The 113,040-nt window shown below is 32.4% G+C and overlaps 7 protein-coding genes across 15 annotated transcripts in view; 5 read left to right on the top strand and 2 right to left on the bottom strand.

The window, feature by feature from the left end:
- Positions 1-5,799: 5,799 nt before the first annotated feature.
- On the top strand, positions 5,800-20,348 carry LOC148603328 (uncharacterized). 7 transcript variants are annotated; one of them, XR_015916319.1, is made up of 8 exons: positions 5,800-5,922; positions 11,920-12,029; positions 12,529-12,754; positions 17,308-17,477; positions 18,474-18,566; positions 19,247-19,286; positions 19,620-19,794; positions 20,186-20,348. XR_015916319.1 is itself a non-coding variant. In XM_088551568.1 (8 exons), exons 2-7 carry the CDS (start codon positions 11,975-11,977, stop codon positions 19,763-19,765), a joined length of 600 nt encoding a protein of 199 aa, XP_088407694.1. In that variant the 5' UTR covers positions 5,800-5,922; positions 11,920-11,974; the 3' UTR covers positions 19,766-19,794; positions 20,186-20,348. The 7 variants fall into 7 exon arrangements, 6 of the variants coding, with proteins under 6 accessions (XP_088407694.1, XP_088407692.1, XP_088407695.1 ...); XM_088551568.1 differs by having other exon boundaries at positions 19,750-19,794; XM_088551565.1 differs by lacking the exon at positions 19,620-19,794 and adding an exon at positions 8,410-8,444 and having other exon boundaries at positions 5,834-5,922.
- A 135-nt stretch (positions 20,349-20,483) lies between these two features.
- Positions 20,484-32,065, top strand: LOC148603327 (uncharacterized). Of its 3 annotated transcripts, none has more exons than XM_088551572.1 (6): positions 20,484-26,072; positions 27,780-27,934; positions 28,504-28,830; positions 29,258-29,353; positions 29,972-29,999; positions 31,902-32,065. In XM_088551572.1, exons 2-6 carry the CDS (start codon positions 27,880-27,882, stop codon positions 32,050-32,052), a joined length of 657 nt encoding a protein of 218 aa, XP_088407698.1. In that variant the 5' UTR covers positions 20,484-26,072; positions 27,780-27,879; the 3' UTR covers positions 32,053-32,065. The 3 variants fall into 3 exon arrangements, 2 of the variants coding, with proteins under 2 accessions (XP_088407698.1, XP_088407697.1); XR_015916320.1 differs by having other exon boundaries at positions 20,486-26,072; positions 28,504-28,849; positions 29,259-29,353; positions 29,972-30,869; XM_088551571.1 differs by having other exon boundaries at positions 20,486-26,072; positions 28,504-28,849; positions 29,259-29,353.
- An 11,341-nt stretch (positions 32,066-43,406) lies between these two features.
- LOC148603326 (uncharacterized) lies at positions 43,407-48,567 on the top strand. Its single transcript, XM_088552510.1, has 7 exons — positions 43,407-43,424; positions 43,858-43,954; positions 44,713-44,833; positions 45,568-45,734; positions 46,359-46,454; positions 47,282-47,318; positions 48,221-48,567. Exons 2-7 carry the CDS (start codon positions 43,897-43,899, stop codon positions 48,444-48,446), a joined length of 705 nt encoding a protein of 234 aa, XP_088408636.1. The 5' UTR covers positions 43,407-43,424; positions 43,858-43,896; the 3' UTR covers positions 48,447-48,567.
- Positions 48,568-50,307: 1,740 nt separating this feature from the next.
- LOC148603325 (beta-1,3-galactosyltransferase 1-like) lies at positions 50,308-53,136 on the bottom strand. Its single transcript, XM_088552509.1, has 2 exons — positions 53,019-53,136; positions 50,308-51,558 (listed from the first exon to the last, which is right to left on the bottom strand). Exon 2 carries the CDS (start codon positions 51,549-51,551, stop codon positions 50,412-50,414), a length of 1,140 nt encoding a protein of 379 aa, XP_088408635.1. The 5' UTR covers positions 51,552-51,558; positions 53,019-53,136; the 3' UTR covers positions 50,308-50,411.
- A 2,905-nt stretch (positions 53,137-56,041) lies between these two features.
- Positions 56,042-70,954, top strand: LOC148603324 (3-ketoacyl-CoA thiolase A, peroxisomal-like). Its single transcript, XM_088552382.1, has 12 exons — positions 56,042-56,306; positions 59,776-59,869; positions 61,419-61,473; positions 61,953-62,032; positions 63,394-63,436; positions 63,752-63,853; positions 64,133-64,213; positions 65,816-65,912; positions 67,055-67,145; positions 67,727-67,906; positions 68,470-68,671; positions 70,076-70,954. The coding sequence occupies exons 1-12, from the start codon at positions 56,145-56,147 to the stop codon at positions 70,149-70,151; spliced, it is 1,263 nt and encodes a 420-aa protein (XP_088408508.1). The 5' UTR covers positions 56,042-56,144; the 3' UTR covers positions 70,152-70,954.
- A 2,690-nt stretch (positions 70,955-73,644) lies between these two features.
- LOC148603323 (peroxisomal bifunctional enzyme-like) lies at positions 73,645-92,560 on the top strand. The gene is made up of 17 exons (XM_088551268.1): positions 73,645-73,817; positions 76,880-77,022; positions 77,482-77,620; positions 78,970-79,126; positions 80,384-80,513; positions 81,009-81,058; positions 82,801-82,947; positions 83,355-83,504; positions 84,304-84,447; positions 85,332-85,451; positions 85,764-85,985; positions 87,303-87,405; positions 87,708-87,854; positions 88,257-88,381; positions 90,176-90,273; positions 91,009-91,118; positions 91,784-92,560. The coding sequence occupies exons 1-17, from the start codon at positions 73,747-73,749 to the stop codon at positions 91,882-91,884; spliced, it is 2,157 nt and encodes a 718-aa protein (XP_088407394.1). The 5' UTR covers positions 73,645-73,746; the 3' UTR covers positions 91,885-92,560.
- A 6,213-nt stretch (positions 92,561-98,773) lies between these two features.
- Positions 98,774-113,040, bottom strand: part of LOC148603322 (uncharacterized) — a 16,378-nt gene continuing 2,111 nt past the window's right edge. The window contains exons 2-10 of the mRNA XM_088551267.1: positions 112,800-112,956; positions 111,493-111,707; positions 110,765-110,949; positions 110,129-110,298; positions 106,196-109,284; positions 104,573-104,787; positions 102,184-102,255; positions 101,711-101,762; positions 98,774-100,632 (exon numbers count right to left, since the gene is read on the bottom strand). Coding sequence (XP_088407393.1) covers positions 101,714-101,762; positions 102,184-102,255; positions 104,573-104,787; positions 106,196-109,284; positions 110,129-110,298; positions 110,765-110,949; positions 111,493-111,707; positions 112,800-112,956 — 4,152 coding nt within the window. The 3' untranslated portion in view covers positions 98,774-100,632; positions 101,711-101,713. The remainder of the gene's footprint in view (positions 100,633-101,710; positions 101,763-102,183; positions 102,256-104,572; positions 104,788-106,195; positions 109,285-110,128; positions 110,299-110,764; positions 110,950-111,492; positions 111,708-112,799; positions 112,957-113,040) is intronic.

Genomic DNA, 113,040 nt, shown 5'->3' with positions numbered 1-113,040 from the left:
TGATCGAGGTGATCTATGGCTTAAAAAGACACACCGAACTAACAATATTTTGCCGGTCTTCTTATGTTATATTTTTTCTGTATTCAGATTTGCTTTTTGAAAAAAAATATTAACCTCCCACACAAATCATCTAAATCAGGAACAATTACTCTTGCTACGGTTTTCATGGTGCAGATGGAACGATCTACTACTTCATGATGACGACATTAAAATTTCTGTATGTATATTTGAATATCTTTAATGATCTAGAATTTTAATATCCTCAGATAATTATGCACATTAAGTACGTTACTCTAGTATTTCCAAAACACAAACACCTTGCAGCAAATATTGTAGGGTTTCTTCTTCCAGGAGGAAACAAAATATCGTCACAGCAGTGTTATTTTGTTTTTGATTTGTTTTGAGCCTTTGCATAGAAACATTATTGCTTAACTAATAAGGTTCAATGATAATAAGCATTCTATTTGATTGCACTTGTCAAAAGTGAACCATTACTCGATCAGTTAAATACTTGGTTAAATAAGCATAGATACATGTAATTGTTATGAATTCCACTTCCACACATTCATCGGTGCAGAATTGTTTATAGAAAGAGCTTCTGTAAGTTTTACCAATCCAATTTCTCTTAACCCCAAAAGTTTCTTCTAATAAATAACAGAGTCATTAATTTTCATTCAGTCAATTATTTTCAATCACTTCTTCACACTATGATTTAAACGAAAACAACACTTGTATCATACCTATTTTTTTTTTCATTCTGATTGTTTATTTGTTTATTTTCACTATGTTCTGTAGATAAGAATGGTTACTTTGAAAGTGATGGTTCTAATTATTGGTATCCTTCAGTTATCAACAGAAGTTGTGTTAAAACTATACATATGACACATATCAAGAAAGGTACCTCTCTAGAAAGTTATTCAATAAACTGATATTGATAGAATAGAAACAGTGAATAACTTAAGTATGGTCTCGAGTGTCGAGGAACCACCGAATTTAACAAGTGCAAGGTATTTGTTCCATGCTCAAATTATATCTTCACTTATTCTTTGCACGGGTAATTTATTTCGAATATTCAATTAATTTTCATTTTATCATGGTGTCTTCCACCATTCTATATGTTACCTATCGCTTGAATGCCAACAAAAATATTTCAATAGATGTTTATATTATAACAATAGGTGTTTTTATAACAATTTAAATGTTTTATTATATGTATTTAACTGTTGAGATTAATAAGTGAAGTTGATAAATGGAACATTTTTTTAATATGAAAAACAGCAGATTTTTAAAAATATGTAAGAATAGAATTGAATTGAATTATAAAAAAAATGTAAAAACATAATAAATTTTAACTTTGTTTTTAACATTTATTTTCAGAAATGTATAAATAATATACAAACATTTTAAAGAAATTCAGAAATTTAGCATCGATAAACATTATTTGAAACTCTGAACTTTATATTAATGATTTATTTCATTCTTTATCATTTTAATATTTTAACTAATTGATATGAATATATTTATTCATTATAAAATTGGATAGTTATTTAAACAAATTAACGAGACAGAATTATCATTCATAATTAAGAAAACTTGATAGCTTTAAAGCTTTAAACCTGTTAAGCATGATGATGAGCACAGCTCAAGCTGACACTGCGTGAGCACAGCTCCAAGCAGCATACAATCCAACATTTATAGTGTTTCCTGGCATCACCAAGAAAGGTTGCCTTTTCCACTTCACCAAGTGCATCTGTCGGAAAATTCAGGAAATAAGTCACCTGATAATTAATATGAATATTTAATAAGCATGCACCTTTATTGAGATAAACACTGACACCTCTTCCTTGAACGCCAAGAACATGTTACAGGTAAATTGTCTGTAGGTCAAAGGATGTTGGCATTCGAGGAATAAACCTTTATCATGTAAATTTTATCAATAATGTATTGCTAATTTTAACATGGAATATTCATCCATCCGCAGCTTGATATTCGTGTTGTGAGGTTTCAATAGGATAAATTCCAAGAGTGAAATTATGGAATATACTACATAATACACTGATTCAACTAAGAACAGACTGGAATTATGACCAGGCGAAACTCGGAATTAGCGGCCTTTTTTTATTTTCTTTTTGTGTGTCTTAAAACGATTACATGTTGCTCATATGGATTGCGATGTTTTTGTGTTTTTCTTTGTGTTTGGTACGGTTATGTTTGTATGCACTCTAATGATTTTTCTGCAAAACCATGCAACAACTACATTAATTTGAGACCTTAACCGTAGTTTTCTCTGTGAGTATTTCAAACATACTTTCAGAGGCCTATTTGTATTAGAGACGATGGAATTGAAACTGAACACTTTAATTTTAAAAAATGGATTAAACTAATTGAAGTCGTTAGTTTATTTTTTTTATATCAATAGTTCATAATGCGAAAATGCACTATACCAATAACATATGTGTACTTTGATAAAATAATCGTGTTGTCCATCCCACAAACACCGTGTGATCCGAATATGCGAAGGTGATCTGTAAGATATATGGTCGAATGAACTTTGACATGAGTCAGATGAATAGATAATACGGAACAGACAATAAATTACAACCGATACGCTGTGTCGTACAAGAATATCAGTTGGATTGATTGACATCAAAATGGATAAAACAAAATATATACTCAAAATGTGTTTTAGATGTAAAGTAAATTCCAGTCTCAAGGATTAGTTCCGAAGGACATTTAGGCATTATCTCGTGGTTGGAAGATAAAGGGAAAAATTTCGCACCTCGACCCCCGATTTTTCAAGTGGGGTATCTCTGGTGAATAGTCGATTTGAGTGGTCCAAACGAATGATACGTATGGTCATGTGAAAAATGTATGAAACCCTATCGAATCAATAATTGGAGGTATCCGGCCATATTTCCACACTTCGTAACGTAGCGCGATTTTAATCAGTAGATTTTTGTATCTTTTGACTTTCCTGTTATGTTAGACAATATTATTTGAAAGGGTAATCAAGGGAACCAAGGTTATAGTGGTAATCAAAAGAATGTAATCCAGGGACAAAGACCAGACATACACAACAAAGAACATAAAGTAACTAAAATCATACATACAAAGTAACAAAGGTAAATGAGCAACTCGTACTCCACTAAAAACTGGGAGCATGGACCAGGTGCACCGGTAGGGTAAGCGTCCTCTGCTTTTCTAGAAAAAATGAAGTTATCAACGAGTGTCGAAAACGGTTACACGTTCAGGTATATGCAACAGGCAGCTTATGATTGATAATTAGTTGGGAAATATGTTTTTAACTTTAATCTTTAAACGTTTATATATTTTTAATAAAGTGAAAACTGCAATTGTTCACAATGTACAAATAATCATAAACCAGTTATATAAAAAAGGAAGCTGATTTCATTTCTTTTCGGATATCCCACCTAAAATAGATTCAGTGGAGTATAAAATTTGTTTAGATTTTTAAAGCAAAATGTACAGTGACCGGATATTTTGAAGAATTGGTACGATACATATAACATTTAAGTATTTTTTGAATTCTATGAAATTTATGCCATATAACAATGAACGATGTGGCAATATTGTAGTATCAATATTGCATGGTATAAAGTAGTAATTGATATGTATGGTAAAACATCAGTTACCTGTCACTGAAGTAAAAGATAACATCAGCTAACTACAATCCGAATAAGGTCAACATACTCAATGATAATATTTTTCTAAGCTTAATTTAAACAAAAATGTTTTTTTTATTTCCTTATTTATCTGAACTGTTATATTCTTGTTATCGATACAATACCTATAAATCACTTGGTTGTTGTCACTGCTTATGGACCATATATCAAAAATTCAATAGAACAATTAATGGACAAGTTTTGCGTTTATTCATAATAAAATATGACTGGGACTTACTACCAGAATGGATGAAGGACAAGAATCATTGGGAGCCAGTATTTTTTGTTTCATCTAGTTTTGGTGCAAAGGTGAAATGTATTTATCATCTGATTTCAGTGAGCAATTTCTCCTACATAGCAGACCTATAATAGGTTCTGTTGATTTTATTGTAGATTAAGATATTGAATGCATACATAGATACCACGGTGTACGGTAAATCGTAATGGCGAACTTATAAACAGAATAATGTACTATATACGAAATGTTAAGCTGATTTGAATATTTTGGTAAACATCTCTTGACCTGATCTTGATGACGTATGATATGCAAGAGATTGCAGAGAAAGGTTTGCACTATAGACGTATGTATACACAGGTATCGTTTAATCTATCAGCAGATTTTATTTTTTCTCTGACGATTATCTCAAATGCTTTCCTTCGTAGGTACTATAAATCCCATAAATCCCAAAATGTATTTTGATTTTCTGTTCTTAGAATTTGGAGTTCATTAGCCGTTTTAGCATCGCGGGACGCCATATTTAAAATATTCCCATAAATTATGAAATGGAGGTTACTCCTCATCATGAATGAGTCGTGTATTTTTTTAGGAGGTGTTGTGTCGTACTCTTAGTGGTATCATATGATACCACTAAGAAACGACACAACACCTCCTAAAAAAATAGCATTTTTACTGTTAAATGACAATTTTTGTTACTAAGGGTTTGAAAAAAAAAAGCCGAAAGTTAACAAAGATCTTTGAAGCATAGAGATCGTAGAAGTACACACGATTAATTGGACACCCACAACTACTAGGAGATAAAAGATGACCTAACCGACGATAGAGTAGATCAAATATACTGATGATTGGAGAAATACTGTATATACATGTACATCTCTTTGAAATCCTTCAGGCTGACCAGCTGACTTTTTTCTTGAATAACACCCTGAGAATGTATTGCTATTTGTTATCAAAAGTAATAAAACAACAAAATAAACGATGCAAATATGTCATAACAATTGAAACATGAATTGGACGACACAGCACCAACATAAAAGAAAACTATACCTGCTATTCTCAAGGATTTCACTGTGTTGGCTAGATATCATATCAAAAAACGTCTCTGTGTGTGTTTGCGTGTGAATGATAGCTGTATTGAGTTTCAACAACATCGGCACCAAGTGAATATCCAAACCCGTAGTTACCAAGTGGGGATGATATAAGCTCATGTTTCGGCAAATTTGATCTATTGACCTATTTTTCACTGTATCATTGTGAGATCACCTGAAGTGGGAGTCTGTTTAAATTATAAAGTACTTTTTCATATATCTTTTTATGCAGCTTTGGTTCAAGAATAATATCGTTTTGTTAGTTTCGACGGTGTATTTCGTGTTCCACTCCATCAATACATTAAACGGCTTATTCAAGTTCAAGCAAACAGCTTATCGCAGATTAGAATTTGTGTTCACTTGCACAATTGATTCAGTACTTTGAACGATGAGCATGTATTGATCAGTTGTAATAATAAGCGGTAGGTATTAAAATTTGAATGGCATCAAATGTATATGAATGAATTTAAAAGGTATGACCCCAACCATATCAAAGTTATTGATATCCCAAAATTAATCAAGACTTCATCAAACAATGTCGGAACGACCGCACTATGTAGATTGGAGAGGTGAATGGTGTTTGCATCCGAATCAAAATATCTAAAAATAAGAAAAAAATTTCGGTCCTCGCCTACTTAAATGTTTTAGTTTTGCTTGAATACACCTTCAATGAACAAGTTAAAATATAAATACATTACAACAGAAAAAAAGTTACATCTTTGAAAGTAAATAAGTAATTAGTATGTCCTCTTGAAAACGGCAATACGTCAAACACTTAAGTGCTTCCGATTGCGTTTTTTTATAATTTTCGGTCAACAACAAGTTTCCTTTGCTTGCGTTTTGGTCGTCCTAGATTTTATGATAGGAAAAGTAGAAGCTAGCTTTGAGGAAAAACTTCACACCAAACAGGCATGTAAGATTAATAGATAAATTGAAATATGTAATTTTATACGAGAATAACCATTTATAGTGTTAAAAGATTGACAATTCTGTGTATTTCATTGAAAAAATATGTTTACGTGTGTTGTAAAGGATACGTAGATTACGTTCTTAAATGATAAATAATATGAGTTTACAACCGAGCATTGCGTACTTATATGTTTTTGTTATGTTGTAAAATCATTGAATAAAGGGACGATATCTGAAATTGGCAAGATCAGAGATAGGTATTCAATTAAAAAAAGAGATAACTTTTCAGCGTACCGGATTTAGAGACAGTAACATTTAAAAAAAATCCTTGTTTTTGAATTACATATCTTAATTGTAAGTCAATTCAAATGCTATTTCCTCTTCGAATTCACTTCCCTAGTCCATTTCTGCGGGTCTGTCTGATACCTATTCCGTCTTGACTAACGTTTATCTTCAACATAGAATGGGATGCTTCTCGGTATGATTTGAGCGTTGGGTAGCGAAAAGTTTTGTGTTTTTGATCATTATTCTTTACATATACAATATGTGTTCATTCAAAGACGTCGAAAATCTAAACTATAGTGTCAAAACTGCACCTTGATAAATATTATATTGGAATAATGGTAATTATATTTTCGGTAATACCTCATCGATTAATGCCAAATGTTTCATGAGCTATATATTTACATATATAATATTACGAGTATGAAGTCGAGGGTTCCCGTGCTACATGCAGATTCACACCAGGATAACTATTTTACGTGTTTATAGTAAGGAGATAACAGTATTTTATGGTAACTTTGAATTTTGTAAATCTTCGAAAATAAATTCGTGTAATATCATTTTTCAAGATACTTAGTTTTCAAACTGCATGTGTTTTTTTTCTAAAATGCATATCTCAACAGACATTATCAACTCCCATAAGTCTTAGTGCAATTTTGTTTTTAAATATCTTTTATCATTTATTTTGTACGTTTAATAATATGACAGCTATTTGCATATTCGTGTTAACATATTTCTGGTCAGGCTACATTACGTAGCTAATTCACCTGAAGTAATTTGAATATCTATAAGGGCAATACTAGATTAGAAAGAATAATATCATATTGAAATTCCATTAAGCCTTATAAGAATTTTGTTTATTTTGTTGAGATAAATTTCTGAAAATATTTCCCTTGAGTTCTTATGTACTATATTTAAAATCTTTGAAAAAAACTAGATATTTACGGTTATTAAATAAAAAAAAATGTTACAGAGGAATTAACAATCACCGATGCAAAAATTTTTAATAAGGGTAACAGCAAAAAAAAAAAACGAACACTATTCCCATCCACTATTGGAACAGCTGGTACTGCAACGGTACTTACTTGGTACAGGCATTTCAAACGAAATGGAAGGTAAAATCTAGGTTTTACAGCGCAGCAAACCTCCCTCTTCCATTGCAGTGTATTGATGATTAAAAAAGCAGCATTTGGGTGCTGTAGTGTCATAAGTTGTAAATCAGTTGTTATATTAGCATATCAAAAGAATAATTTACAAAAAAAGGCAATCATTACTCGTAGTTTTAGACGAAACTGAGTATTTTTCAAGCAAGGACTGATGTTTAAAATAAGATTTGGAAAGATACCTTTTAGGCGCATTTCTTCATACCCCGATTCAGTTATACAGTCGGTTATACAGATACTTCACGGAAATTAGAGTAGTTAGTCCTGCTCTAGCGTAACGAATCAATTGTGAAATATAAACTCAATATGCAGAAGAAGATATATTGCTATACAGGTAAGGGAAATGTATAATTTTCAAATTAAAATCGTCTCTTTTATTATAAATCTTAGGGCTGATATGACCACTGTTGTCAAGTTTTAGAAGTAGGTTAAGAAAAGGCAGAACAAATTCATTATGTAGTCTTTTGTAGCTTTAGTAGATAAATTATAGGGAAGAATTTACCCAAAGAAGGGTTGTTATTGAAAATACATCATCACTATATCCGTATTTGCAATTAAAATTATTCTTGATTAATATGAATATAAAAACAAAGCAGTTAGGAAACTAGCACAGTTAGTGCCCTTTGAAATTCCAAATTTTTGCTGAAATATAGTTCCATCAAATGGGACAAATATGTTATCAATTAGGAAATTAAGCATACTGCAAATCTGCTTTTCTGTGTAAAAATATGTGAATTTGTAACATAATTTCTCAAAATTCTTGCGTACAAGTTCTTTTAAATGAAATTTCAATTTATCATGTGAAAACGTTCTGTAAAGAATTTTGTAGGAAGCTCATTTCCGAACAAAATCGGGATTTTAGGTTTTGAAGTTGATCTTTGGGAATTTTTAAGTATTTATGTATAATTAAGACCATTACAAGAATTGGTGGTATCGCAGCTATCATATTGTCCATCCTTTTCTGCTGAAAATATTTTTGTAAGGTGAATCGATATCTCTTTAGTGGAGCAAGTTGAAGATATTGCTATATTCCTTTCTTTGTATAGATTTTTATGAAGTTTGGTAATCCAGTACAAATAAGGTAAGTCCTCACAATTTACTTCGACGTTGAGAGAAGATATGAAGGACTAATGGTTGTTTAAGATTTCATTTGTGTCAAAAGTAGTACATGTGCATATTGCATTGGATGCTACTGTCAATGCATAGTTCCTTAATAAGGTTATTGAGGCAATGGGGTTTACAAACAAATATAATTTTGTTTGAAGCTTTGTCCACAGGGAGGGACAATTACATTTTTTTTTGCATCGAGGAAAAACATTCAAGGACCTCGTGATTGTTGAATACAGACTTGGGTCGTTTATTTACATTTTTCTTCAGATTGTCAATGCAATCACGCATCACCGATCTAATTGTACGTTTCTAATTTGACATTGCCTCGAATTATGGTTCTTGGTCCTTTTCTCCCTGATGATCTTGCATAATCTTCAACAGCATCCATTATGATTTTGAAATAATGTTTCAATTTGCACAGCTGTGGTTCTCTGAATATTGGACCATGAGATACTACTTTATGTAGAAGTTTATTCTCAATGATATTCAAATCAGCAGTGACATCATGACTAGAAAGACAGTCATGAGTCAGAGGGGACTTCAAGTATTCCTCAATGTTTAGCTTCTGCAAGAACATGGTTTAAAACTTCTACTAGTTATTACGTTAGTGTAGCTTTAAGGAACAAAAGGAACATATTGATTTTTGAAGTACTGTAGAATTCTTTCGATGTTTGAAATATTCGAAAAACCTCTTGGACTTCATCACATTCTAACCTAACTCTATTCTATATCTCTCATTTTACTCCATTCCCTTTACCAAATAAAATTGACACTCCCGTTTTTGAACCTACCTCATCATAAAACAGACTTGTAACCATCTTTTTGGATATTGGCTTACATAGGAAGTAAAAGGTCAAGATGAAGAAAAACGATCGTTCTTCCACTAGCCTTTGTCAACAAATGTATAGATTTGGCTAACATCCTCCGTCACAAAAACGCAACCAACAAAATTCTTCCATATTTCAAGGACACATCAGTGCCTATTATTTCATATTCTTACATTTCAATTTTTGCAACAAAAATGTTTATTTATAAAAGGCTATTGCAGAACCTCGAGATTGAGAACTTCAAAGATAAACCACCTAATTGTTCTTGCAAAAACAAAACTCTCCATTCAAATATGGTCCTTTCGGTCACGTCATTACGGATGATTTAAGGATCATCGAAAACGAATCTCTCCGCAAGGTCCTTTCTTAAATTCCCTAGTACCTTGAACCTTGAATACAAAAGACATAAGATAAAACGAAAACAAGAAGACTTTGTATCTCTGACAGAGTGGGGGAAGGTTGTGAGGTCTTTATTTTTTAAACATATGAAAGTGCTTATTAGGTCAATGAGTGTAAAAGTTACATCAGTTTTCAAAGACCCCGATGTCGCTACAACATTGTTAACTAAACATGACAAATATGTTGTCGTAACAGAAGACATAGCTCAAAACAACGTTATTTTGTCTGTTAGTCTGGAAAAGTATTTTTTTCAATATTTATTTTCAGAGGTAGGATATAGAAAAAAATAACTGTGATCAGACCTATACTACCAATTCACTCTCCAAAGAAGAATTAGTGGAAAACCAGGAATCTGTGCTATAAAGGCGATGATTGTGATCTATCGTTGATGTACTGGATTCCTGAACTCCAAGATAATCCATACAAAAACCTGCATTGCTGAATCTGTACCATCAAACCTATTTTAAAACATTTAACACCTATACTCATAACTGTCAAGGGGGTCTCCAGTCATACCACAGCAATTGTTACTCCCATAGTGGTGTTAATTCAATGTGGTTCTGAGCAATTCAAAAGATCTTCTGAAACCTTCAATTCAAGATTATTATCAGAATACAATATTGTTAAAACCTATGATTAATCAACTTTTTATACTTCTATTTCCCATATTCAATTATAGTCTCGACTCAACAATGTGATGTATTTAAGTTTATAACAACACAACTTGTTGGTTACAATGTTTATATAAAACTAAAGTCTAATCAGTACATTTGCAGATTTTAGCAAAACAGACAGGAAAGAATCTAACCCTAACTTAACCCTTAGCATAATTCATTGATAAACAATTGAGACACGATATTGAAACTGCCATTATAATTTGGAAGTGTTAAATGATAAGGATGCTGTGGTTTATAATACGATAACAAACTGGTTAATAATTAATGTTTTCTAAAGTACTTAACAAACAACATTACTCTAAAAAAAAGACGGTTCAACTAGATACTATATATTTTATAAAAATAATGCAATATTATCTTCTAAACATACCGAAAAAGATGTTTTCAAAATGTTCGAATTCTTAAAAGACAAAATATTTGTCCAGTGTGGTGGACGCCATTTTCAACAAACGGTTGACATTCTAATGGGATGAAATTATGCTCCTCTACTAGCTGACCTATTACATTACTTTTATTAGGCTGCCTTTAAAGATGATCTTATGAAAAATAAGGAACATCAATTAGCTAGCTAGATCCTTAATCTAAGTTTCCGCTATACAGAATACGTATTATCGTTCAACAATCCTAGTTTTGGGTCTACGATATTTGGCATCTACCCCAAAGAACTTAAGATAAAGAATACAACAGACACTGTGAAGTCAGCCTGATATCTTGTTTTACACTTAGAAATAAACGGTAAAGAAAAACTATTGACCAAACTATGCGAAATGTGCGCTGACTTTTAATTTCGCATTGTCAACTTTTCTTTTCACATCATAAATTATACGTTATGTTAGAGCTTGCTGTAACTACACACACTTTCTGCATCTTGTAAGATTTACAATTAGGCTTTTAGACCAGGATTATGTGGCTACAAGATCAAAATCATCACTACAAAAGTTTTATAATCGTCATCATGAACTCGTGGATCGTTACAGTGTATCCATCTCCACCATGAAACCTCATATGTTCAACATGTCACAGTTTTCCTTTTTTCTTTCATCTATCCTTGACTTGACTTTTTATGAGCAACTCGGCAGGTGTTTCCAGCAGATGCCACTTATCCTACCGGTACACCTGTCCATGTTCCCAGTTTTTAGTGGAGTCCGCGTTGCTCTTTTACTTTTGTGACTTTGTATGTATCATTTGGGTTATTTTATTTTCTGGTATGGTCCTTGGATTACGTTCTTTTGCTTTCCGCTAGTAACTTGGTACCCTTGATTACCCTTACGCAGGAAATGTGGAATGTATCTTACCCGATTTAAGAGAAACGAGCCATACAACATGTACAGTACGATATTTTTGAAACGATTCTATATACCTAGAAAATATATTTTTTTTGTTCTATATCCTTCAACTTTTTTTAATGACTTTGTGTAACAAACTACTACATTACTTACCAACTCAATTTGATTTCAAATGAAACAAAAATCTCGATGTTTAACTTTATTCCTGCGAATATGTTATTCATGTTGTTGTTTCTTGTTATTTTTTCTAATTTTAGGACTCCTTTTGCAATGGATTTCTGTATTGATCATTTGAATTTTCGATAAACAAAGATGGGATTGTCCGGAAAAGACAGGACTTTTTTAGTCACTATATTACTATCATGTGGTAAAAATATACTTTTGTTCAGGAATATACACATAGTACAAGAACAGTTGTAAGTTAATGAAACTAATGGATATATAGCTGAATAATATATCAACAAAATATAGATTTCATCTATTCGTTAAATGTTGCATTCTTTTTTTATTTAAAAATGGTAGTAGAGTAATATATGAAAATAGGTGATGTTGTATGATTTTTTAGACAGTCATCCACCAAAAACATAGCAACGAACAGTTAAAATTATACAAGTCATCACACGGTCTCCATTGATGGGCAAAGCCTATACCATAAATCATGCCCCCCGCCCATCCCCCCTCCAAAAACAAAATAATTGAAAGTATTAACTATATATTCCTGGCTTGAGACAGGAACATAAAATATTGGACGGGTATAAACCTGTTTGTATGCACTTGAATCCCCGTAACCTAGGACAGATGTCATTTTCCATAAATAAGGAAAGTGTTCACAAATACACGTTCAGCCAGTTGTATACCTTTTTAAGTTTGCATAGAGGCTTCAATTTGTCAACCGGGACCACCAGGAAAAGACGGTCCACCTGGACCAGCCGGACCAATGGGACCAATGGGAGAGGCCGGGGAACCTGGATCACCCGGACCAATTGGACCACAGGGACCAAGTGGACGACCCGGACCACAAGGTACAATAGGAGTTCCAGGAATTCCTGGCCTACAAGGAGCAACAGGATCACCTGGAATAATGGGACCAAGGCGAGTTATTATTTGTTAATGATAAAGGTTTTAGAATTTGCCTTTTCTTTAAAATAACAACACGTAAAAACAGCATTTAAACTTGTCTTTCTAATTTATTCAACGTCTTTCCATGCTTTCAGTTAATATTCCAAACAAAAATGGTATACTTATGCTTGTAGATTTCACAAGAAAGATCGTTACAGAAGGTTAATTTAAAACACTTTGCACATTGAAATATTTTGATATGTAGATAAGAGTAATCAAGGGAACCAAGGTGATAGCGGTAATCAAAAGAATGTAATCCAGGGACAAAGACCAGACATGGAAAACAGACATACACAATAAAGAACATAAAGTAACTAAAAACATACATACAAAGTACCAAAAGTAAATGGGCAACTCGGACGTCACTAAAAACTATGATCATGGACCAGGTGTAGGGGTAGAGTAAGCGTTTCTAGACACACCCGCCGAGTTGCTCATAAAAAGTCAAGTCCGGGGTAGACAAATGAGGAAAGGAAAACTATGACACGTTGAATAAATCAGTTTTCATTGTGCACATGGATACACCATGACGATGCACGAGTTCATGATGACGACCATAAAACTTCTGGTCGTCCATGTGCACAATGAAAACTGATTTATTCAACGTGTCATAGTTTTCCTTTCCTCATTTGTCTACCCTGGACTTGACTTTTTATGAGCAACTCGGCGGGTGTGTCTAGAAACGCTTACTCTTACCCTACACCTGGTCCATGATCATAGTTTTTAGTGAAGTCCGAGTTGCCCATTTACTTTTGGTACTTTGTATGTATGTTTTTAGTTACTTTATGTTCTTTATTGTGTATGTCTGTTTTCCATGTCTGGTCTTTGTCCCTGGATTACATTCTTTTGATTACCGCTATCACCTTGGTTCCCTTGATTACTCTTATCTACATATCAAAATATTTCAATGTGCAAAGTGATGACTTCAATCTTGTAGCAACATAACCCTGCAATAATAAGGTTCGTTGACCATCTAAGCTGGTTTTATACCCCATATATATTCATATATTCACGTAAATGTAAAAAAGATATATTAAATTATTAACCTTTTAGTAACCAAATACGTGTATGATAACAAGAACAGAAATTAAGCGGCAAAAAAATACCGAAGCAACAGCAGTGTGACAATTAAGATACGTCATAAACCGAAAACATGGCCTTGGTGTGAATTAAAATCTGGAAACAAAGATATATATGTACACAATGTAACAGTTATATTACAAAATCAATACTGGGGAAATGGAAAACCCTTAAACAATAGCACTGGCAGTATGCACTCCAACCAAAACACGGGAGTGACATCAGGTTCTCTTAAAGGGTAAGTATGTCCTGCTTAGCAAGTGGCACCCGTCGTAGTGTAAGGGAGTACATTACGATTATAGTCCAGCAACAATAATGCAGCTCCCCGACACGAGTCATAAGGGGATTCAGTCAAAAACAATTCACACTTTGGCTATTTCATTAAACTCAATGCAGTTTCGTAATGTTAATAAGGTAACTAAAACGCAAAAAGAGGAACATTATCCGAAAAAGACACATCAACTTGAATAATAGAAAATTACTACAAAAATTGGGACAATGCCAACTATGTAAACTCAAACGCCGCGATCTGATTTTAAACTTGATATGATAAGGTATGTTTACTTCTACAAAAGGAAATAATACTTGAAGGAAGAAACTCTTGTAGGTCTTTTGAATTCTTGAGACTTTATGCATATTTAATTCACGCCACAATTAGATTAAGCCTTATCATGCATTACATTAACTCTTAAGGCCATATTTTACCGGTGTGAATAAAGAGTTTTGATTTTTTTTTCCGAGCACTTGGCAGAACCAACACGTAAAAACAGCATTTAAACTTGTGTTTGTAAGGACACTTCTGGGGTTTCGATATACAATAAGTAGTTAAGTCATAATACAGCCATAATATCAAAACCTGTAGTATAATTAAAAGACGGCAACACAGACATTTGATTGTCAATTTTGTCCCTTAGTAGAAATTGTTTGTAATTGTTTCATCCAAAAGCTTTCCAGAGACACTCTTTTTGACCAGTAATAACTTTTGTAAAAAAGTAAAAGAGTGTCTTCGAGAAAGAGTTTGGATGAAAAATATTACAAAAAATTGCTCCAGATGGAAATAACGAAAAAAAAAAAAAAAAGATTCATTGATAGGTCCTGGTCTAAAGCTGGCACAGCACTATGATTCACGCCATCAATACAATGTACAGCTATAATTTAATTTGACGTAAGGCTAAATATAGCATTTTAACTTAGTATATGATATATTGCTGAACGGGACAGCTTATATAGGTGTTGCTATGTAGGATAATTTAACAAATTATGTCACAACAATTCAATGTTTTACATACGTCTCGGAAGAGCACGATTCTATTAGCTACACTGCTCCATCGGATCAAATTGATACAAGGATGATAATGAAGGGTCTGAAAAATTCCCAACGACATTAGAACTGTCAAGTTTCCAAAGATAATGTTTGGTTGATACCTCTACAGGACTCGAACTCGTACCGCTGTAACACAAATGGCAACACCGCATGCACAAAGTCCAGCGACCTAGACCACTCGGCAAACTAAGCTATAAAATATAGCTTTCACTGGTCGGGTCCTTCCTTTTCGTAGGATAAATGTAGGGTTGTAACTTAGAACACGACGTATGTACTAACGGGACATCGCAACTGTCTAAAAGAATATATATATAGGCTTCTTCAGGATTCAAAACGCCAGCCTTATATTTGGACAGAATCTTATAGATTGATAGGAGTGGAAATCTTCTTGAATAAACTATACGAAAAAACATCCGGCTGGAGCTTTTATATCGTTATGAACCATATATAGCTCATACAGTATACCAGACCTTGCCAAAGTAACATGAAATCTTTGTACCGGACTTATTTACCATTAGTCTTCCAGCACAGGGTTTTGTTGCTACAATATTGAAGTCATCAGTACAAAAATGTTATGTTCGACATCATTGACTCGTTGAGTATTACAGAGTAATCATCTGCGCCATGGGACCGATTTGTTCTTCATTTTTTAGTTTTCGTATTTCGTCTAATCTGGACATGACATTTTATGAGAAATTTAGTAAGGATTTGTACAAAAAAGCAAATTATGAAGCTTACTGCAAATGCGCAGATGGTTTATGTTCCAAGTTGTAAAGAAAATCAGGATTGCTCGTTTACTTTTGTTCTTTGTGTGTGTGTTTTTGTTGATGATATCATGGATTTTGTTATTGTCAAGGCGTTATCCCTGTATATAACCGTTCGATTTATGGTTCCCTTAAGTGCATGTACCCTAACATATTTGGTTTGCTCCACATTGGAACAGAACAGTAAGTTATATGATCCTCTAGTATACTACCATGACTTTGAATCTCAAGGTTTAGGTCAGATACAAGGGTTAGCAAATTATGAACTTGTTGATCTATTTTGTTTTTTATACAAATTTCTAATATTCTATATAATGATAATAGGGATGCTTGGTGTCGACAGATTATAGGGAAGATAACGATAAGATTTGAACGCTTTCAGATTTTTTTGGTAGTATGATCATTGAGTGATTTGATATAAAGACATAAAAGTCATATTATGCTCGTGGTGTCTAATAAGTCTCCAGCATATGTTTTTCTAATATATTAATCTCACAACTAATACAATTCAACAAGATTGAATAAAACTAAATGTTATCTTGTTTAATAAATGTCGTTTTGACAGATTGTGTTAATCTTGTTTTGGTAAGTTTGTTGAAGCAAAACTACATGAAGTAGATATTTTAAGAAATTAGTGAATCCATACTGACAAGTGCATCTCTCTGTAAAAATCCACCCTGTTTGTTTACGAAATATGTATGAATTTTACACCGTTATAAAAAAAACGGTAATCATTAGGCCGCCGACGATGAACAAACAAACCCAATCCACGAGAAAAAAACATGATTATTTGATTGGAGCTATTTCATTGTCAAATTGTCCGAATTGTCTTTTGGTTGTGCAGAACGTTATTTTCTTTAGATGCCTCAACTAATGTATGGTTCTAAAATAATTAATAAACAAATAAATCTGATCACTTGAGATTAATTTACACCAAGACAAGTGTTTTGCTTTGTTTTTTGTTTTTTAGGTTTGTTTGTTTTTTCTTTTTTTCTTTTTTTTTTTTTTTTGGTACAAATGAGAATAAGATGATAGATATTACAAATAGAAATACTTATCAGAAGTTGTATTTCATTATTCGTATTCTAAGTGTATGTCCTTAGAACACTTGGTACTGTTAATAAAAAAAAAGGATCTCTCGTATCCAATATCAAACAATTCGTCAGTCACTTGAGTACACAAGGAAAGTTTCAAAAACAGATAAATTGTTTTACCAAACTATTGTATCTTTGCCGTCCTTTCAAAATAATCATAACCACTCGTAACAATATATCTATGTGTGTTGTGTTCTGTTTAAAACCTTTTCCAAATAAGCATTTTTTTCCGTAGGTAAACACTCGTGTTATTTATTATTATAGAGGACCAAAGGGAGATAGAGGTGAACCTGGATTAAATGGAGGGGCTCCAGGACCCGTAGGACAAAAAGGAGAAAGGGGTGAACCCGGGCTAGATAGCCGTACTGGACACAGATTAACTGTCAACGCATCTGAACTTATTCCAATCACCGAATTCTTCCAGTCCCCACAAGGTGATATGCAAATTAGTGTTCACCAAGCTAAAGTCATCACATCAAACATTATCTTAGTTCACCTCTTTTTGTTTATGTCTTAACGATACATAAGTCTAACCATGCTCATATGAAGTATAAAATTAAAGAAACATTTCCACTTGAAATGTAAGCAATGACCTTAATTAATATCTTGAAAACATTTTTAGATAAAACAAGTACCTAAGGTTAAATCATTCTTATAATATGACCCACAAAAGTCTGCCAAAATAGACCAATTTGATCATTTCTGTTCTGCTTTAATCAAAGGATATGACAATCAGACTTCATATGTAAATCGGGGTTTTGAGAGTCTTCAGAATGGCTAATTTGCCAAATTGAACTTTTTAAAAGTATTTTTGTTTGTATGCTCGAGATCGAGAAATTAGCGACGTATTAAAACATACCTAAGAACCATAGTTACGGAAGTAAGAAAATTTCAATTTTTAGCTTTGCAAGATTTCCTTATTTGACCTATGGGTTAAGATAGAACCGTAGTAAATGGAAATGGCACAATTAGGTTGAGAGTTACTAGACAATGTGTTTGAGAATTATTTTAAAATAAATATTTTTTTCGAGAATGACCATTAATTGCTCATTTCTTATAGTTTGTTTATATCTAGTGACTGTTTTGAAGTGATCTATCTTTTACACCTAGTAGTGACAAATCACTGCCCAACTTAATATGCCCAAATCAGCTATTCGGTGGAAATCATTTCAAGCATTTAATCGGAAAGCAAACTTGAAGTGAGAAAAATTACCAAATACCAGTTTTTCTTATGCTAAATTTGGAATCTAAGACACCTTTAGGTAAGATATAACAGTTCTATATCTCGGCATAGCCTCGTTAAAGAATGAATAAATTATACCGCGGTTGTCGGAGATTTCTATTTCTTGCAACCAGTACTGGTGTTAAATCGTTAATATGGCATATTATTGTGTAATAAAAGTCACTTTATTTTCTTTCTTTTGTAAAAGGAATAACGTTGATAGCGACAGTTGTGATAATAAGTATCTTACTGATATCCGCCATAGTTGTGATTACAGTACATTTGATCAGCATGAAGAAAGGTAACTCGTTAATTAACACTACCAATAAACAAATGAAACACGTAATTATTAATTAAATAAAATTTTAAATGTTACTCTGATATACAGATAATTAAAATATTGACATCTGCATAGAAAACTTCATTAAGGGCTACCACATGGTTTCTACCAAGAAACTTGAAACACGTTTCTTAGAAACGGTAGTTACTGTTAATTTTGGTTTGTTTGCTGGTTTAGTCCTGATTTGTTTTAGTTTGTTTATATTGACCTTTGTTTCTTTTTCTATTTGTATTGTTTTCTTGGTAAAACGAAAAAAATACAAAAAAAAAAAAAATATCAATGTTGCATTGATTTGTAAATTTATAATATTACGTGAATGGATACGGTGAATATGTCAAAGAAACACCAATCCCGGGATGAAAAATGACATCGCAAGGCCATCCATAGGTCTTCATTGAACGACGAGGAAAACCTCTCACCACAGGCAAGATGCAGCTAAGTATGATCCAAAAACTGCGTTCGGCTGTTATTTGAATGCTCATAAATAATAGTTATTTTAAATAATTTTCCTACAAATTTACTAATCCTGAATCTTAATCTACATTCATTCTTTATAAATCGATTTTTTTTTTCGAGAAGGCATGTTCAGCCGCCGCATTTAAATAAACTAATAATAAAGTGTGTGTTTTATTTTCTTCCAGAATTAAGTGATCTGAAAACTATATCGAGTGCTGAAAACAGGTATATATACAAGTTCATATGTAAAAAGTTAATTTGTCTAAATATCGGCAAAAAAATACCAAATCGTGAACGATAATCGAAATGAGTCAAAAGCAAAGTACATATTGACAAATGATACAGTTCATTTTTTACCTCATGAAAACCCGAAAGTTGAAGGTCAAAATGACATTATTTGGTGGACTCCATGCTTAAGTTTCTTCGATTTTAGTCGGTGGTTATGGCGGATGGGAAGAGAGAATCAAATAAATGAAAAAATATAGGTTAAGATTACGTTTCAGTAAAAATAAATTAACCTTTTCTGATAGTCTTTTTATTTTTTTTACTTATTTAAAGAAGTGAATTTGATGTTTTTAAAAACTTTGGGAAACACGTGGATGTATGTACGTATATCTCCGTTGTTCCACTGGTGCTGTTGACAAGAACCTAACCCGCCTTGGAAAAAATATAATTCCGATTGTTTCAGCCAAATCGAAGAATAGCTTTTCTAAGAGTAATCCAGGGAAACTAGGTAGGAAAGATAAAAGTAAGATAGGAAAGGCATTTTCTTGTTTGCAGCTGTCAGTTGCGTCTGAATTTTGTTAACGTCACATGATATGTGTAAAATATTTCAACCATATGTGGAGAACTGTAATATTTCCGGTATCTGTACAAATTGATCTGACCGGCTAAAACTGAAAAGGATGTTACTAGAGATGCCTTTAATTAAAATTGTAAAGTATGGCAAAGTGCTACATACTAGCGGTCATTTAAAAAGCGAAGGAAAAAGGGGGATGGGGTTGGAATTTTGGAGAAAAAAAATCCCAGTCACTCGTTCCAAGCAGTTAAAAAATTATAATTTAGCTCCTCCCTCATTAGGCTACAAGATATTTGTCTTCTAAATGAAACGATAACAATTTCAGATATCAAGTGCTCGACAGACGAGATAATAATTCCGAAGGATATGTAAGATACAGAGGTCTTGGAAGTACACATGAATACCAGGTCCCACACAACTACGTGGACTTGCAGGATAACTAACCTGACAGTAGTGTTAATCTAGTAAAATAAAACTGTTTATATATATATATATATATATATATATATATATATATATATATATATATATATAGATGAAACAGCAAAGTAAACGATCAAATATGTGAGAAACTACCAACTTATACTGTACATCACACACACACACACACACACACACACACACACACACACACACACACACACACACACACACACACACAACACAAGTCAAGTAAACTTTATTTAAAGTCGAATTATATCAAACAATAAACATAAGCTCTGTAGAGTTTTAAGAGTTAACATAAATAAAACATCCAGACATACACTTAAATCAATATGACAAACAAATTATAAGTAACATGCAAGTAATCAAGCACATAAAAAAGCACAATAATAAAAGCAATGCTGACTAAAATTAAAAGCAGACGTTAATAAGCAGCTAAAAGCATTAAAATTAACATGCCAGCAATATTAAAATAATAAATTGCAAGATTTTAAGGAGATGATGTTACAATTGTGAGTTGGGTAAGCCAAACTATTGGCAAAAGGAACAAGAACATCCCTTCTCCTCCCACTTATTTATCAAACTTTTAAAATGATCAAGGCCCAAGTTCCCTCTTAATTCATTTGAACGTTGGTTCCACAGTTTAGCTGCCCCATAGCTGACAGGGTGCAGGCCATACCTGGTTGTGTTTACACTTATGTTCACCAAGTTTTTATACCTAAACGAGTAAGAGCTTTCTTTAACAGTTATCATATCAAGTAAGTATACAGGAGAAAGTTTGTTTATTATTGTATATACATGTATAGCTAAAAATCTCAATCGTCTAACTCTTAATGATGGCACCTTAGACTATATTAACAACTCTTCATATGTACTTTGATCATTATTATAACTTTTTGGTACAGCTTTCATTACAACAATGCCATACTAATAGACAATAGTTGAAATTTGTCAGTATAAAAGAATAATATATTGTAAGTTTACCAAATTTACTTGGATGATTTCCAATTCTTTTTAATACATTTAATTGCTGTGTTTCCTTTTTACATATATTAGAGGTATGGCTATTAAAGTTCAATTTCAAATCACATGTTATACCAAGTAGATTTGCTTCATCCTAACAGAGGATATCATCACCATCTAAGTTAAAAATAATATTCTCTTTTTGAGACTTTCTGCCGATCGCAGTAGCCTGAAACTTGTCAGGATTGGCTTTCATATGATTATCTTAGAACCATTTGATTATACAGGCCCACCAACCTTAATCCTATCTCCAGGATACATAAAATTATGCCTTTGTACAAAACTTTGTAATTCTATAGATTTGATATGATTTGATACAATCTTGTCTATAGCTATGCAACTGTCATTAAAATCGCCACCTAAAATAACAATACCAAAATCTCTGTACAATGTATACAGAATATCTAACGTGTTAATGCTTAATAATTTTCAGTAGAATCATCGGAGGGAAGTTAGATTTCAAATATAAACAGTGACCTGTGGGTTTCATTTATTCAGCTCAACACCGGCAAATCTATTTTTAAAATGTATAAGAGATACAGAGTACTGAGAATTGTAAATTCTTTTTATACAATATTACATTTCCGCCGATTTATTGTCAGGCGGTAAAGGGTCACCTTTGCTAAAACACGAATGGTCACTATCTATGGAATTGAGAAAGTGTAAGGAATTACACTTCAATTTGTGTGTATTCCTGACAAATAGAATATAACTGTCATTTGCTTCTTCATCCCGATAAAAATGTTCTCATCAGATGAGATAGGCTCATTGGCTTTCCTTGTAACAGAATAGGTATCCTGAACATTAGACCGTCTGAATTTGTCTTGGTGTTTTGTCAATGTTGATAACATAGCTTGCATCGTTATGATTACTACAAGTCATGGATGATTTCTCTTGCTGCTCAGTGTGTAGATCGGTCTTACGAATGTTGTTTTCGACATTATAGTACTTTCACTAAAGTCACGTGCGGTGTCCATGTTCTTTGCATTACTAAATACACAGCTGACACATTTCTCATTGTTTGGTGACACGGGTAAATTCACTTGATTAACGCTATGTTGGTCGGACTTATAAGTATTCATTTTCTGCGTAATAAAGGTTTTGCTTGGGGAAAGGTTTTCTTCATATGATAGTTGGGTCGCTAATTTAGTTTCGCTTTGACTTTTTTGAAAGTTCAGTAGCACTTTATTGTGGCGATTTATTTCTGAAAGAACTGAAAGAAAGTTTTTATTTTTTGTTTGTATCTCATAAAAGTCTGTTTCTTAAATCGCTTTCATCCTTTGATTAAAAGGTTTGGTATTGAAATCGTACTGAATATATTCTTTTTCACAACAAGCGATGTGTCGATTCAACATATCCGTTGTTTCTTAAAGTTTTTGTTTCAGTGAGTCATTCTCTTTTCCTAAATTGTCTAACTGGCTTTTGTGTTCAGAGTCACGCTTTTCCAATTCACATACTCTTAAGCTGACTTAAGTGTCACTCGTAACTCAAGTAGATGACAGTTTGTAGCTCTGTTACAAGTACTATCACTCGCAGATTTTGTGTCATCTTTTCGAAAACCACTTCTATATTATTATTGTCACCCAAAAGAAACATCTGAAGTAAATAGCAGCCGTGTACATATTTCACATATGACGTACCCTTCTTTGATTTTTTTTCTGTTGTACAGCCTTCCCAATGGGCACCCTTTAATGGACTTGGCTCGTGTAGTAAACGAACATCTATTGTATGTTATTATGTCTTAGTTAAAACAATCAATTTCTGGATATATATCTCCCAAGGAAGATCTACAATCTCCGAGTCTTATTTTTGAATAAAGTCTTGGTTCGGTACAAACATCTGCGAGTGTTGTAATTCAGTCTGGTTTTTACTACCATTATCACCATTGTTGAACTTTTTCATGACCGCGGGGAAGGGTCGGTGTGCCTATCTTAGTCAAAACGTTAAACATTGGGCTATTTTCTGGTGAATACTCATCGAATTGTGGCTTATCCCTTTATTGAATTTTAATCACACTATTTCAACTTCCTTCGGCGATGAACACTTTCGGTAACACATCAAAATCACCATTTAAATGAGCACCTGCCATTGTGCGTCCGTTTATATCGACGTCCATGTTGGTTTGTAATTAGTTAAATGGTTAGAATAAAACAAATTACAAAGGAAGCACTGAAAAGTTAAAAAAAATGAATTCAAACACTTTGATCTGCTTATGGTTTTGTTGATTTCTTAGGAATCTTGTAACATATATTCTAGGTCACCTACTTTCGTTACAGAAAACAAATGTACTTTATAATTAACATTACATTGGAACAAACAAAATTCGTGGGTTCACTTTACTCTAATTTTTTCATAGGCAACTATATACATGTCTGTATTACACAACTGTTTGACAGTATATTCATAACCCCGCCATTAAACGACGATTTTTACTATTGGATGTATTTAAAATGATATTCATTAAATTTAAACGAAAGGATGTTCACTGCTCATATTCTCTGGTTTTATCCATTTCATAGGATCAATGTTGTTTGCCCAGTGACCCAACTTTCTTTTCATAATTTTCACCTTAAAATGTTATTTAAGATGTTATATGATTTTTGGTTATCACTTTAGGGTTTTTGACAAGTATACCAAGTCATAACCAATGAAAAAAATCCAGAGAAATCTGTTTCCATCCGAAAATGCAAATGTTTATAATTATCTACAAAAAACGAGCACAATTACCTTTTTAATAAAAAATGTTGGTCATCAGTGAGTGTTTTCGTCGTTCTTTCACTTTTAAGTTTTATCCTGAAGCAGCGTTATCGTTCTGTTACCGTGGAGATGTTTTAATTTAGTTGTCGGAGCCTTCCTTAAAAGTGCTTACACTCGCTTAAGTCCGTTTGGTGATCTCTGAAAGCAGGCGCGGATCCAAGGACTGGCGTACAGGGCGTACGCTCCCCCCTCAATCGGTAAGGAAAAAAATCACCACAATTTTCACACCATAATACTTTTTGCCTTGCTTTGCACGGCATTTAATTCAATTAACGCCCCCCTCTAAACTCAAATCCTGGATCCGCCCTAGGAAAGTATTTACTGTTTTTAATTAAGGTTTCACGCTGGTGCATATCCGTTTTGAACGATCTAGATTCTGAACATCTTACTTCTTCGTCAATGTAATACAACTGTGCAAGTGAAGGGGATTTTGAAGCAATTCAATAAGAAGTCTTATGTATGCAATAGGTTACCAAAATATACTATTTTATATCAAATCAACTTTATTGTACCCATGAGTTGACAAGGTGGATTATTTTGCAAGGCGAATGGAAACGAATGATGTTATGTAAAATATAGAAGGGAAAATGAGTTGGTGGTACACTCCTATGCATTTTGAAATATTGATTAAGAAAACGTTAACTGTTGATACCCGATTTAATGTTAGATCAAAATATATTGAACATTATGTACATTAGGTACATCAGTGCTATTCGCGTCGCGTAATGTCACGGTCTATGATATAACATAAAACACATTATCAACATGTAATCCCTCATAATGAGCATGATATATTTGGTCAAACAAACGTGAACATTTGATACACGATGGAATATGATAAGGATGTTCCTGTTCCGTTTAAAAATAACAAGGATATCAAAGGGTTTTGAAACCTTCAAAGATCTTTCATGTTGGTAAAATATATAAAATTTGAACAGGCGCATTCTGCGGTGGGGTTAAACTAGTTTTATAATGCTTTAAAACTCTCCACTTTAATGCAATTTAAAAAATGACCTGAAATAACTAACCCATCATACAATCAATCAATGATTCATTACATTTTCTTCATAAAATACCTCAATATACACAAAGACAAACTGAAATATCCACTTAAAACATTCCCAATAACTAAAAACTAGAATAGAACTCATTTGAGAATGGCAAGATACCGCTGTACATCTCATACATCATAACGTAAAATTACAAATTCTATCACAAAACTTAAGCACCGTCAAATTAGGTGGTATTGCCTTAAAAGCAGCTTAGGTTTTGTGAAGCGGAAAACGGTTATAACTATATTTCCTTTAATGTAATAGTCAAAAAGACACAAAGCTGTCAAAGCGCAATCGACTTCATCGCACGAACTCTGATTCTGTTACAAAGCATCATGTCAAGATTTAAATATAGGGCAATATTCTAGTCCTTTAAGACCCTATAAAGATAACATTGCTGATGTAACAGCATAATACAACTGTGAAAAAGATAAAAACGTTTCATCATAGTTGAAGATTTTAACAATCTTTTCTCATCCATCATTAAATTTCATTACCTTTCCGAACACAAATTATCAAGAACAGGTTGACCTCTGAACTATGACAAATGTTGTATAAGTCCATTACATGTATACACAATGCATCTCGAATGACGTATTAGTGGATTTAAAACTAATAACTGTAATGAAGATTTTTTTAATGTAGACTCACAAGTCACCATTGATAATATAGAATGTATTGAAAGTGATCAGAAATAGTTTCAATTGAATTCAACAATAATATACAGACAGTAACGTGTTTGATAATACCTTAACAAAGAATAGTAACATATCATCATTACATTACAAATAGGGCGGAAACCTCTTAATATTTACGTTGTAAAAACAAATAACAATATATGTTTTAACGGATTTTTAATATCAAACCCACTTCAGACTTCATACACTTGTTATTTTGATACTTAAAACATTGGGAATATTGCCGCCATTATTTATGGTCAGTTATTATTAATTGTTGTTTTAAATTATACTAGAGTCGGTTTCCAATGATTAGTAATGCCTCCAAACATTTTAATGTACAACGCTCAATTATTATGTGAACACTTTTACGAAAGATGTTTTGTGTTGTATTTAATCTGATTCGTGTATGCAATGTTTTAGTACATTCCTAATTTTCGTAAGTGTATATATCGATGCTTTCTGCGTAAATTCTATTATATGATATTCGTCTTTATCTTATATTGTCAGTACTTATGAAAACTGTATTATTCATACATAATATGATTACTTTAATTTATCCAGTAATTATACGATTTGATATTCGCTGTGGCTTTTCAAAAAGGTTTGGGTAATATAATAGGGAACAATATAATTGAGGGCACATAATACAATAATTCGAAACATTTTATCAGGGGATCGAATAAAATGAACTTAACTTGAACTTGTAGTACTTAATAGAGATTCTTCATACTTTGTAAGAAAAAAACTATTCCAAATAATCTTTGAAATATACCTAGGAAGATGTTTTCAAAATGTTTGATTTTTTATCGACATTATATTTGTCCATTATGGTGGACGCGTTTTCAAAAAAAAACATTGGAATTCCAATGTTCCAATTGCTGACCTTTTCCTTCATTTTTACAAAGCTGATTTTATAGCTGATTTTATATCAACATTGTATTTCGAAAAGGGCGAAAAAGGTACCGTGGAGTTCTTGACATTAGACACTGTGAATGCAGATTCATACCTTGACCTACACTTAGAGATGGACGGTGAAGGAAAACTATTGACGAAACTATTCGACAAACGCGGTGACTATTCATTCTGTAATGCCAGATTTCTTTTCTTCTGTGGCAACATTTCTTCAGCATCTGCGTATAGAGTTCTAATATCACAACTTATACGTTATGCCAGAGATTGCCGTAACTATGACTTTTTTTTAACCGCGATAGATTCCTTACAATTAGGTTACTGTAACACGGTTATGTTGCTACAAGATTGAATTCAGCACTACAGTAGTTTTAAACTCATCATGAACTCGTGGATTGTTACAGTGTATCCATTTGCGTCATGAGCACCAATTTGTTCACTGTGTTCTAGTTTTCATATTCTCTTTTGTCTACCCCGGATTTGACTTTTTATGAGCAATCGGTGGATGTTTCTAGAAAAGCAGAGAATGCCCACCCTACCGGCTCACGTAGTCCATAATCCTAGATTTTGATAGAGTCTTTATTGTTCATTTACTTTTGTTGCTTTGTACGTATTTTTTGGTAATTTTATTTTCTTTACTGTGCGTGTCTAGTTTCCATGTCTGGTCTTTGTCCCTGAAGTACATTCTTTTGATTTCCGTTAGAATCTTGTTTTCCTTGATAACTCTTTTAAACCGGGAATAGTGATACCTTCGAATATGTTCAATTGACAATTTTACTTTCATAGTACCTTTTGCCTGATTCAATGCATTTAACATCCCTAATGTATAACCTCTGCTAACTATGGTGTGGACATAATTACAAGGTGTTACAAATTAGAAACCGCGAAGCTCATTGCGTTGTTCTGATAAACATAAACGGACGTTTGAATGTAGAAGGTAAATATACATTTGCACAAATGGTTGTTCTTAAACTGTTATTTTATTCCATCAATTACTTCTCGAATAAAGATTACAAAATTTCAGTTTAAATTTTGTTTTGTTGTGCTTTTACAGATATACATATATATATGTAGATATATATCTAAATATTGGTCGACGTCAGCAGGAAAATATTCATTTACTTTTTTTGGAAATGAACAATTTATGAAACAAGATGTGGAAGGTCTGGAAAGTTAACAGCTGGGTAGCTATTTTAACAGTTATATATGGTGAGTACGGAGTTATAACAGTATATTGTACGGTGCTTCACGCCAAAATGAAAAAAAAATTATCGAATTAACATGTACTATAATATCTATAAGAAAAATCTTTCCTGTAGAAAATATACAACAGACAATGAACTTATATGGTATTATAATTGGTTAAAAAACAAGTATAATCAATTTTGTATTAAGCGAACGTTTAATTTCCTCTAATTAATTATGTCACCATAAGATTTTATGATTAAAAGCATTTATGATTTTTTGTAAATATATGAAAATAATGATGATAAAAAGCCGTCAACAGGAAGATAGACACACAATGTCGACAAGTAACAGATCTTATTATATGGTCCATTTTCCTATTTTGATGATGCATGAGCAAAACAAAAAATAAAAAAAAAACACACATAAAGGATGACATTTCAATGTGAAGTGCGATAATCTCCTTTTCACACTTATTTTCAACGACTTACCTGCACTAATGTATGTTTTAAATGATTCCAGTGTGCGCGATGTGGTCTAATGCTGTTACAAAAACTTTATTTGAGAACAATTTAAATGTATTTTCTTGGCAGTCTTTCCATATGTTCAGTCTGAAGAAGAGACAAAATCATCTAGACTGGACGGGCGGCACGGTACTATCAACGTTCATGATCCTGGAGCATACGTCAGTTCTGATAAGCCAAAAGATCCTAGAATGTATACAAGTCCCGATAGAATACAAGTTGGTCACTATAACCTACCGGGTCAGCCAGGAAAACCAGGACAACCCGGAAAACCAGGACAACCCGGAAATCCAGGACAACCCGGAAAGCCTGGAGAACAAGTACAGCCAAGCAACCCTGCACAACCCGGTGTACACGACGACATTTCTACTTCTGTTCCAACTAGACTTTTGTCAGGTTTGCAGTATCCATATGGGATATGTTTTTATTTTATTTTTTTTGTCAAACATTGAATATTTAGTTAGGTGTAAGGGTCTGATAAATCTATTTGGTAAAAATAACTGAGCCTGCTTATTTCCAATGCATATATATCCATGTGTGTTTAAACCACTTTCTCTGATAGGACAATACTTCTTTCAATAAGTCCAACAATATAGACCAATGGGACATCTATCAGCTACATCATAGTTAAGATTTCATTATCCAAGTGAAGTGGATTTCTAGTGAGAGTAAAACAATAATACAAACAGCAGGAGGGGTGAAACAACAAATTCCTTCTTTGTATACCATATTCCATTAATGCTGAAATTTAAAAGGTTTACTTATGAGTATTATTAAAATGATGGTATCAAAGTTATTGTATTTTTAATCATTATTTTGGTAGGAATGACAACGGTTATTGTGTTAGTTGCAGTTTTTGGTTTCATCTTGGTCTTAGCCATATTAATCGGGACGACACAAATAATACACATGAAGAAAGGTAACATGAAATAAAACACTGTGGAGAATCACATAAACAAAACTTGTCTTAAATTATTTTTATATGAAATATTTGAGTATTACCGGGCATATGGAGGTTGTATGTCGAATTGGAAATGGACACTTATAGTGGTCAATCAGTTCATGGAGACTAAATTCTTTTGGCAATATAACATTTGTCCCAGTAGTGGTTGTATAAGCTGTTAAGCATTATAAAATAAGTGGTGTTATGGTTGCAAGTGTCAGAAAAGTAAATGAGTTGAAAGCAAAATTCTTTACTTATTGGGTGAGAGGAATATGGTCATAGGCAATAGAAAAATCAAAGTGGCTATCGAAAAACTGTCAAAACGTTAAATTTAATGTTTTCCCTCTTTTGTTAATTTCAATGTCAAGATAAGGGTTGACGTGATCCTAATTTTATTTTTAAAAAATACCATAATTGCTTCATACGATTTCTTTTTGACTGTTTTTTTTTTCTTATTCTGAGACCGAATGCTATGGTTATACATACAGCTAAGTAATCTCATTAAATTTTTGCTGCAATACACCAAATAAAAAGGTATTTTATTCAATGGTATGTTGAGATTTTTTTTTGGAAAAAGAAATTGTCTTATTGCAGAAATAAAATTGCTCAAAGTTGAAAACAGGTAAGTATGTACTTATTTATTCAAGGTACTTTACTGTAAACTTCCCAATATCTGGCTCTAGCGCCACAAAACCTGAAAAAATTCTTAACCAGAAAGTGTGAGAAAATTCTTAACTGTTCGTGTCGTCATCTATATCAAAGGCGTTAATTAGAATTACCATGGAAGTTAAAAATATTCTCAGACTGAAGTATTTCTTTTTACTTTTGTGGCGCTGGGGCCAATATAGCATTCCAATACCTAATAGAGATGATCGGATAATTAACATACGTACCTAACTTTCTTACTGAACGAATGAATCTCAGAAAAGTCAGTATTTTAAATTATGGTTATCTCCCTTATCTCAAAGTGTTGTTATACATTGTAACAGTTAAAACTCAAACAAGGAATACTTTAAGTTTGAACAAAGAAATTTAAGAATTTGTTGTTTAGCATTGTATAGTAAACGTGAATTATATGCGTATTTTGGTCCAGGGAAAGGATTTGCTTTTGTGTAAACCTCTTGACCCGCCAGTTGTTTGGCTTATTCTTAATTATAAACATGATATTATGTTGGCCATAAAAATAATGGATTTATAGTTTATAATGGATTTACAGTTTATTTTCAAATGTTTAAGACGTCTCAGCTTATTTGACGAAATATACAACTGAAAAAAAAAAACATTTAAATAATGTAGATACAAGTTAGAATGTAAAAAATGTGTCGGAATATAGTAAAGCAAAAAATTTCAACACCCTCAAACCAATGCATACTGTAACTTCGTTATTAATTTTATGAATAAATACAATTTATATTTAATAATAGTATTTAATACTATTAAATATACAGCATGATTTGAATGGAATCCATTAGAAAAGAGAGGCACCAACCAGGTGACAAGCCTAAATAATTTTTTTAAAATAAAACCTCCCCATCCCTCCCAAATTAAGGTACATTTACGACTTGGTCAATTTCTTTTAAAATTAATCCCAACCCTTAAATACCACTGCAAATCATTCGTAAGATTTGTGGGAAAGTAATTAGAAATAAAGCCTAAATAGTTGGTGTTAGCCCTTTCTCTTCTGAAAAAGTTGTTTGCTGTAAACAAATTTCTGAGAAAAATCAAACTCATTCACGATTTTATCCCTTCTTACCATTCACCAAAATTTGAACCCTACTATTGCATGCATATCACAGATCATTCGTATGTTTTGCATTGTCCTCGGAATTTACGCAATCTGCAAACTAACTCGTTTTGAAAAAAACTAACGAAAGGGGAATTAATGGAGTGAAAATATGGGACTTGTGAAGAAGGTTCGTATCCTAATCTAGAAGCTAGGTCTATTTCAGGACATTTCTGTGAAAAGAAAGATAACTGGATTGTCTTTTTATTACTTTTCATATTACGTCTGTTCGTCAAGTTAGTTGTCCGATTATTCTATTAATGAAAAGGAAACTCGAGGAGTATATCGATATAACCAAACACAATAGAACGAATAATAATCCATACAATAGGCAGAAACATCTATCAAAAGACAACGGAAAATTGCAATTCTTGGCGTTGATTTTAAATTTATAAGACATCCTCTTTCGTGAACCTTTAGATAATGTCAAGAAATGAGTTAGTGTCGTTTACCATTAGTTGTTGTTTGATGTTAATATTTATTGTTTTATATTATCAATTGTAGCTAAACCTTTCTACGAAATATTGAATGGACTACGTTTTATTGTTGACTTCAGTAGTCATCATATTTTTACTATCTCTGTACTTCTTCGATAAACTCTTCACACTTGTTTGGCTTAATTACCTGTACGTAAATATTTCGGCTTCGAATATCACTTTTCTTGATTTTTGTTGCTTTGTTTGTTTTTGTTTGGTTTGTTTTTCGTGCTTATTATTTTTAAAGTATCTTTTTTATTTATAGATATCAGTCAGTAAATACTCGGAACAAATCTGATGGCTATATTAGGTACCGTGGACTGGAAAGTGTTCATGAGTATCAAGAGTCACATGATTATATAGACATTAAAGATAGCAAGGCATTTGCTAATAGTCAAATCATGGATAATAAATAATACTTGTTATAAATATATTGATTATCATGCGCTATTCAATAACTACGATTTTCAAAACCTCATAATACATATTAATATCCGCTTTGAAATTTTAACTCAGCAACATCATTCAATGGAAAGATTCAGATTCAATCTCAACATCCAGAGATAAATGTATGGTGCTTGGTAGAAATTTTCATTTTCTTAATACAAAAAATAATTGGGATGTTTTAACCTATTTGTCCAATGTAGTAGACTGTTGGTATTCCAACAGGATATTGGTGTATCAGTTTGTTTGCCGGTACGTTTCTTTATTCTTATAATGCAGATTACATGAATCAAGGGAATAAATGACCAGGTCCTTCCTAGGATATTTTTTTAATAGATTTAAATAGACGACGTCTTCCCATTGGAAAATCCATCATTGGACGACGTTTTTTAAAGAACTTAAGAGCAATCATATCAAGGACCCAAGATTAGAGTGGAAAATAAATATAAAGACAAGGAAAACATACAAAACAACGAACATCAAAACAACACGTACAAAGAAACAAAAGTAAATAAACAACCCAGCTTCAACTTGGAGCTTGAACCAGGTGCACAACGGAAACGATATCCTGTTCTTTGAGAATGGGGGTACTGCAATCACTGAGAGGTCCATTTCATATCTAAACCTACTATAAGAGATCGTCTGATATATAATATCTACCGATACAAAGTTTTGTAACGAGGCTCAAGTCATCACTCCAAATAATTGTTATTATTTTTTTATGGTGTGGGCGTCTCTATCGCTGGAACATGTTTATCCACAGTGTCGTAGTATGCTCCAAGTTTTTAGTGGAGTCCAATTTGCTCATTAAATTTGTTTGCTTTGTACATATTATTTTGGTTATTTTATGTTCTTTGTTGTGTTTGTTTTTCCTGTCTAGTCTTTTTCCCTGGATTATATGCTTTTGATTTCCGCTAGAATCTTAACTCCCTTCATTATTTGCTTGTTCATGGTAACACGAATGTGACATCATATAAACAATTCTATGTGTTTTGATAAAAACAAGGGGATACTTAAGCTAGGAGCACTTGGTCCTTACTCATTTTCTTTTTGTTTCTGTATTCTCGAGTTTGTTTGCCGATTGGGTTATTTATTGTGTTGGACAATGTTCATGGTCTAGTCGTCGTACCAGGGTTAAGGTATCCGGCCCCTTGTTATCCTCATAGTCTTTTTGCACTTACTTAAGAAAGGCTGCTAATCAGGAAATGAACCAAGATAGCGCAATTGGTACTGATCATTCAAAGCATCGTTGTTGTTGGATTCTACAAGTATATGTAGCTGGCGATATATCACAATTGAATAATGTATTTAAACAAATAAGTCGCAGACATTACAGTGGGATTTGTGAAATATGGGCTGATAATGGACTATGAATTTGTTCATTTTTCTTATTTCACGGCATAAGCAATTTGATCCTATGTTCAGCGGCTGAGTCTATATCATCGCATCTACCCACAAAAAATTTGCGATAACATCAGTAAAAAATACCCAAGCGTCAGCAGCAGGATGCTTCAAAAACGACAAAATCCAAAATCTTGGCCTAAACGTAAAAACGCATGAAACAAAGATGATTTGCATACTCAATTAAGCAAACCGAATAAAATATATTTCGTATAAAACCTGAAAAAAAAAAACAGAAACAAGACGTCACGCAAAAATCTAAAGCACTAGCAATAAGAACTCCCACAAAAATATAATGTACCATCAGGTAATCGGGAACGGTAAACCTGTCCGCCAGATTGCCGCGCGAATTATTGTTCCTTTAATTACTTCTTTAATAAATACACTAGTTCATTAGATGGTCAAGTTTCACTTATGAAGGTTTTAATGAAGGCGAGGAATCCAAGACCTTAAATTTGTAGTTTGCGATTTTTTATTTCAAATTTTGAGTATTCATAAAGCTGACCTAATTTTAAAGGAAACATTAATTTCTGCTAAAAATGCACGATTTCTCAAGTAAATTGCATATTTTTCCCCACAAAATGAATTTTAAATTGCAGTTTTTACAGCTTGAAGAGTCGCCTGACTTTCAAGTTAAAAAACAATATCGCTGATAAAAACATAGCTATCGCTTGCCAGGTCTTCCTCCTCGTAAGATTAAGCTCAAGTTTTAACTTAAGCCACGATGTTAGTTAGTACAGAACAGCTTATCCACGTATTGTAATGTATAATAGCTAATGTTTTAGGACATTGAAAGACTTAACAAATATAATTTTGAATAATCAATTTTAGAATGGTTTACCAAAATTTGCAGTATTACAAATGTCAAACTTCCGGAAACAATGAGGCTTTATGCTGTGTATTACACATGGTATAATCTCTCTGTGCTGAATCTGGCTTCCTATTTTTATAGTTTTGGTTATGAGTACTTTTAGTATACAGATAATATGTGTGCAGTCGAGATAGTTCTATATATTTAATGCTAATTAATGCTGCTGATGAAAGGTTACGCCATGAAACAAAAAAGTGTACGGCATATCGATATTAGCAATATATATGATTGATATATTTGTATTTGAAATACAACGGAACTTACAGATCACAGAATGAAACAAAGCCCATGAGGAAAATTTTAGGCACTTTCAATACGAGTGGCTTTAAAAATAAGTTGAACAACAAACTGCTTAACAAAGACTTTTTTTCTAATGAAAACGAAAAAAAAAATGTTTAGAAAGAATAATGAAGGGAACCAAGATTATAGCGGTAATCAAAGGAATGTAATCAAGGGACAAGGACCAGACATGGAAAAAAAAACACCCAACGAAGAATATAAAGTTACTAAAATAATACATACAAAATAACAAAAGTAAATAAGCAAATCGGATTCCACTAAAAACTTGGAGCATGGAACAGGTGCAAAGAACGGTATGATATAATAAAAAAGTAATATACAAATTCAAACATAAGCGTGGACAAAATGGAATTTGAACTAAGTGTAATGGTGAGACTGAAAGGGTTTTGCGAATGCAAAATGGCATATCAAGTTGACCCTGTGGTAACAAAAGTTGCAAATGCTGCAAACAGATGCATCGGGCAACATTTACTAGCATGGTCACGGGGAAACGTTACAAAATATTTTATAACGTGCTCTGCAAGAGTGTAAATGTAATTTATTAACTTCACGTTCCTGTCTGTGACCTCCAATATGTTCAAACAACCTTTTCACAAAGGTTTAAATGGACCAACCTAACAAGAAAAAGCCCTTACTTCCAATCAGTCAACATTTCAGGTTACCAAACCACCATCTCGAGGATTTCAACAAAGTGCAAATCATAATACTGGAACAGAATACGATCTAGAGGGATCTACAGAGCTTGGAGCTGGCTGGGAGGGGTTTTGACAAAAGAACTTCGTTTCGTCATACATCCACACGGAATAAATACAAAAATATGATGTTATTCCATGCCCCCAGTGGAAAAAGAAGATTATTAATGCCAAACATCTCTCATAGAAATATTTGTAGGGCCATCCACAGGAAAGAAAAAGTTGAAATATTTAGTTGACATTGTAAGTCAAACACATCCTCAAGTTATAACTGCAGATTTTTTTCTGAATGTGAAGCTATATACACACGGGTATCAAAAGCATTACTTCATATTCTGGAATCTTTGACTTCCATTGGGATGAATTTAACAAAGGACGGCTTCAAACAGTTTGAAAGAAATATCCTCAACATTCAGTAGTATTCTTTTAACCTTAAGAAATAAAAAAAATCACTTAATTACTCTTCACATTGGCAAATGTGTTACATAGTAGAAGTCAAGAGATGTCATCATTACACAACCGAATTGGACTGTTTTTAACACATTGTGCTTGCAAGCAAAAATAAGTTTTCTACAGAAATGGTTACAAGTAACACGAGTTAGGAAAAAGTGAACCTTTACTGATAAAATTCTATAGAAGTACAGAGTACGTTTATATAGTAATGTGTGCTTGTTATGTCCTTAAAGTTTTAAATATTCCATATGCATGCTACTTAAATGATATAGAGAATATTTATAGGATTAACATTAAGGATATTGAGCGTTTAGCAAAGCTTGATTTGTCCAAGATCTGCACAAAGAAAATTATCATCATAGGAAGATCTCCTAGACAAAGAGGTTGTACAACTGAAAGATGTATAGGAAAGAGTAAAAAAGGATGCTTCAAAATTCCAAATTATAGGAGATAACTGTAACATAACATTTAACCCTAATATAGAACTTCTGAAGGCAAAACTCTTTTATTACATTTCGTTGTTTCAAGTAGTTGCAGTTGTAAACCGGATTGTTAAGGATAAGAACGCATTAGTTCATCAAAATAAACGATTGACTGCTGCAGATTTTATTACTTCAAAAGAATAACAGATACATTTGGAGACAGAACTTTTAGTGGCGTTATCAGTAATAGAGCATACGGAAATATTGACATCTGAATATGAAATAATATTTCATCAGCACCTAGAGCAGGAATACAGTCATCTAGCAGGAGGAAAAAACTGGCAATTACATATGAAAGAGCTAGTCTTATATCTAGATACAGCAATGATTTATTTTTTTTGTTTTGTTTTTTTTATTTTTTTTATTTATTGATTTTAATTTATTTTTTTTCATATGCCGAAAGTCATAGGTTTCATGTTTACACACTCTTCATTTTTCAATCTAACATCAAAGTATGCATTCAGCTTTCTTCATAACACATATATAATATTATGATTTTCACTTTCACTTCACCCAAGGCAAAGCAATTTTCGTGTGGAACTGTTGTTTATTATGTTCAATTTTCCCAACGACATGTAGGAAACTTGAGTTTTCTGAAACGAAATATTTAGTTTTAAAGGAAGACTTTAATTGTGGAGAAGTTATTCTTTATTTGGTGTTCTGTTGGAAATTAACCAGGAATGTGCAAAATGTGTACTCTTGGCAGAAAATGGTGATGTTAAGGTTAAGTTTTCTTTGGAGGTACTTAATTAATCAGAATACAGCTCTGTGTAGTTTGAAATCATGTTTGTTACAGAGGAGATGACAAAACATATATTTCTGAAAATAAATAAGATACAGATATATTTTCTTTTGGGGGAGGGTGTAGCATTGTTTATCCCACTAATGTTTGAGTTATTTCTATTCCTACTAAGAACTTTTAACAATGTTCGTATTCCTCTATAACTTTACTTCAACATAAACAGTTATTTTTAAAGATAGACTTATAGACGAAGGATGCAGTCAGCAAAATATGCCATGGCAAATGCTAAAGTGGTTTTATATCAAAAATAGAAGACTGGCACAAATTGTGGAATTTATGAAACAGAAACAAGAAATGCATGTACATTATATCAATGTAGATTTTAAACACACTTTTATATATTAATTGAGGAACCTCAACTACATTTCTGGGAGAAAGGACCAGGTGAACTGGTAAAGTCAGTATCTTCTGATTTTCTTACAGCAAGCTTATTGCAATACTCTCATAATGGCATTAATCATATGTGGATACTTAAAAATAAAGATGTACTTCAAAACTAATAATCCCGCATCTTTTCGGAAATTAGTTCTCTTCGAATTTTTGACTTTTGAACTCTTTACACTACGTTACCACATGATAAATTGAAATCTCGTTAGAAAGGAATTATTCGTAAATCTTTTATTGTTTTAAAACATTATGTTGTTCTTGGTTACAAATCCAAATATTTGTTTCAAACATCGTAGAAGGGCAAATTGTACCACACAGAAAAGCAGGTTTACGATATGCTTGATTTCTTTATTGATAACATATTTGTCACATTTAGGATAAGCTATTTTTCAACAAGTTGGCATTCCAATAGGCACTGACTGTGCTCCTCTCCTAGCCGATTTGTTATATATATATATATATATATATATATATATATATATATATATATATATATATATATATATATATATATATATATATATATATATATATATATATATATATATATATGTATTCCCAGCGATGTTAGAACTGTCAAATTTGCGATGCAAATTCTTGGTCCTTCCCTCTGCGGGACTCGAACTCGTACCGCTGTGACATCTATGGCTACACCACCTGCACAAAGTCCAGCGCCCTAGACCACTCGGCCAGCTAGGCTATAAAATATAGTTTTCGCTGGCTGGGTCATCCCTCCTTGTAGGATTAATCTAGGGCTGTAACTTAGTACACGATGTATTCTGAGACGTTTGTAAATATATATATATATATATTCTGATTTTTTTTCAGAAACTCGTAAAGAATAAACATTTGAAAGATTCTAAATCCTTTAACTTTACATACAGATACATTAATGACGTATTGGCCATCAACAACTCTTCTTTTGGTAAATGGTCAGTATATCCACCAGAGCTCGAGATAATGGAGACAACAGAAACAGCCTGTTCTGCATCTGTTTTTTGGACCCACATCTCGAATTATCAACAGTGGTCATCTGAGCTCTAACATTTATGATAAAAGAGACGACTTTAATTTTAATATCATAAATTTTCTTGCCCTGTGCAGCAATATACCTCCATCTCCTGCTGTGGTGATTATTTTTCACGATTAGAGTAAGTATTAACTACTCTGATTTTATTGATAAATTTATAAATTTCTGCGTAACAGACTCCTGAATCACGGGTATGAGGAAACGCGTATCAAAAGGTCTTTTTTTGTAAATATCAATCCTCGTTTGAAATATATTCAGTTTCTTCTAAAACAATGAGTAATGATTGTTTTTTTGGTTTTTTTTTTTTTGGTAAATTGTTCTTTATGCTTATGTGATCGCTGCTTTACCGATTATGACAAATGCTTTTTAATCACCACTATACAGTAAACATGCAATGGAAGAGGGAGGTTAAGGGCGCCGTAAAACCTAGATTCAAAACATCATTCTGTTTTAAGTGCCTGTACCAAATCAGGACCATTGCAGTACCAGCTGCTCCGGTCAGGTGGTGTAATATCTATTTTGCCAGATTCATTTTGGACTTGACTTGACTATGAAACGGATCAGTGTTCGGTAATGTTGTTGTTACCCTTATTTGATATAATATATCATACCATAATCCAATAAATATGAACCTCATTATAAAAAGTTAGTTTAAAACACCTTACAGACACTGCTCATCATAAACACTTCATTGTCATTTATTTATGTAATATCATGTCAGTACAATTATAGAATAGAAAAATACAGAGCTTCGCTGAGCGCAGCAAGGTACTACCGCAGTGGCCAATCCTAAAAAATTGAGGAAAGAGTAGACATAATATTAGTTTTTTGACACATTTAAGCAAAGGGATTTAACATTCATTTTGGACACGCTGATATTGCTATGCTTTTACTTGAGTTTTATAATTGAATTCTAAGAAATGCTTCCAAATCAATACCAACCTTCATTGTAGATTGAAACCTTGTTATAAAATTTCGTGAAGATCAACCAACTAACACTAAAGTTATTGCATGAAAACCAAATGTCTTTGGACGATGACACCAACGACGACAGCGCCATACCAATATAAGACGGCAATTTTCTTAAACTCGTAAAAAAATACATTAACCCAGAGTAACTTAGACTTGTATGGATTGAATTTTATATATGATAATATTGAAAAAATGGGGTGAAGCCATTAAAAAATAATCTCATAAAAATAGAAATATATATAAGTATTACTAAAGACTGCGAGGTAATTTGGTAAACAAAAAATAAAGTATCACCATACAAAGGCTATCAAGAAGCATTTTGTAATTTAAGTAAGGGTATATTTTTGGGCATGTATCTGAACAAATCGAGGAAGAATTTTACTATGCAACAAATCATTTGATCTTATTAAGATTGTGGTAGGACATATCATAAGGAATAGCAGCTGAAAGTTTCATTCTATCTATTATAATTTTCAAGATATTGGCTGAAAACTGTTTAAAAAACGTCATTTTTCATCTTTCAAGGGCAATAACTCTTACAAGTAGTCGCCTGATAACTTTGATCCCTGAAGACGTTTGAAGGCCTTCATTATTGTTGTGTACAATGTACATGTAGATTCAATTTTCTGAATGCATGCATTTTTCATATATAATGAGTTATTTATGGGGGCAAAGCCACTAATTTGAACCTGGGTTTACATCCTGGAACTTTGTGGCTGTGGGACCGTTTTTTAAGTATGACTTAGAAAATGGTTTCTACAAGCAAATCATATAACGAGAATGGATATTGTTCATATCTCAAAGAAACAATAATCCCACCGGGATGAAAAATGTCAGCTCAATGTGTCTTCAGTGAACGATGAGGAAACCCTGACAACACAAGTCTAGCTGCAGCAGGATGCAAATTAACATTATACACAGGAACAGCGAAATGGTTGCTACCATCAATACAAAAGTAAAGGGAAACGAAACAATGAATACAGAGGCCAGAATTGCCTGACGGGACAGGTGCAAAAAGTGCAGTGGCGTAAAAGCGGGGAGGGGGGTTAAAGTACTTTGGTGTAATCACAACATTCCCCTTTTAAATCTGGCAATTGTGTATAAATATGACAAAATCAATACACATAAAAATCAGTTAAAAAAGATCCGAGTTTTTAAAACCGAAGAAAAAGAACATGTCTACACTATCACGTCTAATGTCTAATCTATGTCACATATGTTACAGGTGTAATGAAAATGTATATGCATCTTTGTAAGCAGCATACGAGATATTTAATAACTTTAAGTTTCGTTACCTGATCATTCATGAGGGAGACGAGTGGACAGCACACAATTATATTTTTGGTTTCACCTAAGGACTCGACGATCTTACGTGTCTCGGGTACATACGAGTCAGGTACGGCTTTCAATCTCCTCATGAGCGGTATCAACACAGTCATTTGTATATGAAAGGGAAACTATCATTTTCCTTTGCTTTGGTTTCAATTTTTGAACTCCTTTTTTTGCCAACTTGCTCAATAGCCTCTTCCAATATTTGTCCACAATATTGGTCCTTTCACCAAAGCTTCGGAAATACGACAAATGTGATTGGCTTGATTATTTACATATCAAGTAAAATTCATGATTGCAGGTCATTAGCATAATCCGTGAAATCGTTAGATCTCACACGCGACACAACAGAGAAATTAACTGAGAGTTGCAAGATCGGCTTTTAATTAGGTTGGACATTGAATCACCGGCTACAAGTGTATAATCAAATGTAGTAGTTGCACATGCGTATACAAAGCCTCACATCTAACGCCATAAATAGAAATTCAGCTGAGACAATGTGGATATTACGAGTAATCATGATTTCATTGGAAATTTTGTCCATTTAACACCAAAATTGATGCAGGACGACAAACCACACAACAAAAACAAAAATAAAAAAAGACAAAACAGAGAGTAGTTTTCTTGTCACCTGCACGAGACCTACCATGATCGTGCTTTTTAAATCCCAAGTCTGATGAGGGGAATGATATTTATTACATTTTGGGGTCGCTGATGAAAACGTTCACTCTATTGTAGCCCATCAGGTCGTGCCGACAACTACAGAACCTTTGAAATTACGATAAAATCTGCAATGATCCCGAACATGCTAAAACATTTACTTCCAAATTCAAGATCTCACGGTTAGTTTTTTGTAGGTATGCTGCTGTTTAAATTCTGATTAAATTCAATCACACTAACATACAGCTGATTTTTAATAACAATATTCATTAATTGTACTCATTGTACTTATAACCATACTTTCGTTACATTACCACGATTTTTTAATATCATTTGTAGACAAAGCAAAACATTATATAGATATGTGATTATTTGCCTTCAGATCGATTGAACCTTTTTACTCATGCAGATAAATTACAATATTGCAAATAACTTTAAGGGATTGGACATGGTAGTCATACAAACTTCCCAACATGCGTGGTAAGTCATAATGTTACTTTCATGTGGTTAGTGCGTTATATTTTAGTTAATTGTAAAGTGGGTGATTAAAGTAAGTGATCTCGTCTAGATAGTGCAATACTGAAAAGAAAAGATACGACAGTTTATACTTGATGATCATATAGGAAACAGATTTTGGTATCGCCAGTTACATTTAAATGACGGTATAAGAACTTCCGGTATGACGGTTTTGATCTATGGGCATAATATCCTTGTCTTAGTAGTTATTTATGGAATGATTGTTATATTTTTCGGTCTATGTAGACATAACCTCAACCACGTGGTGCAAACTGAATAACATGCTACGCAGGTTTAAGTGTGCTCCACGGGCATTGAGGTTATTAAAATATACCGTAAAAATATATATCAGACATTCCTTATAATTTGTTTTCAGTATCGAAATTCAGCAAGTAAACCGTTGATGTTTATTTGTTTGTTTGTTTGTTGGGGTTTAACGTCCGAGCAGCAATATTTCAGCTATATTCAGACGATGAACATGAAATTAATGATAAAATGAACATGAAATGATGATGAAATGAAAACGGGGGGGACACAAGGACAATGGGGTCGACAAATTTTGATTGCCACTGGAAATAGGGAGAGGTGGGTAGGGTCGGGTAATTTAGCCTCCTGTGGCCCTATGGTTCCTACTCCGGGAGAATACCACAGTAGGGTTCTTTAACGTGCGAGGAACGTGGCATTTTTCCCAACACGGTGCACCACTATGGTTTGCGGTCAGGTTTTCCGAATTATAGCCTGACAACCCCAGCATGTAACACGCCAGGGATACCACATTCCACCACCTGGGGCACACATCCCAGTTGCTCTGTGGCCAGAGCGCCCCAGCCCCCGACTAGGGTTTTGTCACTGTTTAATCGCCTTTTAGGACAAGCTTAGCGCTGCTGCAGGTCTATTCTTTTTGACACCCGGACCTGCACGGGGGTAACCGTTGCAAAAGGTTGATAACGTCACATTCATATACAAAGTTTGGTCTTTGGTGTTGATTGACAAATATCTGTATCCATTCAGAAAGCTTGTTACTTCTGAAATTAAATTATTTACTTGTATTTCCAAATGTTTTCTTGGTTCAGATATAAGGTCTGCTTTATTTTTCCATGTTCATTTATTTTTTCTTGTCACTCTCCGCGTACTTTTCTGCAACGGGTTTGAAGCGCTGATAAATTAAGTAGCACTTAGGAAGATATATCCAAAGTGTACACTAAGCGTAAGTTACTGTTAGATTTAGAACGATTTAACACCCCTTTAATCAAGTGGTCTTGACACGGATCCTAACGGTGTCTTTACACCATAAGTGATATAAACTATTTATCTATATTAAAGGAGTTCCGCAAGTTACTGCGTGGACTGTCAAAATCTACACACTCCTTTTTATATCAAGAAAACTAGTAAGTAAATTTCTTTTCAAAATATACGGTTTCCTTGTCGTTCATTGACGACCAGTTGGTGGTATTGTTGTCTCTTAAGACATATACACCATACATATTCTCGTTATACTAAGTGGCTCGCTTTGTCAATATATTATGCTCACGTCCTTAATTTATTTTAGATCTTAACTCATTTTCGTTTTGTTTTGTTTTTGTTGTTTGTTTTATGATTTGTTTGAATATATCGATTCAATCTGATCACCAGGATTAGATTAAAAGTAAAACGTTATTCTTTAGCTGGAATGCTCAAGAAAGTATGCTGTCTATCATTGCTAGTATTTAGTTTCATTAAAACATTTTGTATAACTACAATATTAATTAAAATATCAGTTTTATGTAAAACCATACCTTCGTTACATTATTACGCTTTTTTATTAATGTAATTTTAGATAAAATAAAACATACAGATAAGTAATTATTTGCTTATAGATCAATTAAACATTTTACTCCTGCAGGTTAATCACAAAATTGCAGATAATTTCAAGACATTGGACATGGTAGTTGTACAAAATTCCAAACATGCGTGGTTAGTCATTATGCTACTTTCATGTGGTTAGTACGTTATACTTCAGTTAATTGTAAAGGGGTGATCAAAATAATTGGTTTCGACCTGATATAGAGAACATAGAGAAAAAGATGCACAACAATTTAAATAACTCCCTATTAACACTGCCTTGCATTCGATAACCAAATTTCCAAAATTATATGAATAAAATAGTTATTTCGTTTATTCAACATTTGGTCATAATGCTAATATCTTAACTTTAGATGGCTTTATGATACTTGCGGAAACTTCTTAACAGCAAAATAACAAATTCGAAAGATGCGGAAAAATACAACGAAATGTACCAAAAATACTGTAAGAAAATTTGATTTTTGTTTTCGTTTCAATTGTTTGTTTATTTTTATTTTCTGTTTTGTTTGTTTGTGTCTGTTTGTTTGTTTTGATATTTTTTTAAATATTCAACCTGATCACTTGGATTTTGTTGGATCAAAATGTCAAAAGATTTACGGAAAAACAAGACTACGCGAATCGCAAGCTCCTAGCAGCGTCTGACGTTCAAAATCCACTCTAGACACTGCAGGCAGCACTCTCAGAAAATGCGAGAATCTTGCAAAGTCGGGAGGAAATGAATGATTTTACGCAACGTTATCAGATTGTCCGAGAACGTCGAAAGGCTTGTCTGCAGCGGTTAGTAAGACAGGAAACGAACGCCTGCCGCTGATATTTTGAGCTTGGCACTTTCAGACATTATATGAACTCAATAGTTTAGCATTTACATTATCAATAATTTATGTTTGTAACATCGATGTTGAAACCAAGTGTGTAAAGAAAACAAATGCGCTTGCTTGCGAGAAAGGAGATCCGGGAAAAGATGGACAGAAGGGGGAACAGGGACCAGTGGGTCCAAAAGGATTACAAGGGGAACTGTAAGTATGGATTTAATTTATACTAAAGCTCTTTCATTTTCTTTTGGTTTTTTGTCTAGTCGTCATCCTTTGACCATGAAGTTCTTGATAACAGTTCGAATTCCTGTTTCCTGAATTTCCTTTTTCCCCTGTTTTCCTGAACATTCGTTAGGTTGAAATAAGTGTATAATGAATTTACCTAAATTCTAGTATATATATATATATATATATATATATATATATATATATATATATATATATATTGCATCGCAAATTTGACAGTTCTAACATCGTTGGGAATTTTTCAGACCTTTCTATACGTTTACATATCTTCCCTGTAGCAATTTGATCCGATGGAGAAGTGTAGCGAATAGAGTCGTCACATTACCAGACGTTTGTATAATATCGATTTGTTGTGATATGCATCATTAATTTGATCCTCTATCCTACATAATAACATCTAAATGAACTGTCCCTTACTACCATACATCGTGTACAAGGTTACAGCCCTAGATTAATTCTACGACGGGGAATGACCCGGCCAGCGAAAGCTATATTTTATATAGCCTAGCTGGCCGAGTGGTCTAGGGTGCTGGACTCTGTGCAGGCGGTGTTGCAATAGATGTTACAGCGGTACGAGTTCGAGTCCCGCGGAGGGAACGACCAAACATTTGGATCGCAAATTTGACACTTCCAACATTGTGTGGGTGTATTTTTTAATACAACAAATAGATAATTGTTCATTTCCATTGTAGTGGATTACCAGGCCTAAGAGGATACCCAGGTGTGTCTGGTCCTGGCGGACTAAAAGGTCAGAGAGGTGCACCTGGACTTAACGGTACCCCTGGACTGCCTGGAAAACCAGGAATCAGCAATGTAACTTTCCATATTAAACCTGTGTCCATTTATCAAAGTGAAGAAGGTAATTTCCAAGCTTTACAATTATATCAAAAGTTGTTGGAAGATATTCTGTCGATATCCACCGACACAGCAATAATCTGATACTACGACACGGTAAACTCAACGGCTGTTTCTTAAAGGAAATATGTCATATTTACAAAATTTGTATCAAAAAATGCTAAGCTAGAAAATATGAAATCAAATATTTGTTTATTGACACATTTCTACAAATTCAAAAGTAAAATTATTTGAATATTCCGAATTTCGGTATGCTGTACATGTGTTTCAAGGAGTAATCTTACAGCAACATTAGGCATGAATTCTAAGGAAGTACAATAATAAATTTTCAAAACCTAAAATACGTATTAGAAAGCAATTCCAGAACAGAAAAGTTCAACAAAGCGTAATAGAAGGAATGAAGCCTTATTGTTTTAGATTATTTTCGAATGTTGTGCTACGACCGATTTCGGTAAATGTCATGTGATGTAATTCGGGTCAGACAGGACTGAGTACTGGTTTGATGAATAAACTCGGGTCTATGGTCCGCCAACATTAACATCGACCCAGTGGTGTATAAACACATAATTCCAATCATAAAAATATCGCAAAATGTGTTTTAATGTTGATGTTTTTTTTTTTTCTGTAGGAATGACAATATTGGTTTTTTCAATGGCTTTCATTGGTATAATTGTAATTGCTTCAATTATTGTTGGAATTGTTATGATACGTAGAATAAAAAAAGGTATTGTATAACATGACTGCTTGGTAAACTTACATCTACTTTCCATGCATGGTATTTTTGTTTAATTTCAATTCTAATTATAAGGTTGCAACTTCCATAAGAAAAAAATAAAGCAAAGCTTTCTTCAAGTTGCTGTTTACAAATTACTATGGGAAACTACAACAAACGCAGTTGAAGCAATGTACTATCGATATCGTTACAAGTTATCACAGAAACCCTAAAAGTATCGCTTTCGGCTCTTTGGAACAGAAAATACAACAAAAATATTTTTTTCTTAAAGCAAATATACTCTAGAAGTTATAACATTGAACAGCATGTAAATTTTAGCTATTTTCAATGGAGTAAGAATATGTGATGCTCGTTCAACTAAGCAACATACACTTAATACAATTACAACTTGGAGATGCTACATGCAAATATTTTTATACACGAAGTTTCATAATTTATTATATTCCAGCCATCCTTGACCTTTACACCAAGTTGTCATTATGGCATATATATATAAAGATGATAACGAAAATAAAGTTTTATTAAGTAATACTAAAAGTGTATGACTTTCCATTCTCATTATGTTTGATTAAACTCATATTATGCAATAATGCTTTTATATAACGAGAATAGTAATTGGGAATATGTCAACTCCACCGGGAAGAAAATGTCAGCCTAAAGCAACCTATTGGTCTTCAATGAACGATGAGGAAACCCTTACATAATAGGGCAGCTGCCCTCAAAAGATCATTATACACAGGTACAGCGAAAGGATTGCCCCTATATACTTACGAAACAACACAATAACGAAATATATGTCAATTTTATTCTTCTTTAAGAAATCCAAGTCTTTAAACCGTTATATACAGATAACAGGTAAGAGAATTTCACAAGTTATTCTGTATGTGTGATGTGTATTAGATGTTTATGGTAGCAATAGTTTTACATTTACAAACATTTGGTTTTTCAGACTTTCAATCAATATTTAAAAAAAAATCATTCGAAGCCCAACTTTCAGAATGACTTTAATCTAGAATAACATTATTTCAGTGTGAATTTTTCATATCACAACTCATACATTTTGCCAGAGCTTGTCGTGATATACGGACTTTTCGTATTGTACTATATTTCGTACAGTTATGCTTCTGAAACAGTGCTAATTTGCTAAAAGGTTGAATACATCATTGTGGAAGTTTTATGGTCATCATTACGAACTCGTGGATCGTTATTTCCGCTCGAATCTTGGTTCCCTTGATTTATAACCATTTATAACTCGCACTATCCAAAACAAATACAGAGGTATTCTTGTAATGCACGCCACAGCATTATCAATTTATTTGTACCAGAAACAAATATTGTATTACATTTAAGCAGTAAAATAATAACTTTTTTTCATTAGAACATTTTCATCAAAATGTTTCGCATGCGAAAAAAGATGTTACCCATGAATTGATATACATTTAAAAAGATTGAAATAAATATGTTTTGTTATTTTTTCATGTTTTACCTATTCAATATATTTAGCAATTAACTGAACTCCTTGCCTTCTATTAGCACAACAATGATGTTTATATGCTTTTCTATACACAAACATAGATAAATAGTTTATTGTGGAAAACAAAGTATATTTTTGACACATGTTTGATTCATCTCCGATATAAATGATTTTGTGCGTAATGCTTTTTAAATCTGTTTGGTGTGCATTAGCCTTTATTTCTAAGTTTTTATTCAAATATATAAGAAAATGTATAATGGATCTGCTTTTTTACAATTTTTAGATATCAAGTGTTGGAACGTCTAAATAACACAACCAACGGCAGTATCCGGTACCGTGGTCGTGGGAGTACACATGAATACCAAGAATCTCATAATTATGTGGAAATGGAAGAAAACCAAGCCAACGGTCATTCTGATAATAATGATAGGGATTATGATGACCCACAAACCAATTTGGACGGTTCTGATATTTCAATGAATTATCATACTGCACCAATCAACCACTGAATATGCTCTTGAATAAATACATTATTAGATTGTGATATGCTGAACAAAAAGGTTGCAAATTTTATCGGAGCGGCCATTTATAACAAGTTATTACGCATTGAAAATAAAAATAGATCAATAAGCTTGTTATTCAGTCGCAGTCTTTCTAGAATCAGACAGAAGGTGATTTATGCATGTTAAAAACCCACCAAATTCAGTCTTATTTATAGTTCAGAAACAGGTACTGATCACATAACCAATCCTAGTTTTTCATTTGGTTGTTGCGCTTTTGAGATAAAAATCATATAGATTGTACATAAAATTTGCACTTTGGGAGAGTTATCGTTCTTGATTTGGATTCATTTGGTTAACTTGAGTGGAAAATGAATGTATGATTTTCTTAAAGGTACAGAACTTAATGCAGAAAAAGATTGTTGTTATGTGGAAGTATAGCATATATAGGCTATACAAGCATCGTTTGTTTGGTGGGTTTTTCTACACCATGAATCACTTTAACTTTGGCAGTGTCTGAATTTCATGTGGACTGGTACTTAAAAAGTTAAAAAAACATAATCGGTAACATTTCAAAACACTATATGGTGGAAACATGCAATCACTAAACCACCTATCAAAATATGTATCATAAAATATTTACCGAACTATCAGTAGTATAAAATTTGAAACTCCTAAAACACTGAGCTAGGCTTCATTTTTTTTTTATTAAACACGGTCCCTACTGTAATATTTCCTTGCCATACTTGAACAGAACTAAGCAGTGCTTTAAATGGCTACCTATTGCGATATTTTGGCTTGTCTCTTGTATATACTTTTTTGGATCTTGGAACTTTTGGAACTTCCTAAGTATTTGGTTCTTATGCTGTTGGTGAAGGTTACTTCCTGAAATATATGTAATACAGATCGATATTTCAGTAGTTACCAGTATATGATTGGTATTTGTAACATCCCTTCAGCACCTGCGTATGGAGTGTTCATATCACAACTCATACGTTATGCCAGAGCGTGCCGAGACTTCACAGACATTTTCTTTCGCGCTGCAATTCTATCAAATAGGCTTCTGGAACAGGGTTATGTTGCTACAAGATTGAAGTCATCACTATAAAAGTTTTATGGTCGTCATCATGAACTCGTGGATCGTTACGGTGTATCAATCTGCACCATGAAAACTGATTTATTCAACGGGTCATAGTTTTCCTTTCCTCGTTTGTCTACCCCGGACTTGACTTTTTATGAGCAACTCGGCGGGTGTTTCTAGAAAAGCAGAGGACGCTTACCCTAACGGTGCACCTGGTCCATGCTCCCAGTTTTTAGTGGAGTGCGAGTTGTTCATCTGCTTTTGTTACGTTGTATGTATGATTTTAATTACTGTGTGTTCTTTGTTGTGTATGTCTGTTTTCCATGTCTGGTCTTTGTCCCTGGATTGCATTGTTTGATTACCGCTATAACCTTGGTTCCCTTGATTACTCTTGCAGACATGAATTCTTTATTTTTCTAGTGTATCTCTCTGAAGTGAGGATATTATTTTTCCTGCTCGATCGTGAGAGCTTTTTTTAAGTCCGTGTCATGTTCGCTTAAATGGAATTATATACTGTGCATTTATTTTTATTATTATGTATAGATAGTATGTTATTTGTCAAAAAACAATTGAAAAAAAAAGAGTTTGAAAAAGAAAGCATATAAAAATAGGAAAAACAAATACCAGTACCAATTTGTGGTTAACATTGATGATATTGTAAGCTTTTCTCTATAAACATGAGTGTCGTATAACCTACACTATTTTTATATTCAAGTGATGTTTGTGTTGTAGAAATTGCTTACAAAATTGCATGCATATATGTAAATGGAAAACCTAACTAACGTGAAGTGCAAACTGTCTGAAACAAGATATTGAAAAAAACACAAACACAAAAGAAGAATATTGATAATAGTGACGGCAATCACAAATGCTTCTCTGAAATCTTATTTACTTCATGTCTTGGTAAGATTTGCTCTTTCTGGTAGATCCATATAGAAGTTACCGTAAACACTTTGATATCTATCTTTGACAACAGCATCCCACAACATATCAAAAGATCGAACAGTATGCAAATAAGAAATTGCATAGTTACAGTTACTCCCACGGTCATTGTAACATTTCAGAGCTTTTGAAACCGACCATGTGAAATGCAAACTCAGGGGAAGGTACGTAACGCCTTTAATTCTTGAAGGGAGTAAACCAAAAAGATAATAATCGTCAATCCAGAAAAACGGGACGCTTAAAGAGGCATGGTACAACATTGGTACCAGATCGATTGACAAAAAGACTACACATCCGCTGCAATATTGTAAAGGATAATGTTTCTGTCCTTTCATTATATCGTTGTTCACATACCATTTACTTCTTTTGTTACGAACAATTGCCATTCTGTTTTTCTTGATCCTATTACAATAAATTAATCTCTTTTTCAGCTTCAAAACGTTTAATTTTTCAAATACCTTAAAGAAATTTATAAACACGTCGCTGTCAATCTTTGTCACATAATAAGCATTCATGCAATGTTCGTTTATCCACTTGAACCCCATGACCCCTTTGTTAGTTAGGTTTCTGTAGGAATCTATGTAAAATCCTTGCACAATATCATGATGCATTGAGTTTTCATCTTCAATCTTTTTCTGTGTGTAATTATTTGTCACAGATCCAAGTAGGAACACTACGCGTATACTTTCTGGGTAATAATGGGTAGAGTTCAGCATCCGTTTTCTAAGAAGTTTTCTTAACTGAAAATTGTTCGGTCTGGAATAAACCATTACTATGGTGGAAATCTTCTGTAACCCTGAACAAATATTTGGGTTGTTGATTTTGTAAGACTGGAATGATACGATGGGATATTCTGCATTTCTCTTTAATTTATGGCGCCGTGCCTTCTGATTATTGTTTTGCCCGAGAGTCCGTCCAAATTGAATATTTTTGTCGTATACTTCATGAATTATGAAATTATTTCTTCGTACAAAAATATCCTGTGAGTAAAATAAATCTTTTATGCTTGCATCAAATAACGTGAACATAACATTTAGGCAAATAACAACCAATAGGTACAACAGAAATGTTCGTTGTCTCATGTTTCTCATGTATTTCCTGAAAAAATGACAAACATGTCTGAGCAGTACGAAAGAAATATCAACACATTGAAGTACTTGTTTATGAAAGTATTATGTATATTATTGGTTAGATAGCAGTGATTTAGCGAGGTTTTCCCAGTGTAAAAATTCACACTGTGAAATAAAATCGGTAATTTAACTCTCGCACTTCCTCCTGCCAAAACGCCACATTACGAATATCAATCCGCCGTTCACAAAATTTAAAATTTTAAAATCGATATGATAATAGGATAATCAATTTTTCACCGTAAATAAGCAAAATATAATCACTCGTGCCAATAATGCATTAAGAATTTATTTCATTCATTAATTATTGCAATATTGTCATTCTTATCGAAAATGTCATTTTTTATTTTTGCTGTTTTTAGAAAAATCACGCATTACTAATGTTAAAAAATATCGCTAATGCGAGTTCAAATTATTGCGACTTTACATCAGTCGCAATTACAAAAATATAATAATAGTTTCAGAATTTACAGTATATTACAACTCATATTAACCAAGGTGCAATATAACCCACATTAACGCAACGTAAAGTCCACATACAAAAAGCAAACACAATTTTTATTCAACAAAACCGGTTACGATGCTTTCTTTGTATATCGACAATTAATGGTAACTCAAAGATAGATGATCTTTGGATGAAACATTTAGTTATCAAATATATATATATATATATATATATATATATATATATATATATATATATATATATATATATATATAATCTACGCTGATAATTCCCTCTATTATACTTTTTCTCAATATGCTGATTTTTTATTGGTAAAACGCGAGGGTTGTATTCTGCTCTATCGCATATATGAGAGGCTGACAGTTATTTTTCTGGTGAAGAGCTACACTGTAAACTGGTTCCAGTAAATATTTGGTACCAGTTCAATTTGAAGGAAACTAAAATAACATCGATCATTAAAATGTCTACTATGCAATTCTAATGTTTTGTCAAACTAAAAATTGAAAAAAGTTAAAGTAAGAAAGAGAATTATCACTGAATTATTGACTTTTTTGTTCACAGGAAAATATTCCATCACTGGTACATTGAAATAAGATTACGATAAGGGATTTGATTTATCACAATGGACGTTTACAGTTCAAAGTACAAATAAATGCAATCTTGAAAGAAAATCTAAAAAAAAATGATAATGAAGTAAAGACGAAGGACAAACATACAAACTGATTATTATATATGTTTAATTTGAAAAAGAATGGAACATTCGGTAAGATAAAATAAATAACACATAGCTTATATACATGTGATTTAAGGGCGATAGAGAGTTCGCTATCCCTTGAAAATACATTGTCACCCTCGGCTATGGCTCGGAGTGACAACAATTTTGAATTATCAGTGTAACAAACTGCTCTATCCCCTCTTAGCTATACGTTATTTATATATATGATGTAATGTTATATGTTACTTACTTTATTACGTTAATAAATGTGCGCAATCATACCACTGGAAAAGATGGTGTCAACTGTGGTCTATAAAACGCAATTCTCAACAAAACTATAACGGCTACAATGCGTATCTGGGTCCTTTTGACCTGTGATTATGCAAGTATACATTGGCGTATATTTGGTCAATATACAGTCAAATAATATAGATCGACTTTACATCGTAGTGAACATTTTGACTAAGTTTTATTGTTTTGTCATTTATCAGTACGTGTGTCGTTGCATATATTAGTATAATTTGATTTCCAATGATTTTAAACAAAATAATGAAAGGACTTACAATACATATTATTGAACATCAGTATATATGACTATGTTATTTTGCATAAATACTTGCTTTGTTTATCTTATTGTTTTATTGTCTTGTGGGTGTTCCTTTTTTATTTGGTGGGTTTTTTGTAGTATGTGTTCAATAGTTTGCAAGCTCCACGCATCGAAAGACGTTCCTTTCCTTAATTTCTAATCGCTGCAGACAAGCTTTTCGAAATGAGCAATCTGGGAGTATCAACCAGTTACTCCGATAGTATAATCGTCTTTTCTATAGAAACATCCACCGAGTTGTCCATAGAAACTCACGTCTGTAGTGGACGAAAAAGGACAGGAAAACAATGATACGGTGTACAAAATGGTCCTCATGATACAAATGGATATACTATACTCTCCACAAGTTAATGTAGACGACCAAAACTTTTGTATCGATGACTTTACTCTTGTAGCAACATAACCCTGTTCCTTAAGATTATAACTGTAAGAATTCCAGCGCGGTACACAAATTTCATGTAGTTTCGGCAAGCATTGGCATAATATATTATATGCTACATTAAAAGTTCATGCATACGCAGCCAGGTGCTGAAGAGATGTTGCTACAGATGATATGGAAGTTGATAACACTGAACGAGGAGTCATAGTGTTTCCTGTATAGTTTAGTCGCAAGTTTTCCCTTTCTATCAATCCCTAAGAGTAGGTCAAGTTTCATGGTGTAAGTAATGTCATTTATCCCAAGTTCTTTAGTATAGATGCAATGGGTAAAAACCCTGAATCTAGGTTTGTTTAAAGACAACACGTACGTCATCAATATAGTGGCAATGGAGATCAAAAGATCTGGCTAAATTATGTTTCGTCTTTTGGATAAGATCTGCTGTAAAGTCAGTTTCAGCAAAGGAATTTGTTAGCGAGTTGTGGAACACAATTTGCTTCAATTGATATCTATGGTATGAAACAGGTAATTAAGAAAGCCCTTCTAAGACAACTACTAGCGGTACTTCGCTTACAATGGTCAGTTGAGTATAGATATTTCACAATCCAAAGTTTATTACATTATTCTGATCTCATAAACCTCAAAACCGTGTACATATTTCTATTTAAAATTAAATTGTTGAGATTCAAAATACTTTTCTTGGGTATCTTTTTTGGGAGGATCGAGATCAAGAAGTTTGAGGTCTATATATACTAAAAAGTTAGCACAGTGCTTTTGTGGGAAAACTTTCATTTTCTGGTTTATAGGGTTGGAAATGGGGCCTGTGGTAACGCAGAGTAGTGGTAGCTGGAGGGGGCATCGGATGGAAATAGTAATCAAGGGACCCAAGGTTATATCGGTAATCAGAAGAATGTAATCCAGAGACACGGACTAGGTCCGGGGTAGACAAACGAGGAAAGGAAGACTATGACCCGTTGAATAAATCAGTTTTTATGGTGCAGATGGATACACCATAACGATCCACGAGTTCATGATGACAACCATAAAACTTCTGTAGTGATGACTTCAATCTTGTAGCAACATAACCCTGTTCCAGAAGCCTATTTGTTAGAGTTCTAGCGCGATACAGAAATTCTGCGTAGTTTCGGCACGCTCTGACATAACGTATGAGCTATGATATGAACACTCTATACGCAGGTGCTGAAGGCATGTTGCCACAGATGAAAGGAAAGTTGACAATTTTGAATAACAAGTCATCACTTTTGTCGTAAAGTTTGGTCAATAGTTCTCCTTTACCATCGATTTCTAAGTATAAGTCAAGATATGAGGCTGACTTCACAGTGTCTGTAGTATCCTTTATCTGAAGTTCTTTGACGTAGATGCGACGTATCAAATTCCCGAAATTAGGATTGTTTAAAGATACATGTAATACGTCATCTATATAGCGAAAACTGAGATTGAAGGATCTAGCTAAACGATAGTTTTTCTTTCGGATCAGATCAGCTATAAAGTCAGCCTCATAAGAGTGAAGGAATAGGTCAGCAAGTAAAAGAGCACAATTTGTTCCCATTGGCATGCCGACCGTTTGTTGAACAACACGTCCACCATACTGGACAAATATGTTGTTGATTAAAAATTCCAGCATTTTATAAACATCTTCCTCTGTATATTTGGAAGATGATTTGGAATTATTTCTTACTAAGTATGAGGAATCTCTACTAAGAACTATGTATTTGTATCTAGGTGTACTATATTTTTTGGAAAAAAAAAACGATGTATAATGTTTTTAAGTCGGATTTTATCTGATAATAGTCTTGAACTGACTGTCTCCAAAAGATATTTTGATTTTTTCGAGATCCACATAGAATTAATACCACTACGGGGGTTACAAATGGTGTGGTGGGACTGCAGACCCTCTTTGACAGTTGTGAGTATAGAAGGTACAAGTTTTGAAAGAGGTTTTGTGGTACCTTTTGCAGATCCAGCTATGTAACGTTGTTCGTGTGGATTCTTATGGAGCGTTTATTTATAATGAGAATGGGTAAAAATCGATTTAAAATTTTTTTAAAGAATTAAATCGTATTTAGTTTAACATATAAAGTATTAGGCTAGCGAGGAAAAACACCCCGTCTCATAGAAGTTAACGTTTTATTTAAATTGTTCTACTTTGAAAAATATTTAAAACAAAATAAAAAAAAACAATCAAGACTTTAAAGGAGACGAAAAGCAGTGAGGGACGTAAAACCCGGTTAATTGCACCGAGTTAAGGAAAATTTATAAACATTATTCGTCTTCCGCTTTGATAAAAATGATGTCAAAGGTCGTAGTTCTACATTTTAACCCATAAACTGTCATAGACAGCCGACTGTTCTTCATCTTTCAACTCTCACCGTACAATGGATCGACTGAATACAGTTTTCAATCACATAGCACCTAGTTACAGTGTTGCATTTAATCAAACCGCCTCCGGTGCTAAATTCAGAGATAGCCCTGATGACATAGTGATTGTTTCAGCCTTGAGAACACCTATTGGGAAAGCAAAGAGAGGATCATTTAAGGTATATCCGTATGGTGATTTGTCATTTGATATCAGTTAAAAAGATGTATCCCTTTTGGGAATTTGTCTCCTGATTTAGCTGCTCTAGTGGCAACCTGTTTTTTTGGTGAATTCTAGTTTAATACTGGCACTTTGTTCAAAATTATGTGTATTGATTGGTAATATTGTATAGGAGAGTTCGCCAATCTCATTAGCGATGTCATATTCACTAATTTGCATATCATTAAGTGTCAAATTGGTTGGCAAATAAACAATTAACAATTTCATGATTAGAATCCCAATTTTCAAAACTTTATAATTTTGTTATTTTATATCCAATTTTGGTTCTGCAAAATGTTTCATTTAGATAAAATAATTCATATTGTGTATGTGAATTTATAACTGTTTTACTTTAAAAAATAAATTTGTAGTGATATTTATATGTAAACCTCTATTTTTGTATAAAATTATAATTAAAATTTTATGTAAATATAGTCTAATTACTGAATATTTATTTAAAAATTCCATGTATAAAAAATTTAATTTGCAATGTTGGGAACCAAAAAAATTTTTTCAATTATCTTTAAAAATGAGAAAGTTCTGATGATTTAAAGTTGATACCCTATGCCACTCAATGGATTTTTTGACAACCAAAACCAAATCACAGGTAAGTGATGACATCACGAGAACTCTCCTATTGGGAAAATAAGGCAGAAGTGGCTTAAACAAATGTATGGGCAAAAACTGGCCAATTGAACTTGCATGAGTAAATGTATACCCAAAAATACATCTATGTACATGTAATTTAAGTAGCAGTCTTTGTGAGAATCATGCAAATTCTGTAAAATGTGATACGCCCTAAAAATATAAAGGCTTTTCACCCATGAATCACATATTGTCTGATTCTTAGCTGGAGTGCTACAAAATGTACTTAAAATTTAGAAACTACGAAAATTTTAAATGATTCTTTATCAATTGTATTAACATTAAAATTGGTTATGAAATAATTTACAGAAGTAAATCATAAACATAACTTTGTTAATGAGGCCAAAAAAATTATTTGCTTCTGAAGAAGAGGGTATTAGATATAGCGTGAGCTACATCTTTGGTATGGTTTCACCCCTTGGGTACATTTATAGCAAAAAGACAAATTTTAGTCATAAATATTATATCACTCTTATAACTGTACTGTACACATAACTAATTACACAGGCAAATAAATGTGCCACAGCTGAGAATCATTTCTAATTATTTAAGGAATGTAACTAATATCTGAATATGTTATCTTGTATAAAGAACTCTGGTTTCATTTATGCAATATAAACTTTAATGCATTTTTTGTTATGCTTAAATCAAATCAAAGTTCTATATAAAAAGTAATATATTCAGTTATTAGTTACATTCCTTATAATCTAATATTTTGGCAAAAACTATGATAAGTTAATATTAATTTATTCCAATGCAAATATCTTTTTTCAGACAGGATTATTTCATTGGTAAATGTAGTCTGGTTAAAAGGGGCGTGGTATAAACTTTGTGACCTTGTTTATTGTTCAGGTGATAGGAAAATTTTGTATCCAAGATAAAATAAAAATAGCATCTTTTCTAACAGTAAAAAGATAATATTAAATTATTAACTAGCTTACATGGCGAAAAGGCCATGTGAGCTATTGCCATCACTATATGTGTCCGTTGTTGTCATCGTCTGTGAACTTTTTCTAACATTTATTCCTCTGAAACTACTTGATAGATTGTAACCAAATTTTGATGAATGTTCCGTAGGGTACTTTATTTCTAACAATCCTTGTGTGGGGATTTTTGATCTGGCTAAAACCATGGCCGCCAATACTAAAAATAGACCGTAGGGGTCAAATTGTAGAATTATGCAAATAACTCAAAAACAGTTGGGTTAAGGTAAAATTGTTCAGCATGATGGATGGACCTATGCTGAAATTTTCAGAAAGATCCATTGATGAATGAATTACATTGTAGTTAGGGGTCCTGAAATGGATTTTTTTCCCGAATTTTACATTTCGAAATATGAAAGTCTTCTCCTCTAAAACTACTGTATGGATTGAAACATTTTTAGCTTTGCATGAATGTTATGTAGAACATGTTTAAATATCTGTGTGAGGGGATTTCTGATCTTGTGAAAATTTTATTTTCACCATTACTAAAAATAGACCATAAGGGTCAAATTTCAGAATTATGCATATAACTCAAAAACAGTTGGGTTTAGCTAAAATCTGACAGGGATTAAAATTGTTCAGCATGATGGGATTACCTACATATACATGAATGCCAAAATTTTCAGAAAGATCCATTGATAAATGAATGAGTTATGGGTCCTGAAATGGATTGTAACCAAACATTGCATGAATGTTTGTTAGGATATCCTTCACATTTTTTTATGTCCAAAACATGGCCACCACTAAATAAAAATTGACGACTTGTTGAAATAACTTGAAAACCAAAGGGTTTAGCCTAATTTTGTAGGAGGGGAGGGAGGAATTGATCAGCATGGTGAGACAGACCTAGGCTGAAACTTTCATAAAGATCTGTTACTCAATTTTGGAGTTATTGCCCTTGAAGAGAAAAAATGACAATTAGAGATTTATTTTACAATATGAAAACCGGGTGGATAACTAAGATTCTCTGTATTGATTAAATGATTCTTGTGACAATAGTAAAGTAAGGTCAAGAGTCCAGCTTTAGAAAGCTATAAAGACAATTTTTGACCATGTGAGTGATTCATGCTCTCTAGAGCCTCTAGTTTGTTTGTAAATCTTTTTAACGTAATTCCTATCATCTTTTTACTAAATAGACAATAAACAAAGTACAAGCAACTGTATGCATGATATAAATTTAAATTAAGCCCATATGATATTACTAATTATTCAATCACTTCATTTGCAAAAATTAAATAATTATATAATAACAATCAGCACATAATTACCATTCTTTAATAACATGATACCATAATATACCGGAGTTTACACAAAACCATAAATTTCTTATGGTGGTGTTGATTAACCAACAGCTGATTTGATTAGTTGCCAATGTGACTGATTGTGGTGCTGCATTGAGCAGATTCCAATGTATCTAATTGTGGTGCTGAATTAACCAGGTGCCAATGTAACTTATTGTGGTGCTGATTTGACCAGGTGCCAATGTAACTTATTGTGGTGCTGATTTGACCAGGTGCCAAAATTTGACTCTCACTAGTTTTGGCAGGCTATTATTTATTTTATTTTGTCACCTCCCAGCAACAACTTCAGATTCTAAAAAAAAGTATGCTGCAGCAGACAATATGATTGTTAGACTAAACCAGAAAGTAGCCTAAGCCTCTATTTCAGATGATATCTGTGATCTGGATAGAACTTTAAAATGCTGTCTTTTAAATGCCTTAGTTACCAATTTTGACTTTAATTTTTCTGTTACTACATGAAAAATAATTTAAAATGAATTGATGTAACAATATCTTTTCACAGGACACATATCCAGATGAGTTACTAGCATCCATCCTGAAAGCTGTGATACAACAGTCTGGTGTCTCACCCTCTCAGATCGGAGATATATGCTGTGGTAATCTTTAAGAGTCAAATAGGAAAAAATGGAGTCAAAAACAATAAATGAATTATGATACAATGTATACAAGTGGAAATGATCTGATAATAGAAGATCATAGTAACTCCAGTGTTCTATAAATTAAGGAATTCATAGAATTAATGAAAGAATATATTCTGAATGATTGGGTGTTTGCTATAGACAATGTTCTTAGTCTGACAGCTTTTTTATCTTAAATTTGATGTATTTGGTTGCGAATGCATTTTGAAAAATGAAGAAATTAATTCCAATTATTGTTTCACCTTTTATCTTAATGGCATACAAATAAAGAGTATGTTTGAAAATAATCTGTGATTTTAGTATGATGTGCCTCAAAGTTCTTCAGACCACAGCCATGGTAAAAAAGGGATAAATTTATGACCAACAGTTTGTGTAACACATAGGCTGCGTCTATTCAAAAATATGAAAACTGGGTCTGTTAGAATCGAATAAATCATGAAAAGTCCATTTTATCATTGTTTTTCCATGGGCTGGTCATTTTTGTTGTTATTAAACAATTTGACATAAATTGCCAACCCATGGTAGAACAATGATAAAATGGTGTTTCAGTGATTAATTTCTTAATTGAATTGAATGACCCAAATTTGTAACTTGTTTAGGAACAGAAAAGGTAACATTTGAGAAAAGTCGCTAACTAAGATTGTATTTATGAAACCCAGGCCTATTCACATAACTTTAAGAATTTAGATAGAAGATCATAGGATTTTAGGCATCATGAAATGTTTATAACGAACTAAGAACCATTTTAATGCTCATAAAACTTTTCACCCTTCTAATATGAGACATAGTTATACACTGCCTTTAAAATGCCAATCAAGATTTTTGTACTCATTAATGAAGTCAAATTAGAGGAAGTGTTTGAGCTGCATTAAGATTCAAATGTGCCAAGTTGTTCTTGTTTGGTCACATGTCCAACTAGATTCCTAGATTAAGGTTACATCACCAGAAAAATGATTTCAACGGCACTATCCATGTGTACATGTATCATATCCTGAACTCTGTCACAATACTCAGTTCTAATTCAAACAAGTCTACTCTTTACATTTTAAGTAGCTGTCTTTATAAGAATCATGCCAAATCTGATAAATGTGATACACCCCAAAAAAGGCTACGTATTTTTATTTTTGTAATTAAGTTGTTTTATTGGTCTATACTATGAAATGTGTAATTATTCATTCACATCTGCCTGCTCTTAGGAGATAATCAACATTAAAAATACAGTAGATTCTATTGTATTTGAGTGTCATTTACAGAGATATCTCTCTTAATTTTGAAATCTGCAGTGCATGCTATATAATATTTATCTCCTAAGAATACAGGTTATATGAATAAGTGAATGTTTATTTCTGTTTACTTTGGCAATTAAAACAAAATATCAAAAATGAAAATATGTAGGCTTTTAACCCATGAATCACATTTTGCATGATCCTTAGCTGGAGTACTACTAAATGATTATAATTTACATGAGGAATTTTCTAATGTTTCTATTAAATACTTTTAATTTTAGGAACTGTTGGAGATGGGAGAGGTGCTATTACAGTCAGATCAGGGCAGTTCATGGCGTAAGTCAGGGGATATATTCAGAAAATACTTTTTAACGCCATCAGTTGTAAAAAAAAGTTCAATGAATGAAAAAAGTGCATTGAATATTTTTTACATTATCATTACATGCCTGATACTGAATTTGATGGTTAAAATTATTCAAAACTTTTGAAAGAGTAATCAAGGGAACCAAAGTTCAAGCAGAAATAAAAAAAAAAGCAATTCAGGGACAAAGACCAAACATGGAAAACAGACATACACAACAAAGAATATTAAGGAACTAAAATAATACATACAAAGTAACAAAAGCAAATGAGCAACTCAGACTCCACAAAAAACTGAGAGCATGGACTAGGTGCACTGGTAGGGTAAGCATCCTTTGCTATTCTAGAAACACTTGCCAAGTTGTGAAATTATTCAAATTAAGTGAAAATCTTATTTTAAAGAGTTTTGAAGTAGACAATATATATTTGTCACATGTCCTATTTCTAAATTTCAGGGGGATACCACACACTGTACCAAGCAATGCAATTAACAGACAATGTTCTTCAGGTCTCCAAGCTGTGATGAATGTTGCAGGTAATGTTTCAAGCTGTGATGAATGTTGCAGGTAATGTTTCAAGCTGTGATGAATGTTGCAGGTAATGTTTCAAGCTGTGATGAATGTTGCAGGTAATGTTTCAAGCTGTGATGAATGTTGCAGGTAATGTTTCAAGCTGTGATGAATGTTGCAGGTAATGTTTCAAGCTGTGATGAATGTTGCAGGTAATGTTTCAAGCTGTGATGAATGTTGCAGGTAATGTTTCAAGCTGTGATGAATGTTGCAGGTAATGTTTCAAGCTGTGATGAATGTTGCAGGTAATGTTTCAAGCTGTGATGAATGTTGCAGGTAATGTTTCAAGCTGTGATGAATGTTGCAGGTAATGTTTCAAACTGAACTGAGGACCTCTCTTATTGACCATTGCAGACAGACCTTTTAAAATTCACTATTCTAATCAGATGACATTTTATAAGCAGATAACTTTTGCAGCAAATCATTCACTTTCTCCTGCAGTTTTAGGATTCTTGAAATTTTGAAGGGGATTGTTAGCCACTTCTAGAATGAGTTTTGAATGTCAAACATTGTTCAGATCTTGGTACAATTGGTTCTCAGGATCTCTTTGAACTGTTTCTGTTGAGATTTCAAGCAATAAATTTGTGTAATTTTGTTTCTTCCTGATTGACAAATGAAAAATGGAAAAGACACTATCTGTCATTATTAAGTTAAGCTTTTGATACAAACAAACATGTAGATGTAGATGTGAATCTGTATGGCTATAAACATACATGTAGATGTAAATCTTTATTGCTATGAACATACATGTAGATGTAAATCTGTATGGCTATAAACATACATGTAGATGTAAATCTGTATGGCTATAAACATACATGTAGATGTAATCTGTATGGCTATAAACAGACATATTGAAGTATGTCAGTATTGCTATAAACATACTTTAAAAATCAGTATTGCTATAAATATACTTCAAAAATCAATATTGTTATGAACATACATGTAGATGTATGGCTAAATATCCTGCCTTTATCTTTAATGGTGGTAGATCAGAATAATTCCAGAATTGTTAGTTTTATTGATTCCCCATAGATTCTTCAAAATTTGACAACAAATTATGCACACAAGGGATTGTGAATTTCTCCATGTACCAGTGTGAAAGTTCACAAAGTTCAGGATTCTACAGTAAATTTTCATAAAATACAGCCAAATATACTGTTGTCAAAATGAAGACACTAACAGGTCTGTAATTCACTTTGTTTAAAAATCATACATGGCAATTGTAAAAACAAAGAAGACAAAGCCTTGATGACAATAAATACAAACATTTACATGTCTGTACTGTTTCATAGTTTCATTTTAACATAGCTTTGGTATATTTTGACAGCTAGTATCAGAATGGGGCAATGCAATATGGGAATAGGTGCAGGGTAAGTTAAGACATAGAGACTTACATGTACATGAATGAATATTTATGAAGTAAATTGGTGAAGATATTCTATTAGTTGGTGTTAGGTCACTAAGACTATGCTTGTCAACATTAAAAATGGTCAGGTCAGGCCAATTGAAATTCATAGAAAAATACTAGCATTTATAGTTAAAGCTATTTCCTGAAAATTTGCCACAAACTGCATTTCATAATGTAAATCTTCAAAGGAAGTATGAGAAATGACAAGATTTAGATCATTAGTTTAAGATTTGCAATATTTTACATAAAATAAAATCTTTCTCTTGTTTTTTTTCAGAGTTGAGTCAATGAGTTACCATAGAGGAGAAACCAACAGTGCCCCATTAAACCCTAAGATATTTGAGCATGAAGAGGCAGCAAAAATCTTGATTCCAATGGGGTAAAGATATTCATTGTAATAGTGTAGATTTGGAGATTTCAGCTACTTTCAGTTCACAGTCACAAAATATCTGCAAAAATAACCCTCAATCATAGATTTTCTTGTGTAATTTTTAAAGGGGTTGAGAAGTCCTTCATATGATAAAATGATTTTGGTATATGTAGTTGTATAATGATGAATTCCATACACTCATCAACTACCAGTACACATATCATTCTAGTTCTAAAATATTGATAGAATAATTCCATCTTAAATGTCATAACTTTTATATATTTAAAGAATAACTTCAGAGAATGTAGCAGAGAGGTTCGGTATTTCTAGGGAAAAACAAGATCAATTTGCTTTGGCATCTCAACAGAAGTAAGTACATGTATCATACAATTAACTTCCTTGTTGAGTTTGACCCAACTGTTTTTCTCCAGAGGAAAGGTTTATCATACAGTTCCAGAAATTGACCTCCCTATGCCATTCCACAATCAGTGGTTGACCCCAAGAATGAGCAAATGTCATGTGACAATCTTTTATTTTATCTCATTATAGTTACGTAATGTTGACCCATATCTTTTACATGTTTTAGGTTGCAATTTATATGAACCCAGTAGTCAATAAAATATCCCACTTTCTATTATACTTCACAAACAATGTTTGAGTGGTTTATAGTAATCAACTTGTCTATCACTTTGTCCCTCCACTTTTTTTTAATTATGAAATCTTATGGTAAGTTTTTTTTTATCTTTTTTTGTTGATGTTATAAAAATTTATTTTTGAAGTACTTAACAAAACTAATATTTCTTGGGCAAATCAAAAATAGATATATAGAAACCCAGAGCATATGCACAGAATCGTAAAAATTAAATCAACCACCCACACTCCACAAAAAGTTGTAAAGTATACTGCCATTGTAGTTATGAATCAGCATTTATAAATCGAAACATCTGCTTACACAACATTCTGCATAACTATGAACATAAATGTGCAGTCTACACAAATTTTTTTCCACCATCCATAAAACTAATATGTAATCTGTAGGGATTTTCTTCACTGTATTACTGATACATCTTTAAATTATGTTTTTATTGGTTCTGTTATTGGCTCCCTTGTTGATATCGATCTCCATTTTTATGTTTTGATGACACTGCCCTCACAGACGTCAACTATGTTTACTATTATAACATTGATAACATTGTTAAGGTCTTGGTATTCTGTACCGATTGCAAGAGTTGAATCCAAATTTGACTGACTTTTATACTTTGTTTTATTGTTACATCTGCCCCAGGTGAAGGGAAGGGTTGCCCGCTAATAGATATGTCTAATAGGACCAGTGACAGAAGATGAAAATTACTGGTCCAAATCGAAATCTAACAGGGATATGAGACTAATGGCCAAAGACTAAATGTGGCTTAAGGAGGTAGACTTAGGGCAAGGGACATAACTCTTGAAATCAGTGATATGTTTGTATCATATTCAATTTCACTCAAAGAGGTTTGAAACAGAATGAAATCAGAGTTACTTTGATGCTTACATAAGATTGATGTTAAATGCTGAATACAAACGTTCCAGTGATTTGTAAGTTATGCCTCTTACCCTAGGTCTCCTTCCTTAAATAGTGTTCAATAAATTTAGTTCCACATAGTTTTGGCCATTGCCACTGTAAATAGCTTGAAGATTTGTTTTGATGACTCATGAAACATCTTGTATAAACCAATAATCAAATGAAATTAACTTATTTTAATGGTATGTACAATAATTATTGTGTATTGAATAATTTTGTAGATCTTTTATTAATTTGTTTCAATTTCAATACTTTACAAAATTCCACTGTTTACAATTTTAATTTTCGTTTTTCAAATAACATACAGCATCTTTAACATATGAAATCCATTCTGTGGGAATCTAAAGAGTGTGGTGCAACTGACCATTATATCACAACAAACAGTTCTCAAGAACTTTTATTTGTTTTAGAGCCTTGAAAGCCACAAAAGAAGGTCTGTTTAAAGATGAGATGGTTCCAGTTACAGTAACAGTTAAAGATCAGGATGATAATGAACAACAGATTACAGTGAGTTCTTTTTTTTTCCAAACCATATATGATAGAAACCATGGGATATAGACCTCATTTTCAGAATGTAGGTACTTTTTTAAATTTGACTCATTTTTTATTAAAATAAAATCCATTCTGGAATCATCTGTCTATGCAAAATTTATCCTCTAACCCCAAAATTGATAGGGAAGACTTGGCAAAGTAGACATACTTATTGTCAAGGAGAAAATAGGGGTTCAATTTTTACAGTGTAGGAAGGTTCATTTTGATATGATTAAAGTTTACTGTAAGTACAGTTTAACATGTGGATCCGGATCATTATTTATAACAAGAAGGGGATAGGGGTTGTTTTGATCAAAAAATGAATAAATGAAGGCTTTCAGGCAATTTTTCACTAATTTTTATGAACATTTTGCAGGATCAGTCCGTTATTAATCTCTGTAAGAATCAGGCAGTGAGTGAAACAAAACATGTTCTGAAGAAAAACCACCATTTTGAAAGTGATATTTGATAATTTCTATCATCAGAATCAAGAAAAGAAGACCATATTGTCCATATCATTTTCGTAAATTGAGAAATGTTTCATTAAAATGTACTTAAAGGGAACATTTCAAGGGTAGATAACTCTATTGCAAAATTACTGAACAAATTTAGCGATGCTGAGATTAAATAGTGGCCTTTTGAAATAGAGAAATTATCCATGTGCAAAATTATATTGTCAGATTAGTAGGTTTTTGTCATGCATGTTTTTGAATCTTCCCATTTTGCCTGATTCTTACAACGATATACACTTAATTTTCAATCACTGAAGGCATATCTGTTCCTTGTGTTAAAGTAAACAGACATAATAGATACATTTTCATTAATAGAAAATCATAAATTAATGTGGAAAAAAACAACTCCAGTTTCATAAAAAACCTCAATTTTACAGAGGAAGGCTTGCATAACTCTACTTTCATTTACTATTTTGTAGGTAAAAACTAAATACTTTTAAACTCTACATGACCATGGTTGGTCTTTACCATGCAAGTGGAAAGAATTAATTATATTTCTAGTGAGTTTTTTCCACTGATTATTTAACATGACCTGAAAGTAGTTTTTAGCCCAACAGAAAAAAATCTATTCATTTAATAATAGAATTTAAAAACATATTTTTGTAGGTTACAAAAGATGATGGAATTAGACCATCTACAATAGAAAACCTTATGAAATTAAAACCAGCTTTCAAAAAAGGAGGCACTACAACAGCTGGTATGTAAATATAAATGATTTTAAACATGTTAAAGGACAGTGTACGTATTGGCACATAATGAGTCAAGTCAAGTACATCAAAATCCAAGCACATGGCCTGAATGTGAGAACAGAAAACAGAGATGATCTACATTATGTACAAAACAGAATGAAATACATATAAAAACTGAAGATAAGGAAAATAAGAGAAAACAAAACAAAACAAAACACAACACAAAAAATTAAGTGCTAGCAATATGAATTCACATAAAGTATGAACTGGCACTTTTGTGTGAATTTCCTTATTAACTTAGGGTATGCCATGCAAAAATGATGGTGTGATGCTTCAATATTTGAAGAAGATAAAATGATGGTCTGTCTGTCTGTCTATCTATATAACATACATCAGTTTAAGTTTGTTTTGAAGCATTTTTCTATCAAAATTGAATCATATCATTGTAAAGTCGCACATATTTCTATGAAAATTGGATTGCATGATTAAAAAAATCATTCATAGTACACATTCAGCACATATTACTGCCATGAAGATTGAGGCACATCATCATGGAAGTTGCATGTACACGTATCTTTTTTTTTCTCAGGAAATTCTAGCCAAGTAAGTGATGGAGCAGCAGCTGTGTTAGTAGCCAAGCGATCAGAAGCAGAAAGGTTGGGCCTGCCTGTCCTAGGTGTTATAAGAGGTTATGCTGTGGCTGGTTGTCCGCCAGAGATTATGGGTATTGGGCCTGCTGTTGCCATTCCTGAAGTCCTGAAAAAAACAGGTTAACTACATTTCTGTTGAAGTAATGGTGTATTTACTGAGAGCTGGATGGATCAAGAAATATTTTTTAAAAGGGGGGTTACTGGATATACTTACTTATTTTGTCTAAAATTTGCTCAAAGCTAGCAATGTGTATTGCATGTATTAGGAGACAGGAAAATTTAAGCTGTCTTAAATTTCCATTTTAAAATTTCTAAAATGCAAAAAAAATTATACACTAGCCTTTACAGTAAATTGAAAAGGATGAAGGGTTTCATATCATTTTGACTGTTACATTTACATGTAGCACACATTCTCCATAAATTCTAGCCAAGTCAGTGATTAAGCATCTGTCATGAATACTATTGTCCTGCTTTACTTCATGAAAGTATTTTATTCATTTAAATGTATTAGTAGTGTGTACAATGTGCTTTGTCTGTATTTTATTATATTTTGTTTTGTTTTAGTGAGTTTAAGACTAGAAGTAGCATGTTTTCATGCTAATCTTCACTTTGATTTACATACTTCACATCAAATCATTGGCACTCTAAATTTAATCACTTCTTTTATTACAATGTATTACAGGTCTTTCTGTCAGTGACATTGATATATTTGAAATAAACGAAGCTTTTGCCAGTCAGGCAAGTTACTGTGTAGAGAAACTAGGAATACCAATGGAGAAAGTTAACCCAAAGGGTGGTGCTATTGCCCTCGGTCATCCCCTTGGTTGTACAGGTGCTAGACAGATTGCTACACTTTTACATGAACTGAAAAGAAGAGGGAACAGGTGATATGTTAATTGATTCAGAAGAAACCATTTTACGTCTATGTGTGAAGGATGGTGGACAAGATCCAAATTTGATCCCAACATTTTTTTAAAGGATGTAGATCCTGATAATATTCTTCATTTAACCCTTTTCACAAAATACTGTAGTGTAAATCAAGTGGTGGTGTCATTCTCATTTATTTATTAATGGTTTAATGATACTTTTAAGTATTCTGATGTCATGCTTTCTTATTAGTCCCCTACTTGCTTTAGCTGAAGGGAATTTTAGATTTGCGCTCTGTCTGTTCGTCAGTACAGAGAAATATTGAAGTTTTCTGCACTTTTTTCTAAATGTTTGCAGATATTGAACTGATTTTTGGTATGCGAGTCAACCTTCTGCTTCCTCGAGGCTGATTTTTGTCCACGTTGTGGCCCTTGAACTTTGAGAAATTTACCAAAGTTTAAGTTTTCCATACTTTTTTTCTAAATGCTTGCAGATATTGAGCTGATTTTTCATTTTGGTATGGGAGTCTCCCCAAATGAAATACATATCAAGTTTCATTTCGTTCCGCTTGGCTGATTTTTGTCTGTTTTATGGCCCTTGAACTTTGAAAAAATTACTGAAATTAAAATTTTCCAAAGGCTTGCGGATAATGAGCTGATTTTTGGTATTTAAGTCTACCTTGATGAGTTACAGATCATGTTTACATTTCGCTCCCTTTCACTGAATTTTTCCAAAGTTACCAACTTTCAGTTGCCCTATACCAAAATTTTAGTTTTAATCACTTTTTTTCTAAAGACTTGAAATATTGAGTTGTTTTTTTGACAGATTAATCAACCTTTATTTAAAACCTAATCTGTCCAATTGTGGTTAAAACTGCAAATGTGCATCTATTAAATGGATTTGAACATCTTTCTTGTCTTTGTCCTTATCCCTTCTTCTGTTCAAAATCAAGGTCATTTCCTCAGTTTGTCATTTATACTTGGTGATCCAAAGTAGTTTTTTGGATCAGTGATATAAACAGCCAGTAGAGGACTATGTTTTATTTTGCATTACTCTGAGAATGCTTGTTTTAAATACAATCTAAGCCCTCCTCTGATGATTCGATGTTGCATGTCAGTATACACATAATGTGACATGTTCTAGAAATACAGACAGAAAAACAAATTTTTAGAATTGTTTCAATACTTTGACAGTATCATTGTTTGTGGGGTACCAATTTTTTCGTGGTTATCGTTCGTTCATTAAACCATGAAATTTAGTTCCTGACAAAAATGAAATTTACATTTCATTTGTATGATGAAGTTGTCAAAGCCACAAAATCAAGAATCTACGAACTGATTATTTTAACATGAAAATTGGTACCCATGAATAAAAGTACTTTCACAGTAGTATACAGTTTATTTTTTTGTTGATGATTTCAGATCCTATGGTATTGTGTCTATGTGTATTGGGACTGGTATGGGTGCTGCTGGTGTGTTTGAATTTCCAGGAAGATGATAAAATCATTATAACCGTAAAGATGGTCAATGTGATTAAATACGTGAATCTGTGATAAATCAGAAACATTAGTTTTCTTTATAAACAGAGCAAAATGTTGAAATGCATAGAAATAATATTTCATATATACATTTACTGGACATTGTAATTTTATTTTTTTTTGTATCAATCTTGTTTTGAATTTTTGTACTGTATCTTTCTAGGATTTAAGTAGGTACAATTCTGTGTAAGAATCGGGCAATGGGTGGCGCATCATTTTCCGCAATTTAGTCATTTTTGCCTAAAATATATTCAGTACATCTAGAAAACAATCAGAAAGCTATTGAAGTTCATCCTGAAGCATACTGCTTATAAAGGGAAAGAGTGTGGGAAAATTTTCCCACCATTTTTCCATAGTGCATTTCCACTGAATTTGATCTATCTTAGAAAGGCAAATTTTACAAACATGTTAATGGTTATTTCTGGTGGTTATCAGGTATAGTTAATTGGTTAATGCATTAAAATCACTGCATTTTTTCCCTCATGTGCCACACCTTATATACATTTTGCCCAATTCTTAGACAGAGAAGTACTTAAATTTTGTGAAACTAGATATCACTATGTTAGGCAAAGTCAATGTGTCATTTTGATGTTTACTTCATAAGCAAGTAATAAGAATTTAATAGATTGATACCATATGAATAATAATACTTCGATGAAATTCATCTATACTTTGAAAGCTATAGACTGCCACGCCTCGTTGATTTAGGTACATTGTACATGTATATGATTGTTTTATTAAATAAATGTGATTTTTCAATATACACATACTGTTTCTTCTCTTCACTGTTAACTATACAGTCAAGAATAATTGTGTGCATTTATAATTGTGATTTTGTCATTTTGGGGGAAGTGTGATTTTAATATTGAGGATATTTAGAAAAATTCAATAATATGAGTTAAGTTTATTGCAATAACAATTCTGATTTTTTTCACAATAGAAAAGGATCATCACAATAATTTCTATAGTTTTTTTTTAATTGGAGGTGTTAATTCTTCCTTTGATGGTTTGATTAAGTTTTGTAAATTTAACCTACCAATTAAAATATAATCATGATGGGAAACTTTTGTTTGATATTTTTGGTCTTTTTGCATTGTCTTTCTATTATGAAAATCCTTGATTTTACATGTTCATGTCACATAACAAACCACAACTCCTTCTGAACTGCTTTATCAATTTTTATGAAACTTTCTATGTAGTTTGAGGATCATTTGTAGATGTGCATTACTATTGAAGCCAATGTAATATAATATTTTATTTCAGAACACAGTAAGTCTAATCTTCCTTGAGGCCCTCACACAAAAACAAACATACAAGGTTAATTTCTACATCACAAAATGAGTACTAGTTAATAATATATAAATACATGCAATCAAAATTTACAAGGAGGATAACCCAGCGAATGGTTTTATATGTTATAGTCTTAATTGAAATTGGGATATTGTTTTTGTGAGCTAGCTTACGGTATTTTTAATTATTTTTGTAGTTGCCAACAGTTCATATTAAGCTTAACAATTTGTTAATGTAAAAAAAAGATTTTGTGGTTTATTTGCAGTTAGAAATAAGCTTTGCTTTTCTTTGGTGCCCACAGTGAAAGAGTTATCAAGAGATTCTAGCGGCAATCAAAAGAATGTAATCCTGGTACAAAGACCAGGCATTGAAAACAGACAAACATGACAAAGAACATAAAGCTAATGAAATATTACAAAAAAAGTAACAAAAGTAAATGAGCGACTCGGACTCCACTAAAAACTGGGAGCTTGGACCAGGTGCACCAGTAGGGTAGGCATCCTCTGCTGGCATATCATAGTTTCCCTGTTACTATCTATTTACTTTTTGAATGGACTAAAGATTCATAAAATGTACTGCAATCAGTTTTTCAGATATAGCTGGTGTTCCTTCAAAAACATTTCTGAAAAAGTCTGTGATATCTTACAGGCATGGCACAAGGTATGGCTAGATAAATACAAAGTGATTGTGATGTAGAATTTTTCCTCTGCTTATAGAGGTAAAAAAAAGTTGTGCCAATTGAAATATGGTTCCTCCTTACCATCAAAAATGACTTTTTTTTTCTAATTTTCATACAATTCCAAATTGACAGAGGAGAAAGTCCATTTGATTAAATCAAGCAAGTTGCAGAAAAGCATATTAAATTCTCATTATGAAAAATTTATTGATATGGGCAAAACCATGGAAAGTCTTATTAAAATATTACCTTTTTACCATTACCTATTTCTACATTAAAAATCAAAATATCTTTACTTTTAAAACATGGCTAAAACACAGGTACATGTATTATAATAACAGTGTATTATTTGCTAAAATCCAGCATATTGATTGGACACAAGTATTCAAAACAAACATAGGTTCTCCATGAAAAATACATAATGAAATACAATTTATACATAAACCCGCAATAAAAATATGTACATGAAATTTGATTTACCATTTTATTTTTGGGATTCAGTGTCTGGAGCTGTTTTCTGATTTGGCCTCCACTACAAATCAGAAACAGCTATGAACATTGAACCCCATAAGGGATTATATCACTTACCAATATATTCATACAAGAATAAAATAAATACAAAAATTAGTGTGTTTGTGTGTTACCTTTTTTTTATATGCTGGTATTAGGAATTTCAGTGAGTGGGCCCAGTCTAATAAAAATTAGCCCCTCCTATTTTATTTGTTTTGCTGGAAGAGCACAAAAAAATTAACGTAAAGATGAAACGACCTCACGTTATAAGAAAACCACTGCACGTAAAGATAAATCCACATAACGTAAATATATGTTAACATAACGTAATCATAAAACGACAGAACGTAAAGACAAAATTACAGAACGTAAAGACGAAATGGCAGAACGTAAAGACAAAACGACATAATGTAAAGATGTTCCTACATAACGTAAATACAAAAAGACCTCATGTAATTATAAAACCACATCAAGTAATATAAAATTGACAACACGTAAACAAATGTGTATCTCATCAGACAGTTTAGGCGTTCCATATAAACGAAAGGTCTGATTTTAATTAGACTGTGATGGGACAGGCACTGGCAAAAATAGAATAATACAATGTTTATTCATATCAACAAATTAGATGGAAAAAAATGGTTCTCAAGAATATGAGGACTGGTCAAAAGAAGTTGTGCCTGTGGACTAAAATGTTATATTTCTACTGAGGAAAATGTAAGCAAGCTAAGGGATAGTTTTGTTGGTTTCGTTTTATATTAATTTCCTGAAAAATAAAAATTTAAAAGAATTGATGAAGTTAATTTTCTTTCTTTTTGTTGGTAATTATAAGGTAATTATAATTTACGAAATTAATTTAATATTTAATTTACTTATTTTTTAAACCTCTTCTGATGTATTAAGATCGAAGTGTACAAGGGCTGTTTTAACTGGAACTACTCGGTTATTTCCGATAATAGCCGAATAGTCCCGATTCTACTTTTACTTTCGAGTTATCTGGTGTTAGAATGTAGGACGTTACTCGGTAATCTCATATATATGGGTGAACTGCCTCATAGTCTGCTGTGCGACGTTCAAAAATGGTTGACTATTCAGTGCAGGGTCAAATTGCAGTTCTTGAAGTTAATAACCCCCCTGTAAATGCATTCAGGTAAATAAAAGTCTTTTCAATTCATTGTCAAAGTAGTACTAAATTAGTAAATACTGTAATTTGTAAAAAAAATTCATTGTACATGTATGGTACTGCCATATCTGCGACAACTCCCACCTCTGTTCTAAATTATCTTTTGTTTTTATTTGTTTGTTTGTTTTGCAAGATGAATATTCACAGATGGAGGTAATAAAATATATGTTTCAGCTTTTTATGATCTGCACCACCTTTGGTCTTAGTGAAGGCAGGCTGTAGTTGATATGAGGAAAGCAGTGCCAAAGTCCAAAGCATAAAGTACTAGTATTAGCATTAAAGTTCTCCCAATTGAAAGTAGCTTATTTTTAATAAATGTCAGAGTAATTCCAAATAAACTTAATAGACTTCGTTTAAACGTTTTGTCTATCTGGCAATTTTGCTATTTCTGAAGCTTCAATAGATTTCAGTGTAGTGTTTTTGCTTGAGTGAAAGTTTTTTTAAGTTCAGTATGATGAATTTTTAGAGGCCTTATTTGTCGAAAGGTGATGAACCTTAATGTAGTCCAACTAATTATACCTGTCTTGGGTTGCTAATTTTTATTTTGCTTGGATGCCCCCCATTAGAGAGGCATAAACATCAGACTTAAAAAAAATGTCTCAGTGAACAACTTGATTTGTCAGCTTTCATGGAGCTAAAGCAAAACAAGTATTACATGTGTCTTTAAAGAAGATAGCGGTCGCATATTCTCTGATTTTTTAAAATACCAAAATCTGATTAAGATTTTATTTGGTGAATTCTGTGATCACTGTACTATGTATCTTATTTCAATTATTGTATTGGTTCAACAAGTAAACTATGTCAACTAATTTAATACCCCAGTATATAAAAGATTATTCAATATATATAAAAGTGATTGAAAATATTATGGAAACCAGTGCCCCCAAGCGAGCCTGAAATTTTATGGTTGCTATCACATTTGTGAATGAAATGCAAGGTTGTAAGCTACATTGGTTAGGTTGTCATGGTTAAACATCATGGATGTCACTTCATGTCAAAGTGAGCTCAATACCAGCTTTGTTGGAAAATAGGGGTGTCTTCTCTAGCATGCTTACATAATGAGTATTGTTAACAGGTTGGGAACATGTCATGTCACTGAGTGACTCCTCATTTGAGGCACTACAGAAACGTACCCCTCAGGTAGTGGATATTTAGAATGATAAAAATAATGAAGTAATAAAAATGTGGAAAGTTGTTAGCAAGTGGAAATATTGCTAAAATATTTTTTTCATTTTTTCAGTATAGTCAGAGACCTATAATTAAAGAGATAAAGAACTTGTTAATTAGCCAGTTTATCAATAAAATAATCACACTAATTTATCAAACAACTATTTCCCCTTTTGATGAAATGATCTGAAACGAATTGAAGCTTTTAGTCAATTACTTTTAAAAACAAAAATAATTTAATTTTGAATTATTTTTCATTTTGGTAAAAATCCCTGGGTAGGTAACTTGTGTTCAATACTTCTTTTTTGTTTGTTTTTGTAAAAAGAAAAATGTGGTATGAACATTTAGCTAAGATATCAAAGATTAGGAAATAGAAGGTTTTATTTTGATATTCACAATAATTTTTTACTTGTAATCATTTTAACGCAAAATTGTCATTGTCGATTAAGTAATTATGAGATCTCGTACCCTGTCGTGTGACAATGTGAAATTTCAGTTAGTTGCAAATCTCTTGAATTATAGGTCTATGGTATAGTTACAGACCAATGTAAAATGCATTGTACAACTTCTGCGACAATGGAAATATTGATATAATCAATATTCCACTTCTTGACTGAAAGTTTACATTTTACATTTTTACAAATTTTCTACTCTTACTTTGATTATGAAAACACCAAATGATGGATAGGATCCCAAAAGAAAAGAGGGGTTTCTACTATTTACTTTTTTTCGGTTCCAACCTGATGAACACAACTAGAAAAATTATTTAAGGACATGGGTTATTTAAGTAGCTTTTTGGGGAACAGCAAATCATGCAAAATGTGATTCATGGTTAGAAAGCCTACATATTTTTATTTTTGATATTTTGTTTAAAATGTTATAGTAAACAGAAAAAAAACATGCAGATTTTCATACGTCCCTTGTTTTTAGGAGATATGCATTATAAAGTATATACCAAAGCATTCAAAACTAAGGAAGATAACTCTTTAAATAACACTGAATTAAAATAGAAACTATTGGATTTTCAATGCGAATTATCTCCTAAGAACAGACAGATTGGAATGAAAAATCATATCATTATATAAACCCATAAAACAATTTAATAACAAAAATATTAAAGCCTTTTTCGGGGTGTATCACATATTTAAGAATTTGCATGATTCTTACAAAGAGCATTATTTAATCAAATGAAAATATCCATATGATATTTTACTCATCATGCTCATTTTCATGCAGCATTTAGGAGATATGGGATGTTTAGATTCCGAATTTGTGTCTTGAAAAGTTAAAAATATTTTGAAGTAAATTTTGTTACTAAATAATTCAAGTAAAAATGAAATGATAATTAATAAAGGTTTATTTTGTGTCTGAATACCCCTTGCTCAAAATTTGTTAAAAATGTGAAAGAAAAATAAATCAATTTGAAGTTTTTTAGTGGAATGATAAAAAAAAACAGTAGATACAAATTTCACAGTTTTTATCAAATTAATCGAACAAGTCGGCAATTTAACTCAGATTGAGGTATGAAGTCCTTTTTAGTATGTTTTTTTTTTAATATAACTAAGTACAGTTTGCCAAGTCCCATATCAAGTCATTTTTTATCAACCAATTTTATTAAAACATCTGAAATAATTGCTGTGTCTGAGAGTCTCATGAATCATCTAAAAGTTTTCACTGGAATTGAAAACTGTGTGTTTGGTATAATTTCATTTCAACAAGTAACATCCAGTTTGATACTTGCAAAGCCTGTGTCAGCTTAAAAGACAACAAAAAAATTCTGCATACCTAATGTTAGGTAGCTGATTTTAAACATATGGTAGAAGCTTTCATAGTATTTTATTTTTGACTTTTAATTTTTTCAGTTATAAGGTACGTGTTGGATTAGATGAATTTATAGATAAGGCTGTCAAGGATAGGAGAGTGAAGGCTATAGTGGTATGTGGTAAAGATAGAACTTTTCCAGCTGGTGCCGATATTAGAGAATTTGACAATTCCAGTAACAGAGGTATTATTTACTGCTTTATTACTCTTTGTTAGAAATGTTTTAGAAGCTGGTAGGTGAAGTTTTAGTTCAATTATTAAAAAATCAAAAATAAGCATACAAAAAAAAAAAAACAATCATTTTGATTACCTTTACCATCTTGGTTCCCTTGATAACTCCATAAAACTCTTTGATAACACTTATTGGACAACTTTTGTTTTAAGAATGACATCAATCATGCTGCTTTAATTGATGTTTGTATGTTAATTTGCAGTTTATTTCAGAGAAAATGTCATGCTTACTGAACCAAGAAAGGTCATGAATGAAATGTTTATTGAATTCCAGCTTTATAGCATAATAACTCCTTTAACAATGTTTAGATCGTCTGAATATAGCTGAAATATTGCTGCTTGGACATTAAACCCCAACAAACAAACAAACAATGTTTAAATTGAGATCTCTGTTTACTTGTTTAATTCACAGGGCCATGGCTGACTGATGTATTTGCAAAATTTGAGAAGAGTAACAAGCCTGTGATAGCTTCTATTCATGGGACATGCTTGGGTGGGGGACTGGAATGTGCTCTGTTTTGTCATTATAGAATAGCTCAGAAATCTGCAAGGTAGTGACAATATTCTCTATTTTTTAGGGCCCGCCTTGGTCGCCGTATAGTGATTAGACTGTATGTCCGTCCGTTACAAATTCGTGTCTGCTCTATATCTAGAGAACCATTATGATTTCAAAGTTTACACTTGACACATATATTAACCAACACCAGAGGGTTTGTCATAATGTATGTACAACTTCCTAGGTCAATGGCCAAATTCAAAAACTGGTTTCAGTTGACAACCCCATGTCCTGTGTTAAAAATCGTGTCCACTCTATATCTTGAGAACCATTATGATTTCAAACTTAATATGTTATAAAGAATACTCTATTGTGACATGTAAAAATGTTTACTATGACGAGATTTATCTATGATCAGATTTTCATGAAAATCCATTAGCTGTATGTTAAGTAACTGCTGTTTTTGGGCTTTTCTTTCGCTATTTTTGATGTTATTACTTTCATTAATCTTCTCCTCTGAACTACAGGACAGAATTCGATGAAAGCTGGTTCATGTATAATTGTTCTGTATAGTATCCTGAACAAATGGTTGTTTTGAGTTTTGATCCGTAAAAAACATGGTCATTGTTACAAAGCATAGAACATCAGGATCAGACAGCAGTTTTTTGCATATTAAATTGCATAGAGGATGAAATCAGTGCCCTCCCCAGATAATGAAATTTATATTCTCTAAGTCATAGTCTGTGCTCTGTGAGGGAAGTACATTCATTTTTCGGAAAAATGTATAGTGGAATTTTTTGTATGAGAACTCTGTGCATATACTCTTATACATGTTTGAAGTATTTACACTTGTTGAAATATTTAAGTATTATGTTTGGAATAAATGTTTTTAAAATCACATGTTTTCTTTTACATTTGAAAGTAAAAACAAGGCAAGTACTATTATACTGAAGATTTCAGGAAATTAACTTTCATTGCTCAATCAGTCAGCTAAAGTTAGGTGCGTAGCTGAGGCCAAACTGAAGTGTAGGCAAAATTACGGCAGGGGTTCTAGGGGGGGCGAAGCCCCCGTCGAAGCTCCACGGAGATAGCGTTTTAGAGCATCATTTATGCCTCTACTGGATGTCAAAAAAAAAAAAAAAAAATTGGCAAAATTAAGTGCAGGCAAAAGCTTTTTGCCTAACTGCAGCTACGCGCCTGAAAGGAACTTTTGTTTCCAGATTTGGGATTTAAGCTCCTTGGAGCCTCTAATTCAATCATGCAAAACCAATCAAATGTCCAATGGTGAGTCCAGTAATTAACTCTCAGGGAGGGATAAATTACTGTAAAGCCACTTCGTTTACATTTTTTTCATAACTGACTGACTTGCAAATTATAAACAAATATAAATTTTACCATTTTTAGAGTAGGATTTCCTGAGGTGGCAATAGGTATACTACCAGGTGCTGGGGGTACACAGAGGTTGTCACGGTTGACTGGTCTCAGTGTTGCCATGGATATGATAACTTCTGGTCGCCATGTCAATGCAGACAGTGCTGCTAAATATGGAATTATTGATGAGGTAAGATTTCATTGTACAAAATCGTAGATCCTCTGTTGTTATTATAACAAATTTTATACTTTCAATATGACCTGAAATTTTATGCGTGTGTCCCCCCCTAAAATTAGCATAGCATGGGTTGTCAGTTGTAGATTTAGGCGTTTTTAGGTTGAAACGTCTTGCTAATTTTACCAAATAAGATATCTACATTGCACCCACTGTAGAAGAATATTTCAAAAATTTAACTTAAAAAAAATTTCGGCCTCGCTCCGCTCAGCGAAATTTTTAGTGTGCGCCCCCAACCTAAAATCCTGGATCTGCCCCTGATTTCACTCCTTATGGGACTATCATTTGATTTTTATGGGGAGATGCTAGGATGAAATTTAAATAAGTTGTATGGATCCGAAATTCAGAAATTAAAAGGCAGGACCGGACTTGTGGAAAAGGGAAATGGCAGGAGAGCTTATTTTCCTTATATTTTACTGTTTATATTACAAAAAGGAATTCAGAGCTTTGAGGTGATGGAAAATAAGACAAGACCCATATTTTCTCAAATAGAATAAAAAGACTGGATAGAAAATATTACTAATAAAGCTTTTGTAACATCAAGTTCTCTCTTCAATTATATTAAAAAATCAAGTAATTTATGTCCATTAGATTAATTAAAAGTTATAAACAATTAATTTTTTTGTCTTTTGTATTTTTGCTTGATATGAATTCTCTGTATTTTTGACTTGGAAGATACCAAGATCAGAAAAGTTGAACAAACAATGACCAATAAAAAGTCTAGATGTTATCTTGTGGCTCATTGGATATATTATAGTTACATATAAACAAAAGTATAGATCATTTTAAAGATTGATATTTGTAGCATTGGTAGCTAAAACTTGTGTCAAAAATACATTGACTGCTCTAACAAAAACATCTAAAATATGCATATCATTATTTATTAATTCATATTTATTCCTATTTTATAAGTTAGTGTTTTATTTCATTGATTTTTTACATATATATTTAACTCAATCTATAATATACAGATAGATACAAATATATGTTTATATAACAGAAAACTGTTAATTTTTTTAAGATTTCAATTTTGCATTAGTTTCCATGATTGGTTGATTACATAGACCATGTGTGTATTGGGGAAATAAAGGTCCCATACCTGCTGGTTCAGACTGTTTTTGGTCGTTTTTAGTCACAATAATTCACAAAACTTTTCAAGCAAAGGGGGGTAACTCTTCCTGGAATTGCCAATGATGTCCGTTCTTTCTACAGATATTTACTGGAGATGTTGTTAATGCTGGAATAAAATTTGCAATGTCAGTGATAGATAAACCATTGAAAGACAGACGACTTAGTACTAAGATGGTAAAAGATGCTGCAATGGCAGACCAGATAGCTGATGGTATATTTCACATATTTTGCAGAGTTACAAGTTCCACTCCTGCTGAGGGAGTAACCAAAAATTTGCTTAGAAAATTTGACAGTTCTAACATCTTTGGGAGTTTTTCAGGCCCTTATAAACTTACAACATTTTCTCTGTATTAATAAAAATACGATGCAATGGAGCAGTGTAGTGAATTGAGTTGTCATATTCTGAGATGCATTCAAATGTTGAAATTTTAACTTTATCCTCCATGAATTACAATAGCCTTTCTTTAAACTTTTAAGAAAAAAATCTGTGTAGGATCATTATTTGTGAGCAATGAAACATTTTATTTCAAGATAGACATTTATTGACATTGTAGTTGAAAGTGATGTTGGTATAATATCCTATAGGTGTTATTTTATGGCCTGGGAACTAAACACATTGTTTTGGCTACCAAATCTAATTTATAAATAAAAATACATCCATTGCAGTTGAAAGTGATGTTGGATTAATGTGCTTTGATATTTTCAGAGTACATGTCATTGGTAAAGAAGAAATATAAAGGATTTGAAGCACCAGTAGTAAGTTTATGTATCACAAAAATAGATGGGGCATATTAACTTTTCATGCATATATCATGTCCTGTTGCTTACAGGCCAAATGCAACTTCTCTGCCAATTTTAACAGACTAGTAAATTAACCAATATAAAATCAGCTAATCCTTCCTTGCAATGCTCATTATCCCACAAAACTGCTTGAGACTAATATATATTTTAAGCTGATCTAGCCTCTTTTTCCTTTGATCTTTATTTTTTTCTCTTTGATTTTTCAACATTTTGCCAAATTTGACATAGTTGCCTCTTCGTAGACTAGTGTTCATAGGTTTTTATGTCTCTATCAAATTGGCTCATATCTTCAGAGTTGTATCTGTCAGCAATATATGGTGCTGAAATGTATCTGATGCGTAATATTACTGATAATATTGCAGATTTTGTTTTTACACTTATATCCCTCATTTTGATATTTTGATATAGTGTATGTTATAACTGCTCATCATTTGTGTTCATGTACATTTTGCTCGATATTCTTGTATATACTTACACATGTTGTCATCTCTATTAGAGGAAATGAATGAATCAATCAATCAATCAATAAACAATGCTGAGCAGGACAATATGTCATTGGTTGAAGACTTTTTATGGGTTACATTGATAACATCCTTAAAATAAATAGCTTTCTAATGTACTGCAAATATTTAGATATTGAAACTTGAATACGACAATGAATTTTGCCAGGAGGAAGCGATTTATTGCAGTTTTCTCCCCAGGCACTTAAAGCACTGGGCTATACAACACTATCTAGTTTGAGAGCTGTTCTTTAGATGTCAGTTCTGTGACATCTTTCTACCAATGCTGTGCTTAAAGATTATTTAATAATGTATATTGTGGTATTAAATACCAATATAACCAATGTAAACATGTATATAAAAGAAAGAAATAGTATACAACCAGTTACTGTGAAGGTACTTTTGTTCCTGGGTACCAGGATTTAGGATAATTCACTTGTTTGTGAGTTCTTGAATTTATGGTTTTAACATATGCAACATACAAATCAATGAAAAATTTCCTTTTCATTGGGAACCAAATATTGTGGTTTGCCCTGCCCATTTGAACCACAAAAATTTGTACTCCACAAACAACAATACTTTCACATTTTTACTGCAGTTTTAAAATATTTACCAATAAATAATTCATGTAAACATGAACAGCATATTATACATTTTGTATACACATATCAATATTCAAAAGTAACATAAAATACAAAGCAGTTCATTTCAACTCATGATCTGACAATATTCTGCCTTGCACACTGAATACAGCACTTTCCAAAAAAATCTTGGGAGAACACTATTTACTGTCTTTAATTTATTTACAGTGCAATAAAAATTATTAAAGAACCACCTTCAAAAGAAATAGGGGAGGGCATGCAAAATTAACTTTAAATGGCCTTACAGCCCTATGTCTTTACTTACTTTTAGTATTAGCTTTTATTTGACCTTATATTTTGATTGTTTGCCTTTTTTGCCAGGCTGCATTCATGTAAATGGGCTTATAGAAAGGGGTGAATGTTAGTTGAACAGGCTGACGGCAGGCTGTAGGCAGATGTATTTTTGTAATATTTTCTTCAGCAACTGTAATATACAGCCACTATATATATGGTATGCACGTTTAGTTAGGGGTCCCATATCATGGGAGGCAATGTCAAGTCTTTCACACTTCTACTTCCTGTTTCTATCTTTGACCCATTTTTTCTACTTTTGAAGGACTGTGTAAAATCTGTGAAAGCCTCAGCCACCTTACCTTATGATGAAGGAATTGAATATGAGAAAACTTTGATGAGAAAATTACTACTATCTGGACAGTCAGCAGCACAGAGATATGCCTTCTTTGCTGAGAGGGCTGTTACCAGGGTATGTAAGAGTTGAACTTTTAGGTATTTCACATGCTACAGCAGTGATTCTAAATTGATGTTTGGTCTTGGAATCTGTGAGTTTAACTTAAATCTGACATGTAACAAAAAGTGTGAATAAAAAGAAACATATTTAAGAATGTCTGAAATAAATCTATGTACTCTGTATAGACAATGTATTTCTGAATGGTCAATCCCATTCATTATTATTGTTTTCAGATGTTATTGAAGTTTCAATGTTGAAAAGAAAGGAAATAACAGTTTATTTGTTTCTAAGAGGAAGTGCCTTGATTTTCACCAATTTTTCGATTAAAATCTGTTTTTGTTGTTTGTCCTTTTTTTGCCAGCACCTAATAGTGAACCATCTTCCTTTCCTACTAATGATCTGACGTACTTCTGTATTTTCAGTGGAAAATGCCAGGAGGAAATTACCAGTCCGTGAAACCTTTACCAGTAAAATCTGTAGCTGTTATAGGATCAGGTACAATGGGATCGGGTATAGCTGTATGTCTTCTGAATGCAGGATATCAGGTCTTTCTTGTAGAACAAAATGAAAAAGTAAGTGGTATGATGATTGAAGTAATGTTCCATGTTTCAAGCTAAGAAAATTTGTTTTATTATACATATATGGCCTTATGTTGACATTTTTCATCCCAGTGGGGTTGTTGTCTCTCTGACATATTCACCATTTCCATTCTTGTTATTTTAATAAGGGCTTTTCCATTAAATAATATGAGGTACAAAGGGAATGCACTTATTAAATTTATATATGGGGTAATTGTAAAATCTCTTGACAAATTGATTGTAATAAATAGACTTACCTTAGAAGAGCTTCTACAGAATATTAACCAGACAAAAACCCCCAAGTAGGCTGTAGCTTGTATGTCTTTATGGGTAAGCCCTGTGATAGTAACTACCAGACAGATTATTCAGTAACAAGAAACACAGGTGTTTTATATCCCCACTCAACAAGACTATATAATTTAATCACATTCTTCCATTCCATCCAAATTTCATCTCATTGGGGGGTGGAGGGGTGGCCTTTTGACTCGGGAAGTGTAAGTGATCTAGACCTAACAAAATAAAGGTTATCTCCCATGTAAAGTATGGATAGTTAATTGATTGACATTTTTCTGCCATTTGATGAAGTATTACATGATTCAATTTAAGTGACTTTTAATACGTTTAAGCATTCTAAATAACATTAAAAAAATAATATGCGATCCTTTTACGCATAAGTCACTCCAGCATAAATCTTTGGTGAATGGCTACTTAAAAAATATTTAATTTTACCTTAAATCCAAATTTATCTCAAGAAAGGAATAGTAATTATTAATGCAGAGATATCTTTGTTTAGTTTTTAGAGAATGGAGTGAAGACAATACGTGCTGTGATAGAAGGAAGTGTTAAACTTGGTAAAACTCCTCCTCATGTGGCCAAAAAAGCTGCTAAACTCCTCACACCTACACTGACGTATGATGACATCAGAAATGTTGATATGGTAAGTTGTCATCAATAAGAAGTATTGACGTCTTCAGTTGGTATAGTAAGCCTTCAATCAATAAGAAGTATTGACGTCTTCAGTTGATATAGTAAGCCTTCAATCAATAAGAAGTATTGACGTCTTCAGTTGATATAGTAAGCCTTCAATCAGTAAGAAGTATTGACGTCTTCAGTTGATATAGTAAGCCTTCAATCAATAAGAAGTATTGACGTCTTCAGTTGATATAGTAAGCCTTCAATCAATAAGAAGTATTGACGTCTTCAGTTGATATAGTAAGCCTTCATTGTTGAATTAACACAGAGTTTTCTGTACATGTTTTTCTTCCTTTGTATAAATCGAAAATCATCTGTGGTTAAAATAGAAATTGGGTTTGACATGAATGAAATCATAATAAATTATATTCGCAGTAGATCTAGATGTTTTGAAAAAATTCTTTTTGTTTTATATTAATGTAAATATGCTGTATCTAAACAACAGTTTGAAGTCAAGCAAGAAAAAACTCAAAGTCCTCTTGATAAGACAAAACATGGAGTTCTATGGAGACATGTTTTTTTTAATTTTGTTTGAAATGTAACAATCGATTTGATCTTATGTTGTTATTGGAAATTGCCAGTGAATAAGAAATATACGTGTAAGTCAGTATTTAAAAGTTGCTGATGGTATCATGGTTTGGCAGTTTTTGTTCCTGCAACTGTTAGATCCTGAATACTTCAGAATATTGTATTTTAAATTTTCAAGGATAATGTTATATTTCTTTTGACCTAATCATTGACCAGTAAATAACTATTTTCCATCAAATTTTATACCCATGTGACAGGTTATGATGCCTCATTTATTTGTCACATGTGTGTACTGTAAATGTATGTAATTTAATTTCATAGGTGATAGAAGCTGTGTTTGAGAATCTAGCTTTGAAAAGAGAGATATTTGGTCGCCTGGACAAGATCTGTAACCCGTCTACCATATTGTGTTCTAACACATCCAGTCTAGATATTGATAAGGTAAGATTGTAGTAGTCTACACAAGCGCAGAATGGGGAGAGAGGAGAATCCCTTCTGTTTATATCAGACCAGCAAATTAAAGTCACTATGTTGATTGTTGGTGTTCTCCTTTCTCTCAGTCGGTCTCATTTGCCCTGACAAAGGCCATTAAGCCCCATAATATGGGCTTTCCAAATTTTATCAACATGTTAAGTTCTAATTTTACCTTTCAATTATTTTTTACTTTCATATGTAGAGTTAACTGAGTTACTAAACAACTTATATTATTTATCTATCTCCATTGTATCATTTCCATGACAACATGTTTTACAGATAAGTTCAGCTACTCAAAGACCAGACAAGGTTGTAGGAATGCACTTTTTCGCTCCAGCTTTTATCATGAGACTTCTAGAAAATATCTACGGAACAAGGACCTCTCCAGCTACTGTAGCTACCATTATGAATGTTGGAAAGAAGATTGGGAAGGTGTCTGTATTGGTCAAATCTTGTCAGCAGTTCCTGGCAAATAGAATGAGATCTCCTTTTGTTCAAGAGGTATTGTTACTAACAATTTTTATCTACCTTTGTGATTTTCAAGTCAAGTGTGACATTTCATGTCTTGTCTCACAATGTTATGTTTTAAGTGGAAGAATCTGTAAGAATCGGGCAAAATTGAAAAATATTGAATTATGCTCAGAAAAAACACACAAAATTGACTGTGTGGGCCCATAGTTTTTGGTTTATTGAAGATGAATTCACAGTTTGTTTGTCTTCTAAGTAAGTGTCAGGGGATGCAGAAAAGGGAGTTAAAGTAAATTTAGAATGGTGTAGAAAACTGAGTTATCTCCCTTTGATGATGAAATTGCAATGCATTTCTTATAATTTATTCTTGGAATTACTTACACTTAAAATGTGAATAAGTGCCATTTCTGTACTCTGAAAAAATTCTGAATAGGAATTCTTGGAAAGACGTGTGTGGGTTTTTTTTTCAACCATAATTCACCCACTGCCTGATTCTTACAGAGAATAGCACTTAATAAGATGTCTGATTGATTAAAGATTTTCCAGAAATGAGAAATGGATGATGGGTCTTCAGGAAGTGTTTTATGAAGCATTTTATGTATAGAAAAACCAAAAAAAGATTATTTACTAAAAGAATTACATTTCATTGGTATAAAATTTCATTCCACATTGTTCATTATTGGTTTTATTTGTAATAAATCATTAGTAAATAAAATGTAGGTTTTCCTATAGAAAACAGTTCTATTTTCAAATTTAGATATTGTGTAGAACAGTATTCTGATAATTCAGACATGGTTTTATTTTGATTAATTTTGTATCTTCTCAAAAAATGCCAAGTTAAATGCACCAAAATACCAGGTAATGTTAACACATTTTTATACAAATTTAAATTAACTCAAGGGTATTTCACTCTTTTGCTGGTGCATAGGATACCAATTTCAGGACAGGCAAGACCAAGTTAAACACAGCTTGTCCACTTGTCTGTCTAATTTTGAATGTTTTTTTTTTTCTATTCTACATATCATCAGGGCAATTAAACTTCACTTCAAGCCAGTTAATTTTCGACAAAACTTGCCCTCTTGACCAGTTGGACAAATTTTCTTATTTCTGCCCCTGAGGTCCCTCCAAGTAAATAACAAGAATGGATATGGTGAACACATCAAAGAGACAACAACCCTGTAGATATGAAAAATGTCAGCTCATAACATGTAGAGGTCATCAGAAAGAAAAGATGTAGATATATCCCCTTCCAAAATTTGCAGATTTATTGGAAATACCTTCAGTATGAATTATTATGAGTTATTTGCTCAATCAGATATCCAGAAATGATTCCTGATTTTGATATAATAGGCAATGTTTCTGGTAGAAGAAGGTGCTACACCTCACGAAGTTGATAGTGTATTGGAAAATCTTGGAATGCCAATGGGCCCATTCAAAATTTCTGATTTATCAGGTGAGTTTTTTTAAGCTTTTTTTAATATTGTAAGAACTGTGCATACATTTAATATTTATTTGACATCTGAGTACAAACCCAACATACACATTCTTGTGATATCTGAGTACAAACCCAACGTACACATTTTCTGTGACAACTGAGTACAAACCCAACATACACATTTTTGTGATGTCTGAGTACAAACCCAGCATACACATTTTCTGTGACATCTGAGTACACCATCCAACATACACATTTTCTTTCACATTGAGTAGCATCATACTGTATTAAACATAATTATAACTATATGCTTATCTCAGGGATTGATATTGGTTACAAGATACAGCAGGAGGTTGCCAAGGCTAAAGGAATTAAACTGACAATCGATTCAAAGTTCATGTCAGGGGAGAGGATTACTACAATTTCCACAAGACTATTCCATAAAGGAAGACTTGGCAGAAAGACAGGTCTGTATCAAACCAGACTGGAATGTATTTCCTACAAAGCTGGGATCTATGGATTTTCAGTCTGTATGTGTGTCTGTTCAATTGTATAAATCAAAGATATTTTTAAGTGTAGTGCAGATTGTCTGTGTTTTGAGGGAATTTTGTGTGTGTTTTTTGTATAATTTATGCATGTACATGTAGTCATGTATTGGTTAGTTTTATGGAATGACTTTGAACTTAACATCATATGAAAAGTTATCTAGCCTTTTAAAGGGTATTCTTATAGGCTTGCTTTCAGTATATTTCTAGTTACACAATAATACACAAAGTTAATTGAGATCTTGGATGTTATATAAGTAGAAATGGTGAACATGAAATACTATGAGAATCTTACTTTATAAATATTGCTTCTCTTTCCTGAAGGCAAAGGTTTTTATAAGTATGAGAAGCCTGGTGGTAAAATAGCAACACCTGATGATGAAGTAACTGCTATTATAGAGGAACATCGTAGACAAGCTGGTATACAGAGGAGAAGTATATCAACACAGGTAAAATTAAAAACATGTACTGGTATTGCAGTGGGAGATTAAGGTCATTAATGTAGTACATGTAATTTAAGGCTAATTCTTTTTGTAATTTCAGAAATATAATTAAAAAAAACTAGTTCTTTGTGAACTTTTTTTTGTTCAACTGCTTATGTTTATGTTTCACAGATAACAGATTCCACCATAAGAGATTTAACATATTTTGAGCTCACCTGTCCATCATCATCGTTCTTCGTCGTCGCTAACAATTATACAATACTCTTCTCCTCTGAAACTACTTGACAAATTTGAACCAAACTTGATTTGAATGTTTCTTTGGGTATCCCGCATAGAACTGATGTAGAGATTTTTGATTCGTCAAGAAACATGGCCGCCGTTACTAAAAATAGAACAGACAGTGGGGTCAGACAGTAGTTTTTCACATATTTCTCCTAGACTGTTAGGTTTAGCCAAATTCTTTCAGTTGCAGAAATTATCCTTATTGTAAGGCCTGAAAAGTTTTCAGGGATAAAAGTTGTCAGACAACTCCTTGTAAGAGTTATTGCCCTTGAATGGTGAAAAATTACTAGGTGAGCGATTCAGGCTCCTAGGAGCCTCTTGTTTGTTATCAGTATCCTTACCCCCGCAAACAAAGATACAGATATAAGGGTTTCAGCCTGTCTGTTTGTCCAGTATTATTTTGACTACTTTCCAAATTAATAACTATTCATGCAGTATTAGATCCCCATATTGAGGTAAGTGTAATAATTTTCGTTTTGATAAATTAAGTAAGGATATTGTTGCACACAATTTAAGCTTGATGTCTGATATTATACTGCCCACATCTTCTCCTATATTATTTGCAGGATTCTCATGAAGTTTTACACAGTCTAAATTCCTTAAATAAAAATATGCTTTAATATCATAATATCATCAGGTATTCAGGTTTCAACAAGTATGTGAAAAAACAAAGCTATTATCTTCACAATTTTTAAATTGCTGTCAAAGATGATATTTTCCTTTTACTTTTTTTATCACAAGATGGATTTTCATTTAACATCATGTTAGATAATAAATATACTGAAATATTTGTTTATAGTGAATTAAATTTTGTAAATATACCAATGGTTATAGACTTAATAAGTATTACACAACCTGAATCCGGGGTATTAGTCCTGTTAAGGGCAGCATGGTCAGTTCTAGTTTAAAGTTGTAAACGTAATGGGTTCTTTAACGTAGTTAGAATTACAAATAAAAGTCAGGATATTATTACAACAATTTGAATTTAAGGTTACAGACCACCAATTCAACCAATGAGCATTTGGAATGTACACAAAAATAGTCCTACGCAGAAATTACCCCTGTTCGTCATAGTGCTGTGAAAAAAGTTCCCATCTTATTTAAAAAATTTAAACAGTTTCTGAAAGGAAAAATATTTCTGTACATTTTATAGGTGCATTTTGCTTCTTGTGATGTGAAGCCTAATCTCCATAATGATTTCTAAATATACCCCTATCTTGTGAAAACACTGGGATTTCCCATGCTATTTATAGACACTTCACTTCCAGTGACCAGTACTGCACTGCAAGTCTGCTAACCCCACATGCCATTCTGAGGATTGTGAACTGACATATGTAGAATCATGCTGATGTATAGTCCTCTGCAGGTTAAAGTTAAGGTTAAGTCCAGAGAAGCCATTGAATATTGTGAAATTAGCATAGAAGCCTATGGGAAGTGGAATTAGTGGTTTCTAGCCTTAAGCAAATTATGGGTAAAAAAAGCCTTGTCACTAAGTCATAAATCTTATTATTTTTGTAGGAAATATTGGAGCGTGTACTATATTCAGCAATTAATGAAGGGTTTAGAATTCTAGAAGAAGGAGTTGCTGCCTCACCTGAAGATATTGATATTTGTTGGTGAGTACATGGTTTTACTGCTGGATCTTATTTACTTGTTGGTGAGCACATTATTTTACTGCAAGATCTTATGTTTTTGTTGGTGAGTACATTGTTTTACTGCTAGATCTTTAATATGTATTTGTTGGTGAGTACATTGTTTTGCTGCTAGATCTTCTGTACTTGTTGATGAGTACATTGTTTTACTGTAAGATTTTATGTATTTGTTGGTGAGTACATAGTTTTACTGCTTGATCTTATGCACATAGAGCTTCTGGAAAATTATAGATATTTTGCTGTAACTTCTTTGGGATGAAAATGCATCAACAATGTTACAAAGCAAGTACTTTCAATGTCACTATTGAAAAATGTAAACGGAAATGAAACCTTTTTCTGTAATTGTTACAGCAGGTAATATAGTTAATATCAAGGAACAGAGATTTAAACTTGCTATGAAATTTACACTAAAATACTATTAAATGATGGAAAATACAAGTTCAATTCTCCAGTTAACTACCTGCATGTAAATAAGGAAGATTATATTTTATTAGATGGTTGTCATTTAACCAAGGGTAGACCAATTGGGTGATTGTCTTTTATTCAAGGGTAGACCAACTGTATTCCCTTAAGTTAGCTATTTTATTTCCTGTAATACTTGTAAATACGTATTTGAAGCTCTTATTGCAGATCATTTGAATGACCAGTATCTGCATAAACTTTAAATATTATTATACATTTGTATCATGTGTACTGTAGGATATATGGATTTGCATGGCCCAAATACCTTGGAGGACCAATGTACTATGCCAACAGAATTGGTCTGGATAAAGTGTATGATCGAATATGTTACTACCATCAAAATTGTCGTAAGTATTTATTATTTGATCCAAACATTTTTTAGTCTCTGCTGTAAGAGTCTAGTGAATTAAAGTGTTTCTAGAAATTGAAATTATAGTCCTCACTCAATGGATAGGTGGTACATTGGAATCGCCTTGTCTCTCTCTCTGTCCGAATTTTGTCACAATTATTTTAAGGACAGATCATTTAGATTTCTCTCATTTTTCTCTAAGGTGGTCTTGAACAAACTTACTGTAAAATTTTGATATAAAAAGCATTGGTCACTGAACTTAGTTTTGACATAACTGAGCTTAAAAATAAGTGATTTTTTTTTACATTTTATATACATGTACTTTATGTATGAAGACCACTGACTTTCTTTCATATTTCGACAGGAAAATCAGGAATCACTGACCTTTTATTCTTGTAAAATTAAAGGAGCTAAAATTCCTATTACATTTGTATAGAACATTTTCTTGCGAATTATCTCCACCTTGAAAGTGGTTTTTGAAAATTAATGTTTCTAATTTTGCCTCATTCAGTTTTATGACAAAAATTCATTTTAAACAATTGAAAGACACATTTTTTACATCATTCCTAACACTTTTTACTCCTTGTAAATACATATTTGTGTATTTCTGTACCATATATCCATTTTACTTAATGCATAAATGCAGAAATATATGTGTTTTAGCCTACAGTAGCCATTGGATACCGAGTAAGCTGTTGGAAAAACTCAGCAAATCTAAAGAACCAATGAGCAAGTGGATTTCGGGACTTAGCAGTAAACTTTAAATTTACTGTGGAGCCTAAGTAGTTAGGTACTATATATATAAAAAAAGTCTTTGGTGCCATGTTTTCGGTTCTATTTTTATCTATTCGGTATTACACATAAAAATTGATATAGTATGTGTCAATGGTTAACTCATCTAGGGACAGTCCATGGAGTGAAATACAATAGATCTTGTCTAGTTATACAAAACAGTGATTCATATTTTGTTATTCACAATGGAGATAACCACTAATCATCAATATTTATTATACTGATTAACTGTCTCACAAAATCTTCTGCATGTGACCTACGCATTTTGAAGCTCATGTGGTGGCATCTTCCATTGATTTGTTATTTTTTTCTCTGATCTTTCAAACTTTTGCCAAATCTCAAGCATTTTGATGGTCAAGCAAACTTAAGTAACTTGACCACACAAATAAATGGACTTGAACGATAAGGACAATGCAATCAACTATAAATAATTTAATGAAAATGTGTACTTAGATTCAATATTTTACCTTCACAATACTTAAATGAAAATGAATTATTGTTTTGTCATAATCAGCATTATCCTGCAATTTTTCTTCAAATGAAGAATTAATTTTAGCCAAATGATTATTTATGCACTTTTATATCAAATAATTTATATTTGTTGATTTTTTTATGATTTATAATGAAAATAAAATGAGAAGAAACATGTATTTTTGTTATATATTGTTTTTAGAATTGTAATTTACATTTACTCCTTCCAATACCTTGTCTTATTTTCTATAGCTGTCTTATAGTAAAATGTCTCTCTGTCCATCTCTTTTAATTATAAGGTTTTGTAATGTCATTTATCATATGTATATGTGTATTTGGTAGTAGTATCATGACAAGACTCACTTAACTTAATTAATAGGCATTCCGTATAATATACCTAACCTTGAACCTTGAATTCAATGTCAAAATTATATGTTCATGTTGGGACTCAACATTTTAGAGCCCAACCACAAAAAGTGTCCAGGCTGTAACTTTTTTCTTTCAATGTGGACTTTTGATATTTGGCATGTGGGTAGATCTCCTAAAAACAATATCCCCTGTACCATGGATAGGGGCCGATCACCTTACACTTTGACTCCAAGGTCAATTCCTGTTTTTTTATTTATAAACTTGTGTCCAAAATACATTTGATTCCATACTTCTTTCTCAACTGGTATTTCTGTTAAATATGAGTGCCACATTAAAAACTGAAAGTTTTGAGTTTGTAAGTTTTCGTATAGATGGCTTGGTTGCATGATGAGGCCACAGATATGGATTCCATCTCAATCATTTATAGTTTTTAGCTCACCTGGCCGAAGGTCATGTGAGCTATTGCCATCACTTGGCGTCTGTTGTCATGATCGTGAACAATTTTTCAAATTTCTTCTCCTCTGACACTGCTTGACCAATTGAAACCAAACTTGGTATAATTGTTCCTTGGGGTATCACGCATAGAACTGACGTGGGGATTTTTACATGCTCAGATTGAAAATAAACATTGCATGTTGTTATTTTAAGATAAATATTGGAAAGTGTGTTATTTCATCACATACTCTGTCTTTTCCAAAATATCAGAGCGAGTGAACAAGTTTGGTTTCGACCACACGTGGACGTTCCAACATGTAAACAAAACATCGTATCTCTTGGACTTTTTCATCACATAGGCAAACAGCCAAAAACTTCCGAGTGATGAAAAAAAAATGTTGATTATTTATAAAAGAAAATCGCGAACACATTTTGTCTATTGATTTAAATGGTCTGTTGACTTCTGTGTTAAAACAATTCAATCGAAGAATTAATAATTACAAACTACATGTACTACTGATTCGAAGTTTCAGCTCCATGTGCTTTCGTTACCTCTGAAAGATCAGCGTGAAAATAGTGGACTTGTCGATCTGTTTTCTTAATTAATAAATGTATGAAGATTCTCCGAGTTACTTCAATTAATTTGACAATTAATTTTGACCGTTCGGATCCATGGTCATACAGTAGTTTTTCGCATATATCTCCAAAACTGTTAGGTTTAGCCAAAGTCTGATGGAATAAAAATGCTCAATATGATGAGATCTATCTGTGGTCAAATTTTCATTTTAATCTGTTATGCCATGTTGGAGTTATTGCACTTTTTTTTTTTGTTGTTGTTGCTATTTTTAATGTTATTTCTTTCAAAAATCTTCTCTGACACTAATAGACCAATTGAAACCAAGCTTGGTATGAATGTTCCTTGGGGTATTGTGCATAGAACTGATGTGGGAATTTTTGATACATCAAAAAACATGGCAGTCTTTACTAAAATTAGAACATAGGGGTCAGACAGTAGTTTTTTGCATATATCTCCTAAACCGTTAGGTGTAGCCAAATTCTGTCACTGTTAAAGTGTTAAGCTTGATGAAATCTATCTGTTGTAAAATTTTCGTTTTAATCTGTTAAGGTCTCACTAACCACTTCTAACGTTTCCATTACTTTACATGTTAAAAAAGTAATTTTCCAAGTCTCACTGTGAATTCCCAGGACAAATGACATCTTAAAGTTGCATACCGTTGCGAAGCTTGGAAAGTAAGGCTTCCAAAATCATTATGCTAATGGTACAATGATAGTAGAAATTCTTCACAAAATTTACTTGAATAAATAATACTGTAAATCTACTTTTGAACCTGTTCTGCTAACTGACAGCATGGAGGCAAATTACTCACACATGTAAACAATATTCATACACTTTTGTAATTAATTACATATATGATTTTAAAGTACACATTCTTAGCTTTATTTTGACTAATTTTAATCATAATACACACAAATAATGCACTTACAATGCATATGTCTAGGTTCAGTGTGTTTTTGGTACTACATAGGGGGGTGTTCATTTGATCCAGAAGTGGTTAGTGAGACCTAAGCCATGTTGGAGTTATTGCCATTTTTCAATGTTTTTTTTGCAATTTTTAATGTTATTTCTTTCAAAAATTTTCTCCTCTGACACTACTTGACCAATTTAAACCAAACTTGGTATGTATGTTCCTTGGGTTATCATGCATAGAACTGTCGTGGGGGTTTTTGTTCCATCGAAAAATATGGCCGTCATTACTAAAAATAGAATAAAGGGGTCAGACAGTAGTTTTTTGCATATATCTCCAAAACCATTAGGTTTAGCCAAATTCTGTTGTGGTGTTAAAGTGTTCAGCATGATGAGATCTATCTGTGGTCAAATTTTCATTTTAATGTGTTTAGCCATGTTGGAGTTATTGCCCTTTTTCGACATTTTTTTGCTATTTTTAATGTTATTTCATTCAAAAATCTTCTCCTCTGACACTACTTGAAAAATTGAAACCAAACTTAGTATGAATGTTCCTTGGGTATTGATGCATAGAACTGACGTGGGGATTTTTGATCCGTCGAAAAACATGGCCTTTGTTACTAAAAATAGAACAAAGGGGTCAGTCAGTAGTTTTCACATATATTTCCAAAAGTCAAGTTTAGCAAAATTATTTCTATAGCTGAAATGACCCTTAATGTAAGGCCTTCAAAAGACTTCAGGGATCAAAGTTGTCAGGTGACTCCATGTAAGATGAATTTTTACAGTTTTTACCCAATATCTTGAAAACTATTATAGATAGAAACTTTCTATCGCTGATATGATTCTTATGATAGTCCTACCAAAGTCTTCTCGAGTCAAAATTGTTGGACAACTCCTTGTTAAATTTATTGCCCTTGAAAGACAAACTTTTACCAGGTGAGGGATTCAGGCTCTTGGGAGCCTCTTGTTTATTTATGCAAACTTTTCATTTTTGGTGTGTTGGTGAATCACCATACAACAATGTGTTGGGTATATTCATAACCTTGTTCTTTTAATTCTAGTTAAATTATTGGAGTTTTAATTGTTATACCATACTTGGCACATTGGTGTATCACCATGAGACAATACAAAGGTCATTAGGGTGTATAGGAATGACTTTGTCTGTGTCCAGGTCATACTTCCTTATTTCTACAAAAGCATACCATTTTTGCACACTTCGTGTAGACCTGGGACACATCTTTTTTAGTCTGTTGATGTAGGCTTTCTATTTTTAGTGTATGGGTCAATCATAAGACATACATGACCCCTAAATGACCTTAACCTTTGAACTCAAATTAAAATTATTGTAATTAAAAAATTTATACCATACACCAGTATATCATGCGATTCTGGCCTTTAATGGTTTTCTACCATAACATTAAAATGTATAAGCTTCAGGGACTCAAGTTAGCATAAAAGTATGTTGGACTATATGGGGTATCCTTTGCAAGTTTTACTTACAGTATTTCTAGTTTTTATTGTTTTATGATGAGATTTTAGAAGAGAAGGGTGCTTAAGGATAGCTGCTAATTTTAAATGTTATGTTTTTTTTCAATAATTTTGAATATTCATATCCTGGTTAATAATCTTTTTTAAGTTTCTCCTCATTAGGGTAGATCTATATTACTGGTAGACAAATTTTCATAATTTTACTCAAAGATGACCTTGAATTAAGATATTTAAAAGTAATCAAAGGAACCAAATTCCCATTACATTTCTATAAAGGGTCTCACTAACCACATCTAACGTTTCCATAATTACTTTTCATGTTAAAAAAGTAATTTTCAAAGTTTTATTGTGAATTCCCAGGACAAATGACATCTTAAAGTTGCATATCATTGTGAAGCTTGGAAAATAAGGCTTTTAAACTCATTATGCTAATGGCACAATAATTGTATAAGTTCTTCACAAAATTTACCTGAATAAATAATCCTGAAAATCTACTTTTTTACCTTTTCTGCTAAATGACACCATGGAGGCAAATTACACACACATGTAAACAACATTCATACACTTCAGCAGTAAATTATAAGTATAATTTTACAGTACATATTCTCAACTTTATTCTGACTATTTTTGATCAGAATACACACAAATAATGCACTTACAATGCATAGATCTAGGTTCAGAGTGTTTTTGGTACTACATAGTGGGTGGCCATTTGACCCGGAAGTAGCGAGTCCAGAACATTTTCCCTTCAATTATCTCCCCTTTGAAAGAATTTTCAAACTAATTATCTCCCCCTTAAAGAGGCTCTCTACAATTACTGTTTGTTATTTTACCATATAAATTTTGTCAATAAATTCTTTTAAAATAACTTGAACATATTATGTTTACATCATTTGAACATTATTAATTAAACTAAAAATGATAATGTCAGTATGATATTGCATGATGACTGAAAGAATGCTCCAGGTAATAGGTATTATCGAATCTAATAAAAATATGCAGTGACTGAATGGAACTATTGATAGGTCTTATTTTAATAAGATTGACTATTATCAATCTTAAACTGTGACTATATGGCATAAATCGAAAGAGACGAGTACTGAAATATTATTAATATAAATATTTATTTTCTACTAATCCTACCCATACACTTACAGTTACACTCTTATGTAATCATTTATAAATTACAAATGAAAAACATGAAGATTCATTCATTAACAACATCAATAAAAAGATAGAAAAATAGAAATCAAGAAAAGAAATAAGAATAGCAATCTAATTAAAATTTTAATATTTTAAGGTGCTGTTTTTTTTTTTCTTTTTTGTTTTATTAAAGTACAAATGATGAATCAGTGGAAATATCACATCAATGATCTATATAATGTATACACAGGCAAACTATGATAGTCATATGGTGCTTGATTCATATAATAATTATATGGTAATCATATGACAATCATATATTTAACGTCAATTTTGGCTTGAAAACATGACTTTCATATCTTTGTGAAAAAAACATCATATGGTGCTCGATTTATATGATCACAAGGTGCTTGATTTATATGAACATCATATGGTGCTTGATTTATATGATCATTATAGGTACGGTGCTTGATTTATATGATAATCATATGATGCAAACTATGATTCTCATGTGTGGCACATTTGCCTGTCTGCACAGACCTACTGTTATTGCTTATTTTATTATGGTAAGAAAATAAAAGGTTCAACAAATTACAGGGGCCATCAGTAATACATGAGGAGGAGTCTATTTTTATAAACCGACTTCATATCAAACACAACATGACATTTATTTCACAAAGTTCTTGATGAGAGGGTGAAATTGAAAATTTAACTCTATTAAATTGCAAGAAATATAAAGTAAGAAAAAAGACAAACTAAGAAACAGTATAAGAAAAGACCCACTCCTATATTGTACATGTTTTCAAGGTAAAAATAATATAAATGTACAAACTAAAATAATAAAATTTTTGGAGCAACAGTTTAAAATCAATTACTGCATGTAATGGGTAAATGTCATGAGACATATTCAGAAAAACTTATGTTTTGCCCATTTGTCAAATACAATACACAATAAAAATATACTTCAACAAAATAGGACACTGTTTAGTATTGTGCTTCACTTCATACACTTTTACGAAAACTTTTTTTTAAAAATAAATACATTTCCTAGAAATGTCGTATATTTCAAGAAAAGTTGTGTCAGAGTGTACAACTAGTTGTTAAGTTGTAACATCACAATAGGAAATTACAAAAATAATACTAACAATTGATATTTTGTGATATCGCCAGATGATTTTACACAGCAGAAATAGGCAAAATCAAAATTATACAGTAAACACAGAACCCAGAACTTAAAAAGTGGAATTTCACTTTAAAATGGAAGAATGTCAAGTCTATTTAACTAAAAAAAATGATGCATGTACTACATGTATCTGAATTTTTGACTGTACTTATTACTTTGAGTTACATTTGTTAAGTAGAATTACAAAAAAAAATATACAAAAAAAGTATGCATAAAGCTCTTTAAAAAAAAGATGAAATTTGGCATATCAATAAGTTAAATTTAAGGAAAATCAATGGGGTGTTTAAAAATACAATCCACTTGGCTTTTAATTATACACCAAAATTTTAATCAAATCGCATAATCATACATGTTTATCTCTAAAAATTAAAAGCCAAAAGATTGTATCTACTTTTCTTAGGATGTACCAGTTAAACCTTTTCTTCATTACAAAATGGAACTCAAAATATGTTTCCAATGAATACATAAGTCTTTCACTTGGTTTAAAACATATTTCCAGGGTCTTTTCTGGCAAAGTAAAAATTACAACTATGATGAATGTATATGTAAATTTTTGAAAAAACTTTGAAACTCTTGGTAGAAATACAATAGTGTGGAAAGTGGATTGGTTTTTGTTTTGTGTATTTACCTTCCCACATTCTGCTATTGTATTTCTACCAACATTTTCAATGTTTTTGCAAAAAATTACATATACATTCATGCTACAAGAATGAAAAAGATAATGTAACTACATGTATAGTATGACAGCTACAGTGTGGGAAACCACCGCTCGCCAGCTTGCCAAATATGAGTAGATGTGTAATTTGGCAAGTTCTCATTAGCTCACACTCGTCAATTTGGCGACCATCAATTAATTGGAAGTTAACCAGCTAAAGGCTATTTAGTTAAACATCCCTTAACATCATACATTAAAAATATGTTCCCTACATTTTAACAAGTTTAGCTTGAATATGTCAAGTGAATTTTGGCACGATATGCACAATTTCATTGACTTGTAAAGCATTGTTTACGATCTGCCATTATAATTTTCGGTAAACGGGATGTGCCAAAACCTATGCAGTGGTCCCGATCTCTTACTAGTATTCAAACAAAATTATCTTGGTAATTTATTGTCAAAATAAAAATGAACAAGAAGCAAATGATAAATATTTCCTTGCATCATAATGTTGATTCTGTTGAAATATAATTTTATTTTTAAAATATGAGTTCAGAAATGGAGTACTTATTTTGTTACTGTAAAGTACATGAAAAACTTCAATGGGAGGGAATATTCGAAAATGGAAAAGATTTTGATCAATTTAAAAAAATGAAAAGGTAGTTGAAGAAAGAAAAAGAAAGGCAAAAGAAAGTCAAATCCAAGAGAAAACAGATGATAGTACAGACAAAAACCAAAAAAAAACTGGCCAGATGAATTTCTTTTTGGCTAGCAAGACCAATATTCCACTAGTCAGAATGGCAAGTTGGGAAAAAAATGGTTTCCCACACTGCAGCTAATGTACTTAATTTGGTTTTCAAACAGAAAAGTATTTTAGAGAATACAAGAGTATATCCTAGAAAAACCAATTAGAACTCCGCCTTTCTTGCTACACAGCAGAAAAACCAAGGAGGCATTAAGCGGAAGAATCTGGACTTTGGCCAATCCAATTCTAGAATTATAGGTAAACTGGTTTAATTTTTTACCATTACCTTGCTTCACACCAAAATTCTTTGAAGAATCACTGTTCTTTCTTGTTATATCTTACAAATTTTTTTAGTGCCATCTTATGGATGGAACTACTTTGATGCACGTATCACTCAATTCTGGCAAAATTCTCTCTTCTGCATCCACGGTAATTTTTCAGTGTATGGGAAATGACCAAGTAGTTCTGACTACCTAAAGAAGTTGAGTGGATATGATTAAGTAAGAAGGCATGTTCATATTTTCCTTGGCATATTTGACATTTAAATAATATAGAAAAAAACCTAGTACTAAACTTAAGTATCAAATGTATTGAGCGGCAACTTTTAATCTTAGTCTCTCACTAACATGTCACTGTTGAAATTCTTTGACACAACTCTCTCTGCAGTTCTGGATTTCAAGCTCTAGCCCTGTGATGAATGGAACTTTTTGCACAGATGAAACCACACCAAGAAAACCTTTAACTTCTGAAATAAAGTAAAGCAAACCAATGAACAATTTTTTTTTTATCTTGGTTGAAACATAGAGAGAAGGCAGTGCCTAGAATAAAACAACCCTAAGAAAAGTTGGTCTGAAGACAATTAACGGGACATTTTGATTCCATCTAATATATACTTTCAGTTGTTGGACCATATGTCCGGCAAACAATTCTGGAATATTGACTGTGGTTTTGTTTGGTCTGGTAATTTTTACTGCAAATGTCTGTATTTGCTGTAAAACATTATCAGTTAAAAGTTGTGAACTTTCTAAAGATGTTAGTTACATTGTAATTAGGAAAAGTTCAAGACATGTAAGTGATCAGAATTTACAGTCTTCACAGTTTTCAAAATAAAAAAAAATCCAGAATGGTCAGTGCAAATACACTAAAAAGAACTTCACCTGTATTCTGCAGTACAGACATAAAAATTAAGATTTATTAAACAGTGTAGATGCACTGTTAAATTACAGAACTCATTTTTTAAGAAGTCTCCTACGATTAATAAAATGCAGCCCAATATGAGGATAAACATCTATTCTAAAACTGTAGTATCCCAAATCAGTACATAACATGGAAGAACTTTTCTATTAATACACGAAACACTTTCGCTGTGTGTGTATAATGATATTTTGGGGCCAGCTGCAGCCTGCCCTGTGGTATGAGGGTTTCCCTGTCCTTCATTAAAGAATGGATGGCCTTGGTCTGACATTTTCATCCCAGTGGGGTGGTTGTCCATTTGATATATACACCATCCCTATTCTTGTTACCGGTATATATATATATATATATACTTTATCCCACACAAACTTCAGAAAATTATTTTTATCATTAGAAACATCAAGTTAATCCTTTTTAAACCAAAACCTGTATTAATTAGAATCTTCACATCAATCTCGATGCATCTTGACCTGTGTAAACTGAACACTTTGCCAATAAGGAACAAAATATTCAGTATTTAATGTAGGTCTTGAGTTCTAAAAACAGTTTCCCAGCATATAATTTTGGTATAGATATGCATATACTAAATCTATAACTTGAAGTTAAGTGTTCTCATCTAACATACTTACATATCATCCTAATAGTTTCTTCCCTTGTATAACATCCTCCCGTCTTAATTTCCTGTAATGAGATCACAATCTGAACGCTATTACATGCATAGTAAGGATAAATGAAAAAATGTTTATTCACTTGAGTGAAGTTTGAAATGCCACTGTGGAAAGTACTTTTATTTTGTTTAAAAAATGAGCTCATAGTACATTCTGATGTATTTTTTAGTTTGTGTTCTATTAGGGCTATTCCAGGAAAAAATGTATAGGGGGGTGGACAGCATCTTTTAAAAATTGTATGGGTGGGGGTATTTCTAGGCATACATAGAAATGCTTTGTTATGAACACTTAGTTTTAATTCTTTGGGTCCTGGGATAAAAAAAATGAGCTGTCCAACCCTCCCCTACACTTTTTCCTGGAATAGCCCTTGTAAGGAAGCATAATTGTATTTTTATGGAAGAAATGGTTACTTAAAATGCTACAAATATACTTACGCATTGAGAGTTAATTCTTTGTAGCATACATTCCCTGCTCTTCGACGTGATCTTGGGGCTTCAAGAGCATTTCTAAAATAAAAATGATTTCTCATCACTTATGTATATCTCAAGCACTTTCATTGAATCAAGAGCTAAATGATTCATATTTTATGTTTCATTAGTGTGAGAAAGTGTTGACTAGTTGTCATTTTGGACATGAAGTGCTACAGGGCTTTCTTGAAAAGTGCAACAGCCAATGGTACTTTTATTTAGTACTGGTACTTTTGTGAGTCTAAAGGACTAAACAATTTTCAATTTCTAATTAGTAGTGTTAAATGGCACACATTTTTGTAGATTATGCACCTTTCATATTTTCAATGACAAACTGTAAGATGATTTGTGTTTTTTTTTTTTGTACAAATGTATTAGAAAAACAAAACTTAGTATAGAAAATAATATACCAGTAGATCTTGCAGTGGCAATATATTATAAATTGGAAGATTGATTTTCCTGATTCCTATTAGACTTTAACATCTGAACCCTGGAGTTGAATTTTCTCCCGTTTCCAAGCACACAACAACAATTTCTCCCTTTAAGCATATTATCAATGACAGGGACTAAAACTTTAAGAATGAGCAGCTTCTAATGCATTTAGAATTTGAAAAGGCTATTCTTGAACATATCTGATTTGAATGCGACATTTAATTACTGGTTTACTGGTATGCCTGGGTTTCATAAGAAATCTCAAATTAAGATTTTCCTCAAATCTTCAATTTCAAGCGATTTGATTGGTCAAAATTTAATTGAGGAAGGACTTGGGGAAAGTATCAATTTGAGATTTTTATGAAACTGGCCCCAAATAGCCTATGCCTGACCCCTTCTTATCCCAAATATTATACAATACAAAAAAAAAAAAATACCATTCATATATATATTGCAAATTTGGACATGCTTGACTTTCATATAAAGTTTCATCCAAATCAAGTGGAATGAACTGTATTTATACATGTACATGTATGTACTGCACAATGTACATGTAAATTGTACGTAGGCAAAAATACATGCATGGTACCGTATTTTGGTGTGTATAATACGCATTTATGTATTGTGCGCAGTGCAATTTAGAAGGTCTAAACATGTGAAAAAATGTTAGACATAGACTGCAGTAACATTTTGTAAGACAAAAGATTGAAATTTTGTACTTGATCGGTCAATTTATTTACCTTGATGCAGTATTTTCTACAAAAATGTGAAGGGAAGAAGCTTATATTCAGAATAAAACACCATGTAAAGATCAGTAGCTATATAAATCGGATAATTTTAATTTCGAAGTTTGATAAAATTGACACAAGATGTATGAAACAAAATCGAAAGTCTGGAAAATCGAACATTTTCAGTTATGGTTGTAACTCAAATTTTGTAATTTTTCATTTAAAAACGTTCTTTTAAGGAAAATTGTAAGAAACAATCAAAATAAGTACCAGTATCAAAATAATCATTTTCAGCTGCAAATGCATTTGATAACGAGGGTTTGACAAAAAAGCACTTTGCTACATTTTTGTTTTTAGTTGTTTCATTTTAATCTCTAACAATGTTTTATAAGAAGGAAATAATGTACAATCTTTGTTTGAAACATGTTATTAAGTCATTTGAACCTGATTTGAAGAAAATATCACTAAAAATTTAATACTTAAAGATACATTGGATGATTAGATAACATTTCTTTCAGTAACATTTCACTTCCGGTTTGTTTGGTTACATTACGCAATGCAGGCTTTCAAGTGACTTTTTGTAATAAATAAGGGCAAAATTCTTAAAAAATAAGGGCTAAATTTAGGATTTTTTAGGGCTTTTAACACAAGGGATGACATTCTTTCTTTTTCAATTATAATACTAAAAGAAAATCAAGTTACTTACCACTGGCTAAAGACAAAAACATAAAAGCTATTTACCAACCCACAAGATCATGTCAGTGGCCATCAAAGTTGTATTCAGCAACTGCTAATGACCACCAAAGTAACTTCTGATGTGTTTATTTGATAATACATGTAATATTCATTTTCTGAAAGTATACTAAGCTAGATTCCATTAATACAAACAATATAAAGGGAAATTACTATTTAAAAATTTGTAAAATAAGGAATTTCTCAACAACAATAGGGATTTTTTAGGATTCTTTTGCTTTTATTAGGAAAATTAGGGCTGTATTTGAAAAATAAGGAAAATTAGGAAAATAAAGGCCTGCTTGAAAGCCTGTACAATGTCTTTTCTCATACCAAAATATTTTATTTTGTGGCCAATTCTTATATATTGATGCATAATATGCACCCCCTTGTTCTGGAAATAATTCTTATGTAAAAATGTGCGCAAAATACACATCAAAATACAGCTATTTCTGAAAACCTACTCTGAATCAACACTAGGTGTCAGTAGGTCTTTCCCTTGGGATGGTCTAAGTTTCTCATGAACCGGGCTGGTGATATTATCAATTGATGGTCTTAAAGGACTAACAACAACAATATCATCTGGATTCCCATCAAGGGTCTCAGCCTTGGATCCACCAAGAGACTTTAACTTCTTCTTCAACATGCTTAAACTGCTAGTGGATTTCTTTGAATCATTCTGTAAATAACAAAACACAAAAATATCATTTAAATACCAGGCTTTATTTTTTCTTGCCCTATCAAACAAGTACATTTTTATAAAATGTAAGAGGTAAATCAAAAAAACATACAGTGAAACAAAGAAGTGTCTAAAAATCAAAAAACAACACCATAAACCATAGGTGTCTGATATACATGTATATGAGCACCATCTCTCCTTCCTTTGAAAGGATTTCTTCTTGAATAAAAGTATGAACACTGAATAAGGCCAAACAAAAAAAAATGTGTGCTTTGAATAAAATATGGTTGGTAGTACAAACATTTTTTTTAAGCAACTCGCAATGTTGGCTTGAAATGTCACTAAATCATGAAGAAAAAAAAGAAAACTTAAGGGTTCAATAAAAATATTAATTACAATGTAGATCTACAACTGATCACTAGTGCATCATCAAATACAGTAATGAAAAATCAACAGGCTGGAAATATATGCCTACAGTGCACAGCCATTGTTGTTTATTTACAGAATCCAGACTGGACCAGTACAAAAAAAAACTACCTGATTACCGATTAATAAGTAGGGTTAACAGGTTTTTCGTTTTTTTTCTTCATGTCGGTAGACTGGAACCACACATTATTTTATTTGGCCTAACTACATTTTACCTCAATAAAAGAAATGCTGTATCAAGATACACAAGTTTTTTTAAAAGTTTTTTAACAAAATAATAACAAGAACATTGAACCAGTACATGTAAACCAAGTTAACAGTCTATAAAGACTTTATTAATTTGTTTTTCTTGTTTTCATGACACAACAACCTTGGTTTGTGATGTCTGTGACATACATGTATATAGTATAAACACTACATGATCATTTATCAGAATGATTGGACAGTCTCTTTTTCAAGGTATATTTGTACATACATGTATATGGTATTTCAAACCATCTGATACATGTATGAAATGATAATGTTTATATCATTCTTATTTCTGAGAGGATTTCTTGTAAAATGAAAGTACATTTTGTAAAATTACTGTGAAAAATTTCCCACTTGACAACATCATGTGATAAATAATTGACATTTTTTTAGGTGCTGTAGATTTTTTCCCTTCTATGGGGTGTTTTACATTTTTCCATTAAACTACTAGTACATGTAATTCTATAATTATAAATATTTATTTCCAAACTAACCTGGCTAATAGGAAATTTTCCTCATTTCAGAGCAAGAAGACTCATTGTTTTTGTTGTTACTAGTAAAATTTTATGAGCTTAATAGAACAATTGATAATGTATAACATGAATGTATTTCACTTAGTATGTACATGTAAGTGTAGCTACATCTACAGAATTCAATGGATTTTTTAAGCTACCTGGGTAATTCTTGACTACACCTATATTTATCATTATGTTTCATCTAATAAAAGCCATACCTCTTTGTTTTCGGTCTTAGGACGTTTCTTTTTATCAGTATTGGTATCAGAAGGTGTAGAGTCATGACGTCTTTTGCCTCGTCCCTCTTTACTTCCACTTTTCAGTATTTCTAAATCCCTCGCTGTAGCAGGGGCTACTTCCACATCTATGATTCGATCTACATCCTTTGATTCGCATGGTGTGCCTGACAATTCAGTCATGTCAAACTCTTCAGTTTTGTTGACCTTTTTGCTTCTAGCACGGCCCCGTTTTGTGACACATTTCAAGTCAACAGGCAGCTCATTGCACAAATTGTCTTTTAAAGGTGTTTCAAAAATTAATTTGTCTGTAGTTAAATTATCCTGTAAGTCTCTTTTTTTAACAGGTGTTTCACAAATCTCAACAGAAGAGTTCTTATCTTGAACAACACTGCTAATATTATTATCTGTAGCACTAAGAATTTCAGACATCCTAAAATCTACTTCACTGAAGCTCTTCTTTTTAGCATTTTTAAAGAGTCTGTCAAGTGGATCAAGGTTATTTTCTTTGTCCTTTGACCCACTTTTTGTCCTTGACTTCTTTGCTGATTTACTAGAAGGCTTAAAATCTTCATCATCACTATACTCAAATTTTTCTGTAGGTAAGGACCTTGCTGGTTTTGACCTTGACCTTTTGCTATTTATTTGTTCTATATCACTGTTATCTTGTACACTTTGAATACATGATCTTGATTTAGATTTTGACCTGGAAGTATTTGCTTTTTTACCACAATCATCCATATTGGAATCATTTTCTAAATTATCTTTGCATGCACCAAATGCTTTAGGTTCATGGTCACTAGTACCCATTACAGCACCACGCGACTTTGATCGCCCCCTTGATTTACTTCTTGTGATACGCTTGACTGACAAATATCCTGACTCTAAAGCATCAGCTTCTAAATTTGTGTCTGTCTTACGTGTTCTAGACCTTCCTCTAGATCTACTTCTACTCTTCTGAGTATCATGTGTATCTTCATCTTCTTCGTCATCTGTCTGTTCTTTATAATTTTTTTTCGCAGTGCTACGGCTACGAGACTTGCTATGTTTTGTATTTGAAACTTCTTCTACCTCATCATCGACTGATACCATTTGTCGACATGACCTTGACCTACTTCTACCTCTTCTTGGAATTACCACCTCACTATCATCTACTTCTTTGCTGATATCTCTAGACCTTCTTGTTTTTCCTGAATTGTCTTGATCATTTACATTTTCCTGATCACTATCCTCAATCTTTCTTGGTCTACTTCGACCTCGTGACCTACTCCTTGATGACGATGGAGCCCGTTTATCTGTGTGTGGTTCTGAATCATTTGTTTTGCTTCTACCTCTTGACTGGCTTCTTTCACACCCTTTACTCTTAGACCTTGACTTGGCTTTAGGTGTGTCAGGAGAACAGCCCTTCAAAGGTACATTATATATAACCTCACCTTTTTCATTTGGCACTTTCATCTCTTTCTGCTCATGTTTTCCTGATTCTTGTTTTTGATTTAAATCTGTGCTTTCATTGTTACTTGGTTTGTTGACTTTGTCTCTAAATGCACCATATGATTCCTTCTGTGCATGCACGGATTCATTCATAGAGAGATCATAAACAGAAGGACCATGTCGCAGAAAAACAGGAGTTTTCTCATGGAAGTCAAACATAGAATTGACATTGCTGTCATCTGATGCTGACTTTGTTAATTTTACTTTGGACTTTGACCTTGATCTTTGTGGAAGCTTTGATGGAACCTTTTCCCTTGATCCATCCATAGCTTTTCGGGATGCGGCAAACACAATTTTTCCTGGCTTTGGTAATCGAAACTCAACAGCATCACTCATTTTCTCAGCAGATTGACCTTTGCCCTTTATATCATCTTCCTTAAGTAGGATTTCCTTTTTAGAATCATTAAGATTTTTGTCTGCCTTTTCTTCTTTAACACCTTTTGAACTTTGGCTTTTGACATTTTCACAGGCATTCTTATGGCCCTTTTCTCCTTTATTGGTATTGGTGTTTGAACCTTTACTAATGTCACTGTCAGGTTCAATTATGATCCTGTTAGAATTATCAATGACTTCTGTAAAGTCCATGTCACAGTTGAAGTATTCTGTGACTTCTGGGTCAACAAACTCTACTGGGGTAACTTTTTTGGAGGGTACAGATGGTGGTGGCATTAAAAGAGCATTTTTTCCTGTAGGAACCAAGAAAGTTTTTCTCTTATCATCTTTGGAATTCAATGCAGTGTCTGATTTGGTAGCCAAGGGATTCTTACTGGATTTATCAATGTTGACAGTTTCATCAGATTTTGATCTTACAGGCTGTGACTGAGCTGGCAACAAAAATGTTTCTCTTCTGTCCTTTTGTGACAATATTGGCAGGCTGTCTTTAGGAACAACAAATGTTTCTCTTCTCTCCTTCATGTTTTTCACAACATCTTCTGTTTCACTTGTTTCCTCTTCCTTTTTACTGCAAAGTTTTTCTTCTTGACAAGTATTATTTGATAACACAAAAGTTTCCCTCCTCCCTTTACTTCTAGATGGATCGTTCTTTTTTGTTTTTTCAGTTGCAACCTTTCTATCTATTAACTCAATATCCTTTTCTGCTACATGCTTCTTATCAACAATTTTATCTTTCTCTGATTTACTCCTTTTATCTTTAGTGTTATTACATATTGGCATAATATCTGAGTCCTTTACAACAAAAGTGCCTCTTCTATCTTTTTTGTTGCTTTTTTCTATTTGTTCAGATTCTGAATGAACACTCTTCCCACTATTTTTTCTCTCATCAATGTCTTTTCTGCTTTTCCTTCTCTTGCTATGACTGCTTACTTCAGAACTATCATCTGTGCTCTCAGTTTTTCTTTCATTAGTGAAGTCAGTTTCCTTAATGGAGATATGTTTTGTAGAGTTTTCCCCTTTTGTTTTTAAATTCACACCCACTTCACAGGTTTTTGTTATAAGTTCTTTGTTCAACTGTTTGTCTTCAATAGAATCCCCATCTTCACTTTGATTTTTGAAGTTTGTTTTGTCTGCTTCATTATCAACAGGTGCAGTATTATCTTCTTCCACTATTTCTTCTTGCAGAGCTGAAACAAATTACAAAACAGAAGTGAAGAAATATTCTATTTGTATTTAATGTAAGCCAGACACTTTTCAGTTGTTGAATCATTTACCGTGTTTTATCTTTTATAAATATTTTAAGTTGTACGTGTGTCTTGCTAAGTATACCCTAACTCATACAGGAAGATGATACCTTAAAGCAAACAAAATCACATAAAATGTATACCCATAGATCTATATGAAGCCACAGACAAAATTTGATATTAATCCTTCCCCTTTGAGATGATTGCCACAAAATTTGGAAGGATGTACAAGGTGACTACAAAACCAATCACTCTTTGAGTGGCAGTATAATATGACAATTTTAAAGTACAAAAGAAAGGACATAACTTTCTATATTGAAAATAATATCATATTTAAAGGGTATATGGATTTATTTTTGTGCTTAAAAGCTTATCAGTAAAATAAAAATTCTTTTAAAAAAATGAATCACATAATACTTTCTACTTAAAACCATGTAAAATGTAAACTGAAAAAAGAAGATCTTTCAAGAAACTTTAAAAAAATTAGTAAATTACAAAGTTTTTGAAGAATTACAAAAAATACTTTTTCCTGAATCAAAATTTGCCCATTTTTGTATACTGTAAATTCAGAAATTATGGAGTGCATGAATTACTGCAATTCTGTCATTAAAAAAATGTTCGTGTTTAAAACTCACAGATCAGTTCCATAATGACAGTTTTTATAATTGTGTGAATAAGTCAAATTTTTCAAATGATAAAAACATCTTAATTTACAGAAGTACTACATGTACATTTCTAAGAAGGGATTAAACAAATTCCAGCAACATTATTATATTGAATGAACTACCATCAGCATGAGGTAACTCCATGTCAGTAGTGGCTGCCATATCGTCAATCAATATAGACTGCTCTGTAATAACACTCATGTCTAAACATGCTACTCTCTGTGGCATAGATCTCATAGCTGGATCTGACTGTAGCACTTCCTCTTGAAACATTGGAGGCTTGGGAGCTGCCCTATAATCAGAAGTAGGAACAAATAGGCTAACAGCACTGAGAAATATATATATTTACATCAAGTATTGAGAAATAACTATTTTTGTTTGATATCAATTTTCATGGATTCATGGTACATACAAACCACAAAACAAAATTAATTGGTGACCATTAAGACCTATCTTCATCGTATTCAAATCAAGTCCAAAAAAATTAGGATGACTATATATATATAAAATTGAAAAAAGAAAACAAAAGAATACCTACTACTCATCAAGTCTAAACTAAATACTAGATATTAAATCATTTTTTCAAGTAGAAGCTCAAATATGTGTTTATAAACTAACAGGTGAAAAAATGAACATGGTTAAGATCTTCCCTTTGAAAAATAGAATGGCTTTTGATTTGCAACTTTTAACAGTCCAAATGTTTTTCTATTGGGAGTAGACAACTGTCGAACTGCAGTGCAGATTTCATCATTGCATACCTGACTGGGCGATTGTGATTTTCTTCATCTTCTGATATATTAGAGGCAGTAGAGGTACGACAAGACTCTCCAGATCTCCAGGATACAGACATACAGACATCCATAGCATCACCTAAACTGGAAGTTGCATCTAGGAGCTGCTGACCCATTTTACCTAGATGTGTTTTTAGTTCGGAAATGTACTTCTAAAAATACAGAGTGAAAGAATATTGTTTTTCAATTGTAGTTGTTTATAGGGCTTTTATACAGATTTATGTAAAATGTCGATACGACCCCAAATTGGTAGGGAATTTTATTTGCAGTACAGATTTAGTCTTGATTTGTTTTATTCAAATTAATACTAGTAGATTCATCATTTCATTGCCCTTTCCAATTTAACCCTTAAGTTTCACTAATGTAACATTCTTAAAACTTTTCGGTAAACGCATGATAAACAATGCAAAAATGCTTACATGAGAAACATTAACATTTCAAGGAGTGTACATAAAACACAAAGATTTTTTAACAGAATTGACATTACATTAGCATGTCTCTCGTTATATTTTAAAGATATCACCAAGATGACTTGAGAAGTGACCTTCCAACAAAGTTCTCATCTAGATTTGCAGTTGGGTGTACAACTACATATATGCATTACTCAACAAATATAATAAAAGACTGATTTTAGCAGAAAAAGTAACTTCATTTTTGTGTACTTAAAAAAGCTAGCAACAATAAATTTAACTAACCTCCACTCTATATCGAACTTCAGTTTCAATTTCTTCAGGACGCAGCCCAGCCAGATGTTTATATGTACTGACTTGGAACTGAAGATCAGCAATTTCACGTTTTTGGTCCATAATAATGCTGTTTGCCATTCGCAATTCCTGTCGTGTCTTTTCAAGGGTCATGGCTAACTGTCTATTGTTAGACTGTAAGGTCTGCTTAATGACATAACTGGTGACTGAATCATGTGAATGGAAGATAAAAACAATTTATAAAGTTCACTATTTCAATATCCAAGATGGCAGAAGAAAACAGAACAGGACTCAGAAAGTAAAATAGATGGTTGCTACACTGTACAAGCAGTGAATGAATGAAACCATTGTAATATATACATTTGTACATGTACATGTATGTAATTCTAAAGAACCCCCGAAAACATTAAATGATACCCCGCCACATTAAGATTAAAAAAAGTGGGTAGCAAAATGTTCAAAATGGCATACCTTGACTACTACATTTTGAGCTTAACTTGTATTTAATGGTACTAGACAACTGCACAAAGTTTTAAAAAAGTCATTGATCCATTCACATGTTACCATCTGGAAATCATCGAGAACAGACACGGTTCATGAGGTGGGATATAAAACTGTCTTGGACTTTAAACTGTTTCTTGTTATCAGACAAACAAGGTGATCAAATGTATGATTTCACAGAAAAATCATAAGTATAAAAATAGCTGTAAGTCATGACATCCTAATACACTGATTTACATGCACATTGTATAATGACTTCAAAACTTACAACTAATTTTACACTTAAGATATTTTGTGAAAAGGACTGCTGACTCTTACTACATGTATAGGTGTATTTAGTTGTAAATATACTCAATATTTATACATGTATACTACATAAACCATTATATCTCAGTATGCTTTACCTTTTCATAATATACATGTACATGTATTTCTGGCTAGCATTAACATGTAAATATGTTTTAAGACATAAATCCTAGGCATTGTTGTACAACTTTGTACTTTACTAGTGAGTCATTATGTAAGTGACAAACAATAAAAGTTGACACTTATATTGAAGGTGAAACATGCAAGTTATAATGTACATGCTCATGTACCACTAGACTCAGTCACACTGATAGACAGTAGGCATTGGTTTAGTGTCTATGGATAAACTGAGGAACACTTACATTGTACATGTGTATGTATAAATTAATGCTCTGTCAGTAAAAAGATGGATACATATGTATTTAAATACCATTATTTAAGTGTAGCAGCAAGATGTTACATAATTCATCATAATGTACATTTGTACCTACCACTTTTGTTTAAACTTCTATTTAAACTTTTGTTCAAGCTTTTGATTGGTTTAAACGTCTTTGCCTTGTCTTTCTTCAGGACTCTCTTGAGTGTTCGTCTTTTCTTTTTAGGAATTTCTTCTGTAGTATCCTCAGACATGCTGATATCATTACTATCCTAAGAAATGGTTACTAAATATATATACAAATGTACATCTACATGTACAATGTATGTGTGTATTGTCAAATACATACTTCACAG

The sequence above is a fragment of the Perna viridis genome, chromosome 11 (genome assembly GCF_037379345.1).
Source record: "Perna viridis isolate PV_CMFRI_1.1 ecotype Kerala chromosome 11, ASM3737934v1, whole genome shotgun sequence".
NCBI classification, from domain to species: domain Eukaryota; kingdom Metazoa; phylum Mollusca; class Bivalvia; order Mytilida; family Mytilidae; genus Perna; species Perna viridis.
The sequence above is the reverse complement of the archived record's forward strand: the minus strand, read 5'-3'. Positions and strand labels throughout refer to the sequence as shown.

What these genes read in the sequence shown, in the direction of transcription:
- LOC148603328 (XM_088551566.1), top strand. Translation starts at nt 11,975, where the DNA reads ATGGGATTGTCCGGAAAAGACAGGACTTTTTTAGTCACTATATTACTA. An exon ending in CCTGGAATAATGGGACCAAG is followed by an intron (nt 12,755 to 17,307) that starts GCGAGTTATTAT and finishes TTATTATTATAG; the next exon opens with AGGACCAAAGGGAGATAGAG. An exon ending in TTTGATCAGCATGAAGAAAG is followed by an intron (nt 18,567 to 19,246) that starts GTAACTCGTTAA and finishes ATTTTCTTCCAG; the next exon opens with AATTAAGTGATCTGAAAACT.
- LOC148603327 (XM_088551571.1), top strand. Translation starts at nt 27,880, where the DNA reads ATGTGGAAGGTCTGGAAAGTTAACAGCTGGGTAGCTATTTTAACAGTT. An exon ending in TATTTTAACAGTTATATATG is followed by an intron (nt 27,935 to 28,503) that starts GTGAGTACGGAG and finishes TTTTCTTGGCAG; the next exon opens with TCTTTCCATATGTTCAGTCT. An exon ending in GGTTTGCAGTATCCATATGG is followed by an intron (nt 28,850 to 29,258) that starts GATATGTTTTTA and finishes TATTTTGGTAGG; the next exon opens with AATGACAACGGTTATTGTGT.
- LOC148603326 (XM_088552510.1), top strand. Translation starts at nt 43,897, where the DNA reads ATGGTAGTTGTACAAAATTCCAAACATGCGTGGTTAGTCATTATGCTA. An exon ending in AAAGGATTACAAGGGGAACT is followed by an intron (nt 44,834 to 45,567) that starts GTAAGTATGGAT and finishes TTTCCATTGTAG; the next exon opens with TGGATTACCAGGCCTAAGAG. An exon ending in GATACGTAGAATAAAAAAAG is followed by an intron (nt 46,455 to 47,281) that starts GTATTGTATAAC and finishes TTCTTCTTTAAG; the next exon opens with AAATCCAAGTCTTTAAACCG.
- LOC148603325 (XM_088552509.1), bottom strand. Translation starts at nt 51,551, where the DNA reads ATGAGAAACATGAGACAACGAACATTTCTGTTGTACCTATTGGTTGTT.
- LOC148603324 (XM_088552382.1), top strand. Translation starts at nt 56,145, where the DNA reads ATGGATCGACTGAATACAGTTTTCAATCACATAGCACCTAGTTACAGT. An exon ending in AATATGGGAATAGGTGCAGG is followed by an intron (nt 63,437 to 63,751) that starts GTAAGTTAAGAC and finishes GTTTTTTTTCAG; the next exon opens with AGTTGAGTCAATGAGTTACC. An exon ending in ATAATGAACAACAGATTACA is followed by an intron (nt 65,913 to 67,054) that starts GTGAGTTCTTTT and finishes ATATTTTTGTAG; the next exon opens with GTTACAAAAGATGATGGAAT.
- LOC148603323 (XM_088551268.1), top strand. Translation starts at nt 73,747, where the DNA reads ATGGTTGACTATTCAGTGCAGGGTCAAATTGCAGTTCTTGAAGTTAAT. An exon ending in TGACAATTCCAGTAACAGAG is followed by an intron (nt 77,023 to 77,481) that starts GTATTATTTACT and finishes TTTAATTCACAG; the next exon opens with GGCCATGGCTGACTGATGTA. An exon ending in TTACTACCATCAAAATTGTC is followed by an intron (nt 91,119 to 91,783) that starts GTAAGTATTTAT and finishes TATGTGTTTTAG; the next exon opens with CCTACAGTAGCCATTGGATA.